The sequence below is a fragment of the Dermacentor silvarum genome, chromosome 1, assembly GCF_013339745.2.
Source record: "Dermacentor silvarum isolate Dsil-2018 chromosome 1, BIME_Dsil_1.4, whole genome shotgun sequence".
Classification (NCBI taxonomy): domain Eukaryota; kingdom Metazoa; phylum Arthropoda; class Arachnida; order Ixodida; family Ixodidae; genus Dermacentor; species Dermacentor silvarum.
In genome coordinates this window covers 11,093,123-11,237,301 of record NC_051154.1, presented here as the reverse complement: position 1 = coordinate 11,237,301, position 144,179 = coordinate 11,093,123, and the positions used below count along the sequence as shown (strand labels likewise).

Here is a 144,179-nt window from a genome sequence, read left to right as displayed (position 1 = left end):
GGCCAAAGGTCTTTACGGAAGAAGGAGTGCCGGTGAAACTACTACGGAGCCTCGCATCTTGCTACAGAGCATTGCTTCCACGTGATATGACAGTGTGCACAGTGTGCGAGAACTGCTAGAAAAAAAAGAACAAAAAAAGAAGAAAAAATGCGCCGCTTGGTTGAACGCCTAGTCTTTTATTATAATTAAGCCTTGCAAGTTCAAACTCTCTCTTCTGCGATGAACAAATGCGAAACTGCACACCTGCACTACAGAACATTCGAGGGATTTCGATAAAAGTGGGAATAAATGGGTTTTGAGAAACGAGGTGTTTCGGTTAAGTTTGGCTATATATTTAAGAAATGTTATATCACGTCTTAAATTGCACGATACCGATAGCTCTGCAGGCTGAAAAAAGTATAATTTGAACGTCTTATAAGAGTACTGACACAAAAGTTTTGGATCTTGTCTTTTCTGTTGGAATAAGTAGCTAATGACCGAGTAATCACGGCACGGAAGGACGTTCGCTTGAGCGTGCGACGGTGAATTATTTGGAGCCTGGTTTATAGCGACCAGTCCAAGTTTCGATTTCAGAGAGCAACAAGACAGGCGTAACTTCACGGGCTGTTTCGTAACCACTGCTGGTCACGTGATGGAACAAAACAGTGACGCAACGCCGGCGCGTGAGGTTCGTTGTTGCTAGTTGTTTTGTTCCATCTACGTACGCACGTGCCGCGCGATGTCCTCGTCGTCCTCATTAAGTCGATTTACCGTAGACGGGAGTCGCCGTTATACTAGACGTGGCCGATCACTTTCAGGCGTAGGCGTATTCAAACCAACCGCCTTTACCACGTGACAACCCTGCCGAAACAGCTGCTTTGACTTCAGCAGCTGCCGATAGGCGGCGACAGAAGCCTGTGCTAGCTAAGGTCCCTGGTGCTAGCGCTGCATCGGCAACAGCTGGCTACACCATAGACGTAGGCTTCAATTTTTTTTTCTTCTTGAAAGCCAGGCAACTAAGAGTGCTAGTGCCACGTGTTATATTGAACCACGTGGACAATGAAATGCGATCATACTGCAATGTTTTCGTAAAATAAGAGAAGAGGCAAGCGCAAAAACATTTTTTCTATGCTTTTAAGTAGTAAACGTACGAGTACGACATGTACAGAGCGGTCCACTGTTAAAGGGAACAGCGGAGCGCATGGCCTCTGCTCGGCGCCACCGCCGGCCGGCGGCTGCAACGAGTTCCGCGTAGACGCAGCGAGTTTCGCGCAGGCGCAGTGAGCGCTGTGGGCGGTGCTCTTTCGTCGTCTGCAACTGTCTGCTGCCGCGCTTCGGATAGTAGCGAAGCAAGCCGATCACGGCTTTTTAATGTTGGCCGGTCACTGCATGATCACACACTGATAGCCAGTCGTTGCATAGCTGGAATGAAATTAGACGCGACAAAATATTAACTCGCAGGTATCCTTACAGTACAAACATGATAATTTTGTTTTATGGACGTCTCTTTGTGGCACAGCTATATTAGAGAATATTTCTCCGTGTGCAGTGCCCAGCTCATTCGTACAAATAATATATTCGAGTCGCTGCAGTGCGTAGGCTGAACAAAGAATCCACAGGCGCCTTTAACGAGCATATTAATTTATAAAGAGGTATCACTCGAGCTATCGTTGAATTGTGGGAATCGACGTGCGCAATAAAATTTTTTTGAAGTGGGCAAGTTTTAATGGAATGAGAAGGCGAACAAAATACGGCAGTGTCATTGCTGCTGATGTTTAGGGCATTTATCTGGTTATAAATCAATCCAGTCACTTTCCTTCTAGCTGGAAGGAAAGTGGCTGCTTTTAAATACGAATTACGCGAGTTGCTTGCTTCGCGACGATCCGAAGCGCAGCAGCAGACGGTAGCAGATGACGAAAGAGCACCACCCACAACGCTCACTGCGCTTGCGCGGCACCTGTTGCAGCCGCCGGCCGGCATGTGGCGCCGAGCAGACGCTACGCGCTCCGGTGTTTCCTTTAACAGTGGACCGCTTTGTACAGCGTTCCGACACCAGCGACAGCTGAGGAAGACTGTCAGCGCAGCGACAGAGCACCGTAGTCCCGGGACTAACAAAAGCGCAAGCAGCACGGTCTGCTCGTACCATGGTAGGCGAAATTGCAACGAAGACTAGTGACGTAACGTTGTTGTTGTTTATGCTTCAAATGTTTACTACACATCCAGGTTGATGTCGATGTCGCGGGGTGCTGCACGTTGCGGTTGACTGCCCACCCGTACTTTCAAATAGAACCTAAATAGGTTTCAAGCTAAGCTCTCTATTAACATTTTGTAGATGTGTGTGGGTCCACAGAAATCGATCTCGGAACTTATTTCCACTTATAAATTCGATGTCAGTACTCTTCTAAAGCAGGAAATTCTCACTTGGTGGCATTGTCAATCTTGGGCGACAACCATGTCGAAAAGGTTCGTGTCGGGGTTCCTGCAAATCGTCATTTGACCGTGCAAGGAATTTTTAATGAAGTTCAAATTTTTGCCGGATTGTCGAATGAAATTTTTATGTGAGAGCCAAGGATGATTCGTGTTAATTCAAAATTGATGCATATATAGCCTCGGCCACTAAATGCGGAGTGTACAACGTTTTAAACTGAGAGGAAGGCCGCTTTCTAATGGCAATGTTGATTGTAAAAAGACGCATAATCAATAATACGGCAGGCGCAATTCTCAACTAAATATAATAAACAATCCTACAAGTCGACGTTGCTTTCAACGCAAAGACACATACAGAGAAATGCGGCAAGCAAACTGTCAACTATATGAGAGAGTAAGGAAACCTTTGCAGAATGGTGCAAGAGTGGTGGATCGCTACTCGGAGGTGAATTTTATATGGGGACTGTGCGTAGAAATTTGCGATTAATGTGCGTGAGCTGGCAGTTAGCATAGGAGACAGATTGTGTCCCGCATATTGAAATTTTTCGATTAGAAAGAGGAGGCATTTCATTTCGAAAAAAAAAATGCGAAGTGGCTATACAACTACGAGCCTACACATCAAGTTCTCGGTAGGTCAATCCGCCACTATGAATATGTGCCGAAAAAAGTTTAAAAAAGAAATTTTGCTTTTATTTATTGCCGTGGTACAAGAAAGGAATGACATTGACGCCGCAACTTGATAAATGGTGCAAATTTAGTTTCTCAATTGCAATTTTCAAAGGTGTGCAGTTCCTAGGTGAATTCATTTGTTGTTCTGCAGGAAATGACCGGCGTAAGGAAGGTGAGGAGAGCAACTGCTTACCTAATAAACGAGGGGCAGGAAATTGCAGTATGCGAGAAAATGCCGCGGCAAAAGCCACACTTCTGCGCGACAGCGCGGAAAATAATGAAATTTTCTCTGTGGCTCTCAATCAAGATCTTGTATAAGTGATCACAGCAAATTTATTCATGCTTTCGGTTTACAGACGTTTAAACTGGCATGACACGCCTACCGGATGGGTTATAGCAAAGCAATGCAATGGCGAAAATGTAAAACACACACATCATGGTTTGTTCACATCAATTAGTGGGTACTACTCTTAAAAAGGACACAGGGCTAAAGAGGACAAGCACAGCGCAATGTTCGTGTGCCTCTTTTTTTCCGTGTATTTTGCGTAGTGGTTCCACCTTCAAAGCGTTCGTCATATAAGGAAACTCAAAAACTTACGTGTGCTGAGCCGGGAGCTCTGTGCACGCATGTCGTCTTCTGTGTATATGTGTCCTGCAATTGTTACATGAGCATTTGCAGCGTTGTCCCTGCGTGATAATGGTTCATCTGTCAGTTCTCTCAAGGCTGAAGTTGTTGTATTTCTTGTGTCCGTGACTAATTTTGTGGGTTCAATATCAGCAAATAAAGATTTTTCAATCCTGTTACTCAGTGTTTTCTGCATATTTCTGACCCTGTGCAAGTGGCGCAGCCCTTGCATTTTGCAGAGCCAAGACGGAAGTACACTGTCGATGCATGAATTAAAGCGCTGCTCTGTGAGAAACTTTTCGTGACTGTCTTTTCGAAGCCATCAACGACTGACAATTACCAAGATCGGACGATGCGAATTATCATGCACCGCTTCGTGCTTGGAACCTTCAAATAAATGTCGTGGGGTCACAGTGATAAGTGAAACTTTCAACCACTCGATGGATCTGAAAGAAAATTGAAAGTGTTCTTTATATTATGTATCTCAAAGTTCTGATACGTTTCCGAAGATAGTCCTGTAAAGTGGAAATGGTCGAAAAAGGCAGGCATGAGGAAAAGCTAGGTTTCATTTTTCGGTTAGCTACCCTGCACTGAGATAAGGGATATTAGGTTAGGTTTAGGAGAAGCCGAATGATGGAGAACAGCTTATGCCTGAAAGGAAACAAGAACGAAGCGTTTCGATGAGGCGTAAGAATCACGGTAGTAGCGTAGTGGCTTTGGTGTTGCGCTGCTAAGCCCGAGGGTGCGGGGTCAAATCCAGGCCGCAGTGGCCACATTTCGAGGGGGCGAAATGCAAAAGCAACTGTGTACCGTGCATTGGGTGCACGTTAAAGAACCCAAGGTAGTCGAAATTAATCCGGAGTCCCCCACTACGACGTGCTTCATAATCATGTCGTGGTTTTGGCACGTAAAGCCCCCAGAAAGAAAGAAGAAAAGAAAAAAAAAATAATCGGAACAGAGATGCAGTATAGTGGAAAGCTAAGTGAGTTGTGATGCATTTCTTGAATCAGCACGGAAGACGACGGCAACAGGAAAAGAAGAACACCGGGCGAGTGCTGTCTAACTGAAGTTTATTAAGAAAAAAAAAACGCACAAAAGGAAGACGCCACCTGCACGCGCATGCCATTAAGCCACATGTAATATATCACCAAGCATATGTGTCTCACAATCTGACAAAGGTAGATGGTGCATGATGATTGTGTATTGGAACCATACATCTCTTAGGTTGTGAGACGCAAGTTCTTTGTGATCTATTCCATGCATGTGACCTAATGGCATGCACACGCAGATTGTGTCTTCCTTTCTTTTTTTGCGTCTTTTCTTAATAAACTTCAGTTAGACAGCGCTGTTCTTTTTTTTTTTTGCCGTCGTTTTCCACGGTGATTCAAAGAACGAACAGAGATGGTGGCAGTAATGTTGCTTAATGCAGGGTTAGTATGGGGCCGGCAGGTGTTCCGCCTGAACGTCTGTGTCTTGGAGGTGTAACATCATCAGTCCAGTTGTATGCGGAATGTGTGCAGAAATGTCTGCAGAATGGCGTGACACCTTGCCCACTATCCGTAATCCTTCAGGGAAACTTGGGCACGCGAGTGACCCTCTTCTCATGGTGCCTAGGAGACTTTTCCTTTAAATACAGTAGCCCTGGCACCACCAGATGAAGTGCTCTATAGTGTCGACTTCTGTCCTTAAACGCCCATGGTGATCCTGTTCTTACTCACTATAACTGGGTGGCTTCTGGTTAAGCCCCTTCACAAGACAACGCTGGTACGGCGGTGTCTAAAGCGATTGAACGTCACGGCGAATCGTCTGCTTGGAGAGTTGGTGATTCGTCGGAGTTGTTACTGCTGGTTGCCTTGAAAGTGCTTATTTGGCAACGCATCTACTGTTTTGTTGCTTTCTGACATCCAAGTGCGTAGGTATCCCCTGAAACATGATCTTATATAATATTTACACCAAGACACTGACTGAAGAAAGAACTTGTTTTAAGGCCACGCAGCGATAGTTGTCAAATTGGTGATCTGGAAATTGTGAATATCACGGAGATCTGTGCGTGTCTGTTTTTCGGTTTGCGATCGACTAGTACCGGCAGTCTCGTTAATATTCGCAGTGGTGGTCCAAACAGCAAGACCGTGCAGGATGAGAGAGGGGATCCAAAATACAGATACTGGATTGAATACATGTGAGCATAGACGTTGTTCAAGTATGCTATATTCATGTGCTCCAGCACGATACAGTCAGGGTCGTTTCGTCCTATGGGCGGCACTTCGGGAAGGCCGCACCGTGCCTCGTCGCGCCTCACCCCGCTTCGCCAGCACATCTCACCAGGAGGCCGACAAGTGCGGCAAGTTGCATGTTGAGGGATACAGAGCACAAAAAAGACGTGGACCAAGATGGAGGCCACGGACAGTGACGCGTACATTACCTGAATATGTGAATTGCGTACCGCCGCTCCTGACATCGCGGAAGCTCATTGCGCGTGGGAAGTTGACTTGGCTAAGTGGTCCGCTGGCTTATTACCCTGCTCACGGCAGCAATACATTATCTCCTGTCGTCAACCACCGAGCACGCAGTCTGCAAGTTCTGCATTAAAACGTTAGCCTAATATATATTTGAATGAAATAACACTTTACGGAACGTTAGCAGGCTTTAGAGTTGTTTAGATCTCTCGCGTAAGCTGCACCAGGGTCCATCAATACTTTATATCTGGTCACGAAACTTCCACTTTATCCACAATCCTCCTTAATCAACCTTAATTAACCTTAATGCACAATTTTCCACCTTAATCCTCCTTAATACATCTTAATCCACCTTAATCCCCCTTAATCCAATCACTAATAAATCATTAATTAACTTCGCTAATCATTAATCATCTCTTATACAAGGCTGGGCATGGTTTGGTTCGCTTCTGGCCGTCCTTAGGTCACGTGATATTTTCTGTACCTGTAGCTGCAGAAGTTGCATTCGCAAGCACGCAAGTAACCGAACTTCCTTGGTTTCACAGACTAGCTGCATCGGTGGGCCTCTAGATAGCTGTGGTGACTACCTGGCTAATCACCCGTGCATCGTACACTGCCTGCGTGGCACTGGCTACCCTGCTGGTCTCGGCGCGCACTCCACTGAAGCCACCCCCAAGCTGCGCTCTACGCAGCCGTAGATTCTTGCATTAATAGAAAGCTATAATAGAGAGCTACCTCTTACATTAATAGAGAGCTACCTTGAAGGTAGAATGCAATACACACAGCTTCACGAATACCAGTCAGGTTTGTAGGATATAAACTTTGGGCCGAAAAATAAACCGCTCCTTCATGACATAAAACTGAGCTTCAACAATTCTATAATAAGGCCCGTAAATTCTTGTCGATTTCTGGGAGTCTTTTTCAGGTATGACCTCAGTTGATCGGAGCATATAAATTATATTCGTGTTGTCTAGATCGGTTGGTATGTTATGTAGACTACAAGACATTTGTAACGAGAACTACATTGGCCGTATTCTCGCCGTTTCGCTGTGGCCGGTGGCCGCACCGTGAGATGAGCCGTTGCCTAGCAACCGCCGCAGCTTGCAGGGCTGCTCGCCGCGCCATCTGGCATGACGTCAGAGGAGGAGCCGGTGAAACGGCGTTGCAACAACAACCACCGCAGCTGGCAGCGCCGCTCGGCGCGCCATCTGGCATGACGTCAGAGGAGGAGCCGGTGTTGCATCGTATGTATAGAAGGGGTGGCTCGGTTGGATTCGTCGGCAGATATGGAAAGTGAGTCGGAGAGACTGAAAGAAGCCAGGCTTCGTCATCGGAACGAAACCAAGAGGAGGCAGCGAGCCGAGGAGACGGAGGAAGAACGAGCCGCACGCCTCGAGAAGCGTCGTAAGTCCGAAGCGGCCAGGCGAGTGGATTCAGATGAGGATAGCACCCGAAACGTGCTCAAGTCACTGGACAACTCCTTATATATCCTCCCGCCTCGCTGACCATCGGGCCGTCTTTGTGGCAACTGAGAAACAACAAGATGAAGACTTCCAAAATAAATGCGTTACACTTTAAAAATGTCTAGTCTTTAATGTAGCCATAACTTAACGAGAGGTAACAACCAAACCTAAAGACTCAGACGTAAGAAGCTAAACGATAAAGATGTAACCATAGAAAGAACCAAGCTCAACAATAAGATTAACCGTACCTCTCGCTACGTACACCCAGGCATAACTGAGTTAAGCAACAGCCAATTTTTTGGCGTTACGTGTTAGTAAACAACTATATTTCTCATTTACCCACTTTCACCTAACATACTAGCACCTAGTCTGGGGAACGTGCAACAAGATAAATTCTGAACGTCTTTCTTCTGTACAAAAAAGAAGCTTAAAAGTGATTTCTTGTCATCCGTCCTCATCAACAAACTCCCTGTTTAAAACCCTAAACATATTACCATTTTCACAGTTGTATAAGTTTTGCTTAGCCACACTGATCTTCCGCGATTATACCGCCTTTTCAAACAAATATAAATAGAGGTGTAGCATACAACCTACGCACTATTTCACTGGCGGGAACAAGACCAAGGACGAACTATGGTACTAAAACTATAGGTAGTCAAATAATTTCGTTGTTTAATGCATACCCATCCTTAATCAAACTCACCAATGAAAACGCATCTATAGCTCGTTTTCAAAAAAAGTAAAGCTACTTCTCCTGCATCCCTCAAACCTATAATAGCTTTTCCACAATGTCTCATAAAACGCTGAGAAATGATTCCGTGATTCGTATTGAATGGTTGAATTTGATGTATTGCTGCCCTGTGAAATGCTTGTGCAATGGTTGTTACATGCACTGTTAGAGATTGTATAACCTTCTTCACTAACAATCGTGTTACAGTGTTTTTACTTATGTTCATTCTTGTTTACATACCCGTGTAATGAGAACTGTAATTATTATTGTATACAACATGTTTCTAATGATTTGTGCCGGCTGTCAGACATGTAATTCCGGGGTGAAGGCCTCGTCATGAGCCATAGGAGTCTCCTTCTGCCTTACCTCGTGGACATATTTCACATTGTGTATTTATGTCCGAAATAAATTGAAAATAGAAATTGAAAGACCGTCCCAACGAGAGCATCACTGTTGTAGCAGCAGCAGTTTCATTCGCAAGCACGCAACTAAGCGAACTTCTTTGGTTTGACAGGTTGGTTGCTTTTATTCTTGATATTGTTTTAGGCAATCCTGCAACTGCTGCTGCTACTCTTGTGGCTGCTATAGTTTTTCCTTGCTTCTGTACTCCCATCGTGTTCACTATTTAGCCATCCGCGCCATGCCGACAAATGGTGAACTCTGTAACCGAATGGACGAGCTAGAAGCTATATTCAAGCATCGGTTGAATAAATTTGTCGATCGGCTTGTAGTTAGTACACAAACGAAGCTTCAGGACACAGGCTTAGACGTCGGTGGGATGAGAACTGAAGTTGCTCGCATGGATGACAGTCTAAAGCTTCTAAACGATGTAGTCGAGTCGACCCGATCTCAACAGCTTGAGTTGTCTGCGGCAAACTGCGCTCTCAAAGCAGAAAACGAGGCCCTTCAAAGGAAAGTCGCTGACCTTGAGCAGTACTCAAGAATTAATAACTTGGAAATAAAGGGGTTGCCCTGTACCCAGGGGGAGGATTGTACCGCAATCCTGGCCTGACGGCCATCGGCGACAAAATCAACTGTATACAGCAGTCTCAGCCACTGATGTCAACACAGTGCATCGCGTACCAGCAAAGTCTGGTCATAAGAATATAATCGTGCGGTTTTGTTCTCGAACAGAAAAGACCATTCGCGAAGAAGGCGCGAAGGGCCCGACTGAATACCCGAAGCGTAGGGTTTTCAGGAGAGAACACGCAGGCGATATTCGTCATTGAGCAATAGGCGTTTGCTCTCCAAGGCACTTGCCTTAAATGAGGAAAAAGGTTGGCATGGAAGTTCATCTGGATGCAACATTGCCAGATCAAGGTGCGAAAGTCTGCCGACAGTCGGGTATTTCGCATTGCTTCTGATTCTGATCTACCTATTATTACCTATCCTTGCATAAGCCTTCTAATTTTCAATCTTTAAGTTGTATCCGATGGATTCGTACTTTTTACTTGAAGAACTTGAGGCTTATTTTTCATTGCCCTGCCGTTCAATAATCCATTTCAATGCGCGCAGTCTGCAAAAAAAAAAAAAAATCATGGATGGCATTACAATTTTTTTATCATGTACCCGTCATAACTTCTCTGTTAACTTCTCTGTTAGTGAAACTGCTCTGCGCATCTCTCAATAACGTGTGTAGCTTCCCTTCGTACTCTTATGAATACTGCCACCACGATAACAGTAATCATGGTGGTGCTGCTATTTTTGTATCCTCCGACTTGTGTTTCCATAGGCGATTTGACTTGGCAGTCAACGTGGCGAACTGCGAATCTGTTTGGGTCGAATTTCACGCTTCATTTTTTTTCACAAGATAAGAAAAACTTAATAGTTAGTTGCATATATCGTTCGCCTTCATCATCTGTAAGCGCGTACTACTGTTTAGCACTAGGTGATTTGCTGCATAAATTACCATTTGAGCAAAAAAAATTTTGTTATCATGGGCGATATTAATATTAACCTTTTAGATACATCCAACTCGATATGTAATAATTACGTTAGCTACCTAAATGGGTTTAGATATGAAAACCTAATTACTCTTCCAACTCGCTGTTCCACAAATAAACAGGGCACACTTATCGACCACATATTATCTAATCTTCTTAGCAACCCTGACTGTGGTGTTGTCCAAGCTTCAATAAGCGATCACTACCCAATATACGTGCGCTTAACTTCTGCTCCTGGCACTACCGATACAAGCTTCACTAGAAAGAAGTTTAATTCGTCAATATTTATTGAATTAATTACTGCTTCAGACTAGTCCCCAGTAATGGCATGCGATAACCCTGAAACTGGCTATAACACATTCTCAAAAATAATTTCCAATGCTATTGCAGATTCCACCGTAGTAGCGCACGGTAACAGAAAAAAAAAAACATTTTCAGCTCCTCATAACCACGGGTTACGAGGAGCTGAACCTATCAAAACCTATCAAGGATGTTACGAGGAGCTACCATGGTTACCAGTTTGCTAAATTGCCTACGGAAAAAAAAAGATAACCCTTACAGAAAAACCAAAAAACTGCCATTTAACACTGCACTTCAGGAAAGCTATAACAAATATTCTAATTTATTAGGAAAACTACTCAAGCAAGCTAAGGCTAGGTATTATGAAAATGAAAATAAGTGTGCGGGTAATGACGTAAAAAGACAATGCAAAGTATTAAACTGTTTTTTAGATCGATCCAATCGTAATGCCGAATTAACTATGATACAATCGGGGAATCTTCTTGATAATCCCTTGGATATTGCAAACTTCTTCATTAATTTCTTCTGTACAGATAATCAAGGGTGTTTTTTCAAGGATAATCAAGCTTTTTCCTTCATCCCGCCACACCTTAAGAAATGGTCACAGTAACTTCCAATCTAAAAAAAAAAAAATTCAGTACCTCCTCCCCTGTCGAGGAAAGGGGGGCAAGCGAAGCTTAATTGTCGTGTGTTTCTTCTTCGGTGTTCCTCCGAACGAATTGCACTGACGAGAACCACGTTGTGCTTGAAGCACAAGCGGTCACACGCACTGCAGCTGGCTCCGAAGTTCCGGTTGAGAAAATCGCGTTGAAACCTGGCCGTCGCACCGGGGAAGTTGGCGCTAGCGTTGCCGAGGCGTGCACCACCGTCGTCGGGTTCCTGGAGGGCTAGACGACGCCGACGTTTGGCCTCAACATCGCGCTCCCGCAACTCGGAGTCAGCGGCTCTTCGCTGACGCTTTGCCTAGGCTTCGGAAGCCTTCACGCTCGAAACGTCGACGGCGAACACTTTCCCCTGCGCGTTCATTCTGGATGGATTTCCATAAAAATTAAATCTGTCCTTTACGTAACACAATTAATGGCTCATACCCCCGTAAACGCGGCCTCCCCATGACGACGACAGAAGAGAAGAGAAATTCTACGCTGGAATGATTAGCAACAACGCAGCCAGCTGTGGAAGCAGACGACGACGAACGTGGGAGCAGTGGCACGAGCACGAGTACGAGCACAAACCGAGGGGCACCAACGAGCCAGCTGCGGAAGAAGACGACGCCGCTCGAGCCAATGCTGATGATGATAATTTTGTGCGTACATGGACGCTACCAAAATCTGTGAGTTATAACAAGTTCCGCTTGAAAAACACAGGGCCTGGTCGTGATAACTTCAGCCCATCACTCATAAAGAAGATAGCGTGCTTAATATCCGGAATATTTTGTCACATAGTGAACCTTATCTTTGAGACAGGAATTTTCAAGCTTTTGAAAAAGGCCAAAATAATCCCTGTTTTCAAGAAGGGAGATAAGCGTCTAACATCTAACTACCGCCCTATTGCTATACTTTCGTTCTTTAGTAAAACTGTTGAAAAACTAATCGTAATACGCTTATCAAGTTATTTGTCAAAGTTTCATATCCTATCACCAAATCAATTTGGCTTTAGGGAGGGATACTCAACTGATTTAGCATTAATATTTCTAACACATAAGATTCGGCAGGCAATTGACACTGGAAATTTTGCTGGTGCATTGTTTATTTATCTTTCTTAAGCGTTCGATTCACTTGTTCATAACATACTTTTTGCTAAATTAGACTCCATTGGTATAACTGACGCGGCATTGCGATTATTGGCTCCAACGGGCTAGTCTGCCTGAAGGATCCTTGAGGTTGGCAAGCCAGCGCAGGGCGTGGTGATGGCTGACAGCCTTAAAGGGTCTACTGTACAAGTAGGGATGGAATTTACTAGTTGCCCACCCAACCGCTAAGCATTCTTTTTCAGTGGTTGAGTAGTTTTTCTCAGCCTTGGTGAGACTGCGGCTTGCATAAGAAATAGTGCGTTCCGCACCATCTTGCGACTGCACAAGAACTGCGCCGAGACCCGCTTTGCTGGCGTCAGTATGAATTTCTGTGTCAGCATCTTCGTCGAAATGAGCAAGTATTGGGGCAGCTTGCAAACGCTGGCGCAATTCATTGAACGACTGTTGTTGCTCGTCCACCCAAATGAAAGGGCACATCTTCGCATGTAAGCCATGTCCGATGCTCAGCAATTCTAGAGAATCCGTCGACGAAGCGCCTATAATATGCGCACAAACCGAGGAAGCGTTGGACAGCTTTCTTGTCTGTGGGTGGTGAAAACTCGGCGATGGCAGCTAACTTGTCTGAGTCTGGTCGGATGCCTTTAGGACCAACGACATGGTCAAGAAATTTGAGCTCTTGGAAGCCGAGGTAGCATTTTTCAGGCTTGATGGTGAGGTTGGCAGTACGGATCGCAGCGAGGACGCTTTCTAGTCGTGCGAGGTGTTCGTCAAATGTGCTCGAGAACACGACGACGTCGTCCAAGTATATACGAGGCAGGTTTGCCATTTCAGTTCAGCAAGCACGGCATCCATCATCCGCTGAAAGGTGGCAGGGGCGGAACAGAGACCGAAGGGGGGAACTTTGAACTCATAAAGCCCGTCAGGTGTCACAAACGCTGTTTCTTCACGATCCTGTTCATCAACTTCGATTTGCCAATATCCGGATTTAAGATCCAACGAAGAAAAAAAACTTTGCATGTTGTAGACGATCCAATGCGTCGTTGATGCGTGGCAATGGATAGACATCACGCTTGGTGACACGGTTCAACTTTCTGTAATCTACACAGAAGCGTAGTGTGTTGTCTTTCTTTCTAACACTACAATATCACGACAAAACATACATGCACTTTGCCGAATCTTTAAGTTTCTGTGAGTTCGGTGTTTTGCCACTTCTCCTTTATAACGAGGCGGGGATTAAAATAGGTTTAAATCCGCATTCTAAATGACGAGAGCAAGGGAAGTAGGCGTTTTTCGGAATGTCACTGGGAAGGCAATAAGGTAATCGTCGTGAACTACTGTGAGCAGTCGAGCCTGCTTTAAAGGCCAGGGTTACAAGGAACACTCACTTAGCACGAATAAATATGGCGTGTAAAGTTGGTTATGTTCCAACAAGGAACATTCACTTAGTACGAATAAATATGGCGTGTAAAGTTGGTTAAGTTCCAACAAGGAACATTCACTTAGTCCGAATAAATATGGCATGTAAAGTTGGTTAAGTTCCAACAAGGAACATTCACTTAGTCCGAATAAATATGGCATGTAAAGTTATGTTCCAACAAGGAACATTCACTTAGTGGAAATAAATATGGCGTGTAAAGTTGGTTATGTCCCGGATAAAACGAAAGGGCACATACAGTTTGCTTACTGCCGAGAGGGTGACGACCTCGTCCGTTGTCGCTGCCGTGAGGCTTAAAAACTTGACCGTTATTTGTTGGCTCCAAGTTCATTTACAGATCCTCACGCTCTTCTCGTGGTTCCAATTTCAAGCTTTTCGTCATGCATTTCTGAGTTATTTGTGAGCTCGCATTCGAGAGTTTACGCCCGTGCGGGATAAAGAAGTTGTTAGGGTCACCGCTGTTCAGAACTGACACTGAGGAGCTTGAGGAAACAAGCGGAGCTCACGACGCGTTTACGGCATACGTACGGGCGGCCCGATTAATCGGTGCCGCGATCGTGACGCTGGCACGTCTCGTGGCAACCGCAAACGAGAGCGCCTGACTGCATCAACGACGTTACGTGGACACCGTGGCCGGGAGGGACTTGATAAACGTCACTCAAAAGGAGCATCTTGCGGTGCAAACGTGATGAGAAAGAGTCCACATGGAGGCACACTCGACGGCGTCACTTGTTCGTGTCTCCTGTGGCCTCATTCATGCTCGTCATTAGGTCCCTCCGCTTTTCGAACCATGTTTATGAAGATTCTATGTAGTTACAACGCCCATCTTCGCATTATGATAAAACATGTTCCATCGTTTCCCTAGCTTTACCGCGGTTTGGTTTGCTATAGTTTGCCTTCTATGATGGCGCACACCCACAGCGGGGGATTGGCCAAGATTTTGGTGGTATTAGAAAACTTCTATTAATACTAAAATTGGTGAAATTGTCAGGAGGAAATGAACAAAAATAACGTATGAATAATTTAAGGAAATCTCCTTGAAGCAACTATACATTCCTCCACGGCTGAGCAAACATCCCTGTGGCAGTCTTCAAGAGAGGAGAGACAGGATATTTAGAATGGACAAATTTAAACCAAGTTGTGTAAACCTTGATTCTGAAATGTTTTTTCTTAAAGAAGAAAAACATCGGCAGAGTATGAAAAAAGTGATCTATGGTTTCATCTCCACAGACTGGGCACAGAGAGGAGGGCGCCAGACCAGCCCTGTGACGATAGAAGTTTAATACTGGTATTCGACAACGTAACCAGGTAAAAATTACTTCAGTTTTTCTGGTGCGAAATAAATTTTTGTGCCAAGATAATAGGAGGTGTCGATATTCTGAAAAATTAGCTACAGCTGGGTTCAAATAGGCTTGAACAATTGCATATCTCCTGAATATAGTAGTCGTTAGGTAAGCTAATGTAGGAAGTAATGGTAGTACAGGGACACTGAGGGCCGTTCTCGCGAGACGGTCAGCCATTTTGTTCATGAATAATCTCTTATGGCCAGACACCCAAAGCAGTCTAATTAATTTTATGTGGGAGGCACTAAAAAATGAAATGTACGTAAAAGGTTCGTTCCAGTATTTGCTGTGAGCAATGAACAGATAAATAATCCGTTCGTTTGAATACCGCAGATATTGATGACTTTAGTTTGCCTAAGGCTAACACTAAAGCTAGAAATTCAGCCAGAAATACGGATAAGAATTCCGGAATCCCGATTGCAAATGACCAATCTAGCGCAGGAACGAAAATGCCAATTGCAAAATTTTCTTCACACTGTGAGGCGTCTGTCGCAATGACCGTATTTATAGTTAAACCAAATAAATTGTCTTGTAATAGGCCATTTAATATATTATGAGAGAGAAGTTTTACTTTGTTTGGGTAGATGTCATCATATATTATATGTAGGCTCTCTCGCAAATCACAAGTAAGCGGCACCTCCCAAATACGTACATCTAAGGGACTGATCAATGTTTGTGGAAAGACCACCTGTGGTGTATGAAACCGAGGTCAGTGTACACCGAAGAGAAATGCAGGCTGGGAAATGAATATGTTTTCCAATGTTTTAATAGGGGATTCATACAAAGTTAAGGATATTGCAAACGAAATCTACACAATATTGAGGGCAACTGGACTTCTTGGTGTAGTACGTTATTGCGGCAAGCAGATGCTTCTTCCTTGGTGTACCTCGTTTTGTAAGTGCGCTTTCTAAGTCATCAAGATATCGCTTCAAAAAGAGCTGTCCTTTTAGTTATCCTAAACTCTTTATTTCCTGATATAGTTTTTTCCTCTTAAGTAGTTACTTATAGCAGGTTTCTTTTCCAGTGCCGCCACCCAGGAGATTGTCTCAGCCTCTCTGACTTTGCGTTTGACGTTCTTTGTTGCCATGTTGCTTACTATACCGGTGGCATACTTGCTGGTAATCTTCCTAGTTATTTTCCTCCGCTGTTAGTGAATGTTTTTTCTGTCAATGTTTTTTCGGTACAAATACCATAACACCCTCTCGCAACCCAATTACTTTCTTTCATATTCCTCAGCCAACGTCGCTATTGGAAATGACAAATTAAACTTTAGCGTACTAGAAGTTACAGCTTGAGTGATATTGGGAACAAACATTAGGAAGAAATCGGAAGCAATATTTTTTGCAGTGTTATACAGAACGGCGTTCCTGGAACTAGTTCCTTTTGGGAGGAACAGAGGAACGCCACCGTTCCAAGTGTCGGTGGAACTGTAACTGTAACTCGTTAGGTTTATGAAGGAACGGCAGAGGAAATGGCGTTCCTTCTGTAAACGTTCCACGGCATTGAACAGACGCACGCCCGTACGCAGCACATCCTGCAGGGCGGATGGGCGACCACGTGAGGCACAAAAAACTACCGCTTGCCTGTCACGTGACTGTGAAGCATTTTTTCGTGAGTTCTCCGTTGTATTTTTTATTACTAGGCTTCAAGGTTGTCCCGTGACGCTCCCTCCTGTAGTTTCTTTCCTCCATGCCGGCCTGCCGCAAAGGAACCATGACGTCAGGATCGCAGCGCCACTCGAGGGACTTCGCGGCGGATGGAAAATTTCCAATCCTCGCGTCCTCACGGGCACCGAACCCTTCCAGCCGAGGCACAGGATGAGCTGTCGCGGTACTTGCTGGTACCAGTTGACTACCCGCTGTCGCAGATGAAGAACGTCGAGGGATTAAACCAACTTTCCTCAAGTACAACACGGTACCCTCAAGCACTTGGGTGGAACGGCTCTTCAACATTGCCAACGAAGTGCTGATGAAAAAATCACCAGCCCTTCCCCTGTCGAGAAAAGGGGGGTAAGCGAAGCTTGTGGCAAGACCACACTGTCGCAGGCGTTCCGCTTCGTTTGCCCTAAACTCAGGGTCGGCGGCTCTTCGCTGACGTTTGGCCTGGGCTTCGGAAGCCCTCATCATCATTTATCCATTTATCATCATTTATTTTCCCTTAAGGACCTCTGCCGGGGTAAACATAAGGGGGGGGTTACAGAAGGTAAGAATAGGAATAGAGACATGGTAACAGTTTCCTACGGCCTGTGGATTCGCTTGAGAACGGAAATAAAAAAGAAAAAAAATAGCGGCGCACTGAATACAATGCAAAATCAAATCAGCAGAAAAGTCGCAATGTGAAACGGCAATCGCAAAAGAAGGAAAACACAGTACGGTCATTATAAGGTTAGAGCTTGAGGTGATCAGTAAGGAGCTGTTTAAAGGGGGTTGCGCTTGCTGACAACTCCATCTGGTAAATTGTTCCACTCTGCGATGGCGCTAGGCAAAAACGATTGATTAAAGGCAGATGTTGAATCATGCAAGCGCTGGATGCTGCAAGAGTTAAAAAGGCGACGAGGTGTACAGGTTGGTGGAATAAGAAGCTTTCCATGTAGTTGTGGGAAGTTATAATATTGTCGGTGGAAAAGGCAAAGCTTTGCAATTTTCCGACGCAACAGCAGTGGTTCGAGTCCTAAGGATGATTTAATCGCACTGACGCTATCTTGACGGTTGTACCTGGAAGTGATGAATCTAGCGGCACGATTTCGTATTGATTCTAAAGTGTTGATTAAGTAAGCTTGGTGCGGGCTCCAAATAGCTGAGGCGTATTGAAGTTTACTTCGAACGAAAGCTTCATAAGCTAGTTTTGTGATGATGGGGGGCACAGGACAAGGGAACGTCTGACGTAACCAAGTGATTTAGTAGTGTCGGTAGCCAATTTCGTGATATGGTCGGTCCAGGTCAACTTGCTGCTAATAGTGATACCGAGATAACAATATGATTCAACGGTGGATAGGTTTGTAGAGTTTAAAGAGTGCTGGAATTCCTTGTTAGAATGTTTACGGGAGGTCCGCATAACTTTACATTTGGAGATGTTAAGTTTCATTAGAGTACTGGAACACCAGGTTTCTATTAAATGTAAGTCTTGTTGAAGCATTGCATGGTCAGTTTGGTTCGTGATGCGACGATAAAATACGCAGTCGTCTGCGTAAAGTCGGATGGAGGATGAAATGCCGTTAGGAAGGTCGTTTATGAAGATGAGAAAGAGAAGGGGACCGAAGGACGGACTCCTGTGGTACGCCGGAGATCACGCTAGAAGTGGCAGAGCAATGATTTCCGACAGCTGTGTACTGGAAGCGATTAGTTAGAAAGCAATGGATCCATGCCAATGCGAGAGGGTCGAGATCGAGGCATGAAAGTTTGGACAAAAGTCGCTGATGGGGAACGCAGTCGAATGCTTTGGCAAAGTCTAGGTAGATGACGTCGGTTTGAAGTGATGAGTTCAGATGTTCAGTAACAAATTCAAAAAGCTGGTTATCGCATGACAAACCAGGCCGGAAACCGTGTTGATTGTGAAAAAAGAAGGAATGATCAGTAAGATGACATGCTATTTGCGAATATATTATATGTTCTAGGAGTTTGCAGGCAATGCTTGTTAGAGAAATGGGACGATAGTTAGAAGGATCAGAGCGGCTGCCTGACTTATATACAGGTACCACTGTACTAATTTTACAGTCATGTGGAAGTGAACTGTCGGTAATGGAGTGGGTAAAAATTATTTGTAATATTTGAATGGAAATTTCTTTAGTACCTTTTAGTATCTTAGCAGAGTATCTTAGCATCTGGCCCGGGGGCACTAGAAATCTTCAGGTTTTCAATGAGCTTCACAATGCCTTGATAATTAATGGTAATAGGAAGAATGCGGGGGAAAGAGTAGCTGGGCAAATCAAAGTCCTTCAGTGCAGACTCACGAGTGAAAACAGAAGAAAATATGAGTTGATTACGTCTGACCGCTGATCAAGTGGCACATTGGAACTTTCAGGGTAAGTCAAAGAAATGTCATTGGAGCTATTGTTTGGTTTCAGAATATTCCAAAATTGTTTGGGGTTGACACGTATAATGTTCTGCAAATCGTGGTGGAAGAATTTCTTTTTGGATTGCTTCAAAGTGTTAGTGTATTCACGCAGGCATGTAAAGTACTTCTCCTACTTTGAACAAGATTTCGAGCGTTACGCATCACGAAAAAGACTTTTTTTCTTACCCAACAGCCTCCTTAATGTGTTATAAAACCAAGGCTTTCCTAAATCACCGCGAATGCGAATAGGCACATGTCTCTCCACAAGCGATAGTTATTTATTCTTAAATAGCATCCAGTTTTCATCTACTGTACGAGAAGGAGCAGTCTGACAGAAAAAAATAGAAATTTGTTTAGTTCAGTGTTGATTTTGCGAAAGTCCGCTTTGCTGTAGTTCCTAATGTGCATTGTTGAGGGTTGTCAGATAGGAACTGCGATGCAGATTGAGATTAAATAGCAGTAATTTGTGATAGATGATGATGATGATGATGATCTATTGGCATCCCCTTTGAAACGGGGCGGCGACAAATAGTCACCTAGCCTGCTTGATTTAATCAGGTATACTATACATGTTCTTTATCTTGCATTTTTGTATACCTATCATTATTTTTCGTTTTCAAAAATTTAGCCTTGTACCGCTGCCTATGATTTTAAGAGATCAGGTCGCATCCATCTTTTCCCTACTTTTTTTCCACCAGTACTCTAATCGTCTCTTGCTGATCTCTACGGCTGATCTGTTTATGTTTCCTTCCACTTTAAACCCAAGCGCTTCTGGGAATTGCACGTTACCTACGGTTCTCGCTGGGTGGATCCCGTCGCATTCCATTAGGATGTGCTGAGTGGTCTCTGGATCTTTACTGCAGCATACACATGTCTCATCTAATTCCGAATATTTGTTCCGATATGTTTTCGTCCTTAGGCAACCGGCTCGAGCCTCAAATAGCAAGGCACTGCCCTTTGTGTTATCGTACAGATTTTCCCTTCTAATTTCTTTCTTCTCATTCTTGTAAATCTCCATTGTCCTTTTCGTTCCATTCTTTGCATCCAATTCACGGTCTCTATTTCTCTCACTTTCTTTCTGATGACCCCTGGTTGTCTATTTACAGTTTCGATTATCCTGTACTTGGTTGCCAACTTCCTTGACCTCTTCCTCCATTCTGTGTCCACGCTTTTCATGTAGAGATACTTGTGCACTTTAGCCGCCCATTTATTTTCATCCATGTTCCTGAGCCTTTCTTCAAAACTAATTTTGCTTTGTGCTTCTCTGACTTCAAAAGAGGCCCAACCCATGTCTCCATGCACTGCCTCATTTGTCGTATTACCGTGTGCTCCCAAAGCCAACCGGCCTACTGATCTTTGGTTAACTTCCAAACCCGCCAATATATCCGATTTTAAGCATATAATGGCATTTGCGAATGTTAGCGCTGGCACCATTACTCCTTTCCAGATTCCACGCACCACCTCATACTTATTGTGGCCCCACAGTGCTCTGTGTTTCATTAATGCTGCATTCCGCTTCCCCTTTATTTTCAGATTATCTTGGTGGTTGCTTGAGTAATTCTTTCCTTCGTTTATGTGTACGCCGAGGTACTTATATTGCTTCACTATGGGTATTACTTGCTGTTGAATTGACACCACGAAGTTACTCGTGTGCTCATTAAAGATCATAATCCCTGATTTCTCTGTGCTAAACTTAAGGCCTAGATTTGTCGCTGCGTTCCCACAGATAGTCGCAAGTATCTGTAAATCTTTTTTATTGTCCGCTAGTAGCACAATGTCGTCTGCGTACATCAGTCCAGGGATCTTCTGTTGCACCATTTGTCCATTACGCATGTAGGATAAATCAAAACCTAATTCGCTGTTTTCCAGTCGTCTTTCTATGCCCTTGACGTAAAGCGTGAACAACAATGGTGACAGAGGGCATCCTTGCTTCAATCCTTGGTGAATTCCCACCATTTCATTTCCTTTCGGCCTTCCCATGCCACTTGTACTTGGTTGTCTTGATATATCTCCCTCAGCAGCTCCACGAAATCGTCATCTATGCCTTCGTATTGAAGAATATCCCACAACAATTCCCTGTCTACGTTGTCATAAGCTCCTTTAATATCTAGAAATGCTATCCATAAAGGTCTTTTCTGAGCCACTGAAATCTCTATGCACTGAGTTAGTACAAACATATTGTCTTCTAAGCGTCTGCCTGGCCTGAACCCATTCTGTAGTTCCCCCAATACACCGTTTTCTTCCACCCACTTCGACAGTTCTAATTTTATGGCTTGCATTGCCATTCTATATATCACCGACGTTACTGTAACTGGCCTGTACGAGCTCGTCTTATCCTTATCTCCTTTGCCTTTGTAGATAAGATTCATCTTGCTTTCACGCCATCCAACGGGAATATTCTTTGTTCTAATCACTTGCTCTATGGCATTAGTCAGCAGTGCCTTGCTTTTTGGACCGAGGTTTTTGATTAGCTGTATTGGGATTTCATCGGGTCCTGCTGCCGTGTTGTTAGGGACATTTTCTGCTGCCTTTTTCCAATAAAAGCTTTCTATGCTGAATTTTGATCTCTCAGGCCTCTCTGTTGTTGCTGGATCTGTTGTCTGAACTACGCTTTTTCTCGTACCGAAGTTATGCCTGATAACGTCTGTGATGTACCGCAGCGCATCATCGCCTTCATAGATGTTACCGTCTTCATCCCTTATAGCCGTTTGCGAGTTTCTAGTTGGAGCTCCGAGTGCTTTTATATGGTTCCAGAATCTTTTTGGGGCGCCTTTGTCTCTTTTGTGAATGTTATGCACCCAACGTTCACTTGCGCATTTAATTTTCTCTTGCACGAGCTCACTCGCAACCCTTTTCTTTTCTCGGTACGTATTCCATCTAAGGAGCACCTCTTCTTCTTGTAATCCCAACTTTTTGGCTTCTCGATGAACCCTAGATGCCTCTTTACGCTCTTCTATAGCTTGTTTAATTTCCTTGTTCCACCACTTACGTGGTTTCATCTTTCCAATCCAACAATTGTATTGCCGTGTCCGCCTTATTTCATGCTGCATAACCTCCACCAGTTCCTTATATTCCCAGACTGCTGTAGGAAAAGCCTCAATTTTCTTCTCTATGTTGTTTGCGATCTCTGTTATTTGCTCGTCATTCATTTTTAAAAACTCTGAGGCTATTGGTTCATGTTCTGCGCTGGTATCTCTCCCAAACTTTAATGCTAAACGTCTATGATCGCTTCCCAGGCTATTTTTTCCATTTTCGTCTATTATCATTTGGTCCAGTTGTTCGTAGACCATTTCTGAGACTAAGGCGTAGTCGATACATGACTGCCTGTTTCCGCATTGCCACGTTACCTGTCCATGACACTTATTCTCCCTGTTAACTACTATAAGGTTCTGTTCATCACACAAATCCAGCACTAGAGAGCCGTTGTAATCAGTATATCCGTCTAAATCGTCCATGTGCGCGTTCATATCTCCCACTAATATCACCTGGCCCGAGTTACTGAACTCATTAATATCGCTTCTAATGCAATCGACCAATTCCTTATTTTTTTCCCTGCTATCACTACCTGTCCACAGGTAAGCTACTCCCAGCCACGTCTTTTTACCTTGCCATGTACCACTAATCCATAAATGCTCTTTACATGTCTCGTTTACCCTTCGCCACTTCAGACCTCGCCTAATTAGTACGCCTACGCCTCCGCCTTTCCTTGACCCGGTCATTCTGTTGCACCCTTCCCATACAAAGTTGTCAATAACAGGCGGCTGCTCCAAATCTCGTAGATGCGTTTCGGTCAAGGCGTACACACTAATCGCTTCATCATTCAGTTGCGTTTGAATTTCCAGCCATTTTTCCTGCTTACGACCACCCTGCATGTTAATGTAGCAAATTTTACCTTCTCTATTCTTATCCTTTCTGCGTCTTTTCCTGACTCCTGGTCGCCTAATTCTGCCCTTTACTGGTGTTTCGCTATGTTCAATACTTAATCCTGCTTCCTGATTGCCTGGGGCCCGCCTAAAAAAGCTACAGCTCGTGCCGCGAATCGATTTCCGACCGGTGTTGCTACACTTTCACTAAAATGTATCCCGTCACGCACAAAAGCGCCTTCGCGGCCTGCTCGGTGCACTTCACGGTTGATGTCAATGACCGTAAAATTCATTGCTTTAGCTAGAGTCCAAATTTCCCTGTTTACTGCTAGAACTGCCCTTTCAATTTTATAACCCTGCCTTTCAACCTCTGGCACCGTGCACACCGCGATTTGTACTTCTTTTGAAACATTCCGCAGGTCGGTGACCCCTTTGGCTATTTGCTTTGTGATTCCTGCTCCTCGTCCGTTCAGTACGTCAATCACTCCGCCCATTATCACCACTAGGTGTCTCTCCTCCATTGTGTCCCACATGCGTTCCTTGGCCTTCGCGATCACCTCTCTAATCGGCTTTCCCGGAAGCGCGCTAACCTGGATCGCTTAGACCACCAACGACACCTGGCGACACCTGGCGGCAGCTCCTGGGTCTGAGATTAGCCCCGAGAACGACCTACAGGGGCGCTGCGAGCGCCGCTCGCGTGACGTCAGGGCACGGACTCGGGCCGGTCGTCTGCTGCCGTTCGGGCGTTGTCCGGGCGCCTGCTGCAGTGGCTCCGTTTGCTCGCTGTCGTTCCCTGTGCTTGTATACTTATGACGGTCATCCCAAATACAATTTTACGACGTCTTCATTCACGCCAACTTATTCAAAGAGCTTATTTTTTAGACAACAATTTATTTCTCAAGGGCAACGCTGCAATGCCAGCCGAAGGAGCTCAGACCAGCCCATTGCGCGTTTTTCATGCGCGGATCTAGACATTGCAGATTGAGGGACTAATGAAAAAGCATAAATAGCACGTGACTAATAAAAGCATGAGCGAAAGAACATACCACATAAGAATCCAGTTAGGATACCATACCTGCAGTGGTGCAACGAGCATGTCACTGTCTGCTACATATGACTGTTACATTTACCTTGATTTTAACCCATTAAAACATGTTTGCTTATGACGAGTAGCTCATGGTATAATATCTAATTTTTTATTTCTTCACGGAAGTGCTCGGCAGTAACACGAGGACCTGACACTGCAGTTTAGATTCAACCAGCAACACGTGTTCCTTTAACTGCTTCTCAAAATTAGGCCGTTCCTCACCGGTTAATGTTAATTTGCGGTAATTTGAAGTAAAGGTAATTGAGGCTTACAGCTATTTGCATAATACGCAAAAGAATGTACCAATATTTATTCACGGTTCCGTGCTACACGTTCAACTCACTTGTGCAATTTACTGCCTCTTGTTTCTTGAGAAATAGACATCACGAATCTGTTTGGCGAACTGACACAAGCTGCTCGGCCCAATTTTTTTTATTGAAATATGCCTTTTGGATCGTATGGCTGCAGCTAGAAAGAAGACGAAGCCTCATTCATTAGTAGTATGGGGCTTATTGAAGATATCATTATTCCCCTGTGGAGGTCAAAAATCAAGTGAATTCATTTGAGGCTTGTGGTGTCTTCTCTATGAGGCGGGTATGTGAGGTTCTCTTTTATGTACTCACGAAGCAAATAGTTCACAGTTTGTGTAGTTAAAGAAACGCAGGATCGAGACATGGTGAGGCAGAAGGCGTTTGAATTTTCCTCTTCAGCGCAGCCTAAGCTGCGCTGTATATCCTCGAGTATAACATAGGCATTGCAATTGGCGCTTAAAGAACTGCTTCATGGTTTCAATTCGAAGTTGTAGTGAACTGATGGGTTTCGCGAATAATGCATCCTCGCCATATCGACAGTCGGTAGATTTATTTGCGTAAGGGCTGTGCCATGATGTCGATAAAGGCAACTGAGGGTTGGCATCAGGAAGTTGGCGCTAGCGTTGCCGAGGCGTGCACCACCGTTGTCGAGTTCCTGGAGGGCAAGACTAAGCTGGTGTTTGGCCTCAACATCGCGCTCCCGCTCCCGCTGACGTTTCGCCTGGGCTTCGGAAGCCTTCACGCTAGAATAGGCACGTCGACGACGAGCCCCTTCCCGAGCGCGTTCGCGGCGCCATTGCTCAAACGCAGCCTGGACCTCGGCGGAATGTACCACGCGGGCTCTTCCCATCTGGACGCCGAAACTGATCTGAGGCAAGGGAAGCCCGGCGGAGCGCGCGCCGACGCCCTTTCCTTGCCTTTCCCTCCCAGCGACACACCAAATGATCCTGATTGGTCGCGCGCGTCACGTGATCTGGCGCCGGCGCAGATTTCTCCGCACCTGCTCTTTCTTCCTTCCTTACTTTCTTTCTTTCTTTCTTTCTTTCTTTCTTTCTTTCTTTCTTTCTTTCTTTCTTTCTTTCTTTCTTTCTTTCTTTCTTGTGCCTGGCTCTTACACACATACCCCTGGCTCATACCCGCATATGCAATGCGGTTATGCGCCACACGGTAGTTTTTGCGTGACTCCAACGCCACCGAAACTTGTCAGCCAATACAAGCTTCGCTTGAAAAATGATATCAGGAAAGAAACAATTTACGATAACTCAAAGGGAAGCTCTTTACTTTTCGAAGCGACATCAGGATGCCTTAGAACGCACACTTATAAAGCGAGGTACAATAAAGAAAAAGCAGGCACTTGCTGCGGTAAGGCTAGCGAAACGATGGAGCATGTTCGATTAAAATGTGAAGATATGTGTCCAGCGGTCGATTAGGCACCTCTGACCTCCTTGAAGCCCTTGGGTTCAGCACGAACAGGGAGAAAGTAAACATGTCGACAATAGAGATTAGTAAGAGGCGATTGGAAGTTTGGTGCGAGAAAAGTAGGGAAAAGACAAACGTACAAAAACAAAGTTCCCAATAGGGGTTCAGAAAGTTTGGTGATGGAAATTCTTCCCGTTTTTTTTTTCTTTTTTTTACGTGAACCTCCACAATTATTTTGCCAGCCAGGTTAGCTGTGTTCTGCGTCGGAGAACATCGGCGTGTGGTAAATTCCGTGAAGAAAATCTGGCGACGCTGGCCTTTTTTACTTGCGAACGCGAACCACGTGGTGGTCTGTGATGGATTGTGCGATGAATAATATCGGCTTTCCCGTGGAAATGTGCCACGTATGGTGTGTGTGTGCGTGTGTGCGTGTGCGTGTGCGTGTGCGTGTGTGCGTGCGTGTGTGCGTGCGTGTGCGTGTGCGTGTGCGTGTGCGTGTGCGTGTGTGTGTGTGTGTGTGTGTGTGTGTGTTACGCGATTAACAATACATCTCGCTTGCGACACTGTGGACACGTGTTGCGTGTAATATGGCCAGTCGTAGGGATCAGGCGCCGATAGAACTTTAGGACCCGTACTTCTTGAACAAGTGAGAATGACTGAGACGCGATGATTAGTGAGCGCATGTATCTCAAAAAAAAAAAAAAAAACTTCGTTTGAGCATAATCTATGGACTGAAAGGTATGACTATAAATGAGCTCCTACCATGTTTTGACCACTGCCGAAGCTGCGTGTATACATATCACCACGGGGAATGCCCAAAAGGCAAACCACTGAAATTATCGAGTTTTGACGCAGATCTCACAGGTCTTAAGTAAAACTGATCTTCCTTTTTTTCTTTATTGTTATTGTTATTGTTATGTTATTTATTGTTTCTTTATTGGGTCTTATAAAGTTGAGAACAGCAAAGGAAGGCAGCAGACACATCGAAGTTACCGCGCAACGGATTATGTACTTATGTACGCTTTTACTTGGTACATTCGCATGACCATGACTAATAATCAAACTTAAATTATGGTGTTTAACATCCCTAAGCTGCACAGCGGTTTATGGGGGAAAATATAAAGGAAGGCTCCGGATTAATTTTGACCCCCTGGGGTATCTTACCGTGCTCCTAAAGCAGGGGAACAAGTGTTTCTGCACTGGTCCCTCATCTGAATTTAGGCATCGCACTTGGTACGGCTCCACTGAGTCGCAGTGATGGGTATGGCTGATAGTTGTAGAAGAAGTTCATCTTGTATATCGTTTAAAGCTACAATGTAAATGGAGCGCAAATGAAAACCTTCACGACAATGCAATTCAAGTTTTTATTCGAAGACCAGCCATTCAAGCGAACTGTCATTTCAGCACCGTGAAAATGTGCATAATCTGTGATAAAATGTTCGCTTTCGAGGGGTAATAATTTTTTTGGCTGTTTGATCTACAGAAGAGGCACATTCTTCCGAAATAACTACACGCTGACTTAAGGGAACCTTGCGCTCGGCAACAACCTTACGTTCGTTTGCCGTTAAAACGGGGGCGATTCTACTTTCTGCGCGCAGTTCGCAGATGCTGTCACTTAAAAAAATAGCAATATGCCGGAATTATGATCGCGGCAGTTGATATACAAGCAGCGCTCTTATGCAGAGAGAACAGGTCGCATGAACGTTTTCTACCAACCAGCGCTCGCTTCGGAGGTGCGGCAGATGGGAAGGGCACTCGCGGTGACGTCACGCTGTTTGCAAACAGGGAGAGGTCTATTTGACACCGCCCTGTTTCAAAGGGGATGCCAATAAATCATCATCGATCATCATCGATCATCATCATCTGTAAACGAAGTAAAACATACAAGAAGGAAAGACTTACTCAAACACCCACCAAGATGATCTGAAAATAAAAGGGAAGCGGAATGCAGCAATAATTAAACATAGAGCACATTGGGGACACAATAAGTATGAGGTGGTGCGGGGAGGAGGAGGAGGAGAGAAAGAGAAGGCAGGCATGTTAACCAGAAATGCGTCTGGTTGGCTACCCTACTATGGGGGACGGGAAAGAGGGAATAGCAAGATGATATAGAGAAAGGAGGGGGGGGGGGTGGAGGAAGGACACGGTGAGCTCGCTCACGCATGCGGAGGGCCTGAGCAATTCAAAGGCGTTCACGTAGCCCAGTCGCCCTCAAGAAAGACAACAGTGCCTTCACAGCTTTCTGGGCCGACGAGGGATGTGGACGGTCATCGAGTAGCACCTGCACGGACAACGACCGATCGTCAAGTCGTCGCAATGCGTTCGATAAAGTTTGTCTTTCCGACTGAAATCGATCGCAGTGACACAATAAATGTTCTATGTTCTCTTCGCTGTCGCAGACGTCGCACGTAGCACTATCGGTCATTACAATCAAAGCACAGTACGCCTTCGTGAAAGCCATTCCCAACCACAGCCGGTATAGAAGCGATGCCTCACGTCGGTGAATCCCGGGTGGAGGTCGGAGTTGGAGCGAAGGGTTCAGTTCGTGTAGCCTGGTGCGCCTTATATCTGGGGTGTTCCACTCTGTTAAAGAGAGCTTCCGTGCCAGGTGACGAAGCTGCCTTGCAGCGTCTGTCCTGGAAAGAGGAATGGGAACGCTGTGTTGTCCTTGATGGGACTCTCGGGCAGCTTTGTCTGCGTGATCGTTTCCACTGATGCCGCAATGTTAAGGGAGCCACTGGAAAATAATTTCGTGGTCTTTCTCTTTGACGTCGTGGTGAAGTGTCACAATTTCTTACGTTAGCTGTTCATGAGCTCCACGTCGGAGAACTGCCTGCATACTTTGTAAAGCCGGTCTCGAGTCGGAAAACACGGGCCATGTACCAGGACTCTCTGCGTCTATAAATTGAAGTGCAGCCGTGGACGTCGTGACATGTGAGGTCTTGAATCGCATTGTTACGCCTCTCGTCGGTATAAACACAGCACCGCCAGAACTGGTCGACGTAGTCGATCCGTCCGTATAGACGTGCACGTGACTGCTGTATCTCTCGTACAACAGGAGTAAGCTCAATTGTTTTAGTGCACACGGTGATAAATCTGACTTTTTCTGAAGTGCTGGAATTCGAAGTTGGACTTCAGGACGGCACAAACACCATGGAGGAGACACCAGCCTGGCCGGAGGTGCGTACCCCGATGTAAGCGAGGCACGATATGCACTGACAGTTGTGCTATATGACGTGCGGGGTCTTTCCACGGTGAGTGCGGCGAGGTGGTGGCAAGGCGTCCGGGCAATGTGCCTGACATGTGCACGCATTGCCTCGACGGCGATGTGGGGCGTGATTGAATAATCTGGAGCAATGGCGATAGTTTCAGCTGTTGACGCACTGCGTGGTACTCCAAGGCATATCCTAAGAGCTTCCGCCTGAATGCTCTGAATTGTATGCAAATTAGTTTTGCAGATGTTGGATATAACAGGTAGGCTGTACCGGAGGTGGTGCGGGGAATCTGGAAAGGAGTAATGGTGCCATCGCTAACGTTCGCAAATGCCATGCTATGCTTAAAATCGGATATCTTGTCGGGGTTGGAAGTTAACCAAAGATCAGTAGGCCGGCTGGCTTTGGGAGACCACGGTAAAACTACAAATGAGGCAATGCAGGGTGATATGGGTTGGGCCTCTTATGAAGTCAGAGAAGCATAGAGCAAAATTAGTTTTGAATAAAGACTCAAGAACTTGGATGAAAATAAATGGGCAGCTAAAATTAACAAGTATCTGTACCTGAAAAGCGTGGACACGGAATGGAGGAAGAGGTCAAGGAAGTTGGCAACCAAGTACAGGATAATAGAAACTGTAAATAGACAACCAGGAGTCATCAGAAAGCAAGTGAGAGAAATAAAGACAGTGAATTGGATGCAAAGAATGAAAAAAAAGGACCATGGAGATTTACAAGAATGAGAAGAAATAAATTAGAAGGTAAAATCTGTACGATAACACAAAGGGCAGTGCCTTGCTATTTGAGGCTCGAGCCGGTTGCCTAAGGACCAAAACATACATGGAGCGCATATTCGGAACTCGATGAGGTATGTCTATACTGCAGTAAATATCCATACAACTCAGAAAATCTTAATGGAATGCGACGGGATTCACCCAGCGAGACCCGTAGGTAACGTACACCTTACAGAAGCACTTGGATTTAAGATGGAAGGAAGCAACAACCGGTCAGCAGTCGAGATGAGCAAGAGACGTATTAGACTATTGGTGAAAAAAAAAGCAGGGAAGAGATCGATACAACGTGATGTGATCTCTTACAGTCATAAGTAGCGGTACAAGGTAGATTGAGAAGTTTTGAGGAAGAAAAAAAAAAGATTAAGGAGATGTATACAAAAATGCCAGAATGAAAAACATCTACAGCATACTCGATTAAGTCAAGCAGGCGAGGTGATTATTTGTCACCGCGCCGTTTGAAAGGGGATGCCAATAGATCATCATCTGTAGAGTGCCTCCTCCCCACAGGTCCGCGCACTCACTCACACTCATTCGCACTGATTTCAAAGGCGTGAGTGCGAGTGCGAGTGAGTGCCAGTGAGTGTGAATGGAAGTGAGTGTGAACGCGAGTGAGTGCCAGTGAGTGTGAATGGAGGTGAGTGTGAACATGAGTGAGTGCTGTGAGAGTGAGTGGAGGTGAGTGTGAACGTGAGTGAGTACTTGTGAGTGTGAGTGGAGGTGAGCGTGAACGTGAGTGAGTGAGTGCGGGGCCTAGAAAAAATTAGGGTGAGTGAGTGTGAGTGAGTTTTCTCCCACGCTGCCAACCTATGGAACTTCTGGCTCTCGTATCTTGAATGTAGTAGAGCAAATTCCCAAGAAGCATGGTTGCGCTGCTGATATTTATTACGTGAATGACCACACACACAGAAATAAAGTGCCACTAAGAAAGAAAGAGGCTGAAAATGACAGCTGACAGCTGCAACAGCTAGCCCAACTCGTACTCGTTCCCTCTTGCGTCTGCCGAGAAAAGTGGCGCGCCCGTCGAGCCAAGGGACTCGACAAGCAGCATGGCGTTTCCCCCTCGCGCTTCAACGAAACCGTTTCCGTGACAGCATGCTTCACTTTTTTTTTTTCAGAAGCATGGCTTACCAAGCACCAGTGGACAAACTGGCGCTCGTGACGGAATTCCCGTTTACCTGGGGGATATACCAGCTGACTTAGCCGTAGTCTTACGTACAGCGGCGTCCACTGCTGTATAGGGTGCGCGAGCGGCCAGCTTTGTAGGATGCCTCTATGTCCTCCTCGCTGACCGCTCCGTATGGGGAGGGTGGCGACAACAGCGTCGCCTGCAACGGCGGGGGCCATGTTCAATCTCACTCCGCAGTAACGTGCGCCAAAGGCGGAGACGCGAGATGGTCTCTCTGTATATACAGACATTCGTGCAAGGAATAACCACGCTGAAGCGTTCCTAGAAGGTATATTGTGTGACCTATTGCGATTCAAGTTAGTTGCTTATCCTTTTCGTTTTGTTTTCCTTTATTCTTCAGCTCGGATGCAGCTCAAGCAACTTTGTCTCTGGAGCCTTGGTGCATCAAAAAGCGATTTTTCTTTACAGTTTTCAATTGAAGCTACAGACCACATCTGCCTCTGATTTCTGCGCATAATTTTTTTTAAAGTAAATACTAAATGGTCAAACATGTTTGCAGGGTACATTTATAGATCACGCATTTCCAGAGTTAGAGGTGATACACGCTGCATGATGCAGCGGGGAGAGCAGCTGCCACCCCTAGCGATTTTTTTCGGCAGTAATATACGACAAAGAAATAGCAAACGTACACTATGGTTGCACTGAATAAGGCAAAACTTATTGGAGGCGGACTCCGACGCATGTTTTACTCACATGCCCTTCAATCATGCAGATGTATCCACGCTGCTTGTGCTGGCGGCATGCCTCCACACTTGGCTTCAGAGTCCTAGTCTAGTCACAGTACACACCGGCGACCTCGCTTTGAAGACCGTGTTAGTCCAAGCAACAATGTCATTTAAGTGCTCTTCAGATGACTTCAGCACTTTTATTACTTCTTTGCTTGGGGATGAAGGTTGTTGCCTTCGCGAAAATATTCTTTCAGGGTGGATAGGTACGCTTCTTCTTCTTCTTTCTGGGGTTTTACGTGCCAAAACCAGTTCTGATTATGAGGCACGCCGTAGTGGAGGTCTCCGGATTAATTTTGACCAGATAGGTACGCTTGGGGCCGTATTCTGAAACGTTCCACTTCGACGAAATTTCTTTTTTCGCTTTCAGGCGCGCGCTGATTGGCTGGTTGAGCAAAATTGAATGACGTCGGGCTCAACCATGCAATCAGCTCATCCAATTTTACTAAAGCAGCCAATCATCGCGCGCCTGAAAGCGAAAAAGAAATTTCGACAAAGTGGAACGTTTCATAATACGGTCCTTGCTCGCTGGTACTTGCCTCCAAGTGCAGCTCTGCATGGCACACACTGATTTATCTTCTTCAGAATTCCTTTTAGAGGCAAGCCTGAAGAATAAGAAGGAAGCCTCTAATGAAAACACTGTTGGCACAGCATTTGGCGTCAGCTTCCAGCCGTCCACCTGGTTTTGCTCGAAGCTAGATTCTTCGAAGTGAGTCTTCAGAAAAAAAGAAATAAAAAGACCAGAGGCTCACTGTGGTATGTAGCATATAATTAACATAATGGCGTACTTTTTAGAGCGAAATTATCGTACATTATTGCTAAGCAAAATATCTGCAGTGCATTGAGAACAGTTCTCGGTGGTCTCGGGTGGTGCTTGTCGTGCTTTATTTGTAGTTATAAACTCACGTGCACTGTGACCCACGAGCTCTGGAGAGTAAGACTAGTTGTGCTTGCAGCGCAGTTTGCCAATAATCACCTTTGATTTCATATTTTACGCCGAACCTGTTATTGTGACTATATAAGCGATCCGAAAAGTAAGCTGACACGTGCAAGGGTAATCGAAAGACGCGCAAAAACGAACGCGTGTACAGACACGATTGAAAACCCGAACCTAACATGAAGAACCAAATTTCGCAGCAAGCTCAACATTGTAGGCAATATGGGAGCGATAAAGGCAATAATATGTGGGCAAAGTTACCAGTGTGGGGTGAATTACCTGCGTTGTGAGAAATTGCGTCAGTTTCGGTAATTGGTAATTTCGGGGCTTCATAAAGCGGTCGCGAGGTAACCAGGTTTTTAAGAAAGAAAACTACTACGAAAAGAGCGCATGCCTTCGATGACGTGCTGGTGAAATAAGAATTCTGTAGGGCAAGTTAGGAGGCCGCAAAATATTAATATCTTATTGCGGAGGCTCAGCAGCTAGGGCAACAGGAAAGATTGACAAAAACACGAGCCGGCAGGAATATACTACAGGAAATAGGGGCAGAGCTAAATAGGTCAAGGCGCCCACTGGAGGATGAAGTGGAGTTACGAGCTGAGATTAGGGATCTGATTAGAACCACCCCTCTCCCTAGAAACATGCATCCAGAGCACAATATCAAAAGGAGAAAAGCAAGAGCTAAAGCACTCTTGCGGGAGATACAACAGCAGAATCAACAGGCGGCTTTCGTAGATGCTGCCTGGGAGAAAGATAAAGAAGCATATACTGCCGCAGTAGCAAACATTCAAAGGAAGGTACAAGATGCCATCACTGTATTTAACAAAGATTCCATGGTGGCGGAGCAAGTGGCAATTGCTCTAGCCATCAGGAACAATAAATGGAATTTTATTTACAGCGATTCCAACGCTGCAATAAAGGGCTTCGATAAAGGCTACGTGGCCGCGGTTGCAGCTAAACTTATTGAAAACACTATGAGTATGAGAACTGAATTCCAATGGTTTCCTGCGCATATGGGAGAAGTGGACGAGACCCGGGCTAACCTCAATGAGGTTACTCATGACTTCGCACGAGGACTTGCTAGCCGTGACAGTCACAACCGAGCCGTTCACCACCAGGCCGGGGAATTTAGAGATCATTTATTAACATATAACGAGATTACTAAACACTACTATCTAGGACGCAGACAATTTCCATTGCCACATTCAAAGCTAAACGGGGCTCAGGCAGTTTCAATGAGACTAATACAAACAGGAACTTATCCCATGCCGTACCACCTTGATAAAATTTGTCCAGAAAGGGAGGTCAAGAAAGATTGCCATGCGTGCAATGGCATCATTTGGATCAGACATATGCTCGCGGGATTCCCTGCGACTCTCACCAACCCTGAAGAAGAATGGCTCCATTGGAAGAAGATGCTACGGAGTTCATCTTTTCAAGATCAGCTACGGGCTGTCCAGAGGGCCCACGATGTCGCTGAAGGGCTGGGCCTAACGGTGCCATCATGGGTGCGGCCCGCCTCGGCTTGAAATAGTCGAGCCTCAGGACTTTTGTAAATAAAAAGTTTTCACACACACACACACTGCAACACTTTGATGATTTTGAAGGAATAAAATGTATTTACAAATAGAAAGGAGTTGGCAGGTGCCTATCCGTGCTAATAGCATCGCTGAAACTTGAATTTGATTCCGCATGGTTGCAGAAGCCCAACGATATTTCGCAGTGTCGCACTGTCAACACGCCCACTAACAAAATGTAAACTTTACTGTGCATACACTGTTTTCCTGAATTTTAGTTTCTAATTATAAACCAGTTAAAAAGCAGAAATGCCGTACTCACGTTGCACATAGAGGCGTTCTTTGGCTGCCACTTAAACCGTTTAAATTTCCCGCTCCATAAAAGCCTTCTTTTTCGATCACTCGGGAATGAAAGCAATCGCCAGCCATTTCTGCAATTATTAGGGCACTGCGGGACGCAGCACCCCGCCATTTTGCGAAAGTCACAACATGGCTGGCAAGGCGCGCGACGGCTGCTAATAATCACGCACGCGTACGGCGGCTGTCGGAGTTGGAAAATGGCGGATGGTGCCGGTTTCGCAGTGGATTCGTCGACATCGACCCTCCTTCAAAGAATGCCGGCAACCTGCACCGAGCGGGAGAGGAGCATAGATCGGCAGTGTGAGAGAAAACTCACAATCACTCACCATAATTTTTTCTAGGCCCCGCACTCACTCACGTTCACGCTCACCTCCACTCACACTCACCTCCACTCACACTCACTCACGTTCACACTCACCTCCACTCACACTCACTGGCACTCACTCGCGTTCACACTCACTTCCACTCACACTCACTGGCACCCGCTCGTACTCGCACTCACGCCTTTGAAATGAGTGCGAGTGAGTGTGAGTGAATGCACTCATGAGTGAGTGCGCCGACCTATGGCCAGAACGCGATAGCGTGCGGCTATTGTGTTTTGGCAAGACGTTATAATAGGCGGAGAAATGCGCTTTATTTCGCATTTATAGGCACCCGTTCCTGCATTGAGCGTCAGCGTCCCTCGGCGTATCCGAGCAAACGATCACAGCGAATGATGAAAGAACGAACGCGAAGACCAGATGGGAATGAAAGACGGTGCATAGGGAAGAGAGCGCGAGGAGGAGAGTATGGCGAAAGGGCGAAGAAGAAAGCGGAGTGCCGCATGAGACGTGCTTCACAGCGGCGACCAGGCATGCGGCGAGCGCGTCCACCGATACCATATACGGAAACAAAGCGCTGGCGTGCGCTTCAGACCCACTGCGCATGCGCTACTTCGCCTGCGCCACCGCCGCTGGAGAATGCGCTCCGCGTGAAGCCACGCGTTCCCGTGTTCACGGTTTCTTTCTCAACAATGAGCGACGCAACCGATGGAAATGCTTTGTCTGCCGCTGCTGCTACACGAGCTGCCCGAGCAGAAGCTCAGCGCCGCCGCCGCCGAGAGGACCCTGTCGTTCAGAATCGTATTCTTAGCCACAATATATCGCGAATTAAAAACACCTAATCAACCGCGCTCAAAATTGGCAGGAGTATCGTAATCGTCGGTGAACTTTTTTTTATTTGCAAGTTTTTCACCTGCAAGAGATAATGCACAAAACTGTTACAAAGTTGAGTATCTCGTATCTAAAGTACAAACTGCAAATTCTATAGGCGCATCAATACATAACAAAGCGTCTTACAATTTCTGAATAGCAAAAGTCCTTTTCTTTCGCTTTGCATGTGACAATCCTACGAAAGCAAATTGTTTGTCGCAACATTTATCACTTATTGCGAAACATTATCAGTAAACAAGACCGGTTGAAGGGCTGAAGACAGCACATTTCGCAAAACCCAGACACAGATGAGTCTGAGATTCAGGGGAGGTGGAGTTGTCCGCGCTGGGGTGGTGGTCTCGAAAAAAGAATTGATGTAATAAGATAAACGAAGATATATGCTTACACACAGCATGATTGCCGGAACAATTACAGCACCGTTTCCGCTAAACAGTGCTTTCAATTCATGTAGGTCAACTCTCATTATACTTTGTAGTGGGATTTGTGCTAAAAATAGGGCACCACAATTTTAAATGCCATATTCTTATTTTAACTGCTACTATAGTGAAGTAACAGGTTTGATAACGCGGCTTTCTCAACAGCCGTCAGAAACTAGTGATCAGTTTCTGACGATTACTTTAAAGTGGTCCATGAATTTCTTATTCACTTGTAAATAAGGCACTGAAGGATACGTTGGTTCGACGTTTTACTATACCTGTCTTCCTCGTTCTGCCGAATGCCTATTACAGGAACACTAGCTTCCAAAAGTTGTAAGCTCAACATGTCAAGTGTTTCAACATTTTCTACTCTAAAAGAATGTGTGTTGCACAGCGGGAGCAATACTTTGCGGAACACCTGAGCACGTGGCTCGCTAAGCGCCGATGTAAGCACCTTTGTACACGTTGCGTGTCAGTCGACTTGCCGCCAAGGTAAATTCGCTCGTTTTCAGCAAAATTTGTGTTGTGCAAAATCAGGAGGGAAGAGCGAGACGGCCAGACGAGGAGTCACATACGCACACGTTTAATGGTCTCTCAGACGTGTTCTATCTCAAGAAGAAGAAGAAGAAGAGCACGCGCTGCCAGATCACCGACCACGCGCAGTCACGGGGAACTATGTCTCCCCGCGTTCACTGGATGGCAGCATGTACAGCAATCTGCTCGGCTGCTTCGTTCTCAGTGAACAACCGCGAACATCGCAGATACATACCCGATAAAGAAGAACAGACAAGCAGGCGTTTTTCGGTGACACGAACAAAATTTCGCTTGCTAACGCAAAATGCGCCCTGCGCCGTAGCAGACAGCGCGGAGAAAAGAGCGCTTGCAGTGCGTTTTGTGCCTACGCAGTGCTCCGTCAGTTGGTTGCCGCAACTCGCGAAGCTCCGGCCAGTGAAGTTTGCTTAGGGTGCCTCGATGCCAGCGCCGCCGTTCAGGGTGGAGACAACCCCGCTGGCGCCGCCATATTGAATCACACGAGCTCAGACTCAGCTACGCTTGCGTTCATAAATAGTGTTACTCGCGGCGCACTTCCAAGTGCTTTGCCTTGATGAGGATTTTTTTATCGGTATCGCATCTGCACATCTTTATAACCAATAGCCGTTAACTCGTCGAAGGTCGAAGACGTAAATGTATGGCGCCGGGAACATGCCCCAAGTTGCCTAATTCAATCACATTTAATATGCCGTGTGTATCTTTGAAATACGCACTGTTTTTTTTTGCGCTTCGATGCTTGGTATATAAGGTTTGCGACCCCCTGTGTGTGTGGAAGTTTTTGTTTTTCGCTGTTGTATTTTGGTTTACACCTCACGCCTCCTTTACCGTAGCCAGCCACTCGCGCACGGCGGTTAGTTTCCCTTGAGTTGCGCGTGCTCTTCGCGTTCGTTGCAATTATTTGACGATATCTACGCGCAATTTTGCTTTTTTTGCCCACATAACTGTGTGCTGGCAGGATTAAGCTGGTGTAAAAATAACTGCGATGTGAAAATAAGGTTAATTAGTGCTGTAGAAAAACAAGTAACATAACTTGTCAGTGTCATTCTTGCGTATAGTACACACAAGAAACCAAGCGATGCACAAAATAAATTTATTTATTAATGTCTAGCACAGTCAATCATGAAAGAGATATGTTCATGAAACATTATATGTACTGCGCGGTGCCTGAAGGTTATGTTGAAAGACGAGATAAAAAAAATTCCCAAGGTAGGCCGAGACATACAATGCGGGATAGGGAGTTTTTTTTTTTTTATTCATTACATGGGGGGCATTTCAAGTGAGTACATCACCCTTATTACACACAATATAAATCGAAAACAAGAATACAAACAAGAAAACGCCACCGCGGGTAATATTAATCAAGATATCCAGCCAGAATACATCAGCTACCATCGAATACGTCGCATCAGCCAAACACATCGATGGTGATTACAGAACATTTTATAGATAACCATTAGAACACTGATAACTACGTTGAAAAAATAAACAACACTGCATACATATCGCGTACAAAAACCGTAAATGAAACTAAGACAGTCCTTAAAATAAGGGTACTACTCATATAGACTGCGCCGATAAAAACGTCAAAAGCCTATGCGACGCGCGCTCGCAAACCATAGGCTACTCAGACAGCATCGGTGCAGTGCTTAGTTCGTGAGCGAACGTAGATACGTGAGCAAGGATCAGAGAATACTTTCTTATTTAAATGAAAAACACGATGCGATAATCTAAACTTTCTTGACACTTACCTCGCAAATGTAGGAGCTATCCGTTGCCTTCCAGTGATATCGCTCGGGCTTCCCATCTCTTCCTTCGCTCTGGGTCCGAGAAAGCGGCGGCGCGGGGGCGGTCAAAGGATGGCACCACCCTGAACGGTGGCGCTGGCATCGAGGCACCCTAAGTTTGCTGCGATTGCTGCGCGATCTGTCGCAGCGCCGCCAACAATAATGAGACGGCCAAAGGGTTGATTCGTAGGCGCGGCGTCGATGGTGCTGTTCGGTCTTTTCTGGCGTTGAGACAATGTCATCCTTCAGCTCGACTAATTCTAATCCATCGACTGAAAGCGTACGGAAGAGGAACAAGTGCCGGTGCTGCTGTGTAAAAGACTGCCATAGCCACGAAGGCCAACCTGGCGTGAAATTGTACTGATTTGCCGCCCGTGGGAGCAAGAACGACGGAAAAGATGGATTGTTGCTGTTCGAAGAGTTAAGTAATTGTGAAAACAGCGTTTTTCTAGTGTCATTGTAACTATATGCTTTAAGGTCTAGCCAGGTCTAGCTGCTTGAGGTTCTGCAACTGTATTTGTGTGCTTAGCGCGGTTGTAAGTGTATGGAGCACGTTTTGCACAGCAAGCTTGCGTAGCGCGAAATTTTACGCGCGAATTTGTGCCTCAAATGCTCTTGTAGGCTGCATGCGAATCTTTGTTGATTTGCTTGCATGCGTGTAGTCCGGTAATTAACTGTTAAATTGCGTTTTTCTGTGATACTTTCAGTAAACTCGGTTTGCGTTGATTTTGGGTGTCGTGGTGGTGCGTGTAACATCTAAACTTCAAATGCCTTTGGCGCCTGCCGAGAGACTGCTCGCTCTCGTCCGCGCTTTGTGGCGCCTTTGCCTCGTTTACCGTCTCGTGAAGAAGTCATTCGGTTACTGCATGGGCGCTCTTGCTTGCGGCCGCATGCATAGGGCACTGTGTCGTCAGTATGGACTGCGTAGTATTCGCAACCATACTCCTCTTGTTTTCTTCAGCGAGAACGACGGCTCGCCGTGGATGCCGAAGCAGACGAGCAGGATCTGCTCTAAACACTTCGTGAACGGCGCAAAAAGCACGATAGCAAGGAAACGTCGTCGTTTTCCTTGCTGCGACTGACACTTCGCCCTCAAGTCGGTGCCGTCGGTCTCCTTCAGGTCGTAAACGTGGCCCGCCACATACAGCTTCTCTCCTTTGTCAAGTATAGGCGCATGAAAGTAATTTTCAATACAGCTTATCGGCTTAAAGCCGCAAAACAACATACGCGATATTTTGAACGTCACGCGCGTGTTGGAACACGTTCAGTAGCTGCCGCGGAGGTCGGAGCGGCCGGCTCAGTGTTTCACATTCCTACCACCATTGGCGCTGCACGGCGTTTTGCCGTATTCTGTTGTAGCGCCCTCTGTTCACTGAACGGGGCCTATAGGCGGCTTCTAATGCATAACCAAGAAAAGGCAAGCACAGTGCCGTCGGCGCAGCAAGCATCCTCGCTTGCTGCACATCGTCGGTGCAGCAAGCATTCAGGCATCTTCAGTAAAGATAAATTATCAGTTTTTATTCCTCAATAAAAGCGAACAGCAGTCGCCGAGGTATAGCGAAGCGCAATTTCCGTCAGTGGGTTAGCACTCACAAGACTGGGGAGCTGCTGTCGATATAGGTAGCTCAGTCAATGCATCTTCACACACCATAGACAAATGTACCGCGCACGGAAGACCCTTCCTTTCGTCTATATCGTCTGTTTCGATAACGTCAGCGGCTGTTCGCTACGTAACAACTGCATAAAAAGCGTGCTTACCTTTCATATTTTTGGAAGCAGGAAAAAGTGTCGCTGCTGTCGCTGTCCGTGTTGGCCCAACATAGAGCTGTGCAGAACGCCTTGTGGCCCTTCTTATGTTTTCCTTACTTTGCGGAAACACTGGCCGATACAGAAGCAAAATCTTGCATCGCACAGTAGACGGCAAAGGCGCGCACGTGTACAGAGATTGCCAGGAGCATATGAACAAACGGCAGCCGAAACGATTCGCAACAGCGCCGCCCGTTGGCGCAACAAATGAAGCGGCGAAATACAATAAATTACGCCAGAAAGAAAGTACGAGGAAACACATTTTTTTTCAACACCTAATTCCGCGATATTACCTTAATTATTCGTAGGATTCGAATATAAAGCCAAATATCCAAAATGTATTCAATTGTCCGTTGGCCACAAGAAACATAGCGACGCTATTTTCCAGATACCGAAACTATAGCCCAGCTGTCCACCCAGTGGTAAGACTCAATTAGTTGTTGCCTCGCAGACCTTGCATTTACGCGGGTGTTCCTAATAATCATGCGCGTTTTCCACACGCTGCTCATACACAAAACCATTATCATGTCAGCCGGCACTCCCCCGGCGTCTGCGCATGGCAAGAAACGAATACCGAAATGACTTATCGTCAGTTCTTTTTCCAGAGTTCGTTTGACAACGTCCCACAAGAACACGGTGTCATGGCAATCTATATGTGCTCAATAGTTTCATGCTTGTTACATTGATGTTCTGTGAGCTGCATCATCCGGCCACGATCATACGCATACAATTCACTCGTTTCAAAGCCAGCCAGCTCTTTGAAACGCTCTGCGCGTGCGCCCGCCACCCCGTGTCACTTCATCGTCATCTTTCCTCGTGACAGCTCGCCCTCTGAGGTGCTGTGTTGCACTATCTCCAGGACTGGCCTACACAGCCTCATTTCGATGGGTGCGAAATGCAAGAACCCCTGTTAACCGTGCATTGCGAGTTCTTTACAGAATCCCAGGTGGTGAAACTTAATCCGGAGTCCCCCACCACGGCATGCCTCAGAATAAAAAAAAAAAAAAAAAACAGAATTTAATAGATACGTACGACAGCATAACAAGTAGTCGCTGATGAGGTCACAATCTGTGTTCTCTTGCAAGGGGGAAAGCAGGAAATTCTTATCTCTTCCTCCCTCCATGAAAGGAAACGGCGCTCCGCCGCGCGCCGCGCTAGTTCTGAAATAGACAACGCTTGCTACGTTAGCTCGGGAACTTCCATATATAGATATATGGAATGCACAAATTGTTTTTTTTTTTCGGAACTGCTTGCGTTTGTTGCATTTGAAATAAAATGTAAAATCTAGTAACTGCGGGAACCACGTACATTTTCAATTTACGCCACCAATCTCATAAAAAAGGAAAGGATTTGAAATTGGAAAGCATCAGGCTTACACTCAGCGACGGAGCAATTTAAAACGACATCACAATTATGTAAACTGCGCCTAATAACACATAAAAAGCGGACAAAACGGTCCATTAAACAGCGCTCTGAAATACGCCGCTAATTTGTGAAGGGATTACCGCAACATCCACGGCACCCACATTCAATAGGAACTAAATGCACGGAAACGCCCATTTACTTAGAATGAATTGCACCTTAAAGAGCCCCTGGTGGTGAAAATTAATCCGATGCCTCCACTTACGGCATGCCGTATAATTAGATCGTGGTTGAGGCACGTAAAACCCTAGGTTTAATCTTTTGTTTGATAAACATTTTTTTTTTGTTTCTCAATAAACGTTGCTAAAGGTCCTGGCTAATGCCTGTATGCTCACATACACTTTGTCACTCAAGTTTAGTTTCTGGGATGCTATCGCTGGTTCTTTCCGTTGTTTGTTGTCACTGAACCTGGTGTAATCAGATTGTATGCGCGGGACGAATTGTGTAGCACTTTCTGGAAGACACGCGGCACCAGCTATTATGCTTGAACCTTCGACAAGTCATTTATAAGAGCCGACGCTCTTGACTGGCAGATCAGATTTTCGACGTTCGATGAGCTGGCGCCCCGCTATCATTGAGCTGAGTGTTACTTGTTTTGCTGGGCACAGGTTGCCTAACAAACATTTAGTTTCGTGACTTAGGTTGTTTCACCGTGGTTGTTCACCATCACTACAACGTGACAATATATCATCATCATCATCATCATCATCATCATCATCATCATCATCATATTTTTATGTCCACTGCTGGAAGAAGGCCTCTTCCAGAGATCTCCAATTTCCTCTTTCTTGCGCTAGCTGACTCCAACTTGCGTCTGCAAATTTCCCAATTTCATCATCCCACCTAGTTTTCTGCAGTCCGAGCAAGTCCCTTGCGATCAGCGTTTCACCCGAAAAGTATACACCCCTCCCCATAAGCATCTGACAGGATAGGAGGCCATCAATTGAAGAAAAATTCAAACAGGTGTTTATCCCCACTTAAAAAGATTACACGCCATATTCCCGACGTGCTATCGAGGCTCCTGCGCCTGGTGCGGAGGAAGTCCTACACTTTTTCACATTACCTGGGGCTGCTCAAAACAGCCCCCACACCTGAAGGACACGGATTTGGCAGCACAACCCACGTTAGAGCACTGGGAGGCGCGACTGTCCAGCTCTTACTTGGCCGACCAGCAATTGCTGATCGACCAGGTTGGACGGGCGACTAAGGCCAGTGGGGCTCTCGACTAGGGCTCCCCCATGAGAATAATCAATTTTTAAGATTGAATAAAAGTTTCTTCTCTCTCTCTCTCTCTCTCTCTGCAGTCCACGACTGCGCTTCCGTTCTCTTGGTATCCATTCTGTAACCCTAATGGTCCACCGGTTATCCATCCTACGCATTACATGGCCTGCCCAGCTCCATTTCTTCCGCTTAATGTCAACTATAATATCGGCTATCCCCGTTTGTTCTCTGATCCACACTGCTCTCTTCCTGTCTCTTAACGTTAGTCCTAGGATTTTTCGTTCCATCGCTCTTTGTGCGGTCCTTAACTTGTTCTCGAGCTTCTTTGTTAACCTCCAAGATTCTGCCCCATATGTTAGCACCGGTAGAATGCAGTGATTGTACACTTTTCATTGACAGCGGTAAGCTCCCGTTGGTCATGATTTGGTAACGCCTGCCCTATGCGCTCCGACCCATTGTCATTCTTCTGTGAATTTCTTTCTCATGATCAGGGTCCCCTGTGAGTAATTGACCTAGATAGACGTACTCCTGTACAGACTCTAGAGGCTGCCTGGCGATCACGAGTTCTTGTTTCCTTGCCAGGTTATTGTCTTCTGCATATTAATCTTCAAATCTTCAACACCATTCTTGAACTTTCTCGGTTAAGGTCCTCAATCATTTGTTGCAATTCATTTCCAGTATTGCTGAACAGGACAATGTCATCTGAAAACCGAATGTTACTGAGATATTCATCTCATCAATGATCCTCACATTGATCCTCACTCCTAAGCCTTCCCAATCGAATAGCTAGAGCACTTCTTCCAAGCATGCAGTGGGGAAATTGTTGAAATTGTGTCTCCTTGCCTGACCCCTTTCTTGGAAGGTATATTTTCTACTTTTCTTGTGGAGAACCATGGTAGCCGTGAAGTCTTTGTAGATATTTCCCAAGATATTCCCGGATGCCCCCTCTACTCCTTGATTGCGCAATGCCTCCACGACGGCTCGTATCTCTACTGAATCAAATAGCTTTTCATAATCTATGAAAGCCATAAAGAGACGTTGATTGAACTCCACAGTTTTTTCAATTACCTTATTGATGACACGGATGTGATCCATTGTAGAACATCCCTTCCTGAAGCCAGCCTGTCCTCTTGGTTGATTAAAGTGAAGTGTTGCCCTGATTCTATAGAAAATTATCTTGAATCTATTATACACTACAAGCAAGCTAACAGGCCTATAATTATTCAATTCTTTAACGTCTCCTTTCTTATGGATTAGTATAATGTCGGCATTCTTCCAGTCCCTTGGTACAGTTCAAGTCGTGAGGCATTGCGTATAAAGGGCCCGCAAGCGTTTCAAACATAAGATCTCCTCCATCTTTGATTAAATCGACTGTTATTCCATCTTCTCCTGTCGCTTTTCCCCGGGACATTTCTTGTAAGGCCATTCCAACTTTATCAATAGTTATATCGATGAAGTTAGAACGCAAAGTGCCTAGAGCGGCCAGTCGTGCGGCAATTTTGCGTGTATATTCGCGGGCTTCTTTCACGCTTCGAAAAACACTTTTATGTAGCACGTATTGAGGAACAGAAATCTGTATCGGGAGTTTTTCATGTTGCTCTACAATTTTCTTATTGACACCTTTCATGTAATTATAACATTTGAGAAGTTGATTAATTAATAAAAGTAATTATGTAATTAGGAGGAATGCAAAAAAAAAATAATCTGAGTATCTCCAAGCGACGGCACACAACATTACCTTGGACCTGTCCGGCCAGCTACGTTGCATTTGCATATTTTTAAATCTTGGTGCATGATAGTTGGGAGACCATGTGCTGCCCTTGGTGTCATTGTTTGTCTGTTGGCTTCTTTTGATATGAGTACTAAAATCGGGCCCCTCGGTCTCCTTTCTTCTCGTTCACTATATATATATATATATATATATATATATATATATATATATATATATATTATTCCTCATATCAAAAGAAGCCAACTAACAATGACAGCAATGACCGCATAGCGGAAATTATCTGCAGTTCTTAATTTAATTAAAGAAATGATAAATAAGTGGAAATGAAAGTTGATGAAAAAACAGCTAGCCGCAGGTGGGACACGATCCCACGTCAGGGCGCTGCTTTTTGATGCAGGCGGACGATTAGTCGTGTGATAATTTTCAGTTTTCGCGAGCTTTCTTTATCAGCCGGAAAAAATAAACGGGACGAAAATTACCTGGCTGAGAACATACTAGTTTTAGGTTTCTTTCAGTTTTCTACAAATTCTTCATTGACAGCATGCCATTCTGAGCAGTAATAAAAATGGTATCTAATTACAATTAATTACTAAATTGAACAGCGTTAACAGAACATTAATGGCGGCTGCTCTACTCGACTGTGAACAATATGCACTTCATTGGTTATCTTCGCGTATAATGGCTGTCTTCTTTAAAAACGCGATGCATGAGCTGGGACACCCTGTATGCTTCCACGTGCGACGGCTTCGCATTTACGCGAACGGGGAAGAAAAAGGCAGAAAAAATAAAGTCAAATTTCCCATTCAGTGGTTTACTTTATTTTCCTACTATGCATAAGGTGTTCGTGTTTCCTCTTCTCCAGCCAAACTAACGCGAATGTAGGACTTTTTTCAGGAGCGCGCATACTTGCACACGCTTTGCCTCCGTACCTTTCCGGTTTAACTTATATTGTTTTACGTGCCAAAACCACGATCTGATTATGAGGCACACCGTAGTGAAGGACTCCGGAATAATTTGGACCACCTGGGGTTCTTTAACGTGCGCCTAAATCTAAGTACACGGGTGTTTTCGCATTTCGTCCCCATCGAAATACAGCCGCCGTGGCCGGGATTCCATCCAGCGACCTCGTGCTTAGCAGCCCAACACCACAGCCACTAAGCAACCACGGCGGGTATGGCTTTTCATTCATTGCCACAGAAAGCTGTCCGCCAGTGTCCCGGCTTTGGCAAGGAAGAAGAATGCGTGCGAGTGTAGTTGAATGTTCAGAACATCGGGCCGCTTTGCTGGTAGACAGAGGCTCGGTCTCATTATCGGCCCATTCAATTTCTTCTGTAATAAAGAGGCCCGAAACGAGGCGAGGCAGGAACTATACGAACCGCAAAGTGTCTGGGATGAGCCAAAGAATGTTTAGAATTAAAATAAAGCTAAAGGCTGAAAGCTTGAATTGAAGAGTGCCGACAATAAAACATGTCGTATGTAATGGATGTCACCACATGCGAAACAAAAACTAGCACGCTCGCGCTATGGATGTGCGTGTAAGCTTTGCAAAAAAAAGACAACGGTGTTGCGCTCGTATCAGGTTTACGATGATATGCAAGATGACCTGACTTTCATAAAGACCGTGCATACACGACATGAACATTGTGCTCCGTTAAGAACTAACAACTCATGCTGCACAGCAGATATCTCATTTTTGCATAATGTATTGCGAAGCTTAAGATTGCAGAGTTATTGCCAGTGGCTACAAAGCACTTGCTAAAAATCAAGACAGCAAATGAACACCAATACTTTATTGAAAAGAAAACGACACTGAACTAAGTTGACAATAGTGTTAATTGTATACTGACTACCGCGTAAAAGCCGTAATTTTGCGCGATTCTGTGCCCAACGTAAAGAAAACACGGTACAAAACACCAGAGATCTATTGTGAATGTGTGAGCTGTACATTGATGACAAAAATTTAGGCATTACAATGTCTGTGTTTCATAAAAGTAGTTTCAGCGGAATCATCGAGCCTTCATGAAATTGCCACTCAATGTTATTCTGTTGCCTTCTTTCGATTGCATTTCACATTGTAGTGTCCTATATATATTCACGATACAAGGTTTGTATAGTTCCAGCTGTTTCTTTAGTAAACTGTACAAAATGTGTTATGACACAACGAAAGAACAATCAGCGTCTGCCGCGCAGCCACCGAACGTCATCGTCTTTAGCACAGCCGTGTATTGTCACGTAGCAGAGTTCCATAGAGCCGCGTCTTTAGGCTCCACTTGAAAGAAGAGGCACAGGCAACAAATCTAATTTGGCTGGCTTCTTTGAGTGCTGCGAAGACCTGCACCTGGCCTCGAAACGGATGAAACATAATAAGCTTCAGCCACTTGCCTGTCTTGGTCTCGGGAAAAGGCTGACACGCTTGCCTAGACCTCGAAGACGCGCTGCACTGGGCACATCTCTTCCTGCTACAAGCTAGAACCAGACTTACGACCACACATGTTTGAAGCCCCCAAATGAATGATCTTAAATTTGGTTTGGTGGAGAGGACCTCTCGAATGGACTTAAGTTTCCGCACACACCAGTGATTGAGCACCTCTAAAGAAGTGGTCTGCAGCGCCGTGATCACATGACTCTGTCCACAGAACTACCACTGATGGTCTGACCTATTCCGTGGCCCGCAATTGGTCTTCGCCAACGGGCGGCGGTTTGGGCGTTGATGTGCGCGTCCTGTGCTCCGTCGAGGCACCCACCACGTGAGTGTGCTTGCTGAGGGCGTTGTGGAGGGGGCTACCGAAGTGTTCGAAGCCCTGGAAGCCCAGAACGGGCCCACCAGTGTCTTCGTCGTATGAATAGGTCTGGTAACCACTGCTGGGTCCCTGCACATAGTATGGTACATGGCTCGAGCTGGCTTGGTCATCGGCATACACTCCACCGCGGATGAGCTGGAAGTTGCCACTACCCAGAGAGTCGTAGCCGGCTGAGAATGCGCTCGTGGTCGAGCGTCCGTAGTCGAAGCCGCCGCCGTAGGCCTGCTTCGAGTGCTGCTGCCGGCTCGGGCTGGCGTAACTCGAAAAGCCTGCTGGAAAAGGAGTGGATGAGCCGCCGTCTAAGAAGGCCGAGTAAGCGAGCTCCTGCCCGCCGCCGCCGCCGAACGGGCCCGCAATGGGGATGAAGCCCGTGGCCGCGGCTGTCGTGCTCGACGGCGCCAGTGTTTTTGTAGCGGCTCGGCGCCGTCGTATCCGTGCTGCACCGGCGGGTCCGTGGTGGCTGCCCAGCTTCCAGGCGTCCTTGCTGGCTTCCTGTTGGTCCATGCCGCGCCAGTGCGTGGTGGTCAGCGGTGGCTCGATCCCTCTCGAGGCGCGTGGAATCCAGAGAGTTCCTGCCGTGCGCGGAGGAGCTGGTCTCCGAGGCCTACGGGCGTAGACAAGACGCAGCTGACGCTCCCGAGGCACTCCATGGTCTTCTTCGGCCGACTCCCTCGAGGACCCGTACGGTTCCGACCCGTAAGACGCTGGTCCGTCAGGAACCTCGGTTGATTCTTGCTCGGGGGTGACTCGCCGACGAGTGTAGCGCTCCTCAGAGAGTTCCTGCGATCCGGCTGCCAGGACCAAATGCTTGGGCACCAGGACGGGAACGTATGATGCCAGGTGAGGGTAACGCGGCTCCCCTGCGATCGGAAAAGTGCACGTGTCACTCAATTGTCCGTCCCAGATAGTGCGCACATTTGCTGCTGCAATTGGCTGGCTTTAGAAAAGGATTCCTCGTGATTTACTCGCTTCAACTGCGGTATTTCAGCATGAGCTGACATGCGTTCATAACTTATGTCACAGGCTATTCATCATTTCGGGACATTAAGGGCGCAAACAAAAAGCCTGCGCAAAGGCTTGATTAATGGTCTGCGTACCTTACGAAAATTGACGTTTATTATAGAAGTTAAATTATATCAACGAAGCATTAACATGGAGGAAAAATATTTATTAATTGAAGACCAGATGAATTCAATATGAAAGCACGCGCGAGAGGACGGCGACACAGAGATAAAGCAGACAGTACAAGCGCTGACCTAACTAAGAGTTTATTGTAAGACGCAAGAAATAAATACAAGAAGCCCGTGTGCGTGCGGGCGGGCTTCTTGTATTTATGCCCTCATACTATACGAGCATAGTCTATGCAAGCAGACTGATTTCGCGATGTCAAACAGGGTGATAGATGAAACCCAAACGTAAAATTCATATTTTTTCTATAGTGACATAGTGGCAAGAAAGGGCTTACAACCCATGACCGACAATGCGCTGATGGGCGCCGTTCGCTGATACGTTCCGGACGCTGATCTCAAGATGTGACCGTAGATTGGGAGAGGAGCCCAACGCGGAGTCGATTCACTCGTTAGAAAGTATGTTTTGCGCTCTTTTAGTGATGAGAGACCACCTGTTCTGAATATTAAAAAAACGCGCGCAAAAAAAAATGCGGGAGGGGGGGGGGGGGACGAAAGAAAGGCACACTTTCGGCTCCGGCGAGTCCTGCGAAACCGAAACTGTAGCTTCGATTGGTAGAAATGCAGCTAATGATATTCCATTTATCCCGCCCACGGGGTTTTTGTGCCCCGCCTTGTTTTTATTATTGTCAGCACTCGTCACCTTCGTATTGCTCCGGATTTTCCCGCTAGCTCATTGTGGTCGGCGCTGTGGTGGACTCTGCCCGCCACGACATATTCGATGTGAAAAAGCTTTGAGACGCGAAAAAGCAGCATCGAATTGAAGGAGAGGGCCTGACCTATGCAGCAGTGGCATTCGATTGAGCGCCGTTGCACAGAGAGTAAAATGGTATGCTTTGAAATCTTTGAATCAATTTTTCTCAGTTTGCACTTATTGGCCCATTCGCACTTTTAGGAAAACTATCGTTCCGAAACTGCAATGATGAGAACTGCTCGCAAGATGCCTCTAAGCTGAAACTTTGTGAGGAACAAGACTATGGAGGTCTTTAATTTCTAAATTTCGTTTATCAAGAAAAAAAGTATAGATTTCTTGATCACAGTAAGAACAAAAACACATAGTTTTCAAGTCACGCAGTTTCTAAAGAAAAAATATAAACTCGTAAGCGGCTTCCACTATCCTGCAGCATAAGGTGTCCAGAAGATAATTATTCAGGAAAATTTTATCTATCTTTAAAATTTTGAGAATGGTTCTCTTAAGGCAAAATACTCATTTGCTGAATGAGACAGGCATAACATTTTTAACAGCGGAGCTGTTTAAGCCGGCCGTAATGTGTGCCGCCTGCCACTGCTTTGCCTAGCAACCACCTCGCAGGGCGTCGCGCGCTATGCTCAGGAAAGAGAAAATGAGAGCGAGAGAGAGTGCGCGCGTCGCGCGCTATGATCGGGAGAGAGAAAGAGAGAATGAGAGCGAGAGAGAAACAAATTGTAGCAGCACCAACGAGGCAACGCGCAGAGGTGCTCCCGACGCCATCCGCGCTTCTCCGTTTCCCCGCGTTCGCGCCGAACGCTCTCAGTGTCCGTGACTGCAGCAGGAGCCTCTGGCGGCGGCTCGGCCGAGCTCCCACCATCTGCGCTCTACTGCGCATGCGCCGTGACGTCATCCCAGCGTGTCGTCTGCTGCGCGCTGCCCGTACACCGTGCGCAGCTTTCGCTCCACTTCCCCTTCGTGTGCTCGGACTGCAAGTGCTTCGCGAGGCGTTCCCCGATGCCACGGACCATGAGGAAATGCTTATACACTTCGTATAACTTAGCATCACTCGGCATTACTTCGTATAACTTAGCATCACTTCGTATAGCCAGGACCAGCTAGGAACCGATCAGCTCCGCTGTGTCTTTAGCCTTGCGCCACTAGTGCAAGCTACCCCGAGTTTTTAACACTTGTCCTACGGTAACGAAATTTACTGCGCATTCTACTGACAAGAAGACAAAATATCCTGCCAAATTTTGGTAAAATTGGCATGTCGCTTCAAAAGTTGACATTTCAGCCCCGCATCCCCCCTTAGTTATTTGCTAGGTGCCTCTCATCTCGAAAACAGAAATTACTTCTCGACAGTTATAATTTTTTCATCACAATGTAACATTTTTGGTGCCTCAATGATTTGGTTTAGGGCAACTATTATTTTAACTTAACCTAAATTGTATCCTACGAACATTGTGCAACTTAATGGTTTTAATGTATGCAGATGGCATGGCTCTTGAGTTCTGTGGCGATTCACTCCTAGAACTACTAAAAATTATAAAAGCCAAATTGCTTAATATCCCTCCAAACCTAATTGCTTTAAAAAATCAAAGTTAAAGGTCGATAAAACGAAATACGTTGTCTTTCAATTTAGCAGAAAAACCATTGATAACGCATCTTAACCTACAGTTAAGCAACCACCCGATCGAGAGAGTGAATTCGTTCAAATACTTAGGAGTCGACATTTGAACTGGAGGGAACACATTTGGAACGCTTAATAAAAATTAGCTTTTTATTGCTTTACGTTAAACAAAGCACGCTTTTGTTTTCCGTACAGCGTGATCAGGACATAATATTTTCTTTGTTTTCAAAGCCGTGTGGTGTACTGCATGGAATCTTGGTAATAAACAAACCCTTCGTATTTTACGCCGTTACACCGACTCCAAAATCGAGCATTGCGTGTTATCACTTCTTTCCCCTTCATTGGACCAATCAATGAAATTCACCAGCAACTTCGTGTACTACCTGTTTCGTTTTTGTGCAAATACAAGGTATCGCTTTTAGTCAATAACCTATTGTGTATCAACAATCCACTTCCTTTTAATCTGTGCATACTGCCTTTTCGTGAAAAGGTAGTATGCACAGATTGAAAAAAAAATGGTGATACATCAACGAGGCGAGGCCCCGCCCCTGCACGGATTTGTTGTGAAAACAGTCGCACACTTTCCAACGTATCGCCTTCCATGAAACAAAACCTTTGCCTTTGATGCTCACAGATGGCGCGCGACTTCGCCTCCGAGAGAAATTCATGCTCAGTGGTGTTCTGCTGCCGAGCACGAGGTCGCGGGTTGGATTGCCGGCATTTCAATGGCGGCGAAATGTAAACACGCTTGTGTATTTAGGTGCACGTTAAAGAATCCGAGGCAGTCAAAATTAATCACCCCACTAGGAGTCACTCATAGCCCCAGAGTTTCCTTGGGACGTTAAACCCTATCGATGGATCGATCAACTAATCAATCAATCTTATGGTTCCGTTAACATCGCATATAAGTTCCGTCTCTTTGCGTCTTGAGGGCGCTATCATTAGGTGCTCCTTATTAATAACGCACACACTCCTGGCATAATTTCCGTATCGCCGAATGATAATTCACGTAACGCGAAGTATTCTTCTCAAGAAGTACGGCCGAGCAGAGTGCGGCGGCATGGTTTCGAGAGGGAAAGGAGGAGCTCGCGTTGACGCCGCAAAAGGGAACTGCTTTTGTGGCGGAGAAAAGAGTTTCCTCGCGCCACTTCGGCGGCCCCGAGATGCGCTGTCGGTGCCTGCGCTGCAGCGCGAAACACCGTGACGAGAATAGGTTGTCTACCTCTCTTGGGAAACGCCGAGAATGCTGGCGACAAAAGAAACAAGTTGGCGGCCTAATCGCATGCACGACAGCTGTAGGTCTGGTATTCCCGAGGCCGACGTTTCACTGGCCGCTGCAGCGGGGCTACATTATTTTACACCACTTATTTATTTTAAATCCCGCCTTTCCTTAAAGCACCCCAAACTAAGTTTGCGGGGCTTGCACTGAGCGCGGACAACAGCTCAGCCGACCTCGTCAACAGCCACTTTGGCAACCGACTTGCCACAGCACTTACCACACGCCTCCTTCTACATGGCAGTGTCCACAGTATTGTGCCATCCGTCAGAGGAGGGGGGGGGGGGGGGGGGGGGGGGGAGTGTCGCGCCCTTTCCATCCTTCCGTCCGTGTAGGTGCGCATGTGCGTTGAAGAAAAAATCCGTCTGGCGCGGCAGTCCCCGCGGGATGTACTGGGACGTTATATGTCACGCACGAAATGTTTGTGGCGGGACAGGGGAGAGGAGTCCTCAGGGCACCAAATACTCATGCCTCAGCAGAGGTAAAAAAGCAGCACTACACCGAACCAACGCGCAAACTTTTCAAGAACAAAGGCAGCCTGCAAATGAGCAAATGAAACATAGAAGCGGAGCTATATGTTAGAAACAGCAAACTGCAACGTTATCGGCCTCTATCGGCCCTGTATACAAAAGTACTCGCGCCCACTTTGTATTCTGGGCATGCGCAGTGCCACTAAGGCTTCTATTCAATAAGTTCTATTTAGCATGCGCAAGACGTTTGAGTCGGCTATTTTCGAATATCAGGCCAACGTGGGGCAGCGCGCGCTGAGCGCGAAGCGCTGGTCACCAAAGGGTCGCACGAACTATATCTGCTCGTCTCAAGTGCGGTGGCAATTCTAGAGAATTTCGAGCATGAGAGGCTTCTTTGTAGCATGTCATGGAAGTTAAGTGCTGCACCGAATGCATACGCTGCGCGCGGGAAGTCGTAGATGCAGTTACGCCGCGCTTTCGATCACGTACCGCTCAAGTAAGGATGTCGAGCTTGCAGCGGCAGACTCTTGCAATCTGTGTCTATTCGCTTAACGCGCATCAACTCAAACTAATCAAACTAATCAAAGAATAAATGAGCTCGTAGCGTTAGCACAGTTACTGAGTCTGGGCGGTTTTTGGTATGTCTTGACGCTGGCTTCCGTTAGAATGCCGGCCACAAACATGCTTATGCGGCAAATACGCATTTCCTGACAGTGACTATCCGTAAATCACGCGATTGAGTGTCTGTAGCTTTCGCTTTCACGAGAAGAAATTTTGCGTATAATAGAGTACGGAATGAAGCGTGCACACATAAACAAAGGAAGCGCTGCGAGGCTTAGGCTTTGTGGTTGAACCTTATGCAACGCTGTCAAGCCTTATCAATAATGAGCAAATAACCTGAGCCTGTATTCGACTTCCACTTGGCTGCTGCACTCTTCCGGACGGACCACTCCATTTTCAACCCCGAACTGCTGGCGTTTTCAGTCATCATTTTCCTAATTGTCCCAGAGCTCGTCCTGTGAGCACCGACATATGTACAGTAACGGCCACACGAACAGCTTTTCTTGCAGGCGTGTCCATATAGGGTCACGTTGATCACTTTTCACGCAGCAATTTGTTTTAATCAGGAAGGGTCTTTGCATTGGCTCCGAACGTATAGGGAAACTGATTCTATTCCGTTGTCACACGCACTTATTTTGCCTTGTAGTGCTGAAGATGCACCAGTATTTCGTCTTCAGATTCCTTCTCAGCCTATTATGTATAATACAGAGGTAGGTAGACAAGCGTTCGGCCTCGTTCGTATACGACATGGCATAAAGCGCCCGGGTCCTCCTCCGTGTTCGTGCCCTCTTTTTGAGCGCTGCATGTACGTCGCAAGACTTGATAAGGAAGGCGCAATGCATTTTCCGAGGGTCAAACACAAGGAACAAACCGGCAGTTGATGCTTGCAACACTTTCCAAATAGAGAGGCTTCATCCATTTCCGCATTGACGATGCTGATCCTTTATGTTGGGCAATGTTACGGACTACAGGAGGGGCAGCCCGTGCCCTGCAGGGATGCGTAAGGCATGACGAGGCCTCCGGGTTCGACCACCCGAGTTTCTATTCGCGACGTGAATCGAGGTGCACGAGCGTGTTCCTCCGGATGCCACCGCGGCGCGGCCAGTGTTGAAATCCGTGCAACCTCGGGCTCAGCAGCAGCCACACATGAATCACCGCGTCGGGTTCGCCTTAACACTACATGTGACAAAGCAAAGTGCATGTAGTCACTTGTAGCTGAATTGTTTCACTATATTACCCGTATGATGTGGCAGAAAAATATCTTGTGCATACTTGGGCCGGCCGATGCAACGGCGCACGTAAAGGCGCGTTGCCCAGCGCTGTTGTCATTCGCTCGTTTACGCTATCCCTGCGACTAAACATTCGAGGGCCTAGCGTGAACTGGTGGGTGTACGTAGATATATCATGTTTTCCTTACCATATAACGTTCTTCCACCTGTCTGTTTTATTTTTTAAACAACGAGGAGACATTCGTTACTTCACACTCTTAGTCACTCCTATAGTATATATAGCATTGTTTTAGATGATACTGCACCACCAGGTAATTAATGAAAAAGTATGTATTCGTATTTTTATTTTAGGTTGTTAGACATTATGTTCTTCTATATTAGTAATCCCTACGTCTGGATTTCTAGGTAATATTGTATAAACGGGAATCTAACAACGCCTGTAATCATGTATTTGGACGTATGTACCACTCCCCTACGGAGCTTCTGGCCCTGACGGTAACCGAAATAAATAAAAGTAAGCAAATTAATGTGATATTCCAAGCTAATTGTGATTTTATTTTTCGGAACATTCGCATTCGATTCGAAAATTGAATTATTCGCGCACGTACTGATTATTTATAGCTCTCGGTGAATGGTGCGCCGCCGCAAACCGGCGTTGCTGCGCACAATAGCGGTGCCATGTGCTGTGCTAGAGGGGGGGGGGGGGGGGGGGGGGCGTTCAGCGGCGCGTGGCTCGCTTCCGGTGTGCGGCCCACTGCCCATCGGGGTTGCCGGTGGCGCATCTAATGCCCCTCGGTTCCGGCGCAACCAAGCGGCTCGGGCTTTCTCCTCGGGGACAACCGCGGTCCGGCTATAAATAGGGCGCCGGAAACTGGGCCGCCGACCCACATGCTGCACTGATCCATCGATTGCGTCGCGAGAGCGCGGTCAGCCAGACACGGTGACGCGCGCGGCAAGAACAGAGACACTGCGGTGCTTTTCGTGGCCTGCCCCCCCGAGTATCGCCTCGTCGGTGATGTCTTGGCGTGCCTCATGGAAGAAACAGTGGTGTGACTTCCGTCGGCCGCATATTATTCGCGAATGGAGGTACGCCGGGTTGGCGCCGCACTCACTGCTGTGCCGCAGCTCACACACGCGACACAGCCCTCCGGAAACAACTTTCTCGACACGCATACGTCGGCGCACTGCGGAGGCCTCTTTGGACCTTCCTCAAAAGGCGCACGGCTCCATCAGGCTGTTGTTCAGGTATACGACGGAACTCAGGCCCCGTGAATACCGGCTCTAAGACGATCCACACAGTGTGACCACACGATAGGACTGAAAGGCTGAATGTGTTTATGAAAGCAATTCGACCTAATTCGACTCTGCTAGTAGACGCGCGTGTTGCACGGAGACAATAGATGATACAGCTTGGGGATTGGCGACATTCAGCGTGTGCGTCAAAGACGTCAGTTTCTCTATTTGTAGACATTTTGCCTCTCTGCTTTTTTCATGCCTTGCACATAACACTTGCACGCAAGAAAAATATATACATATTTATAAAGGCAACAGGCGTTATATTACGGCTTTCACGCTTGGAGCCATCTTTGTGACGGTATAAATCTCAAATGTTTCGACGTCGTTGACAATATGCTGCTGTTTTCTTCGGCGACGATTTCTTTCTGAGGGCAACCACCGTTCCTTCGCAGGTTTAGGCAGGCAGTGATGATCGGTCTCGGTCCACCTTGCCAAACTGCCGCGTATACTCCATGGACCTCGTCAATATAGCACCAAGAAAAGATGTGCCCACATTTTGTAGGAGCTGCCCCTGAAACCATGGCGGTCGTAGTGCGGACGGTGTGTACACCATTCGACAGTATGCCACCCGTCGGCTCGCAGACGCCGCCTCGTTATGCGATGTGTGCGCGTACACGCAGGTGGACGCTGTGCACGGCAATTGCTCACAGCTTAATCGCGTCGGCGACAGCTTGAGGAACCAATAGAGTTGTCTTGTACTGTTACTGTTACACGAAAAAACAAAAAAAAAAGGGGGGGGGAGGAAGAGGCGACACAGTCAAAAGTACGAAAGCGCAAACAAAACAAGGCTTGAGCCACGCCGCATCACCAACCTAAAGATCTCTCCGCGCAGCAAAACGGAGCCGGTGCAAGGCAGAGGGTTACCATACCGAAAATCACAATGCCGTGTCGTAAATCAGCCTCGCGCCTTCTGCATTTCGCCGGACGGAACGATCTGTCGTATGTACACGGTCGGGCGTCACACCGTATACGGCAACACGCCAGCGCAAAACCTCTCTCGCGCTGGTCGAGCTTCACAGCTTGACAACACGGCACCGCAGGAGTTGTCACGCACACGAACCACTTTCGTACACAGCTCCGTGTACGAAGAAGACAGCAGCGCGCACAATGGGCAAGTTGACACGCGGGCCTGCAGAACGTCGTCGGTGCGTGACGGAAGCACATTTTCGGAAGCAGGATGCGCGGTGCGGACATTTTATCCCCTTTGATAGCGCCACCAATTTCGATCTTTCTTCTGCATCGTGCTTCAGAATATATTGTACGTTTACTGGGAGTGCGTGCGTGCGTGCGTGTGTTGTGTGCGCCTGTTTCATAAATATTGCTGCCTTCGTGTGGTGTAGTAAGCCAACAGCGCCGGATACACTAGGACACAAGAAACGAAAGAACTGACTCCACCGAACGCTGAACTAACAACCGAGTTTTATTTCGGACGAACCGACATGTTTAAGTACAGAATATCGGTGTGGTGAACAAGGAAAAAACAGACCATCAAAAATACAAATAAATCAGCTCACCACACCGATATTCCTACCTATTCGCCGCGAAATCAAGACGCAGGTAGCAGCGCCATCGAGGGGTTAGTGTGGATAGGCGGTCGGCGCTCCGCTGTAAACAATTTGGCCCCATCTTATGGTAATGAAACGCGCTAACTGCAGTGAACTGATCATATATTGCCCTCCAATGCCGCATTTTCGCGCGAAATGCGTAGAGAAGTTCCTTTTACTTTAAAAAAGCGCTAACTGCCATTCAAAGGGAGAACAGCACTCTGCCAAACAATTTGTCTTTCGGCACTTTTGGGTGGCTTTTTTGTGCATGTTTCGCTGGCGTTCCGCCTGCTCTGCTAAAAATGTTTTGCGACTTAATTATTAGCGAACCTTGCACTGGTTATAAAAATGTCAGCATCCCTGTACAACAAAGTTAAAGTAGCAATAGCAAGGTAATGCGCACTTTACATCACTAAATTTAAGCATACATCGCCGTTTGTTTTGTCTTTTTTTTTTTGGCTGCGACATGCTAACACTTAATGAGTCCAATTAAACAAGCTAGGCCACTGTAAGAGACAGCACGTAAGCAGGATGCCAGGTTGCTTCAGACGAGAATATTGTTATCGCAGTAACTATAAAAAAATGCCTCCCGTAATCGAGAGTATAGATGTAAGTATGAAATGGCTACCATGTGGCCTCTGTATACCTGTGGTGCCACCGCCTTCAACCGCTTTTCTTCTTCCAACAGTGCAGCGCGCTCATCGTCTGTCGGTACTTTTTGTTCTTGTCGCGAAACGGTCACGACTCACGGACCACTGGCGTTCAAAAGCGCACAGACAACTCTGTCTCAGCGACGAAAGACGTATGGTGCCCTCTATCTGCCTTTTGAACGCCGCTATTGGAAATTACAAATAGAACTTCAGTGTACTAGAAGTTACAGCTTGAGTGATATTGTGAACAAACATTAGGAAGAAATCGGAAGCAATATTTTTTGTAAATTGTTTGGGAAGTAACAATAGCGTATGTATTGAGGTCCTGCACAAAGGGTTGGGGGCCAGAGACCGCATTTTCTTAACTTTTGACTGGTTGCCCGGATGATCTCGTTTTTTTCTCGCAACAATGCCCAGATGTTCTCGTTTGAGTGCCCGGATAACGGCTCGGGCGTTTGGCTCAAGGTCACTTGAAGGTCGCCGACAACGGGAGCTAAAAGCATTTCATGCTTAAAGCACGTAATTTAAGCACAAATCTAGCACTGCAAGGTTACGTGCAAAGTTGTAATTATTTGAGTGGCTAAAATCATTAGGTTGTTTTATTTCGGCTAATAATGACGGCTGTCTCACGTCCAGCTAACTCCACACTGAAGAGCGAAAGGAAGTAACCGTCTTTCAACTCGGCTAGTGTTATGACGTCCTGCGTCTGGAGACTGCCGTGTCACACATGATCGTTACATAATACTTTCGTATGACATTGCTGTGTTGCTATCGCATTCATTGCTTCGCCCTTAGGGCGAAACTGTGACATTTTTTTGTTTTGCTATTGTATCAGCGAGTCAAAACGTAAAAGCCCACGATTTAATTGCAAAGCAAAATAAACTCACCCTGGTGGGATCAAAACATCATATTACTATAACACCTCAGGCCGCCGCGTAACCAGTAAGTGAGAGTTATGCAATTATCGCAATTATTATGATGCAGCTATCGTATCATAAAGTGTATGACACGATAATGAGTGTTTGATAACAATTATTTTTTACTGCTAAGTGATCACAGAGATTGCGGATGATTCAACAGATCGCGACAAGTCGCTCAAGCGACTTGATTTCTCTAAAAAGAGAGATAATACTTTCTCTTGTTTACGCGATACACAAAGCGACAATTAACTTGGTATAATTCTGGCGAACGGAGGGTGCAACGCGGTCACACATCACGCGCTCGGCAAGGTCATTCACTGATCTTACTACAGCGCAAAGACAACAACGCGAGGCTATATGCTTCTGCACATCGACAAATAATACGGCCAGCTTTTACGGCCGTTCTGCCACCTCGGAAGAAATGTTCCTTGAAGACAGGCACGCCGGACGCGCACATGTAAACACGTAGGACACAGCAGACAACGCTCTGCGCAATCCACACTATCCGTGGTTCAGCCAGTGCCCGCCAGGCGGCGACTCTGCCAGCCAATATAACGGTCACGACTCTACGAGATTTGGAGCAGCCGCCTGTTATTGACAACTTTGTATGGGAAGGGTGCAACAGAATGACCGGGTCAAGGAAAGGCGGAGGCGTAGGCGTACTAATTAGGCGAGGTCTGAAGTGGCGAAGGGTAAACGAGACATGTAAAGAGCATTTATGGATTAGTGGTACATGGCAAGGTAAAAAGACGTGGCTGGGAGTAGCTTACCTATGGACAGGTAGTGATAGCAGGGAAAAAAATAAGGAATTGGTCGATTGCATTAGAAGCGATATTAATGAGTTCAGTAACTCGGGCCAGGTGATATTAGTGGGAGATATGAACGCGCACATGGACGATTTAGACGGATATACTGATTACAACGGCTCTCTAGTGCTGGATTTGTGTGATGAACAGAACCTTATAGTAGTTAACAGGGAGAATAAGTGTCATGGACAGGTAACGTGGCAATGCGGAAACAGGCAGTCATGTATCGACTACGCCTTAGTCTCAGAAATGGTCTACGAACAACTGGACCAAATGATAATAGACGAAAATGGAAAAAATAGCCTGGGAAGCGATCATAGACGTTTAGCATTAAAGTTTGGGAGAGATACCAGCGCAGAACATGAACCAATAGCCTCAGAGTTTTTAAAAATGAATGACGAGCAAATAACAGAGATCGCAAACAACATAGAGAAGAAAATTGAGGCTTTTCCTACAGCAGTCTGAGAATATAAGGAACTGGTGGAGGTTATGCAGCATGAAATAAGGCGGACACGGCAATACAATTGTTGGATTGGAAAGAGGAAACCACGTAAGTGGTGGAACAAGGAAATTAAACACGCTATAGAAGAGCGTAAAGAGGCATCTAGGGTTCATCGAGAAGCCAAAAAGTTGGGATTACAAGAAGAACAGGTGCTCCTTAGATGGAATACATACAGAGAAAAGAAAAGGGTTGCGAGTGAGCTCGTGCAAGAGAAAATTAAATGCGCAAGTGAACGTTGGGTGCATAACATTCACAAAAGAGACAAAGGCGCCCCAAAAAGATTCTGGAACCATATAAAAGCACTCGGAGCTCCAACTAGAAACTCGCAAACGGCTATAAGGGATGAAGACGGTAACATCTATGAAGGCGATGATGCGCTGCGGTACATCACAGACGTTATCAGGCATAACTTCGGTACCAGAAAAAGCGTAGTTCAGACAACAGATCCAGCAACAACAGAGAGGCTTGAGAGATCAAAATTCAGCATAGAAAGCTTTTATTGGAAAAAGGCAGCAGAAAATGTCCCTAACAACACGGCAGCAGGACCCGATGAAATCCCAATACAGCTAATCAAAAACCTCGGTCCAAAAAGCAAGGCACTGCTGACTAATGCGATAGAGCAAGTGATTAGAACAAAGAATATTCCCGTTGGATGGCGTGAAAGCAAGATGAATCTCATCTACAAAGGCAAAGGAGATAAGGATAAGACGAGCTCGTACAGGCCAGTTACAGTAACGTCGGTGATATATAGAATGGCAATGCAAGCCATAAAATTAGAACTGTCGAAGTGGGTGGAGGAAAACGGTGTATTGGGGGAACTACAGAATGGGTTCAGGCCAGGCAGACGCTTAGAAGACAATATGTTTGTACTAACTCAGTGCATAGAGATTTCAGTAGCTCAGAAAAGACCTTTATGAGTAGCATTTCTAGATATTAAAGGAGCTTATGACAACGTAGACAGGGAATTGTTGTGGGATATTCTTCAATACGAAGGCATAGATGACGATTTCGTGCAGCTGCTGAGGGAGATATATCGAGACAACCAAGTACAAGTGGCATGGGAAGCCCGAAAAGGAAATGAAATGGTGGGAATTCACCGAGGATTGAAGCAAGGATGCCGTCTGTCACCATTGTTGTTCACGCTTTACGTCAAGGGCATAGAAAGACGACTGGAAAACAGCGAATTAGGTTTTGATTTATCCTACATGCGTAATGAACAAATGGTGCAACAGAAGATCCCTGGATTGATGTACGCAGACGACATTGTGCTACTAGCGGACAATAAAAAAGATTTACAGATACTTGCGAATATCTGTGGGAACGCAGCGACAAATCTAGGCCTTAAGTTTAGCACAGAGAAATCAGGGATTATGATCTTTAATGAACACACGAGTAACTTCGTGGTGTCAATTCAACAGCAAGTAATACCCATAGTGAAGCAATATAAGTACCTCGGCGTACACATAAACGAAGGAAAGAATTACTCAAGCAACCACCAAGATAATCTGAAAATAAAGGGGAAGCGGAATGCAGCATTAATGAAACACAGAGCACTGTGGGGCCACAATAAGTATGAGGTGGTGCGTGGAATCTGGAAAGGAGTAATGGTGCCAGCGCTAACATTCGCAAATGCCATTATATGCTTAAAATCGGATATATTGGCGGGTTTGGAAGTTAACCAAAGATCAGTAGGCCGGTTGGCTTTGGGAGCACACGGTAATACGACAAGTGAGGCAGTGCATGGAGACATGGGTTGGGCCTCTTTTGAAGTCAGAGAAGTACAAAGCAAAATTAGTTTTGAAGAAAGGCTCAGGAACATGGATGAAAATAAATGGGCGGCTAAAGTGCACAAGTATCTCTACATGAAAAGCGTGGACACAGAATGGAGGAAGAGGTCAAGGAAGTTGGCAACCAAGTACAGGATAATCGAAACTGTAAATAGACAACCAGGGGTCATCAGAAAGAAAGTGAGAGAAATAGAGACCGTGAGTTGGATGCAAAGAATGGAAACGAAAAGGACAATGGAGATTTACAAGAATGAGAAGAAAGAAATTAGAAGGGAAAATCTGTACGATAACACAAAGGGCAGTGCCTTGCTATTTGAGGCTCGAGCCGGTTGCCTAAGGACGAAAACATATCGGAACAAATATTCGGAACTAGATGAGACATGTGTATGCTGCAGTAAAGATCCAGAGACCACTCAGCACATCCTAATGGAATGCGACGGGATCCACCCAGCGAGAACCGTAGGTAACGTGCAACTCCCAGAAGCGCTTGGGTTTAAAGTGGAAGGAAACATAAACAGATCAGCCGTAGAGATCAGCAAGAGACGATTAGAGTACTGGTGGAAAAAAAGCAGGGAAAAGATGGATACGACCTGATCTCTTAAAATCATAGGCAGCGGTACAAGCTAAATTTTTGAAAAAGAAAGATAATGAGAGGGTATACAAAAATGCTAGATAAAGAACATGTGTAGTATACCTGATTAAATCAAGCAGGCTAGGTGACTATTTGTCGCCACCCCGTTTCAAAGGGGATGCCAATAAATCATCATCATCATCATCATCATAACCAGCTTCTTTTTTTATTTGCGATAGCAATTATATGAACACTCCAAGCGGATTTCTGCCATCGGCGTCGTCGTCGCCGTGAGGTTTCGTATAAAGTTCAAAGGCGATGACATCGTCGCCGCGTGCCGTATGCTGTATGTGCGAGTGAAAGCGCGCGGCCCTCGCGCGCTTTCACGGAGAGCGCCGAGATCGCCTGACGTCGCCTCCACACCCGCACCTTTCCGTGCCCCCTAGTGTATTCGCACATCCACCCAGGTATCATCGATCCACGCTGCTGCCTGTGCGGCGACGTTGCCTCGTTGAACCACATCCTCTGGGGCTGCCCGGAAGATCCCCCGCCCGCCGACCTCCTCTCGCCACCCCCCACCAACAAACAATGGGAGGCCCTTCTCTCCAGCACCGACCAAGACATCCAGACACAGGTCCTGACACGAGCTGAAGATGCCATCATGAAGCACAGCCTGGTAGCCTACGTAGCTTAGCCTCCCTTACCCCTCACCCCTTCTAATAATAAAGTTGATACTCACTCACTCTTCACAGAGAACGAACGCACGGCGGAGAGCAAACGCAACTTCTTCCGTCGTGCGAAAGGCCGTGGGGGCATGGGAGTGAGGGAGGGGAGGCGACGCTTAGCTGCTGCACCAAACGCGTATCTTGCGACCAGGCGCAAGGGGAACTGGCGACTCAAAAAAAGCGAAATGAGAAAGCGCGAAGGCAGCGCGGGAGGGAGGGGGGTGCGGCTTCTACTCTGCCACAACTGCGTACTCGTACTTTGCGCGGCTGCGGGCTGTCGCGCGCACCGTATCTTGAAAGCGATCCCCACACAGCTTTGACCTTTGTATGCGCTGTGCTTTCGCTGCTCAGTTTCAGCTGAAACGATAGACCGCACGAACCTTCGCTCGCAGCTGCACCGCGCTTGCTCACGCCAGCGTTTTGACAGTGGTCTGCGGTCATCGAGTGTGATGACATGTTTGCTTGTGCGCGCTGACACCATGCTTGTTAATTCAGTTAGTCAGCGAATGTGTCCAAGTTTATGCAGCCGATAAAAATACTATCCTTACTGTATATAGCTTTCTACTAATTTGCTACCGAAATTGATGCTTCTCCCTTTCGAGTGAAACTGCGACTTTCTTTTCTTTTTTAAAAGAAATTTTAAGAAATTGCCAGTGGCAGATAGCACAATTATAATCATTGAGCTGGGTTACTCAATGAGGAGGACATTACTTGCACGAGAAAGCAAAATGCATAATCGCCCAATTAGCAAGAAAATTGACTACTTTACACCACATATTGAAATTTACGAATTGTTGCCGGCGAGTTCACAAGGCGTATGTATCCACTTGCAACAAATTTTCAGGATGACACCATTTTGAGATATTCATTCTCAAAATGTGCGATGAAATGCTTGGGCGTTTCAGTTATTGTGCTTCAATGCATAAAACGGCGTTTTGTGAAAAACGTAAATGGGATGACAGTGCATTTTCACCGCATGTTTGATGACGCCTATCTCGAAACCAGTTGCATCCTCAGAATTCTTTCCAAGTGAACATGCCTTGCAAACTCACCGGTTACAATTTGCAAATGGCAATATGTGCCGTAAATATTTAAAAGCAATAATTAGTGATTTTTTGGATTTATTAGTCAATTATTGATTTCGATTTCTCGTGCAAGTAATGTCGTCGTCTTCGAGTAATCGTTTAATGGCTAGAACTATGCTATTTGCCACAAACGATTTAAAAAAATGCTGTATATATACGTTTCCACCTGCACACACTATACAGGGTGTTTCATTTTAGCTGCACCAAATTTTTAAAAATTGCTGTGGCAGATAGCACAATTATAATTATTTATTTAAACTACTCTACAAGGCGGCCATTACTTCCACGCAAAATCAAAACGCCTAATTGAATAATTAACATAATTACGCTAATTACCTTCTAGTTAATTATTTTTCGGCACATCGAGCTTTCAATCTTCGAATTATAGCCTCTGAGTTCGCAACGCGTATCCACTTGGAACGAATTCTCAGGACTGAAGCCGTTTCGAGATATTAATTTTCAAAGTGTCCGACGAAATGCATGGGCGTTCCAGTTAACTTTTTGAGGAAAACGCTGTTTTATGCATTGAAGCACACAATTAAGTTAACTGGAACGCCCATGCATTTCGTCGGACACTTTGAAAATGATATCTCGAAACTGGTTCAGTCCTGAGAATTCGTTCCAAGTGGATACGCCTTGAGAACTCAGCGGCTATAATTCGTAGATTGAAAGCTCGATGTGCCGTAAAATAATGAATTAAAAAGTTAATTAGTGTAATTATGTTAGTTATTTAATTAGGCGTTTTGATTTCTCGTGGAAGTACTGGCCGCCTCATCGAGTAGTTTAAATCAAGGATTATAATTGTGCTATCTGCCACAGGCAATTTTTTAAAATTTGGTGCAGCTAAAATGAAACACCCTGTATATACTGCTAATGCTCCGTCGACGTGCGGCGACTATAGCAAAGTGCCCCGCTTATATCTGCCCGGACCATGCACACATAATGTTTCCCATGCGGTGCAGCCCCATGCCAAGAACAAATACTTCAAGTTCAGGAACCGACATCTACAGACCTCTGTGACCAACCGTGATGCGCCGCCCGGATGATGTGTCACCCAGAGTGTTCTTTCCTTTCCCTCCCTGTGTAAGGTAGCAAATCGGACGTGCGTTTCAGCTCCGGTCCTTTCTTCTCTCTCTTATAGTCTGAAAAACACACTCCGGTTCGGCAGCAGTAAAACTCAGCGCTTATGGCGTCAGTTCTCGTTTGTTAAGTATGTCCTCGTACTAAGTCGAACCAATTACCCTATGAACTCGTGCTTCATGTGGAAACTGCTGCAGGTTGTTCGAAAGTACACTGCAACTATGGAGCCAAAGAACCGTTTACGCACATGGCACAAGCATAGGTTGTAGTGAATGACAGCAGCAATATAAGCACGACTCTACAACAAGTTAAAATCCGGCCGGGCCAACCTTTTGAAGAGATCTAAGATGAAGCAAATGCATGTGTGTCCGAACATTGTGTCTGAACCACGCCCTCAGGCAGCTATAGATATGCCTTCGAACAGTTAACATAAAATCTGTGTGAGCTGGACCAGAGTATACCTTGTCCTATGCTCTGGCGACTCCTTGTGCAGCAGAGCAAATTTCCGTCGCTCAAAGCAACACCTGAACGACAGACGATGAGCTGCTTGGAAAATAATGTTAATCTCTCTCTGCTAAAAGTTATGATTCTTTGCTCTTCAACAGACTATTCCACAGCACTTCCATGGCGTGCCGTCCAGTAAACGCCTCTCACTTGAACCTACACACTATTCGAGTGAACGTTTTTCCTACGCAGCTACTCGGAATACCTAGCCGCCCATCTGTTTTTCTTTACATTACTCTGTAGTTTTCCAAAGCAGATTTTACTCTGAGCATCCAGTACTTGAAAGGACTCCCAGCCCATATCACCTCTTCATGTGTAGTTCTTCCTTGTAGTCTAGTGCCAATCTTTTTACAGCCCTTTAATTGACCTCTTTCCCTGACTGCAGTGCAGATCCAAGGTCTTATCTTCACGCGCCTCTTCATGGTGGCAATGGACAAACCATTCCGCTGTGTTTTGTGATGTCTCTCTGCGCTTGTCATTTTCTCACATGGTTGTATCTTTCCATTTAATTCTCTGCTTGCTTCATCTATACTCGCATGTGCCGGGTCTGTTCGAATCTAAACCGATTCGTGCAGTACACGTGCAGTACAAATGTGCGGTACAATACATTTAGGTCGGCTTAGATACGAGGATAGCGAGCGGTCACTTACGGGCTGGCTTGGTGGCAACAAGATATTGCATCACAACTCATGCAGCTGTCAGCCATCACAAGCCACAAGGCTTGTATGACATTTTGTATGACGCAGCATGAGTAGTGCTTCGAGCACTTATCGCGTTCCCTCACAAAAACAGAGACGCGGGGTGAGCTGACGAGCGACAAAGCATAAGACAAAACAGACAGGTTGGCCTGTGCTCGTGCGCTCTATAGTGCGTGCACTGGCGAAGAGGTAAGGGGAGCAGAACTACTACAGTGATTGTGATTGGTCTGCGCAACAGCTAGACATGGACGAAAAAGAAGAGACGATCACAGGCGCTATCTGTCGACTGAAGCTTTAATGCACCCACATGGACAATATTTAAAAAAAAATTAAATTATGGGGTTTTACGTGCCAAAACCACCATCTGGACAATAACCATCATCTGGAAAACGTGGAAGCACCCAAAGCGGGAAAAACAAAAACTAAGACCAGCACCTTGTACAACAGCACCACACCAACCCGCCGTGGTGGCTCTGTCAGCTAAGGCAACGCGCTGCTGAGCACGAGATCGCGGGATCGAATCCCGGCCGCGGCGGCCGCATTTCGATTGAGGCGAGATGCAAAAACGCCCATGTGCTTGCGTTGTAGTGCACGTTAAAGAACCCCAGGTGGTCAAAGTTAATCCGGAGCGCTCCACTACGGCGTGCCTCATAATCAGAACTGGTTTTGGCACGTAAAACCCCAGAAAGTAGTAGTAACAGCACCACACAGCTCATGCGTGATTGCACCTGATTTAAAAAGTTAAATTCATCCTGTGTAAGATTGATGGAGGGCCGACATAACCATTCGTGCGCAATATAGCTGAGGCTTTTCCCATCCATACGCATGCACATGAATGCGATATTTGTGCACTAAAATGACCAGATTGGCCGCCCGAAATTCAGTCTAATGTCCAGATCAAATTGAATTTGATTTGATCTATACTTCGATAGACGTCTTTCAGACGTCTGTACTTCGGTGTGCGTCTTTTATGTGATCTTTACGCTTGCACTGACGTACGTACTATCGTGAGCAATATGAGCTGGAACACACGAACGCGTGGCAAATAGCCTCGAACCCTACGTCAGGCAATTCGCAGCGGCTGCTGCAGGAAACAAAGTGGAAAGGGCGCGGCGGTTCCGCTAAGTGTTGGCACTCCCGTCTCGCTAGTATTCGTAAAAACGGCAACTGATAGCGTGTCAGCGGCCGCAAGCGCAATATGAGTTGACATCAACGCGCACAGGCACAAATTACAATGACCCATCAGGCTATGCAGCTACTTAGGGATCGGCTGTGACGTAGTCTGCCGTGATCTGTAGTGGGGTCGGCTGAGCTTTGATACGCATCTTTTATTACTTTTTTCGTGCAAAGTGCCTATAAAGTAGACGACGGCTGCCTACGTGTGGTCATATCAGTGTCAGTGCCTAATGATCTCGCGAGTGCCTTTGCATAAGCGGGAAGAAGTCGTTGAACTGTCGAAAAGAAAAAGATTTCTCGCAGCGCAGCATTGCTACCTTGACAGGCTGTCGGTTGAACACTGTCAACAGGATATTCCAAGCATACCGAAATGAAGGACGCATTCAAGATGCGCCGCACAAAAGGCGAGCCCGCGCCACGTTAATGGACGAAGGTTTACAAATTGTTGCTGTAATCAGTGAGCAAGTCATTTGAAAGTGCGAAAGATGTGCGCCGTACTCTCAACCTGGTACATGTAAGTACCAGCACGGCACGGCGAAGACAAGCCGCTCTCCGAAGCCGCATCGCCGCTCAGAAGCCCCTCCTCACATGTGCCAACAAGACTGCTCGTCTCAAGTTCGCTCTCGATCACCGCAGTTGGAGGGTCGAGGATTGGAAATACGTCATTCTCTCCGAGAAATATACTTTCCTGCAGCCGCTGGGACCAGCAGCAAAAAGTGCGGCGCATGCAGAATACACGCTTCTGTGTGCAGAACATCACTGTGGTGGCCGCAAGTTGACGCACGTTAGTGAACGTGTGGGCGGCCATTTCGCGTGACGGCCTGGGTCCCCTTGTAAGAATCTCTGGGAGATTCACAAGTGCAGCGTATTGCACATTGCTGGAGCACGAGATTACACCATACGTATTGAATGGTCCACACCCTGATGGGTACTACCTATTTCAGCTGGACTTGTCTCCCGTGCATACAGCAAAGGAGGTAGCACGTCTGTTAGATGGACGAAAGGTAATGCAACTCGAGTGGTGCGCAAAAGGTGCGGGCATGAACATAATTGAACATGTTTGGGCACGTATGAAGACAAACCTTTGTAGGCTCTCCTTGGACTTGGCGACAGCTGATGAACTGTGGAAAGCCATACGAGGAGAGTCGCAGCGTATTGAAGTTGACACAGCCTTCGCCGAGGCTCTCTACAGGTCACTGCCAGCAAGTATGGAAGCCGTCATTCAAGATGACGGAGCCATGACCCGTTATTAGCCCAATAAACGCGCAAACAAGGCTCAAGCTGACGCTGGTAAATTGGGTATTTATGTTTATTCAAATTTTGTTACAATTTGGCAAGCACACAATAACATTTTCCCACCAACTGTGCTTCGTGCCACTTCTCTCCGTCCACGAGACCAGCCCACGGCAAATTAGGCATAAAGAAATTACTGCTTTTACCTACGTTGGTGCTACAATATAGGACGTTTCAGAATTTGGCACCCAGGCTTTGCTTTCCTTGGGTACGCACTTTAGCATATGACGCATGCGCCTTGGCAACAAAGGCAAACACAAAGCTTTGCCTATTCTAAAACTACCAAGGCCGGTATTTTGTAGCGATGCCTTTAATGTCATAATGCCTTATCGCGCTTATCGCGCTTTGTCAGTGGTCGGAGCGACGGTCCGCTCGCATTATCAACGGGATCAGCCGGCCGTGAGCGGTAGATGATAAGACTAGAGTAGAATAAGTCATAATGCCTTGCTACAAAATCGCGGCCCAAGCCGGCGTCTCTGTGAGACGTTTTACGCTGGCATAGAACGAGAGTGCGAGAGGGTTATTTTGCGCAGAACTATAGGCAATAGATATGCCACACTCTGCGTGCCTTAACCGCCTTATCATCGCTAGCGGCTGGAGATAAGCAATCAGCTACCGTTTGGCAGCAACGCTATGGAGGCGGGAGTGGCAACAGTCAGCGGAAGAGCGCCCTCACTCCCTCCACCCCTTCCCTCCTTGGCTACAGCAGCGCCAACTGTGTATCGCGCTATCTGGGTTTTGGGTCTGTTTGACACGCGTTCGTGCGTTCCAGCTCCATATTGCTCACGATAGTACAGTCAACCACAAAATTTTGCGGACCACGCGAGCGCGTGGCCAAGAGCCTCTTCGCGACACTTCCGCTACGTCACCAGCGATCGACAGCAGCGCTACGTTGAAGACGCATCCCTCCTTAAATCTATGGCCTGTCTATTTTCGCACTGTGCGCAAATATTTTCTACCTATCTCTTTCAACGTGACGCGCTCTTTGTTAGCCAGGGCTACTTGCTTATATTTTGAGAGCAGAATATCAGTACAAGTAATCAGACAGCGTATTCTTCGGCTGTTATCAGTTCTATTTTCGCGTAGCCACGCTGTTTTTTTTTTTTTTCGTGAGTGCGTGAGTGAGCGGTGAGGCAGCCATGGGACACAGATGCTTAGTCAGTAGGCAGAATTTTTCCGTTCCTCCCCCATCGCTAAGTGACAGTAGCGGCCGGGATTTGATCGCCTGCGCCCAGGTTTTGCTGCGCAAAGCCCGAACCACCGCGCTGCTATAGTGATTACATTTAGAAAAATAAGAAATAATCGGGTGCGATGACTCTTTTTATAACCCTTTGCGACACGGCGTCCTCGTTTGGGGACTCGAACTTCGGAGGCGCGTTCCACGCCACGTGTTTCTTCAAATGACCTAAAACTCAGTGTGCACATTCGTGTCCGCTTCCTGATGGGACAACTAGCGGTCAGTTAACTTCATTGTCCTGCGTATTGCTGCAGATGATCACTTTGCTGGAGACACTACCATGTTAGACAATCGTTCGACGTGCCGCGTTCCAAGACCAACGTCAAGAGTATTTTTTTTCTCCGGTCGACACGAATACAACCGAAAAAGCAAGTGTGCATGCGTTTCGGGCCTAATAGTTGATTCTTTTTATGCAAGCATTGAAGCTGACGGATTTCAGAATAATTAGATAATGAGTTATACGCTAATTATTTTTTTTACTGAAACTCGCACAAAACAGCACATTGCTTCGTCTTCTTTCTTGGAATGTAATAGTCAGCGTCTTGAAATGATGACATGCGCATTTGACGCATTTGCAGACAGTGCATCATAATTCGTGTCTGAAGGGGATGAATTTATTCACAAGACATTTACAGAAGTGTCATGAAACATAGGTCTCTCAATGATCTAGTAGGAAGTGAAATGTCCGCCGTTTTCTAGCACCTTATTGATGCGTGTGGGCATCGACTCGTACAAAGATTCAGTAATCTCCGGTCGACCGCGCAGGCTTTCCCATTCTTGTGCGATCGCTTGCCACAGCGTATCGGCCGTGCGGCTGCGGTTGGCTCGTGTGGACAGCCGTTTCTTCAACATGCCCCAGACATTTTCTATGGGATTCAAGTCGGCGCCACATGGAGGCCACTCAAGCTGGCAAACAGCATGTTCTTCTAGCAATGACTGGACGATACGTGCTTTATGGATCGGGCTGCGGTCGTGTTGAAAAAAATAGCAGCCGTCGCTGAAGGGACCGTCCAGCGCATACGGAACGAGGTGTCTAGTGATGACGTCGCAGTACCGTGACGCAGTGAAGGGCCCTTCCAGACGCACAAGGGGACCAAGGCCATCTTTGCTGATTGCTCCCCACACGCTCACGGAACACCGTCCACTGGATAGAACACTCTGTGTGTAATTAGGCAGATATCTGCAAGAAATAGCATACAATTGGGTTCCAGCGGCGCGTCTAAAAATGTTGTGATTCCTCTTGCGTATGAACTTTATAATGCTGTTATAGAGTTGCAATAGAAAACGTGCAAACATCATTAGATAGTACTGAAAGACCCACTGGCAGCTTTTAATTAGCTTCAGAATAAGTAGTACTATGAAACAATCGTTAATGTTTTCAACATAATACCACTACAGAAAAATCTCGTAATGTCCAAAAGCTCATTTTACGTGAAACATGTTGTGATGCAGAATTAGCTTCGTGAATTAACTGCCAATACACTGTAAACACACCTGCAGTTTAGTGGACGCCAAACCCGCTTCCGTTGGTCCCAGCGCGTGGAAAAAGTTGACTCGTCGCTAAAGATGACATCGCCCCATTTCTCTGTTGTCCAATCTTTCATTGCTGTAGCGAACATGAGTCGTTCTTGTAGCTGGCTGTCTGAGAGGCAGGGCTTCTGTGCTGCTACGAAAGACTGCAGGCCAAGCTCACTCAGCCTTCTTCTTACAGTCTCAGACGATACCGTGAGCGAGAGCGCTTCTCGGATATCCTCTGCACTTTGAAAAGGATCAGCCACGATGGCGGCCGTAATCAGGCGGTCCTCTTCCTCAGTCGTGGCCCTTGGACGCCCACTGCGCTCCATATCTGTGAATCTGTCATCGTCGCGGAAAGCTTGAATAATCCTATTCACGGCAGTCCGGCTCCTGTTGGTTCGGCGGCAGATTTTGCGCTGAGGTATTCCCTCTATAAATAAACGCACAATGTGCCTTCTTTCGTCAAGTGGAACACGCAGCGGCATCTTTCCAAATAGGCAATCACCACGTGGCCTGAAGCAAGTCTACTACGTTTTCAGCGACTGATGCGAAGATGCGCCTATGTGTGAAAGAAAATTTTCTATGCATCCGCTTTTTCTTTATTTTTGATGACAGTGAAACACCTCCCTACCCTTTCTCTCAAGACGCAGAAGCAGCAACACTCATTGGACCAAGATGCTGCCAACCAAAGTGCGCCAGTAAACGTCGCGTAAAAAAAATCGTCGGAGCGCTTCGTGAAACTTATCTACCCACTGGCACACCAGTCGACAAAGGTTGCAGTGATTGCTCCGATACTGCTATCAAGCCAGATATGTGGCGGTCTTATCGCAGACAGCGCTCTGCGTCAACACAACGAACTAACAATGTCATGCACGGGAATAAAAAATTAACAGGCAGGCGAGTACCAAGAGGGCTCATATCCGGGAGAGCGCCCCTGTCGCCGCTAGGTGGCGTACCGCTAGGTGGCGCGGATAGGCAGTCTGGCACGCGCTCGCGTGGTCCGCAAACTTTTGTGGTTGACTGTACATCCCGCATACCAGCTTTTTCATTGTTGCTGTTTCCGTCTAAGTTCTCTTGGCTTGTGCCAATTGCTGTTCTTTTTGTGAATTTCTTTATTCCTCAGCCCACTCCGTAATAGCCCCTCTGGGGGCTGACAGAATAAATAAATAAATAAATAAATAAATAAATAAATAAATAAATAAATAAATAAATAAATACATCGAATGACTTGCCGTGATCATCCGAACGTCGCTCTAAAGTCCATCATTGTTATTTGTTATTGTGCAGCCAGACAGCCCACCAGCAAAAAAAAAAAAAAAAAAAAAAAAAAAAAACATTTCTATGGAGTTTTTGTGCGCTAGGATGATACCGCAAGCCGAGCCAACTACAGGGAACATTCAGGCGGACGTCGCCACTTGATTGCCGACACTGTAGCAACACATGGTGTCGCACGTGGATGACAGGCGGGAAGAGACTTGCAGGAGTAAACCTGACAATACGTACTCACGGCAGCGGGCGACCTATATATCAAAGACAGGCCATTCTAAAGTTTTATATTTAAACTTATTATTTTGCGCATGTTCCCTTGTACAGATATGAAGGTAGCTGTGCGCATAGCTGTCCACGTGCGCACAACTGTTACTTCGATATGAGACAGTAGAGTGTTTTAGCTGAGCGCTTGCTGTCCGCTCCGCTCAGACCGGCATATGCTAGCAAATGCCACACAAATACTTAGCGGGAACGCTATTGCGCTTGCGCACAACGCTCATACCGTCGGCGGAACGAAGAGTCCGCCGACGGTATGAGCGTTGTGCGCAAGCGCAATAGCGTAGTAGCAGTAGTCCGGCTCGCTCCGCTACAAAGCCGACTGAGCGGAGCGTGACTTGGCCTCTTCGTCGTTTTGCAGCCGAGTTGATAGCGCGTCGCTCGCGTCTCGGCAAGACGCGCTTATCAAATGCGAAATCTACGCAGTTCCCTGCAGTATCTCAGAGCGTGAAATCTGAGCAGAGCGGAGCGTAAGCGGCGCTCTGCTAAAACTGTCTAGTAGCACCATGGTTTACGAGACGTCGTATTCTATAGTGGACGCCTTAACCGCTGCGGGCGCTGTATTTGATGTGCAGCGACTTCTCCTTCAGTTTATTTAGCATCCTTTATCACACAAGGTATCACCGTTAACAATAAAGAGTGATACAACGCTCATACGAAACACGGCTAAAACGGCGTTCTTTGATGTATCCACATATGGTTATTGTTGCTGAAGGTTCATTCATTTGGTGGCGTCATCGAAACGCGAGTGTGACTGCTGCATCAATGTTAACAGCCCACAGAGGTGGTTTATCACAGCTGCGGCCACATGAAACAGCACTCGGCCAGTGAAGCGGCTCCAAGCGAGTGGCCTCGTCACCCAGATTGGGGTGCGGCGCCAGTAGTCCGGCTCGCTCGCCCGTGAAAACGCGGCCAGCGCGCCTTTCTCCCCGGCCGCGCCCAAGGACGGCCCGCTCTTCACCTTGCACTATTGTTTGGCCGCCGGCTACCATTCGCGGGCCGCACGGCGCAGGTTCCTGGTCGCCTCTTCCTGCCGCGCGACACACTTCCGCGAACCGACGACGCTTTCCACGTTGCTCATGTGAAAGCGAAACACCACAGAAATGTATTTGTGGAGCATCCGATGTTTCTCCGAAAGCCATCAAAGATAGTCGGGCTTGTCACAACAGACGAAAGAAAGGGTTCTACCGCAGCCGTGGCCTAGTGGTAGAACGCCCGCCTCGGCTGCGGGAGGCTGTGGGTTCGATTCTCACCGCCGCCGGGCACCCACTGGTTCAAAAGGGTACAAGCGTACCCCGGCCTGGCGTTCGGCTTCCTTCAGGGGTGATACGCTTGGGAAAGGAGCCTGCGCCCTGAATTCCCGTCGAAACCAACGTGAGCACGGAAATAAAGTGGGCATACTCAAGTATGACTGACAAGGACCACGGAGCCAGCGGTAATTGGCGCTGAGCCGTGCTCCCTCAAGGGCTGCAGAAGATAGCGCCAACCTTTCCTTTTCCAAATGAACCACTTAGTAGCCAGCGGTAACGGCGCATTGCTGGCAGCACTTCCGGCCGAGCGACTCAGTACATTTGTTGACTGTACAGAGGTATCTGCCTAGAAGGAGAGTCGGTGGAGGGAGACACGCTAAATACATGACAAGCGCGCGGTCCTGCAGTATAGTCTGATGATGAGCTCTGCGCAAAGGCAGTTCGCAGGTAACAGTTTAAGTTGAAGCAGTATCGCTACCATGAACTACGTGCATTTCAAACACCCTTGTCAAGTGTTAACCTCAGTAGTAACGGGGCTTGGCATACGCTGCTAATGACGCAGCGTATGTCAACACGTCACGCACTGTGAGCGGTTCCTCTGTAGTGATTCTTCGTTTCAAACTCTACCACTTGTAGCGCACTAATCTTTGTGGCTCCCACTGTTCTTCGACAAACGAGACAGCGTCTGTGCTCGCGAGTTTCCTTCGGTCAGACGACCCATCAGTCGCGGCGAAGCCGAGAAGTGCGCCTAGAGACAGACGCTGCAACGCGCGAACAATGAGAGACGCGTTGCCAGCCGGCGCTCGCCTCGAGCGAGGAAGCTAAACGAGATCCCGGATGATCAGTTCCGTACTTTAAGTAATTGGTTGCGCGCTTTTTTTCGCTACCCTTCCTACTTCCGCGCAGCACGAGGAAACGCACCGCTGCGGCAACACACGCAGTCGCGAACACACGTAGCAGGAGGCCAGCGCGTGCCAGTCGATCACCGAAATAAAAGGGGTAAAGGGAAAAGAGTTGGTACAAAGACGCTGTTTCCTCGTCGCGGGGTCGCCTGTGGTGGTTTGAGCGCGCAATCAAGTTCAGTGACCAACACGTTACGAAACTTGCTCAGCATGATGCGGCTCTGAGGTGAGGAGGAGGCCTCGAGAACACGGCTGCAGAGCCGGGTGCCAGGCGAATAATTCACGCTCGCAGTCCATCTCGTCTCTTCCTCATGGCAAGGGAGCGCACCCAGCCGAGCGGGTTCTCGGCCTGCGTTGCACGAGCTCACCTGTAGACTTGGAATATGTGCCTTCGACGGCGCCCGCGCACCTGTGTCCTTTCTCATCTTAACACTTCCTCCGGAGCACACTATGCAGTGCATGCACTGCACTGCAGCTGAGCTTTGTCTACCGACTCTAATGATAGATATTTCCTTTTTTTGTTTTGTTTTTGTTTTCACGGAGTTTGTCCTCATCCGGCATCCGATTTCATGAGTCAAACTGAAAAGTGAAAAACGGGAAAAAAATTGTCAATGTTCAAAAGCCGGAAAAATGCCTTACATTGGGCCCATTTTACGACCATGCAAAGCAGACGGATAATGAAGACAGGGAAATCATATGGCGGAATTTACTGTTAATTATTACGTGAAAAGCAAAAGTAACCAGGAAAAATGCTTTAACTACCACGGCCGCCGTCGTGCCGTCCACTTTCCTGACTATGTAGTACTGGATATATACCCTTGGAGTGTTAGCCAGCGCCACTCACTGTCATGTCAGCGAATGCATCCTTTCAACCGCAGGCGTAACGTAGTATATGGGTGAGCAGGCTATGCCTATAATGCTACCGCACGGCAGCAAAGTACCGCGCGGTGCGGAATCTCCCGCTGCTACGGCAAGTTCACTATCATTCCCTTGCTCTTTCTACGTTTTAGTTGCAAAAATAATAGCTAATTTACTCCCTGCGCTTTATCTGGCTTCATTGTCTGTTTGATTGTCTGAGTTTTCCTGCTAGTATTGTCCGCCTCTTCGAGTGACCCAGCTCAAGGACTACAACAATGCCCTCTGCCGCCTGCGATTTCGTAGGGAATAAACTTTAATTTCAAGTCCTGTCATTCTCGCTTGTGTTGTCGTCTTGGCTGCTTTAGAATAGGGGCCCTCAAAGATAGGGGGCCCCTAACGATTAGCGTCTCACCACAGCGCATGCGCCGAAACCAAACGGTATCTTTGTGCTCGGGTTTTTGTACGCCCCTAATGCTAAATTTCAGAAACAGCGTGGTTGCCTCAAACGCCCCAACCCTGCTTCGCGTCTTCTCAACGTCGCTGCGAACATCTCAAAAACGCGTCAACGCCTCTTCATTGAAAGTAGTAAACTCTCACCCTGTAAAATATGACGGATTGCATTATTCGATGTTATTTTTCTAGCATTATGTTTAAATTTTCCTTCCACGTGCAGGAAGGGCACTGCAATCTCGTAACACTAACGCAAGCCGGGAACCCTATCCCAAAGCACCTTCCCGGCGGGGCGGACCGCGAACGCAAAGCGATTCCTCGTTCGGGTACTCTATGCCCCTATTCTAAACTTCCATAGTAAAGCAACCATGCATACGTAAAACCTCGCCCATATTTCAGTTGTTGTAAATTCTGTAGAGTCTAAAAAGACATCTGGTATATATATATATATATATATATATATATATATATATATATATACAGCGCATCATACGCTGCGTTCTTACTCGTGGATTAATAAGCTTTTTCTACAAGCAACATTTATTCAGGGCCAGCACAATGATACAAAGAAGCAAAGTTTTCCACACTATATAACAGTCACAGCCCAATTCAGCGCATTCGCACATGCGCGCTTACTCAGCCACTTGCTTTGCAGACTTGTCTTCAAATGAAGTAACCTATTTCGGAACGGCGAAAGGTTGTATTTTTTCGATATAACTTATTCTCAACTCATACTATAGAAAGCGAAATGCGCCTTTAAAGTTACAAATATAAACATAGTATTCATACGCATCAAGAGCACTTGAGACAAGCACGACTCAGTCAAGCTCAAATTGTTGAGCTTATAAAGGATAAAAGCACATCAAGTCTCTCTGACACTGGAAAGGCACTACGCAGTAAAGATACGATAAAATTCTTTGTCAACTGCACAGCATTATTACCAAGGCACTAATCAGGCCTACAATAAAATCTCGCAGAGCTTCAACAGCTCTACACTGGTGTGTTCAGATAGGTTCGGGCGGGCATGCCCGGTGACCATTTCTAATTTTGATGGAAAAATTCTCTTTTGCTGCCGGAGTGCCAAGAACAGCTAAAGCGATCTTAGTTTTGTGCGGAAAAAAGTTGTCTTCACGAAACTACATACAGAAACGCCATCAGTCGTAAACGCTTTTAGCTGATTTTGCCGAATCCGCGTTTTGGTTAACTCCCTAAGAAAAGGTGTTGTGACTATTATGGCTTTAAAATATTTAGTGATAGACTGTGGGTCGATAACGTTGATTCCACCTAATTACCACGGAGTATCATCGCTATAACATCCAGAAAAAAATCGCGAAAACGAAACATTGCACAATATTGCAAACATTGCACGATGACTGTATCACGAAACTCTGGCGTCACGACGGCGGCGTGACAAGAGTCGGATGACGACGACGGCATCACGACCACTTTCTGACAATGGAGGCATCACAAGGTTGGTATGATCACGATTGAATGATGACGGAGGGATTGAAAGAACGTAGAAAGATTGACGTCGATGGGATAAAGTTACTGAAGTAATGACGGCGATAAAACGACCGCGTGACGACGCCTGTGTGACGAAATCACGAAGCTGGAATGACGACAATGAAACGACCACGACGCATCACCACATCAAGCACATACCTAGTTGCCCAAGCAGTACCACTGGGTCGGCGTAAGATGATAGATAGATAGATAGATAGATAGATAGATAGATAGATAGATAGATAGATAGATAGATAGATAGATAGATAGATAGATAGATAGATAGATAGATAGATAGATAGATAGATAGATAGATAGATAGATAGATAGATAGATAGACTCAAAACGGCTGAAGTAGGCAAAGAATGCTGTTCACATTAAAAAGAAACAGCAACGAAAAAACTCTACAGTTCTAGCAAAAGAATAGGCGCCTAAGTCAGCAAAACAAACTTAAGAAAATAAAAGCAAAGCATACAAGATATATATGTGACTTTTTTTACAATATTATGCAAGCAGAGAAAAAAAAATGATGATGCAGTACACCAATGCACTAACAAAGAAAAACGCATGTTCGTTATAAGTGAAAAACTGAATTCGATAGTTCTATGATGACAGTCAGGTTACTTGTAAAGTGAGCAGTTAATTTTTAATCATTGTAGGAAACTTGCTCAATGATGATCCGTTAGCAACAGTGGGATTCAATTAATTTCAGGCTCCAATTGTGAGAGGAAGAAATAAATATTTGAAACAGTTAATGTTAAAAGGGCATTCGGTTAGTGTCCAAGAATGCTTTTGGCGTGTTGGTCTTGCATGCGAGTAAGATACAAATAGAGAGGTGTCGATTTTAGTATGTTATGAGGTAGCTGGAAAATGAGCTTTAGTCGCGCTAGTTTGGTTCGGTTTTGTAGTGTAACGATGCCGGCGTGATTAAGTATATCTGATGGGGAGTCTGTAAGTCTATACTTATTGAAAATAAACCTTACTGCCTTTCTTGGTACTTCTTATATGTTGATCACCTGTTGGCGGGTAAGAGGAAACCAGACAGGAATTCTGATGCAGATCGGATGAGTGTTGTATAAGCTATTAGTTTGGTATCTGACAGTACAAGCCTATAAGACGTCTTTTCAATACAAACATTCGTTTCAGGGCTGTGCAAGTATTGTTATTAATGTGAGTCTTCTATTTCAGATCATTTGGAATTTTTACAACCAAATATTTGTGATTAATTACTTTTATCAAGGGACAGTTGTCAATAGTGTAAGAAAAGTTAGACTTATAATTTTTGTGAGTTACTGCCACGGAAACATATTTACCAACAATGAGAGACATTTGCCAGTCTTTACACGACCTGCACACAGATTCTAACGCATTATTAAGGATTACGTGCATGGTCTGCAAATGTATTTTTTTTATAAATAACGCAGTCACTTGCAAAAAGCCCGAGTTTTACGTTAGTGGAGAGGAGCAAATCATTATTAAATAGTGTGGATAAAATAGGGGCTATAACACGACCCTGGTGTTAATCGAGATGCATTGTCACGAATGTGAACAAATTCTGAGCGGTTACTCAAGTAATTTTAACCCAGTGAACAACTGCACCACCTCCGAGTGTTAGCTCTAATTTTCGTCGCAGTTTTTTATGTGAAACGCGGTGTTGCAATATTTGCTTTGTTTTGTAATTACAAGCCAGAAATGTGACCGAATAAATGGTACCGCCGCTGCGACATTTGTAGTCCGGGCACGCTTGTTATTGCAGGTTCTTTTTATACGACACAAAAATACTCCAAGATTGTTTGGAAAGCGCAGATTAGCACATCAGAAAATTTAGGGGTGATAACATTCAGCGTGTTCCTGAAAAGAAATGGCAAAATCTGTTTATGGGCCCAGCGATAGGACCGTGAGGCATTGTCACAAGGTTTTGAGCATTTGCTCTAGCTTTTAAGCGCACGTCCTGCGTGCAGTTTATTAGAAACAGAGTGGAGAGAATGCGAGAACCATTTTCTTAGCCGAATGTAAGGTAGTAGGCGAGTTACGTTAGGGAACTCGAGCGTGCTCTAATCGGTAGAGCGCACTAACTTAACGGCCGAAAGCGACTTCCGATGCGCGATGAGTGACGCGCTCCAAACGGGGAGATGATGCTCGGGCGTGTCCGGCGGTGACGTGTTTCCGCCCTCCTCGCACTTTCAAGGCGCCGTTGCACGCGCTTCACATTCGCCTTCTGGTTGCGCGCGAAACTGCACGATTTCTGCTTGTCAGACTCACTGGTACGTAACCAAATAGTCGTTCTTTGGTTGGCCACATAATTCGTTGACCACCTAATTCTGAATTCCTCGAATCACAAGGCTCTCCTTCCTTCTGCGATCTGCAATGAATTACTGAATTACAATTACGAAACGACGGTAGCTTGAGGAGAATTCCTCTACCCAAGGAATGCAAACACTGCACTCAGTGAATCCAGTACATCGCGCTTTGAGCAGATGTGGCGTGCGGGTTGCTTAAGAGTGCGCGGATGACGTCCGTTAATGGCCCTAGCGCGGATATGACTTGTCGATCTGCAACTGGTACCTTATCAGCAGGTGTAGTGCATGTCAGAGTAGGGGCAGCACGCTTCGGTTCCCTAACAATCTGCGAGTACGACAGAGCAGGCCCTTCTTATTCTGAATCGTTAGCCTTGCCAGCTTCTGTCTCCGATGTGCCCTCAACTTTGTGCGGCGCTGGAGGTGTACAAAGTGCTGCAGATGCATACGACGTGTTCACAGCGGCCGTATTCTGCCTGGAAGACCGTCGGTGGCGACGTTGGCGACGCCGGACAATTTAAGTGGTTTCTCCGTGCGTCAAATTTTCCCTGATCATTTCCTTGAGGATAGCGGACTTGTTAATTTCAGGACAGTCCTTGTAAGTGGCGTTATGAGCGCGCTGGCAGTTCTAGCACTTGAAGATGAATGCATGGCAAGACTCTTTTGTGTGGTTCTCAGCACACCGGCCCCACACCGCTGAGCCTGTACACAAGGTTTTCACATGTCCAAGCTTTAGGCACTTGTGGCACTGAAGTGGTTTTTGAATAAAGCGGCGAACTGTGTGCCGGAAGTGGCCGGCCTTCACCTATGACGTCGCCCTTATATGCAATCTTGACGCAGCGCGTATTCCCAAGGCGGCTAATGTGTACAGTGTCAACACCTTCGGTAGCAGGCTTTATAAGTATTGGGAGGTCCGCGTTCTGTATATACATGTAAATATCATAGATTACACTGGCTGTAGTGACACGGTCTTCGGGTATACTACACTGGACTTTGATGTTGTCCAGAATGCGCACTGGGGCCAGCGCGCTCCTGTTGATAACATCGATGGCCAGATCGTTTTTTCTGGTGTTAAGTCTCACATCCTTAATTTCATTAATTCAGAGCATTTTTTTGTAAAATTAATGATAGAGCTTGCCTGTTTGGGACACGCAGATTTCTCGTCGAGTCGTCTGGCAAGAACACGATGGTATGCGGCCAGCGTTGATTTACAGGCTTCAGAGGTTAGTGTATAGGAAACAGACCTCCAGGGTGACCAAAAGACTGTTGTCGATGATTACCACGTCTGTTATCTCAAATAGACAAAGAGCAGGACCTTCGATATGAAAGTGAAAGTTAAAATCTTTTTTTCCTCTATATCTTTACAGAAACTGTGACAGTAGCAAAATGCACCGAGTCCTGACAGAGGCTCCTGCTCTGTTGAAAGTTTTTGGCAACAGCGAAAGCTTACATGTAGCACAAAAGTAAGTACAACAACGTCGTTTTTTAAGATATCGCAACAAAGAAAACAGCATTGTCAGATAACAGATTACATGATAATTAAATGCTAGAGTTGAAAATAATCGTTGCTTCGTGACAAGTGAGTGTGTGTGAAGGGAGGGTGAATGTTCTCGACACGCACACACAAACAAATATTATATGTCATGACAATATAAATCCAACAGACAATGAAGCCAAGGAAAGCATCGGGGAAATTAGGTGTTGTTGAAATGGAAATGTAGAAAATAATAAAGAAAAGGGAAATGAAAGTGGAGGAAAAGAAGACTTGGCACCGATGCTTTCGTTGGCTTCATTGTCTGTTGGCTTTATATGGTCATGATTAAAAAAATCGAGCCCCTCGATTTCCCTTCTTCTCTTGTTCACAGGCACACACACACACACACACACACACACACACACACACACACACACATATATATATATATATATATTAAATTATGGGGTTTTACGTGCCAAAACCACGATCTGATTATGAGGCACGCCGTAGTGGGGGACTCCGGAAATTTGGACCACCTGGGGTTCTTTAACGGGTACCAAAATCTAAGTACACGGGTGTTTTCGCATTTCGCTGCCATCGAAATGCGGCCGCCGTGGCCGGGATTCGATCCCGCCACCTCGTGCTCAACAGCCCAACACCATAGCCACATATATAAATGTGTGTGTGGTGTGTGTGTGTGTGTGTGTGGATGTGTGTTTCATCAAAATTTTACTGATCTGTGTCATGACGCCGTGATATCAGCAGATCCGGAAATGGGAAATGGTAATATTGAAAAACTTAGAAGTGCTTTCTAACGGTAATACTTTATGTCCGGTATTTTCCAGAAGTTGGGATCTTAGTGCCAGAACGTTTAAGGTTAACACAATTTTTATCTAGAAAGCAAGCACAAAAATAAATAGCGCGCGCTGTCTAAAGAACAAGTGATACAGCGGCATTGCGTGTAACTTCAACTCGAAGGGTGCCTTGCTTTTTTTGCACGTCTCTCTTGACTCTTAAATCACTTATTTCGCTCTCTGCCCACAAACTCTAGCTAGAGAAATCGCTTTCTAGGTCTCTGTCAGAGTTCCGAACATTGAAAATAAAGGAATCATCTACGCATTGTCGCTGTATTCTTCTCAGTATTTTGGCGCATATGTACAGCATAATCGTAAGAATATCGCCTACGGATAGCCTGCCTAAATGGAAAGAGGAGCCGCCATGAAGACTGCTATGGATCTCGGAGGCCACCGCAGTCCGGGAAATGTGAGTGACGTGAAAATTGCGCCCGCTCGCACGAGTCACGCGGCTTCGCTATGCAAGTCCGAGCCGCGAGTGGTGAAGTACCGCCTCACGCTCTTCGCCGATTCACGCACTGACCGTCAAACCACGGCAGCGAGAGCGAATCGCGCCGTTCACGCAGCGTCTATTTTCTGCACCATGTTTGGGGCCAGTCCTCCCTCTCATTTCGATGCGTGACTGCGCGTCTGCTTTGCCGCTCCGAAAAGGGGCCGCGCTGCTGCAGCCGTGTTTGACGCGTCTTTCTTGCCCGGCTGGGCCAGAGTAACGACCCGCGTGTTTGGTGTCCAGTGAATCAGCAGTGATATAACAGCGACCGCTGTATGCCCTTCGGAACGAAAGCTTTTTATGTGAAAATGTAGTCGAACCCGACACAAAGTATTGTGCACAAAGCCAAAACTTGAGTTTTCCTTCTTTTCGCCCTTCGTGATCAGCTGCGTTTGCATTCCCTCATAATTAAGCGCATCATCGTAATGCGCTGGCCTTCACCTTTCTGCGACGGCGTCCGAAGCGCGCCTGTCTTTAGCGTCTCGCATATTATACTATGAGTGGAGGAACCAGGGCCGGTATTTTGTAGCGATGCCTTTAAAGTAATAATGCCTTTTCGCGCTTATCGCGCTTTGTCAGTGGTCAGAGCGACGGTCCGCTGGCGTTATCAACGTTGATAACGCGAGCGGACCGTCGCTCTGACCACTGACAAAGCGCGATAAGCGCGCAAAGGCATTATTACTTTAAAGGCATCGCTACAAAATACCGGCCCTGGGGTCATGCTAGAGGGTTGTAGTGGTGTTGTGCCTACGCGGGTGTTTTCAAATGAAAATAAAAGAAAGATATTTAACCACCTTATGTTGGTGACGGCTACTCCTTTCCCCATAGTAGTTAAAGGAAATTGCAATACAATAAGAAGAAACGTAACAAGTTGGAAGCGCGAAGAGAGCCAAGCAGTGTCATCCGAGTCCCGATGCAGGCATGGTCCGAGATAGACACAAAAGGCGAGAACAAGCGGCACCACAGACTAAACTGAATCTCGATAGCCTGAAGAGGCACACGAGGCCACGGTGCGGTTCAGACAAGATGTACAGTGCAGGCGGCAGACACACCAACTGGCCAAAGCGGGCTGCGCCAGACAACACAGACGCTGTAGATACAGCGGGCTCCATTTACACAACGCTCCCCAGTGCTGCGAGCTTTATCACAGAGCACTTTTCTGAAGTGCATAATATGCGTTGTGTGAAATTATGTGTGCCTGTTAGACCAAGGCTTTATACAAGATGCAATGCAAGGTACTGTACGAACAAATCGGTGTTCTCTGCCGCGTCTTCGAAAGAACAGATCGCTGTTATAATAAAGAGGACAGACTGTCCAACTGGCCGTAGGGTAATTTGCAAGCATCTGCAAACTGGTACAGGCTGACAATAGCATGTAACTTGTCTGCAAATTCTTGTTCAGGCGAGCCACGAGCTGTGGCTACTCTTTTGAAAAGACTATATATATATATATATATATATATATATATATAGTGAGAGAGAGAGAGACAATCAACTTTATACAGAAGGAACGCGAGCGAAGCTCCTCCGCTCTGCAGTCCAGGAGCTTCTCGTATGGTCGACAGGTTGTAGCTTGTCCGCTGAGTCGGAGCAGGCCACGCTGCCTCCCGTTGCCGTGGATGTGCTAAGGGTGTGAACTCTGGCGTGCTTGCACACGCCATGCGCATCCATCGCAGCCTGAGCATTTATCAGCGCAGGGTGTATAGCGCGGTAGACTTGAGCATGTATGTGTTTGTGGTTTCCGCCATACTATGACTTCATCGTGTGTGGGAGAGTTGTGCAGCGGTGGTAGGGCTCTTGGTGACAGGCGTCAGTGTTTTGGGATGTGTGGGTAGGTTAACGGTATCGGCTCGGGATGGGAAGGACTGCGCCTGCCTACTGAATTACCAAGGGCGTTTTCTATCCCCCCCATTTTCGGCTAGGGCATGAATGGGGCGATTAACGTACAGAACTGGCGTCACCGCTTCCGACCAAGCTATTGCTTGCGTCACTCGAGGTGTGCAGCTTGACTCTCTCTTGGCAATCTTAGAGGCTTCCAGAACGGTGAAATGCTTCGCGTGGCTGAGCTTGGTGTGGTTACTATCAGGATGCGGGTACATCGAGAGAACAGTACTAATAGCCGCAAATAGAGAGGCTACGGCACGAGATGCATTTTGAGGGCGTGGATGTTAATACTTGTTACGACATGATAGATGTGGTACGGACTAGATTCAACGTGATCGTTTTTATTTATTTATTTATTTATTTATTTATTTATTTATTTATTTATTTATTTATTATTTATTTATTTATTTATTTATTTATACTGCAATCCCAAGAAGGAATATTAGCAGGTTTTGATAATACACTCAGGAGTACTACAAACAATTTTCAGGGGAAAAAAGGCTGGCGATACTTATTTCAGAAAGCGAGGATTTAACGAGAAAGCAAAAAATAAAAGCGCTACATGCATAGGTACATATGCGACGTACAAGTTTGTTTTGTTTTAAGTAATTTATTTGGGCAAAACAAATGCAAGGTTTGTCCACAAGGTAAGGCAAAAAGAGGGCATGATCCTCCTGACTAAGGTTTTTACCTCGCTGGAGCGGCAGAAGTGGCAGCTTACAAGTACCGATACTAATACGACCAAGCGCAACAAATACTACAACAGAAAACATCAAAACTATCAACAGCGCAATTTTTTAAACACACTACAAAGTATCAACTATTTTCAAAAGAGCAATTAAATAAATTAATACAGCACTGCAAAAAAAAAAAACATTCTGTTACAAGCGTAAGCGTTACATTTTAGAACGTGACATTGACAATATCACTATTAAAATCGAACAATGTAAAACTCCTTAAACATTCATTCATTAAACATATCGTGACAGAAAAGAAAACGTTTTGTCTTGCTTATTTAGATGTGCGATTTTTTTCTACCGTTTCTAGCTTCGTCAACAATGTTAGGGTGCGCATTCCATAAACACACAGTTTGTCCTTGGTTTATTCATAACTATTGAAGTGCGACGCAGGCTGTATCCTGCGCCTCTACTCAGGTAGCGTTTGGAAAATTGTTCAAAGTTGCGGGAGACGTCTTTAAATAGCCGTATGCAGATCATTGCTCTGTAAGAGTTTCTAATATTAAGAATGTTGTTAAGAATGCATCATTAATACAGATGATCCTTTGTATTGTTTCGAAGAGTTAAGCAACCGAACAGCTCACCGTTGCAATACCGCGAGTTTTTCTATATCAGTTTTATTACCATTTCGCCATACTAAGAGGCAGTAGCTAACGTGCGAGTGTACAAGCGAAAAGTAAACTTGTCTGAAAAGCCTGATAGGCACATAGTATCGGATCCGTTGTAGCAAGCCAACAGATTGTGCAGCCTTAGTGCGTACCTTTTTTATGTGCTCTGTCCAGCTTAGATTTTGATGAAATGTAACAACCAGAAGCGAATGGCTTGAGGCATGTTCTAGTTGCGACCCACAATAGAAATATTTTACGTCGTAATTTAATTCCTTATTCTTTGAATAAAAAACTGTAAACTTAGTTTTTTTCGTGTTAAAGTCAAGCTGATTTAGATATAGCCATTGGCTAAGTTCTCGTAACCAATGATTTATTATGTTTATTAAGTCATTTATGTATATAATAAACAATAACGGCCCTAAACTGGAAGCTTGGGGCACACCGTATTTAATTATGCTCTTTTCAGAACTGAACCCTTGCGAGGAAGTATACTTGAATAAACATTCAAGGTAGATATGCATAAGTTGTGATGCTATGCCTCGAACGCCATATATCTGGAGTTTCTCTAGTAATATGCTATGTTTTATGCCCTCAAAGGCCTTGCGAAAGTCCAAAAATGTACCAATGGTAAGTTTTTTTTTTCTTCTATATTATTTATTATGTATCTCTCATTCTTTTTTTTTTTGATATGATATGATATGAGGAGATGCTGACGCACAAGTAAGGCGCCGGCTACTCCTCAACTCTTGAATACGTCTAACCTACAACATACAGGGTTTTAAGATAGCCTTCTCATATAAGCAACGTTTGCACAGCAACACGGTGAGGAAAAAAAAAGTGGTACATACAATGTAGAAGTTCAATCACTCCACTGGACTGGAGAAAAAAGTCTCAAGAATATAAACAATAATGGCACCTTACAATACAGTCTCTAGTCAGCGGGTGGTGCACACATCGTGTACATGCATTTTTACATATAGTCACATATAGTCACATTTTCACATATAGTCAGCACAGAATATAAACATAAATCACAAATCCACAAATCATAATCTCAACACATGCAATCAATCATACATACAACACAATCATAATCTACAAACACATACACAGCTACATTGAAATAAAAGAAACATTACAAGCGCTAATAACGGCCAACAATGCCGCTCTCATCAAGAAATGTTGTTAACGCTTTTAGAGCGTTCTTTTGCAAGGCCGTTGTTGACCAAGGGCCCAAAAGTTTCCTTAAACTGAAAGGTCTGCGGTCTAATGCCAATAAAGTTGATTTAAGTCGGCGTCTTGGTGTGTCGTGATGTGGACAATCTAAAAGGAGGTGATATACATCTTCATCTACAAATCCACAATCACATTCGGGGGTTTCCGCACGGCCAATTCTATGTAAGAAATGTTTTGTGTAGGCAGTGCCTAGTCGTAATCGATGAATAAGGGTTTCCATATTTCTGTCTAATGACAACGGAAATTTGAATTGAATAAGCGGATCAATATGGTATAAATCAGAGCTCTTCGAATTCTGGTCAAACCACGTATTTCTACACATTTTAAAAGATGTTGCCCTTATGATACAGCGCAATTCATTTTTTGATATTGGGAGCGAAATTGTATCATCTTTGAGGTGTGCTTGTCGTGCTGCTTCATCGGCTGCTGTGTTGCCAGGAAGGTTACAATGTCCAGGTATCCACTGGAATCTTATTTCATGCTTCTCTTGGCTTGCCTTCGTGAGGTCTCTAAGTGTTTCGTATATTATACTATCACTGATTGTTTTTGATTTTGTGCTGCAGAGTGATATGAGTGCCGCCTGTGAATCGCTGAAAATTACCCATTTTTGCGCATCTCGTACTGAAGTTGTAAATTTTAACGCACATAGGATTGCGAACAGTTCAGCCGTTGTGGACGAAGTCGCACGAGATAACTTAAACGATTCGTGTTTACTGAGGCGCGGTATATAGGATGCTGAAGCTGACGAGGTTGCTGAACTGGAGCCATCTGTATAGACGTATACGTATCCTGAATACCGCATATAAATCTGGTAAAGTGCTAGTTGTTGAGCAGCTTGAATGTACATGTCTCTTTTTCTGAATATGCCATCTACTGACAATTCGATTTTTGGACGAGTAAGCAGCCATGGAGGATATTCGACATCTGAGTTCCAAAATTCATTTCTTGGCAATACATGAAGATTTTCCTGAATTTCTTTATTAACATAACATCTATCTCGTTTCATTATGTCTAGAGCCAATGGGTGGTTTTTATGCTGTGTTTGAAGACGAAAATAATGCCGGCATGTTTCTGTAGTTCTCATAACTGGAAACGGTGATTGGCGAGCCTCAACTATTACAAGACGGCTGGAAGTCGCTCGTGGAACTCCTAGACATATGCGCAGTCCTCTAGCTAAGAGTCTTTGAAGTCGCTCTTCTGACGTGTGTGAAAGTCCGTGCAATATGGGCGCGGAATACGCAATTTTTTGTCGTATTAATGCATTGTAAACAGTGAGCATGGTCGATACTGATCCACCCCATGATGTGCCAGCAAGTCTGCGAAGTACATTCACTATCGCATTGACCTCCTTTTCGAGTTTTTTTATGTGGGGTACCCAGGATAGTTGCCGATCAAGTATTATTCCAAGAAAACTATGCTGTTTGACTATCATTAGAGGTTGTCCTTCCAGATTAAGAGTGAAATTTTTTAACTGTCTCCGAGCGAAGGGCAATACAGCAGTCTTCGCATGTGATAGAACCATTCCTCTCTCTCTCAAAAAGCGGTTAATAATATTTATGACGTCTTGTAACGCCATCTGAAGTAATTGAACATTAGTTCCAGATGTCCAAATGCACACATCATCTGCATACAGTGAGAATCTTAACTGTGATGGCAGTCTTCTCGCTAAATCAGCCATGACGCAGTTAAAAAGAAAAGGGCTGAGTACACTTCCTCATTCTTAAAAATGTAATTTCGGTCGATATTGTTTATCGGAGATAAGACCTTTATTCAGCAAAAAAAAAAACAATTTAGACGCTTATATATAATACATTCTGCGACTTTGTAAAATACAAGCAATACTGAAATTGGTCTATAATTATTCAGGTCATTGTGTTTCCCACCTTTAAAGATCAAAGCAACACGAGCTATCTTCATTTTTCCAGGAAAAACTCCAGTGGATAATGTACTGTTTCAAGTGTGTTCCAACGGATCGCAGATTATGTGAGCAACTGCTTTGATAGGCTGCGCTTTGATGTCATCCTCACGAGCGGCTGATTTGTTACTCAAAGGATTAGGAACGGAAACAAATTTCGCTTTCGGACGTAGGCGTAAGAAAAATAGCCTCGCTGACACGATGATTAAAATAACTTTCAATATTACGTGCACGGCAGAAATCAGACGTAGACGTTGAAGCCCCAGCATTGACAAAATGATTATTAAATAAATTAGCTGCATCGTTACCATAGTACTTGTCACCATTCACAACAATTCCATGCAGTACATTCGGTGAAGATGACCCTATTATAATGCTCGCGGTATATGTTCCACGTTCTTTGACCATCACTCACAGAGGCTTCAAATCGATTCCTATTCCTATTCCTATTTTGCCTCCTATTTCCATTTTGCTTTCTTGAGACCACTGATCAGTTTATTTTGACTTGTTTAAACTCTTTAATTATTCCAGGGTCACGAGTCTTTAAGACTGCTTACGTGTAGAAATCCGAAAGCATTATACCGTTTGCACACCTCGGAACGTCACCAACGCGCTCATTTTGCTTGTATAGTTCATAATGTACCAATTCCTTTCTATCTTTTATCGTTTGACCACAGGGACGGAAGGAAATGCTACATTGTATATTTCTTTCATTTTGGACACAAACGCATGGAATGATGCTGTAGGATTTTCTTCAACATAAACATCAGACCAGTTTGTAATGGAAAGTAAAATTTGAAATATTATTATTATTTGGTATGTACTCATATACACACAATGACACGAAGGAAGTAGGGAGGGAGCAAGCTGACAACTGCCACCGAGAGGGCCACAACGCCTGCCTACTCTTTCAGGAGGAGGGTATAGAGGTAGTGAAAGTAGGAGGAAAGAAAAAAAGGAAATAAAGAAATGACCGAGACACAGACAGAACAAAACAAAACACAAATAATGTTTATAAACGGGAGGGCAAGTCAGTATCTTTCAGAAATGTTAGCAGGGCTCGATGGGCCTCGTAACGTCCAGCAGCGCACCCCCTTGGAAACAGGCAGTCGTCAAGGGTCGCACATTGCAGTCCAATAAGTCTATATTCCTTAATTAGCAATGCGCACTGCGCAACGAATGCGGGACACTCTAAAACGAGATGTTCAAGTGTCTCACAGGAGCCACAAAACGTACACGACGGGCTCTCCACACGTCCTTGTCGGTATAGGTGTTCGCATACCAACACAGATGCAACCCTTAACTTGTATAGCAGTGCTCTAGCACGACGGGGTAAGCCTCGACCACGAACACGGGGAGGGAACGATCCGTTTGCAACACGCTGGTCTGGGTGCTTCTTTAGGAGGTGTCGGCGTATCAGAAGACGAGTGTTTTCAAACATACAGGAAATGTCAGGGCAGTCACATTCATGGTGAGCACAACTTGAAGCTAGGCGATCAGCCTCTTCATTTAAAGCGATGCCCACGTGCGAGGGTAGCCACTGGGCAATGACGGATACTGCACGCAAAATAATTTTGCCGGCAGATTCTAGGATACTGAATAAAATCGGGCTATCGGCATCTTGTCTCAGTCTGCTGAGGGCAGCACAGGAGTCTGTAAGAATGCGACCTTCAGTGCGTTTAATTCTTCGAGTACGTACTTCAGAGCAACACATACTGTGGCTATGAAGCGCTTGAAGTCATGTTTGCTATCTGTGCGCACACGAAATGGTAACGCGGCAAAAAACGGCAGATGGTCACTTATACCCACTGAAATGCCCGAACTGAGCACTCCAGAACATTTGTGACACAAGTAAAACATCAATCAATCAATGTTTTTGAGTTCACAGTTATCCACCTAGGAAGTTGAATAAGGCTTTCGCAACCATTTGCTAGCATAGTTTCAATAAGTTGGATCCTGTCACTACTTATTGAAAGTAAGTCAACATTTAAGTCACCAATAATTACCGGGTGCAGTTTCTTCGTGCCAGCTAGTTCAATTACCGACTCCCATCCGGAAGCAGTCCGGTTACCGCACCTTGGCGTGGGCGGTAGACAACAACAATCACATTTCGAGAAACTACTGCGACACATTCAAAATCATCAGTCACACGTGTAAATTCAGGCAAGATGCCGCAAGAATGACATTCGCGACCATGAAGAGACACGCCACCGCCTCGTTTTCTCAAACGATAAATTGAAACGCGTGCCTGTAACTCGAGAAATGTATGACGTCCTACTCACTCACGTACCATGTTTCCGAAAAAGCTAAAAAATCAAAACACCAGTTCAGCTGCAATAGGTCTCAATATCAACTCGTTTGTTTCTTAAACTTTGTGCATTCATATAAAACAGTTTAAGCCCTTTCTCGTGGAAATAGCTATTCTTCGTTACTAAGTTGTTGAAGGATGTAACACTGTGATATGATTCCATGTGTGTAATAGTCGGCGGCCTGTGCATCTTTTTAGGTCGCTTTCTGCGACGAGCCTTATTAGTGCTATAAGCAATGTAACGCAGGCAAATAAATGTAATTTAATAAGATCAGAAAAAAAGTAAACCCGACGCAGGAGGCCATTCAAGACGCGAGGCAAATATTTCGAGTGATGGTTGCAAAACAAAGTGGTTCCTGTCTCTGACTGTTCTTAGAAAAAGCGAGTACTTAAGGCAGCTTAATAAACAAATATAACATATTTGAAAATATGTTATAGTTAGATCATGTTAGTGTCTTGCGGCGTAACCAGAAGAAAAATACATTAAATTAGCAAGATTTAACATACAGTGCCCGTTAATTATCTACTATAAAAATTTGAAACAAGGGACTCTATTTCATTGGAGACGGCATTTGCTCTCCTTATAAGAGCGCTTACTGATGCTCGCCTACATTAACTTAGATGAAACTAACTCCCTTTAATTAATTCAGTCCATCTTTCTTTTTTTTGTGAAGTGATCTTACCTGCCGTGGTGGCGTAGTGCCTTTGGTGTTGCGCTGCTAAGCCCGAGGACGCGGGCTCGAATCCCAGCCGTAGCGGCCCCATTTCGACGGGACGAAATGCAAAAACGCCCGTGTACCATGCTTTGAGTGCACGGTAAAGAACCCCAGGTATGGTATGGTATGATAAACTTTATTCCGGTCCTGAAGATCAACCCTTAGGATGACGCAGGCGGCTCCCACGTCGGGACATTGTTTATTGTGAGGCGAGTAAATAAACAAGAATAAAAGCCTCGGCCCGCACCATATAATTATAGCAGGCAAATGGCAATTACAAAATAAATGAAGAAGGACTAGCCAAATGTAATTTAGAGAAAAAGGGAAAAAAATGTACCATCACCATCAGCGAAACCACCCCAAGGGAACGGGCCTGATCAGCGGGATTTATTATAACATTGTTTTACACGTCGGGACAGTAAGGTTTAACCTTAGCGCCGTGTCGTGGGCCTTTTGGACGGCCTGTACTTGATCTAAAAGCACTCCACTGTGAAGCGCTCGCCGCCACCAGTCTCTTTCCTTGTCGCAGTCTGTGAAAGCCACAGGACTTTGCCAAAGCATATGATCCAGAGTAATGATGCCATTACACTTCTCGCAATTTATTGGTACCTCTCTTTCTGGATATAGCTTGTTAATAAAGTTTGGACTACAGTTGGTCAAAATTAATCGAGAGTCCCCCCCTGCGGCGTGCCTCATAAATATCGTGGTTCCGGCACGTAAAGCCCCAAAATTGATTTGATTTTACTGCGGCTATCCTCTAGTCAAGCGGCACTTGTCCTTCATGCAACAATTTCTAAAACAGAAAATACAAGTATTTCGCAACCCGCTGAACATATCTTTTGCGCTACGGAACCGTTCGCGACTTTATCAACACCACACGTTTTTCTTTATATATATATATATATATATATATATATATATATATATATATATATATATAATCAGTTTTCAGAAGCTTGTTTCAGAGCATTAAAACTCTGAAAGAATTGTCCTTTCAAGTGCCACTTCATTTTTTAGTTGTAAAGATAAATCAGAAAGTTCCCGTTCTAGGCTGACAGGGCCGCCAGTGAAATGCCGTATTTTCTGGAACCTATTTAACTACCTCTGCTTTTGTAGAGCAGACCGACTTACCCAAGCGCTCACATGATTTCAAAGGTTATAACTATAAATGCCACAACTTAATCAATGCATTCATTCACAAGGTCACTGCATAAAATCGTGAACTACTTGGAGAAACTGTCAACGTTAAATAAAAGCATGCCAATTATTGATGCGTCATCAGCGCGTGAAAAATTTGAAAAAAGTGATGTCTCGTAACTTTTTATCAGCAGCGTCATCATCAGCATCAGCCTATTTTTATGGCCACTGCAGCACGAAGGCCTCTCCCAGCGATTCCCAATTACCCCAGCCTTGATCGAGCTAGAGGATCCCAACTTACTCCCGCAAATTTCCTAATTTCATCACCCCACCGAAGTGCCTGCCGTCCTCGACTGCACTTCCGTTCCCGTGGTACCAATTCTGTAACACTAATGGTTCACTGGTTATCTGCCCTACGCATTACATGGCTTGCCCAGCTACATTTTTTTTCTTAACGTCAATTAGAATATCGCTTATCCCCGTTTGCTCTCTGATCCACATCGCTCTCTTCCTGTCTCTTAACGTTACGCCTAACATTTTTCTTTCTATCGCTCTTTGTGCGGCCCTTAACTAGTTCTCGAGCTTATTTGTTAACCTGCAAATTTCTACCCCATATGTTACCACCAGTAAGATGCAATGATTTTACACTTTTCTTTTCAACAACAGTGATAGGATATAGTAACGCCTGCCGTATCCACTGCTACCCATCTTTATTCTTCTGTAAATTGCTTTCTAGTGATCAAGGTCCCCTGTCAGTAATTGACTCCTGGAGAGACTCTGGACGCTGACTGGAGATCATGAATTCTTGTTCCCTTGTTAGGATGTTGAACACTATCTTTTGCATAATAATCTTCAACCCTACACTGAGATTTTCTCTGTTAAGGTCTTCAATTATTTGTTGCAATCCATATCTAGTGTTGCTCAACAGAACAATGTCATCTGCAAACCGAAGGTTGTTGAGATAATCGTGGTTGATCCTGACTCCTAAGCCCTTCCAGTCTAATAGCTGGAATACTTCTTCTAAGCATGCAGTGAATAGCATTGGAGAGATTGTGACTCCTTGCCTGACCCCTTTCTTGATATGTATTTTCTACCTTACTTGTAGAGAAACAAGGTAGCTGTGGAATCTTTGTAGATATTTCCCAAGATATTCACGCATACCTCCTGCATTCCTTCATCACTCCTGGTATCCCTATTGAATCAAATGCATTTGCATAATCTATGAAATCCCTATAAAGATTGTATTGGAAATTGTCTTGGTGAATATTTTATACAACACTGAAAGCAAGCTAATGGGCCAATAATTCTTCAATTGTCGAGCGTCTCCCTTCTTACGGATTGGTATAATGTTGGTATTCTTCCAGCTCACTGGTACAGTTGAAGTCGTGAGGCATTGCGTTTCAAGCGTTTCAAGTATGATATCTCCTCCATTTTGATTAAATCCACTGTTATTCTATCTTTTCCTGACACTTTTCCCCGTGACATGTCTTGCAAGCCTTTCTAATTTAATCGCGTTATAGAAGTCTCTGTATCCTGTTCGTCACTATTTCTAATGAAGGTTGCGTGGCTACTCTGGGTACTGCACAGGTCAGTATAGAATTATTCTGCTGCTTTTACTATATCATCAATATTTCTGATGACATTACCCTGCTTATCTTTCACTGCATACATCTTGTCCTGTCCTATGCAAAGTTTTCTTCTCACTGATTTCATGCTGCGGCCATTTTTTACTGCTTCCTCAATCTATTCGACGTTATAATTTCGAATATCACTTATTTTCTTATTGTTTATCAGCTTGGACAGTTCAACGAATTCTATTAAATTAGACACTTTCATGCTTTGTCGTTTCTTTATTAGGTCTTTTGTAACTTGGGAGAGCTTACCAACTGGTTGCCGTGATGCCTTACCTCTCAGCCTAGTTACGGTTTCATTCATTACCTCTATGTTATCTTCATATCCCTGTTGTAAAGCTGTATATTTGTTTTCGAGCACCAGCCTAAATTGGTCTGCTTTTAGCCTTACTGCGTCTAGGTTCGCTTGTTTCTTCTTTACTAATTTCGCTTTTTCTATTCAAATTAAGAGAAATCCTAGACGTCACTAATCTATGATCCCTGCCCTAGCTGTACCCAAATTAACACTTCTACATCCTGCACTATGCTGGGATCGGCAGAAAGTATGAAATCTATTCAATTTCTTGCTTCTCCATTAGGGTTCTCCAGGTCCACTTCCTGTTGCTGCGCTTCCTGAAGAAGGTATTCGTTATTCGGAGTCTATTCCTTTCCGCGAATTCTACCAACATCTCTCCTCTAGTGTTCACAAAATTAATGCCGTAGTTGCCATTTGCTTGTTCCCCACTCTCCTTTTCATAACACCTTCATAAGACTGTTTTATTTCTTCACCATCATGACTGGAGGTTGGAGCATAGGCCTTTAGTACCTTTAATTCATATCTCCTATTTAGCTTTATTACGACGACTGCTACCCTATCGTTAATGCTGTAGAAATCATGAATATTGCCCGCTACGTCCTTATGACTTAGAAATCCTACCCAGTTTTCTCTCTTATATGGAAGATCTCTCTAACAGAGGACGTGACCGTCAGTCAGCACTGTATAAGCCTCACCAGTTCTTCTAACCTCACTAAGGCCAATAATATCCCAGACAATACCTGATAATTTTTCAAATAGCCCTGCTAAGCTAGCCTCACTCGATAGAGTGCACGTGTTGAACGCTGCCAGGTTCAGTTTCCATTGGCGGCCTGTCCGGAAGCAGAAATTCTTAGCACCCTCTGCCGCGTAGCAGGTCTGACCGCCGCCTTGGTCAGGTGCTCGGCAGCCTCTGGGGACTGAGGGCCATGGGTTAATTGTCGGAGTCATGAGGGAGGTAGTGGCCGAATACTGAGCCAGGGAGGCCAATTCCTGTTCTGGTGAGGGAGTGACTTTGATGAAGCTTAGTGGGCCTTCCTAATTTGGTTGCACCTGGACTAGTATAGCCGCACTGGCTCTCGTCATTTTATTTTGCTGGTGACAGGCCCCACTCCAAGCATGAAAAATGTAGGGGCCTGGACAAGGATTCGAACTTACTACTTTCATATTAGAAGCCCGGTGTTCTATCTTTGCTCCGCGCCTCCACTTCCAACTTTTGTTGACAACAAAATTACTGAGGCTAAGGATAACAATTCGATGTTCCCGGATTGATCGCGTAAATAGCATTGGCACTGACGACGAAAAAAGATCAAGAAAAAACGTGTTGCTCTCTTGAATAATCTCTCAACAACTGGAACAAGTTTATAAGCAAACATTACATCCAGCATTGTATCACCTACTTTATCACTCCCATTTTTCAGTGGCATTGTGAGGCAGTCAACATTTAGGAAACTGAAATCGCCTGACAGAATTATTCGATAATCAGGCTTAACGTGTTCGCTTAAATAATCATTCAATACATTGATTGCAATAATAATAGAGCAAGGGCGTTGGTACCAAATTGCCGCTGTATGCTTTACAAAAGATGCACTCAGTGTTGGGTACATCCTGCATCAATAGTATGTTTAGCGCACTTTTATAAATTGTGCTGAGACCATCGCGTTCCGTAGTGCTCAACCGGTCGGACGACCAGCCTCTGTTGAGAGAAACCTATCTACTGGACTGAACATCACATCAGAAGGCCGTGCAAGCGCTACTGCGCTTCTTGAGGTCGACCAGCGTGTTTGAACGCCTGTAATTGGAAGACCTTTTCTGTTACCTGCTCCTGCTCTTTCTCTCTCTCTCTCTCTCTAACCTCTTTCCAACCCCTATATCGCCCAACCCAGTGCAGGGTAGCAAATGGGAAACTCGCATCTGGTTAACCTCCCTGCCTTTCTTTTCTCTCTATCTCTCTCTAAATTATGCATACTCCGCCACCCCTACAACCATGCTCTTTCCTGTAAACACTGTATCCTACTAGAACAAATTCACTGTCCTAGATCGTATCGGTCAACCATTCTTCTGTCAACATGATAACGTCTGGATAATAGCGATAACAAGTCCCTCCACCTCAGTGCTTTTGTTGAACGATCCTACGGTAAATACTCGCAAGTTTCATAGACCAGCGATCACTGTTTGGGCCGCAGTTGCGCCGGCCATTCTTCAGCTTGAAACGAAATGTCTTTACGACATTCCAGCCATATAGAACCTAACTTAAAAACATCTACACTTAACTTATCGTATATAAGCTTCATCTTAGCCCCCTTTCCTTTTTCTCCTTAAACACTTTTTCATAGCAGCTTTCGTTCTTCAAGGACACGTTGTGAGAAAACTTAAGAAATCATCAAGGAAGTGCCTTTGAGCTTAAACTGAACAATGAACTAGCGAAAGTTGTAGAATGGTGTCAGTTGAATCACTTAATTTTAAACCCGGTTAAAACTCAGTTCATGATATTTAAAACAAAACAGAGGATGCTACCTTGTATACCCCAAGTTACCCTCGACAGTCATCTTATTGCTGCCGCGGACTGTGTGCCATTTCTTGGCATAAAATTAGATCCTAACTTAAAGTTTACTAATCATATTGCATTTGTTAAACAAAAACAGCTTACGGCATAAGAGCATTGACTAAATCACGAGAATTTTTTTCAGAACACGCATTACTATCTCTATACTTTGCATTCATTCATAGTCATATCACCTACGGCATTGCTTCCGGGGGAAACACATATAGCTGTCACCTCTCGTCTATTCAACCCATACAGAACCAGGCCATTCGCATAATCACCAACAGTTCATTTTATTCAGATGCTCTCCCGCTTCTTAAGGCTAACTCTATTGTACCTGTATCTGGCTTGTTTAAGTATCATTTAAGTATTCTCTTCTTTAAATTGCTTAACAAACAGCTTGCTTACGAATTTGTAGACTTCAACGTACTTACTAATACCAATTCCACTAGGTTTGCGCATAATAACAACTTTCTCCTGCCTAAATGTAGCACCAACTATGCAAAAATGACGTCCTTGTTTTCAGCGATAAAAATATGGAATGACCTGCCACAATCTCTTAAACAAACATCATCATTGAATACATTCAAACATGAATTGAAGTGTTTTATTCTTTGTAAATAGTTTCATGCCCGATAATATGTTGTTCTGTATAATTACGCCTGTTGATATAGGCACTTCCTTGTTTTTTGTATCTTACCATTGTATTGTATTTTGCGCGTTCTTTTGTCTTCTTTCAACGTTGTTAATTTTGCTGCTTTAATCCATGCCTTGTATAATTTTTTTTTAATTTGAACCGAGGGTCCCGTTGCAGTCTTTGACTTTGGGACCCTCGTCTGTATAGTATCGTTTACGTAATCATTGTATAGAATGGATAATAAACTGAAACTGAAACTGAAAAAAAAAGGTCTTTAAGATGGACATTTTACTCGATAATCGAGAACTTTGATATCAGTTTAATGGGACCTATTCTCAGGGAAGCGGTCGAGCTTGTGAATTCGCTCGAAGCCATTGGCTTTATTCCCTAATCTCTGCTGTACAATGTCTTCATTAAATTTCTTTCTAGTTCTTCGGGTGCGTCGCTCCTCGACTCATCTAGACCATAGAGGATTAGTTTATTCCGGCAGCCCAGATTTTCTAAGTCATACAGTTTATCGTTAAGCGCCAATAAGCCTCTCAGACTGATCGCCTAATGTAGCAAAACTACACAACCGCTTCTCTAATCTATCGATTCTATCGTTTACCGCAGAGGGTTTCTTTTCAATTTTATCCTTCGTGAACGTTATCATCCGTGAAAACTATGAACGATGAAACGTTCATAGTTTTCATTACTTTAGGTTACCCGGCCTGTAGCCCTAACAAAATTTCATTTTAGGGAGGGTCAGGATTTTTCTCTATGTCACCACAAAAGCAATAAGCAATTCGACAAGATAACAATACAAGATATCGCATTTTGTATGCATGGCGAGCAAGGCAGCAGGAACAAAAATGATTGCCATTTCGGTAACAATGCCATGGCCGTTTCTGCGTCACAATAGTTAAAGCCAAGCAAAAAAAAATATATTTCAAAAGACAGGCCCGAAGAAGCGCAGCATTGCGGCTGCAGAGACCAAGCACCAATTATAATGCGAAGCATTCTTATCGAATGTAGACTGGCTTTGTATCTGAGCGTTTCGTGTGTCGACGGCGAAGGCAGTGCAGTCAAACACGGCGTGTCAAACAGTCACTATAGCGCTGCATTTGAAGCGCGCAGCTCTAATCAAACGCCCAGATAGGGCTCAATCTCACCTTCAGACCCTGTAGAGCACCGATGAAACAATGAGCAATCACTTATCGCTTGACACATCCACTCTCGGATTCTAGACATAGGGCACCTGGCCTCTTCCACAAGTGCGCATTGACGTCAGCAATGACGCACATTGGGCTTGCTCCACCCTAACCGGTGAATCCACCAGTGATGGCACCGGTCAAGACATATTCGAATGCACAATCAGTGAACCGATGTACATTACTTATGTCAAGTGATGTACATATATATGCAAATTGTACAAGATCTTACTATGTATAATTGTAAAATTATACATATTCATCATCTCTAACAATGCTGCGTCCTATAAACGTTTCATCTGCACAACCTGCGGTGTACGTTTTGTTTCATAACATTACCACGGTTCGTGAGTGCCCTTCGACTACCAAACAACAGTACTTCGCATAACGTAACGCTCAAGGGGATCTGCGGCTGCCAAATTATTTTTGTGCGAGCGGTGGTCAGCTTCGTGCTCAGTTCATGCCCGATCTCCCGGCATAATTTTCGGCGATGTGTATCTGAAACACGTTCTTAGTCTAACATTGCAGTTCGTTATTAACAGCGTCGGACCACATTAAGAAGAACAACTTGCAGCTGGAAACCCAGCGTCGACGAATAGGATGCGTCGGCGGTACTTCGACGGTATTTTGCTACTTAGCTTTAAAAAAAAATGTTGGAAAACGATTCAACCTCCAGTTGAATTTGATCGAAGGCAATGTCTTCCTGAGCAAGTTGAGGATGACTGCGGCAGGGTTACTGCGCACGGCACTCTATCGCGTCATCCATCGCCTGAGGAGCGTCGGATTGCTTCATATTTTTACCTACCTTATATTCCGGATCGGCCCACATTTTTCCACTCCACATACCCATGTGAACGGCCCACATTTTTAAACTGCACTACCTTCGGGATCGGGCGACATTTTCGGACTTTAATATCTAAGGGATTGCCCCACGAAAAAGGATAGAAATCCAGATGCCCGATGCGGAAAAGTGGGAGTAACTCGCTAAGAAGACATTGTCTTTAAAACGCGTATGCAGGGACATTAGTAACGCTGGAGCTAAAAGTCCCTTACAGTACGTTCCACAAAGGCCTGCTCTACCCGGCAAAGTGTCGCTTAGCCACGGAATCACGCTTTTTCTGTATATCTGATTACCATGTGGCTTCTGCAGTAGATTTTCATTTTTTTTTTCTACGCCTGACCACTATAGGCGTAGAATGGATGGTTCCTGCCAAGGGGAGCGGAGCGACCCGGCGCCCACCGCGCGCTGGAAGGGTGGAGAGGGAACGTGGCGGTGATGTGGACGGCGCTGTAGCGGCCGCGAACCAACGAATAACCGCGCGTTGTTACTGCCATTTATTTGTATAGTAGCATATCCATTTGGATGGTGTATGGCTCGGCGGGCATGCGCCCTTCTGGGACCTACTGTGATCCTCTCCGAACGCCGGAAGAGCCCTGTTGTGGTATATACTCGGGACCACACACTAAAGAAACAAGAAATCCGGGAAAAGAGGCAAGAAAAGCTTCGGGTTGACAAGTGTGTTACTATGCACATAAACGTGCTATGTGGTAGAAAAACGGTGAAATGGCTGGAAGCTTTGGGGCCAGAACAGCGGTGCACACGCCCGCGTCCGGGCCGCTACTACAGCTGTAATGCGGCGCCTGAGAAATTATCCGAATCGCTGTCGAGTCTTCCTAGCAGAACGACCGCTCTCGTGCTGCGCATGTACGCGGCCCCGATGCGGACACAGCACTGACGCCGCCGGTCGTCCTAGTCGCCCATGTAGCCGAAACACTTGCTTGTCATACTACAACAGTGACTCGTCAAGGCAGGTGTAGGAGGTCGTCGTTCAACCGGTTCTCGTGTCGACAAGAACAATCTGCTGACCGTTCTCTGACCGGTCTTTGAAATCGGCCGCTATTCCAAAACTCGAAATTGACAAGCCTGGATACACGCGATTCGAGCTACTTGCGCTCAAGGTAAACCTAGGCCTGCCTGTATAATGTAGCGATTCTATTCTAATTCCTTTTCGCGGTTCGTCAGTGGCTCGAGTGGCCTACCTTTTAATTATCACGTAATCGGTGCAGCGGTGCACGGCAAGAAAATAATCGAGCATGCAATATGAAAAGCTGCTGGGCTCGTACTCAAAGCTTTTATGCTAAAACTGTCTGTTAGAGAAGATGCTAGTCAATCGTGACGTCGATATACATGTACTACTAGCGAAAGCAGTCTACCAATAACTAGCAGCATTTGTCAGCAGAGAGCACTGGAAATACGACCCTTGAAACGCAAATATACTCCAAAGTTGACTAGCCACGTAAGTAACGATTTTCGTAAATTTCGTCCACGCGCGCGTTGAATTTGTGTGCACACGACCTGTCGTGGTGATTTGAATAAATAAAGGAAGCTTCATTTTCGTACTTTTAACCTCCTAATAAATATATGCAAAAAACGCTGTAGGCGCCTATAGTGAAACGCGCTCTAAAATTATTATGCAGCTCCGACGTACTGTGAGTCAACGAACTTGTGAAGCATTCTGCAAGTATAGCTGGCTATCGAAGCTCGTTTGGGGTTGCGAAAAGTGTTGCCAGATGGTGGAATTTGTCACAATCCTGCTCCGCATTCGAAAGAAAGAAACCACATGAGGGAAGAGAGTGAGTGGCAGGGGAAACAAACTGCGCCTTCGCCATGTTTGCGTCGAGCCCAGTGGCGGAGTTGCCTCAATCACCGCCACCGGCCGCCGTGCTTTGAGTGAATTGCTGCGTTTTGCCCGTGCCACCGCCGGCGCGAAGGCGTCCACCGCATGAAAGAAATGGTGCGGCGTGTCTGTGGCAAAACAACTCGCATTTTCGTGGCGTGCCCACGATACCGCCAACGCAATCCGCAGTGATCGGTGGGCTCTGCCGTCCGTGATGATGATGTCTATTTGCACCCCCTTCTAATCGAGGCGGCTAATCAGGTATTACTAACATGCACGGCAGTCTAGCGTTTTGCGTATCTCTCCTTGATATTTACCACGATTGCGCGATGTCCGAAATGCCGGCCTATAGGCAGCCGTATGTTTCGCCTACAGGTCCAAGTGGCCCTGGTCAGGAGCGCATCAAACATGACATAATATATATATATATATATATATATATATATATATATATATATGCAGATCCAACCCACATGTTGACATCAGCAAGCGATGCTTTATATACAGGGTGTTTCAGCGAATACTTTCAAAATATTTAAAGGTTGCCTGTGGCAGATTCCACAATTTTAGTTCATGAGCTGGGCTATACTCGAAGAGGCGGATATTACTTATACAAAAAGTTGAAATGCATAATCGACTAATTAACAAAAATCCACTAATAAAGTTTCTAACTAATTACGTTATGGCCCATATTGCAATTTATAAATGTTAGCCATATAGTTCGCAAGACGCATCAACTTGGAACGAATTCGCAGGATGACAGCAGTTGTGAGATATTAACTCCCGAACTTTGCGGGGAAATGCATTGGCGTTCTAGTTAATTTCTTAACAAAACCTCGTTTTATGCATTGGCGTTCCAGTGACTTGCTTAACAAAACTTCGTTTTATGCATTGAAGCACAAAAGTAACTGGAATGCCAATGCATTTCTCCGTAAAGTTCGTGAATTAATATCTCAAAACTGGTGTTATCCTGAGAATTCGTTCCAAGCGGACCCGCCTTGCGAACTCCACGGCTAGAATTTGTAAACTGCAATATGGGTCATGTTCTGTATTCCACTTCGCCTTCATCCTCGGAATATCTTGTTGGGTGCTTTAGTAGGTATTCTTTTCGTTTATGTATACACCCAGGTATTTATATTACTCGGCTATTTGTATGACTTGCTGTCAAATTGATACCACGTGATTATTCGTCTCTTCCTAAAAGATCATAATTACCGAAATCTCTGCGCTAAAATTAAGGCCTAGATATGTCGATTGATTGCCACATGTATTCGCAGGTCTCTGTAAATCTCTTGCACTGTCCGCTATTAGCATTACGTCGTCAGCATACATCACACCAAGGATCCCCCGCTGCACCATTTGTCCATTCCGCATGCAGGATAGATCAAACCCCAATTCACTGTTGTCCAGTCGTCTTTTGATGTCCTTAACACAAAGCCCGAACAACGACAGAGACCGACGGCATCCTTGCTTCAGTCCTCGTTCGGTTCCCTCCAGTAGTTCGCATTCCGGCCTTCCCGTACCTTTTGTACTCGGTTGTCCTTTAACAGCGCGTGTACCACGTGACGTGTGCCAAAATTGAAACATATGCGAGCGCCCCGTAGCTGAACAGAACCAAGGTAATGTTGTTTGCCGTAGCTTGGAGCAAGTCAGACTATTTTTTTGTATTTCGCCTAACTACATAATTAGTTATTGTTATTTATCAGCCTCATTAAATATTATACTCAGACCAAAAGTGTCAGTGAGAAAACTGCAGCCAGTAATAAAAATGGAGTCGTGGACGTCAAGGCTTTGTCAGTAGTTGCATCAAGGAACGTAATATTCACTGTGTTGAGGACTTCAGTGCAACGACCTAGAGCGAGCGCTGACTTACCGGCAGTTGCTCCCCTGTTGTAGTTCGCATCTGTAGGGTGTGCTAGAATGCACTCTATATTCGCACAACCGTGCACTGACAGTCGTAAACTGCAAGGTCAACGAAGATCTTCTCATCGACAAGAACATCACAGGGCAGTTCTTTGACAATTGAAATCATTTGTGTGAAGCTTCACACAGTGACCACCGCGATGCCACCGTGTGTCATCAGCGCTTTATAAACGCTCTCCAAAAGCAGTAAAATATATGCACACCGTATACCTAGGGTGTTTTTTTTTAATCACCTGTGAATTCTAGTCCCTGAGTTGGATTACTCGAACAGGCGTACATAACTTGCGCTAGAAATCGAATTACATAATCGACAAATTTTTAAAAGGTCAGTAATTAAATATTAATTAGGCATATAACGACACATATTGTAATTTACGAATTGTATCCGGTGAGTTCGCGAAGCGTATCCTACCACTTGGAACAAATTTTCAGGCTAACGCCAGTTTCGAGATATACCCTCCCAAAGTGCGTGGCGAAATACATGGGCGTCCCAGTTGCTTTTGTGCTTCGATGCATAAAAATGGCGTTTTGTCAGAAAAGTAAGTGGAACAGTAGCGCATCATCTTTGCCGCTACTTTGATGGCGCATATCTAGAAACCTGTGCCATCCTCAGAATTCCTTGCAAGTGGATATGTCATTAGTAAATTGCAATCTGTGTCGTAAAGTAATTAGTTAAAACATTAATTAATAATTTTTTGTTAATTAGTCAGCCATGCATCTCGTCTTCTCGTGCAAATAGTGTCCGCTGCTCCGAGTAATCCTGCTCGGGCACTATAACTGCCACAGGCGATTCTTAAGAATTGCGTACAGCTCTTCTCTCTCACGCAGTACTTGAAGTGCGATAGCAGACGCACCAATCAGGCGTGAGAGAGTCCAGTAGTTCGTGGCGGCCGAGTGAGTTTCATCGTTGGACACTCGAAAGAGCGTCGCCAATCAAGAAATACTTTTTCGCAGGATAGTTGGTTCGTGTTGAACGCTGGGCCGGTATTTTGTAGCGATGCCTTATGACTTAGTCTTATCATCCACCGCTCACGGCCAGCTGATCCCATTGATAACGCGAGTGGACCGTCGCTCTGACCACTGACAAAGCGCGATAAGGCATTAGCACCGGAAAGGCATCGCTACAAAATACCGGCCCTGTACTGTACTGCGCGCAAGGCGCGCCACAGAGAAGAGGGAAGCGGCGCAGTTTTCACGCTGCGGCGTCGCCGGTTGACAAAGCCTGCGGAACGAGAAACGCGCGCTCTTTTTTCCTCTCGCGTGTTTCCTTTTTCCCCCAGCTGTATATTTCGCGCAGTACACTACAGAATTCCACAATTTAATTTACTAAAATTAAGAAACACGTTTTACGTCTGGAAATGTTGTTTTATTTGATAGTTCAACGTTCTTTTCGCAGCGGGAGCGAAGTATCGCGCTTTTATACGGCGTAAGTCACCGAGCCTCAAGTCGGTATATATACCCCCTGTTTGGAATGGCCCCGGTTATCTAAATGGTCATTCGCAGTTGAATTACAGAAGAACAAGTGGCGTCATTTTTTTTATTTGTCTATGATATACCGACGCTTGTCGACAACGTTGTTGGATGCGTTGTTGTTACTGCGTTGATGACAAAATGGTGCTTGTATGCGGTTCGTTGTTTTTGACCAGTCACTGCTACAAAATAAACATCCCAGTGCGTTACATATACGGCGGAACACCGTTGATGCGCAGTTTAGAGGACGTAACGTTGGCGGGAGCACTACAGATGAAAGAAAAGGTAACTCTGACATAACACTTAATTTGAAAGTGAATATGAAGCCAACAAATTAAAAACTCGCTACCGCAACCTGCTGGTCAGACTGAACGTTAAACACTGTTATTTCATTCTATTGCATTTTTAGCGGTTGCAGCCGTGAATCAGACTAAATGGAGCTTGTGATTTTCATCTGGAGTTTGCGTCGATCTGAAACAATTACAGTGCCTTTTGGAGCCCTTGCGGCCCTTTTTCAGTTTCCGCACATCGCGCAATGTGCAATCTAAGGCTACGGCAGTGTCTGACGAACGTCCTTGCGGAGCTTGTGCCTTCGTCCGCCTCGTCTTCGCTTTCGACGTCATGATGAGACCGGCGACGATCTAAACACGGCGATCCTAATGCTTCTACGAAGCCATCGTTTCCAGCAGTGGTCACGTGTGGTGCTCAATGTAATCGCCGCCGACGGACGATGCCTCGTCGGTGGTGCAGCGTCGCACTTCCCGCGGACGTACCAAACGGGCGGAAAACGTAACAAGCGATTATCTAATATCGTCAACCTATGGCGACTAAATCCAGCTGCTGTACCAGAACGTAAGAGCCGGGAAAACGTAACAAACAGGAAAGTATCAACGAGGTTTTACTGCTTTGCAGAGGTGTGAAACGCTTTCCGTGTTTCGTTTGACTGGGCGTTGATGAACTACAAATCGCTTGCATTCTGAGATGTAAAATTGGGCACTTGTTGATACTGTGTTGTTAGTGTGGGTGGCTCAAACGTTCGTGTAATCACCACAAGTGAATGAACCTCACCCTGTGAGCAAAAAAAGCGTGACGTCACTGCGAGCGCCCCCACCTTCCGCGCCGGTGGAGCGGGCGCTGATTAGCAAAAAACGTTCGATCGGCTGCTTCTCTTTGCATAGGAGCGATGCTTGTATCCGAATTGCTGCGATGGAGATTTCTGGCATAGGTATTTTGCCAAGTGACCAGTGCTTAGAAAGTACAGCATATCTCCATAAATGAATGTTTTACTGGCGCAACAACGCAGTGTTTTTACCAAGTACACAATTCCTTCAAGTCAGCGTATGATGATTTCGTATGAGTGGCCTCGTCCGTAGGTCACACAACCACAAAAACTTCATTGTTTTTCAAAAACGAACCGCAGAAGCTCCACGTTTTCACGGTGCTGGAATTACTCTTTGCTAAATAACTGGTCTTCTGACAAAACATCTGGTATAACTGCATCGACGCGAAGCTTCTTACGTGTCCTGGCCATATATACGTGATGAACTTGTTCTAGCAGCCATTGTGGTGCTGCAGAGCACAATGGTCGCAAGGTCTATTCCCGGCGGCCGCATTCCTATGGGGGCGGAATGCAACACACAAATACCGCAGTGAAGAAAGAGACGCGCGGAGCAATTGCCGGCCTTGATCACCAGGCTGAACCCGCCTGTCGCTACAACCATCACCACCACGCTCGCGTAATGTGTTTCGGATGCACGTTCAGGGACCCTATGTGATCAAAATTGATCCGCAACCCTCTTCCACTACGGCCTCCCTACTAAGGCACTGTGGAGTTTCGGGACGTTAAACACTATTTAAATAATGTTCACTACAAGTAATCGTCACGCGGATGGGCAAAATGCACAATAATAGATATTCCGTAGCACGGTAACTTTACTATAGCTGATGCCTCTAACATGTCTGCTGCCTCCCTTTATGTTTTTGAACTAGAGAAGACCCAATTTTAGGTGTTAATGTGCATCAATACATCATGTAAAATGTGTGCCGTGAAGGTCAGTAAACACAGATGAAGAAAACAGTAAAGTTCACTATTTTACTGAAGACGCGGTAATTTGAACGGATCGCCTTTTGTACATTACCCGTGGTGAAGTGTACGCGCCGTGGTGACGTAGTGGCTTCGGCGTTGCGCTGCTAAGCCCGAGGACGCGAGTTCAAATCCCGGCCGGCCGCGGCTGTCGCATTTTGATGGGAGCGAAATGCGAAAATGCCCGTGTACCGTGCAGTGGGTGCCCGTTAGAGAACGCCAGGTGGTGTAAATTAATCCGGATTCCCCCACTGTGGCGCGCCTCATAATCAGATCGTGGTTTTGGCTTGTAAAACCCCACAATTTAAAAAGTGTGCGCACTGTTTCGACAATGGTAAAAACATGCTGCATGGAACATTTCCTGTGGCGACCTCGCACGCTCTTCCGGCAAGGACATGCTCATACATGGTGTTTAAGTGAAAGCTTTCTCAACACACAGCAGCGCCGAGAAATACGCGCCCACGTCTCATGCATCTGCACACGCTGCCGCGTATAAGCGAGGTATGCGTTGCTTTTTGCCCTACACTCCATCAAGCCACATCAAACGTGGCGTAGTTTTCTGAAGAAACTGTTCCCCATCTCGATTCAATGAAAGCAAAGTAAAAGCTTGGAGTTTTCGCTATAACTTTTGAACAAGCGTAAAGGTCTCGACAAGGCGCCACGCACCATCATGCCGCATGCACGTGCCCAACCGATTTAACGTATTTGCGCGATTCTAACGCGCACCTTTTTGAATAAAAGGTGCGTTAAAATTTGCATTCGCGTTACAATCGTAGTTAATTCTACTCGAAATCAAAAACGAAGCCGACTCTTACAAAAAAAGAAAACTTCGCAAGGTGGGTTCATGGTGCGTGGACTGCCCTCCCGCAGACGATGGTTGCACGAGCCTTCAAGAATGGGGTCATTTCTACAATGCATTAAACGGAACTGAAGATGACTTTCTGTGGTCGGTAGACAGCGAAAAGGAGGTGTCGGCGGACATCGAATGCGACTAGTCGCTAAGGTTCAGCTGTGTGCCTTTGTTTGTTCCATAATATTGTTTCAACACGTCACGCGTCGACCAGAGTTTCGTTACTTGATGTGCGCGGTAGAATCGGCACCAAGTTAGTTTTGGGGAAATTTGGGCGGTAATATAAGTGCGCGTTACTATCGGTGGGGCGGTAGAATCGTGCAAATACGGTATATAACGTGCAGCCACCGCAAGTCGCCGCATGGACACACCGCGAACGCGGTAATTTCAGACAAATGCAGTTCGGTTTGCGCGCCTGTTGCGTTTGCCGCCTATGTTCGAAATGCGCTCTTACTTCTTTATTACTGCCATTTGGAAGGCCTGCGAGATATCTGAAACAAACGCGTCTGTTTAGAAATTTTGGAGGGACGGTAAACTTCGGAAGCCACGGTGCTTCCGAAGCATTCGGGTAAAAGTCTCGGGTTGTAGTTGTAGCTATTAAGCTGCGACAGTTATCTTGATAATAAGTTTAGATGAAAAAAACAACAACACACCAAAGCACACAAAATGTAAATGACACGGCAAAGTCATCATGATTTTGTCACGATTCACAAGTAATAAGGTCACTGACAACAAGAACATCGCGCAAGGCTTTCACAGAAGAATGTTAACGCTGGAAAAAAAAAATAGAGAGAGAGAGCCAGGCAGCCGCAAGCAGGAACCCTTAGGGTGGTTGCTGGTTAGCTGATGACCTGCCTAGTGAGCTACGTCACAGGTAGGTTCTTTTATTGAACGTCAATGGAAGGTTGCGTGTAGGTCAGTTGATTTTTCATCGTGGATGTGAAGTTGTTTGCGCAAGCATTGTTGGTGCGATCGTTTCTCCGTTTCTGTCTCGCTATAGCACTATGCGCCGCAACTTCGAAGTCACTCTAACGTTACATGAAATTGTGCTGAGCCACCAAGTGCAGATTTGCAGCTATAGTTTCGAAAACGACGATCATACCAGCATATGCTAATGAGTGGTCGTTGGAGAAGCTTACGTCTATCCATAATCATGCTATCTTTAACTCCTGTGTGTTTCGTTTGATACCCAACTATGACAAGAAATAGACATGTTTATTGTTCCTTCTATTTAACTGTTTGATCTTTCTTATCTCTCTCTCTCTTTGTGAAACAAGACGACTCCTTAACCACGGCCCGACTACTGTACCGTCCCACGGCGCGCAAACGCCACTCAGAAAGCGATCGAATGGGTCGTTAGCTCACAGGTGTCGCAGCTAAACACGAAATGCGGAGTTTGTAGCGATGCGTGACACCGACTTGGGAAGTGGTGGCGTCTGTGTGCATAAGCCTGCCCACGCTGCGTAGCTAAAACGTGATTCTTGATGCGCGAGGTACGAGATGAAAGAGGAGGAACGCTCAACTGCGACCTGGTTGTGTACAAATTATCTCTCACGAATGGCAGAGTATAAATATTAACAGGTACACGCACGCATATGTGAAGAAGCCCAGCGGCGCGTATGCGCAAAGATTGAATTGCATGATTGGCCAATAGCTGCAGATCATATACCGTTTGCCCCAACATATGTGAACGACCTTTCAGTATTCGAGTGGCGTTACGACTTCGCGCCGACTCTTGTGACTTTGGTTGCATCGTTCGCGCGTGCGCATAAATTAGTGTTTCACAGTGGTTGCTATAGGGCGCAACTCGACGTCTTAGGTACTGCACTTGACAGCAACACCGCACCAAACTTCCTCTTGACAATAGAGCTTTCTTCCTTTGAGCTTCTCGAAATGTGTTGGAATCATCACCGCAGTCGTTTCACCGATTCGTCGTGCGCGTGTAGAGGAGAGAGAAGGTTAACCAAGCTAAGTCTCGCCCGGTTGGCTACCCTACACGTGGAGAAAGAAAGATAACAAGTCACCGCTTATACCTGGCGGTAATATTAAAAAGCCGAGATGAGAAGGTGCACGGCGTAGCCTTAATTCCTGAATACGTGCACCTTCCACGATACAATTTGTGATAGCCTGTAGTGTTGAAGCCGTGCGGGCAAATCAAATTTATCGTAGCGTTTAAACAGTCACTAAATATACTTGTAATATGTAAAATATATTATATGTCATCTTTATATAAAATTAAAGAGGTTTAACATCTGCATGTATTTAGTTCTACAGTAGGTTGGTGCGTGTTTCTTTCTTTTTTATTTTGTTCCTGTGTGTATGTTCTGTTCCTACTTGATCACTGTATGCCTTGCTTTACTTTCCACTTTGTAGCCTGTCATCTTGCTGTTTCTTTCTTCTTTACTTCCCTTCTTCTTATCTTCAACTCCCTTTTCTGTCCCCCTTCTTCAAGAGTAGACAGGCTTTGTGGCCCTCTTGGAATGGCCGTTGCGAGCCTGCTCCTTCCCTATTTCCCTCTCTGTGCATTGTGTGATTTTTCATATCTACTACTACTAATAATAATAAATAATAATAATAATAATAATAATAATAATAATAATAATAATAATAATAATAATAATAATAATAATAATAATAATAATAATAATAATAATAATAATAACGTGGATTATTGTATCGCATCCTTGACCTACACGCCGTGGTTGCTCAGCGGCTTTGGCGTTGTGCACGAGGTCGCGGGATCAAATCCCGGCCGCGGCGGCCGCATTTCGATGGAGGCGAAATGCAAAAACACCCATGTATCATGCATTGGGTGCACGTTAAAGAACGCCAGTTGGCCGAAAATTAATGCGGAGTCCCCCACTACGACGTCCCTCATAATCATATCGTTGTTTCGGCACATAAAACTCCGGAATTTAATTTGAATTTAATCCTTGATATATGCTGATGGCAGTCATGCATAAAATCAGCTGCAAAGAACGTGCTTCTGTGATAGTGTCACTGCTAGCTTGCTTAGCTTTAGTCAATTTAATGCCAGTTTTTCCAGTAAAGCGGGCCTTCATCTCTTGTGACTGATAAGCGGTGATGGTCAGAGCAGAGGATGATGATGCTGTATCTGCTGTATAGATGTAGTGTTCCATGAAGAGTAACCAGGAAGAGAGCTCTACGACTGATGATCGCTTTTTTTCGAGACACGGAGTTGGTCCCCGTCTGGTGACATACACTTGCTAAGAACGTATGAAATGCTCAGGCGGAACCATTGCCGGCAAAGCATGCCAGGCTAACCCAGCCTGCTGCTACATCACCACTACCGCCACGGCTATGAGTTACGATAGACATACCGTTACATGAGTTGTTACTATAAACACTTGTAGTGCAGGGGTGATACACGTGTTTGTACAGCACGCATCCCGCTTGGGTTAACGCCCAAGCGCGAGGTGTCTCACGCCGGTGTCAATAAGAACGAAAACGTAAGACACTTGTTTTTTTACCCGTTGCCGTTTTTCTTTTTTGTGTGTTAACAGCTTTGTCTATATTAACACTTTTATTCATTATCAGGGTGCCGCATATTTTGTGTAAAGGAATAACTACACAACAGTTGGAATATACACTTTTTTTTTAAAGGTACCGTATAACGAAAACGCGAGTTGTCTCGGGCGCGCAGCTTGCCGAGACATGGGGCTTTGTTCTTCAGTCGCAGCTCAGCAATCGAACGTGCCGCGGGGCGATAAGACTTGAATAACCGGCAGACGGCGAAGCGTGTCTGAAGCGCGGCGAGAGTGGTTCCTCCTTCCGCGTTGTTTCGGCCGGCCATAAGCGGCCCCGCTGCATGCAGCCACCACGGCGAGGAAACGCTCCTCATCGCGAGGAACCTTCCGGCGCGAGGAAGTGTTGCCCAAAATGCAGGCTGATTTCCCGGTCAGCGGTACAGGGGAAAGCGCCGGACACCTCGAGATACCGCGGCGCATCATGCGCGCGTATCACGACGCCGCCCAGCGATCAGCGGGGCGATGAAGCGGGAAGGTTTTTGCGAGGGCGTTTCATGGCCACGGCTAAACGGCGGGCGCCAAAAGCTGCGCCCACAACGAGGACGCATCGCGAGTCCGCTGTGTCGTCGAGCTCCGTCCACAATCTGGCTCAACTTGTTTCGTCGCCAACTGGTGGGCTCACCCGAATAGAACGGTTGGCGGCTTAGTACGACTTCATAGCCATCTAGAATTTTAATTAACCTTCCCGCGCAAGAAAAAAACTAAAAAGTTACATGGAGATTGAAATGAAGTTATTTTTCAACACTCCAAAGTTTTTTGTCCAGACGCATCCATTTTCGTCTTAAGTTGGAAGAAAACAAGCTGCACAAGAAAATGAGCAGGCGTTATGAGGCGATGCAGTATTACTGAGTTCATTGCGCTGCTCCACAGTGAAGCGGTTAAAAGAATTTGCGCGCGTGAGAAACGGGCACGGCTGCATTCGGCAAAGATTTGTTTACCTTCGGCCGACCTGCAGGGCGGCGCCGAAACATTGGCGCGACGCCCGTTGTATTAATGCTCACCTCGGTACACGAACGTTATTACATCTTGCGCCCGTCAGACTGCTGCCGCCGTGGCTGGGAATCGAACTTTCAACCTCGTGCTCATCAGCCGCATGCCATAGCCACTAAGCCACGAAAAAAATTAGCATACATCACGGCAGACACTCATCTCTACTGTCTACAATAGTTTGCGTTGTCGTACTACGCTAGTGCGAACGAATCACGAAAAATACGCGCACGAAATGCTCTGAAAAGGTTCTTAATACACGTCGCACATCTGGCTAATAGATGCAACCCGTAAGGACATTGTCATCCCTTCAGTTTTTTTCCTAGTCAGCCTCCTCGTCTATGAAAGTCTCAGATTGGCAGGGGGTCGCAAACCGGAGTGATTATAGCCCTCGATATCAAAGCCAGCTTCTCTGCTTGTATATATCACTTTCGGCCGGTGCCCTAAATGTTCGCGATTGCAGCAACAAGCGAAAAAAAAAGGGAAAAAAAGAGGTTTCCAACGTTGCTTCAAGTATTTGGCTCTCTCTCTACAGCGGTCCACTGTAGCGAGACAGTGAGGAAGCACTTAAGTGCACGCCCGACGGGTTTTCTTTTATTACATCGCGTCCGGAAAATTAGGTTGCTTGGTTGAACGAAGAGTTAGCAAGGATTACGTCGAGAGTGCGGTACTTCCGCTGCTGTGTGTCTTTAGGCCTCGCTCTCGTTACGAGCTGTTTCCAACGACTCCGAAAATAAACTATGCGCTGTTCTTAAACAATGAAAAGTAAGGGGGAGGGGGGGGGGGGGGTTGAGCAAAAATATATTGTTCACTCCAAATCGTGGCCGTAGGCAGAAGCATAAAATGTAATAGACGGAAGTGGTCGCGAATGGAAGACGAGGGGGAGGGGGGGGGGGGGGGGGCGAAATTTATGTAGTGACATTATGGAGCGCGCGCGCAATGTGCGTTTCACGCAGCATCAGTTACGGAACGCGAACAATATTATGTGCATCCCTTGTCGTCGGGCTTTGTAAGTGCGCGAACCTGTGAAGCTATCTTCATGGTAAGTATATAAATTGGACTCTTGTCAATACGCCTACACAACTTCTCTGTTGATGGATTGGTGTTTAAATTGAATCTTTACACGTTACCTAATTAACCTTTGTTAAATATTGAATTAGTCTGCGGACCTTGACTGCTTGGTTTTCGGAAAACTGCTAAAGGCGCTTCCTTTTGTTGGTCTTTGAAGAGGTCAATACATCATACAAATAAACATCTTCCCGGACCTTACAGTATCGTTTAGATGTCCCATGAAAGAATCCCTAAGTGTATAAAACCTGTTAGCAACATTGAAAGAAATTAGCAAGAAGAACGGATACCAAATACCAGCATTGTTGTTGTTGTTGTTGTTGTTGTTGTTGTTGTTGTTGTTGTGTGAATATTAAACAATTATGGGGTTTTACGTGCCAAAACCATGATCTGATTATGAGGCACGCCGTAGTGGGAGATTTCGGAATAATTTGGGCGACCTTGGGTTCTTTAACGTAGACCTAAATCTAAGTACACGGGTGTTTTCGCATTTCGCCCCCATCGAAATGCGGCCGCCGTGGCCGGGATTCGATCTCGCGACCTCGTGCTTAGCAGCCCATCACCATGGCCACTAAGCAACCACGGCGGGTAATTGTGGCAATATGATGTATAAATACATTATAATATTGTGTCTGTGTCACTTGGCTCAAATTACAATCGCGTACTGGAAGCAATTACATTTATGTGCGTTTATATTGAAAAAAATGTAATTAATGCACGTACGCAGCGTGATTAAATTAAACTCAATTGTGACATTGTCGGTATTTGAGAAGCTCGCTGACTGTGCAGTTATTGTGGTGAGAGCGGTCCAAAGGTCGTACTAAGTGGTAAGTGTTCGCTCTCCTGGTGTGCGCCGTCAACTAACGCCCTCAAATTACGCGAGCCGGTTTGTGTGCCCTCCAAATAAAAGGTTATTGGTACATACATGAAACAGCACAGCAACGCAGGGAACAGGTGCGTTGCTATGGCACGGGCTGTCGCTGTAAGATTTCACACGCACACGCACACACACACGCACACACCCACACACCCACACACACACACACACACACACACCCACACCCACACCCACACACACACACACACACACCACACACACACACACACACACACACACACACACACATTAGTATTAGTGAAGAATCACGATGTAACCCTGCTTTCTTGTGTCGATTATCGCCACCTGAACAAAGTCACGAAGAAGATCGTATGCCCTTGTCCTACTGATAGACAACGCACTGCAATGCAAAGTATTTTTCGTCGATGGATCTCAAGATTTGCTTTACTGACAAATCAAAGTGGACGAGAGGGATCGAGAAAAGACCGGCGTCTCACGCCGGACGGCCTGTTAGAACTGAAGGTCGTGCCATTCGGTATTTGCTCGGCACCTGCAACATTCCAGTGCGTGTTGGACACTGTGCTAGCAGGTTGAAAGTGGGAGAACCGCCTCGTCTACTTGGATGACGTCGTCGTCTTTTCTGCAAATCTCAAAGAGCACATGAGGCGGGTTGGAACCGTATTAGAAGCAATCAAGGCATCCGGATTCGCCCGGAAACCGGAGAAGTGACGCTTTGCGTACGAAGAGCTCCGATTTCTAGGCCACGTCATCGGCGAGTCTGGAGTGCGCCCCTACCCGCTGAAGACAATTTCCATCACAAAGTTCCAGCAGCCTGTCGAGAAGAAGACCGTGCGCCGATTCCTTGGCCTGTGTGCCTATTACAGGCCTTTGTCGAGGACTTTTTCGCGCATCGCCACGCCTCATCTAACGAAATCAGATGTCAATGTCAAGTGGGAAACATGGCAGGTCGAACCATTTCGAGAACGAAAATGACACCTTCAATCAACACCGGTACTTGCACACTTCGACGAAGACGCCGAGGCCGAAATCCACGCACGACCTCAAGTGGTCCGTGTTGTGTGCTTTAAGCCATTCTACGTACGCTAACAAACTCTGGGACATCATTTCTCTGTTGCTTTGTTAATTTTCATTACTACGCGTAGTCTATCTAAATGCGAAGCATGTCTTTTTCTAGTCGGAGTCGAGGTCTGAGCAAGGTCAGGCCGGAGATAGTGCGGTCGCTGGCCGTGCTCCGTACACCGCTATGGGGGTGCGCGCGCGCCGGAAACAGACGGCGCGGCTCGGGGTTCTGAGCGCTGCTCAGACGTCCGCTAGGTGCTGCGCGAAGCGGACGTGCTCGAGAAGACTACCTCGTTCTCGGGCGTTGACGCGACGGAACTACACTGCTCGAGAGAGAGGAAACTCCCCATGATCCTCACGGGGGATTTCAACGGGGACCTCTCGAAGTCGGCCAACCAGTGGTTCCCCCGTCACCCTAAACACCGCTACATGACGTGGCGGTGTCGTGGACGACGTGCTCACCAGAGGCGGCGATTTAGCCACTTGCGATTACGTTGGTAATTCAGTACGCATAAGCCGCTATTACCGATAATGGGTATAGCATCCATGCGGTTGAAGAAGCATCAAAAAAAAGAAGAAAGAAAATAGCACTTAAGAATACCACTTAAGGAATAAAAAGTTTGCCCACACATTTTCGTCGTCTAAACGTTTTAGAAATGCCTTGCATTATATGGGTAATCATCAATGATGGTTTCTGCCTTCATTTTCCTTCCCCTACTGCTTGCAGCATCGGAACGAGGCTTTCCAAGAGGGGCCCATTGACGCGCGTGTAAATTTGTGCTCTTCGGTGATCGCTTTTCACCGGCCAACCGCTGTTACAATGCTATCGCTCGGCGCAAGACGCGCGTTCATGTATCAGAACTCTCTTGAATGTTGTCGCCCACTCTATAGCTAGGGAACCTTGTCTAATGAGATTGTATGGGCGACGCGAATAGTGTTGTACATTTGGTAACGCACGCGAGAACCAGCGATTGCGTTGGAATCTACGGCGAGTCATGTATAACGGATCATGTTCAAACTCAAAGTATGTTCAAGCCGACGCGCTTGAACCGAGCCCATGACCCCAACCCCCTCGAAATTCCTGTGTACCAGGTTTGCGAGATGGCGAGACCACGCTTGGTATCGTGGACAGGAGGCGGCCGCCGACTCCTTGCATAACACGACGCGCGACGACACCCGCTTCTCCTCAGCAGCACTTCTCCACTGCGACACTTGTGAAGGACACTGATCCAGGAGAGCTAACGCCCGCTCAACATCCAGTTCTGGATAGAGCTGGCGTCCGAGGCTTCTGCGTGTTCTAACTTCTAGCACGTCACCTTCCCAATTGTGGAGGTCGTCATAAATTAACTTTTCTTCTTCTAAGATGTAATGAAAATGATTGATGATTATGATGATGATGATGGTGGTGGTGGTCTCATACTATGGCTTATACCCCCGCTGGGGGATTGGCCAAGAATTGCGTGCCTGAACTTTTACTTATGTTTCGAAGTTTTACATATTCGATATTAAAAAAAGGAAAAGAAAAAAGAAAACAAACGAAAAAAAAACATTCAAAAACTTATTTGTTTAGTTGATTGTATGAAATCACAAACGGCATCCAAAGACATCCCTGTGGCTGAAGCCTAGAACTGAGCCACCGAAAGTTGATGATTAATGGTGTTTTATGGCGGAAGGGCCAGGGAAGGCAAAAGAGCGCCACCACCGAAAGTTAGTATTATTTCTGATGTTAAGATTAACCCTAGTTAACCAAGCGGTATTTCTAGAAGTCTTCGTCTTAATACTGTATACCGGCGACATAGCAAAAAAATAGTGATTCTGTTTCTTCGCAGTATTGGCACAGGGGTGATATCGCCAGACCAGTTCGGTGTAAATATAGGTTCAGGGGGGGGGGGGGGGGGGGGCACACGGCAGCGTAATCTGGTGATCACTACTTCCGATTGTCTGACAGACACCAATATATTTTCCACGAAAATTCTAGGTGCTGAAATTGTGTCCATAACAACATGGACAGAATTCAATGACATTTCGACGAATTGAATATTGTCAATATCTAGTCACTTATTTGCGCCACTACTGGAAGAATCGATATTATCTGTCCACTCAGGGATGCTCGCGCTAATGAATCTGCCATTTCATTTAAATGTAAATGATTGAGCGCGTCTGCTTCGTCTTCATTATTGTTCTTTAGAACTAGGCGTCTTCTCATGTTTGGTGCTGACATCGTCTTGTTTTATTCAGGGACAGCGTGATAGCCCGAATATAAATTTGAGAAAAGCCGAACGAATGTAGCAGTGAGAAGCGAAAGGCTTTATTCACTAGAGACCAACTCGTGATAGGTAAGAGGACGAAGAAAAGCCGAATCACCACCGGGAGGCACAACGTCCACAAGGGAATACGACTCACTCTTGTTTTACTTATCAAAAGGCGATTACCTTCAAATTTGCTATCCTTTTTCCACACAGTTTCCTCTGAACGAAAGAAAAAAGGTGTGTCGAAAGTTAGTCTACTGTAATTGTTTTTGTACAACTTACACTTTATCCTATACTTTCTTTTTAAAGTTTTTATCTCGCCTCTTCCGTTTTGTATCAGGTGGATAAGCCGAAGTGATGTGTGCCTGCTGGACGCAGGCACGCATCACTAGGCCGAGAACCGCCGACTAAGAACCGATTGGCCATGAACCGCCGGGTTCTTGGCCAATCCCCCGTAGTGGGTATTCGCGCCATATACTACGGTGAGATGGCTGCTGCCGGAATTTTTTATTGATATGTAGAAATATTGAGAAAAAAAGAACTGTACGAAAAGACAACTTCTCGCAGGTGGGAACCGAACTCACAACCTTCGCATAGCGCTAGTCTAGCTATCGCGGTGGTAGTCCTCCTATATACTTGCTTTGATAGTAGTGTATGCGCAATATATCTAGCCCTGGGAGCGTCAGTCGCAGCTATGATGGTGGTCAAAATCAGGTGTCACGGTGTACGTAAACATATCACGCTCGGCTTTTTTCAATAAACGGCTTTCTCGGAACTTGAGGAGCAGGCAAGGGGGCAACCGAGGGGCTTCGAGCTCCTTACTTGCCCCCTCATGCTTCTCGCTCAATACGTGCATGCTCGCGATATCTTCAGATGGGCGCGATAGTCCTGGTGCCCATTTGAACTTAGTCCAAGGCTCCAAAATGCCACGGTGGCGGTACTATGTCATTATACGCATGAATATGAAACCACTTTGCTTTATATTGAGTGCACTTGCCATACATAGTCTCGTATTTCATGTTTGTCAGATTGATTACTTGTACTCTACGTATGTAACCTCTTTCTTTATTAGCGTTATTTTAAATAGTACTTATTTTTCTTGAAGTAAAATGACTGATGAATGTGCTATCTTTTTTTATTTAGTTTGCTTCTCATCTTCTGTTTAGAAAAATCCGCTCTCTGCGAGTACCTACATGCTGCGAACTTATCACTGTTTATTTGCTGTTTTTTTATAGTTGGTCTGTCTTTATAGTAGGTCTATAGCAGATCTTTTTTGACAACAGGACTTCTGCCAGGTACTTCTGTACCTTCTTTAGCTTCTGTACCTTTCTCGTTGTATTTCGAGCAAAAAAATAATCGAGCATCTGAATCTGAACTGTACTTGCAATTTTAGACTTAGCGCCTTATCGGCACCGTGGAACAAAGCTTTCACAATGAGCGTAATGCGAAGCACTCGGGCCGTGTCGCGGGAGCCACCGCGACATCAACCTGATCACTGCGTGCCGCTGCTTAGCACATTAGGCATGTCATCTCTGTGCGAGTTCACGCACCACATCTGCCTGTGTTTCCATCACGCCCACTTTCCGTCACAGTTTGTGTCTGCTAGGACACGACTATCACTTCTCTGGTGTCCGCACCAACCTGGCGCACAGGTTGGTGCTGCACACACAAGGAAAATTGCAGTTCAGCAAGCCCGCACTTGTGCTGCGGTCGAGCTTATTCAACAGGAGTCGCCTGAACGCTAAATAACATTCTGTGACAGGCAGATTTCCACTGCATACGACTGCTGTGGAACCAATAAGCAACTGGTTGAGGATAACGGACACATTTAACGAAACTGTACAGGACAAAGAAAATGAGCCTGCTTCGGTGGTCGCAGGGACACTCCAATGGTGAAAGCGGAACCGACGGTGCTTTTCCGACGCATTTCGACGAAGCCGACGAAGCCGACGCATTTCGAACCGAAGGACGTGATGAGCGCAGACACAGGAAGGACGAGCGCTGAATGATCAGGTTCTGTGTTCGTGCTCATCTGTGCCCCATCCGTTCAGGATCGAGACCAGCTATTCAAGCCCATTTGAGCCGCATTCCGCTTTCGCGAATAAACAAGCCGGCTTTTCACGAAAATGCAGATTGACCCTTTGGAAACGTTTTCACCACTTCTCTTTTACGTTCCCTGTCCGCTGACTTGCAGCTGCCTCTTCTGCACGGACTACTGTAATATAATGTAACTTCAAACTTCATATAGAGGCCAGGCTATGTCACCTGTGTGTCGACGTCTAATTCCCAAACGCGTAACTTTCTTTTTTCTTTCTTTCGGATTCGGATGGCCGATAGTCCCACCTGTGAAACCTGCGGCAGTGACGAGGCCTTCGAGCACTTTCTTTGCCTCTGTGGGCGTCACAGTGTGGCGAGACAAGTGCTCTGAACCATGGTTGACAGACGAGACAATCGACCACGTAAAACCAGAACGCAATATTGCGGGAAAGCCGGAAACGCGCTGCTTGTCGACAGCGCTTGACTGAGGAGGAGACGCAGCGCGACTCACCGTGTGCCGCCGCCGCCACTGCCGCCAAGACGCCGAGGAGCGCGGCGAACTGCGATCGCCGCATGGCTGCTGTCGACTGCGCACCGGTCCGCACAAGGAGCAGCGCCTTCCTCTTCCTCTCTTATACGCGGCCACTGGCCCCCCTCGCTTCGCCGCCGCTGTGCGCGCCTCGTCGCGATGCTCTCCCTGCGCTCAAAGACTGTCGTGCAGTTCCAACATCTCGGTCAGCCGCCTTGTCGACAGACGTCCGCTGAAATATCTTGCGCCGCCATGCGAGCCTCTCCCAAAAGCGCCCAATGCAACGTTTCGCGCTGCTCTGTTGCAGGCGGAGCCAATCGGAGATATCGGACACGGTGACTCTTTGCACGACCCAGATATCTCGTCAAAGATGTTGTGGCAACGGATTGCAGGCTCGGGAATTCGTACCTGGCGACAGCGATTCAGTCACTAAATGTGGTTTCAGTAACATGCGACGAAACAAGCGGCCGCGCAACATGCTGAAACGCCTTCATGGTCGCAGATTCTGCAGGCGCAGTCTCTTCACGGCAATGCATACGCCCAACAGTGGTGCAGTAGTGCATGGTGTACTTAGCGGTAATCCAAGCTAGTCAACAGGGCCAAACGTACGCCGTATAAGTTATCTCCTGTCATGACCTTGCCTAACAGAATTACTGTTATACTAGTCGGATTTTCTACACGGTGTTTCAGAAAATCAAGTGTTTATTTCTCTCACAAGTACAGAGTACCCAGGGAGATGGTACGCCGAGCAACTTGAAGGTCAGCCCGTTGATCACACGACAGCAGCTGATAAGCAGCCGCATACAACTTCCCCTAGCGGGACACATATTTCTACTCATTTTCAGAACCATTTGAAGCCAACAGATAATGAAGCCAAGGAAAACGCAGGGGAACTTATTTGAAGTTGTTAACTCAATTATGCAAATGATAAGCTAAAGTGAAAGTGGACGAAAACACTAATTGCCGCCGGTTGGCGCCGAACCCACTAACTCCGCCTTAATGCGTGCGTTGTACTACCGCTACGGTGGCGGCTGTTCCCACGTCTACATTCTTGGGTATTTATGTATGTGTAAAATATCTAACCTGGGGAGTGTTAGCTAGTGCCACTCAAGGCCAAGGCTTTTTTCGCCGACGGCGTCACTTTAGGAGCAGGCAGCTGACCAATAAAACCCTCGTCCTCAAGACATCAAACCTGCCGGAGTCGAGACTATCGCTGTACAGTGAATAAGAAGGGGAACCGATTCACGTTAGTCACAACCTTACGAAGCCAACAGGCAATGAAGTCAAGCAAAGCACAGGGGAAGTTATCAAGTGGAGTTTTTAATTCGTGTGACATTTCAATTCCTCGTTTTACTTGGCTTCATAAGGTTGCATGTAACATAAATCGAGCCCCTCGGTTCCCCTTCTTCTCGTTTACACACATTTTCAGAGTAACACCAAACACCGATACATCATCAAACCAGTAACGACGAGAATTTATCACTTAATACTCCATATTTCAATTTTCTCAAGGAGTTCAAACTGCACAAACGTTTTCATGAATTTTTCAGTGATACTACAGATGCACTGAATAGCGACAAAGTACGAAAATGCACTGCAACAAACCGTCAGTCAATTATTACATGTGACAGCAAAATATACAGATATTGTATACGGAGAAAACCAAAACTGAACTGCCGAACAGCGTAACTGTCACCTCCTTTGCAGACGCCCCTAAAGGCCCGGTCACACTCGGCCGACACGATGCCGATGCCGACAAGGCCCCGACGCAGATGACTAGTCCACAGAGTGTGTCGCTGAGAGGCATTCTGTCAAACTAGGTCGACAACGCCGCCGACGCAATCGACGACAGCGAGTCGTCGTAGTGTGACAAGCTTCTGTGCTGCCGACGTCGACAAAACCAGTCTTCCAACCATCGTACCACCAGTCTTCGTTAGATCGGCGACAGGGCGAAAACATCGCACCGAAAACTTGATTGCCGCAGCAACTGCGCTATTATATATATTTATTCGCGCTCAAAACGAGTCGAAACGCGCGTCCGAAATTGAACTGCGCGATTGTCAGCTGTTGCAGCCGTCCACACAGGCTTTGAGCCGGTGTCGATCTCGTTCAGAGAAAGTTAGGCCTAGTACAGCTCCTGCGCCCTCTACCGGCGCACCTGAACTAAAGGATAAGCAATTAGAACGAAGGAAGGTGCTTTTATAGTCAAGTTCTGCCATAGCGATTTCAAAGGAACCACACTTCACTACGTAAGGTGCGCACAGATGAAACGAGAAGCCGCGACACGGCACGGAAAAACGACAACCCCACATCAAAATCACAGCCATTTTCAAAGAAGCCCGGCCGCTAATATCAGCTCTTCTCAATGTGATGCGACGCTGCTCATACGCGCAAATCTGTGTATTGTGCAACATTTCGACATGATTTCACATCAGCGCAATATATAGGGACACAGTTTACGCTCTATTTGAAGCGAACGGTGGCCGTGCGTGCGTGCCCATGTAAACAAATGAGCCGCTCTGGTATTCAAACGTGGTGAGTTGCGCGTTTATTTCCCCTCGAATGCTCCTTTCCGTGACAAGTCTCACAGATGTTTCCACCAAAATATGCCACTCCAAGGATTTACTTTCCTCTACTTAGTGCCACAGACAAGTGGCATGCTATTTTATCATATTCGTGTGAATGTGGCGCTATTAAACAGCACCAGCTTACCAGAAAACTAATGTCAGGAGTGTTTCATTGGCGGCAACGCAGCAGAAGTCTGGCTTTACCTAGTTTTACATATGGCGGCGCGGAGTGAAGCGGCTGCTCCGATGGCAGCCACCTTTTTCAATGGTGGAATCTTGGTGCTGCAGCTGGACGTTTCTTCGCCTCACTTAATCAATTAAACCTGGAAAACTCTAGTTAGTCGTGTTCGGAGCTTCAACTTACCACTGATGATTGCGAAGAAGAGTTGGAGGTTCAGGCGGCTTCTCTTGCGTGGACGCGGTCCGAAGTAAACGCTTTGCCGCCGGCGCTTCTGCCGTTAAATTCATTTTCTTGCCGTGCCAGCAATGACACCTCGCATAACAAAAGCACTCCCTGCCTTCTGTTCCAAGAAATGTCAAGCTTCATATAGACTGTTTCTGTTTGCACAGTACACAAACAGTGTGTTGCGCAGCTTTCATCATCAATCACTTCATCATACCACCCCTCTTCACGTGCAATCTCTCCTTCGAAGCCAGCGCGGAGTAGCAGGCCATGCAGCGGAAGCTAACTCCACCTTTCTGCCATTAAATTTCCTCTCCCTTGCCTATCTGCAAATAAAAAAGCAAAAAGAAATTGTCAGTAACAAAAAATAAGATATCAATAACCGTTGATATTGAAATAATGAAAACTGTCCACAATGAACCAGTTGTAAAAAGAAAATTGGGAAATTTTTGTGGTTTTCTTAGTATTTTTATCTGGGGTGTTTATGTGCTTACATGATTAAATTAAAAATAAAACCACGACATGATTATGAGGCACGCCGTAGTGCGAGCCTCATAATCATGTTGGACCACGTGACGTTTAAATCATAACAATCTGGACCAATCTGGATTAACTTTCGACACACCTTTTTTCTTTCGTTCAGAGGAAACTGTGTGGGAAAAGGATAGCAAATTTGAAGGTAACCACAACCATAATCAATCTGGACCACGTGACGTTTTTTAACATCCACATAAATCTAAGTACAGCAGCGTCCTTGCATTTCGCGCCAATCAAAATGCAGCAGCCGCGGCCGGGACAGAACCCGCGACCTCGAGCTCAGCGGCGCAGCCCCATAGCCACTGGAGTATACCGTGGGCCGTTGTGTTTACATGAATGATGATGATGATAATAATAATAATTCTGAAATGTTGAGACGTATGTGGATCAACGTTAGTGGAACGATAAGAAAACAACTTGATTAGCTCGGTTGTCGTCCCGGTCGTGAATCAGAACTTACTGTAAACAGCTAAACAACTACTGTACACGTAGTCCACATGTATGCAGAGATCAATATAGACGTTCATGCCAAGCATAGCGTTTATAGGCCACCTGGGTTGCTCCAAAATGAATTTACTCTGAAATGAATTTACTGCATGGCGCACATGTATGTATACGGGTTCCCTTCAGAGGCACTTGCAGCTTCATTCTTCATCTGTCATTGGAGATTTTTGGAATCACACGGATTGCGTTCGGCTTGCGTACGCAAGCCGCTTCCGCCGCTTCAAGCTACTAATAAAAATCTCGACTGACTTATGTGGTAAATCAGTTTAAAAGTTGTCCCTCTTATCTATAGCCTCTGCTTAGATTTCTCAGGCTTACCGCCTACGTGTGGTGCGACCTAAGCCAGCTGCACCAATTTTGATTCACTCATTGAATATCACGTCAAACCTATTTCTCATGCTCAGTGGTAAAGCCGAGTGCATGGGAGAAGAACCCTCGACTTTCACGCCGGTGGCGACAGGAAATAAGCTTGCTGTGCATACTAATGTCGCGTTTTCCCAAGCGGCATGCGGCACCAACGACGCTCGGTGTGTGTTGTGTAGTAAGCACACTCTTCATTATCGAAAACGGCAAAAGGGCAGTCTCCCGGCTTTGCCGTCGCATACTTGTCCCCAAATGGAACGGCACCTCCTCCGACACCTTATCGATCCGTCGAAAACAAAAAACGCCACCCAGCACCACGTCACCCGGCTCATACATGAACACATGGACAACCCCTATGCTCTCTTGGATACACTCCGTGACACATACACCTCACCCGGCATACCAACTCCTCTCCTCTCATATTGACCCTTTTCGCGGAGCAGTTTGTTTTAGAGAAACGAGATGGCGCTTACGGCGGCGCGCCATACGTCTCCTCAGCGACCGCGCACGAATACGAAACCATTACCACTTCTACCTTGCTTCTGTGCGATCAGCTGTCGGAAATACAACTGAGTTTTCGCTAACGCACTGTGCTCCATTCACTCTGGTTTGACTCCTGTGGATTGAAGACGTGTGCAGTAGTTGGCTGCAAAAATAGTGACTGGCATATTAAGGAATGCAATGAATATGTGGGGCCAAGTTCGCGGACCGCTGCTGCAATTGTCCGTACGTGTTTCCAGCACTTCGAGATGTACGGCTCTCCTCGAGGATACACGAATTTTCTTATCCGCCTGCGTTGTATTGCTAACCTTCAAAGAAAGGGCTTCAGCCCCGGTACATCGGCAAGATTGAGTACTGCTCGTTAAAAAATGATAACGGGAGTAGCGCCGCCTTCTGTCATAGTAGGTTTCGCGCACAGTATTTACACACAGATCTACCCCAACCAGCACGGAAACTTACACCCACTTTCAAGTGCACGGGGACACCACCAAAGCCATAGAGCGCACAGCGGAGGCGCCGGTGATAGACTCTCACCTAGTCAGCTTATGGGAAGAGAGGCGGAAACTCGTGAAGAGGTGGAAAAGACAGCGCCTAAACAAACACCTAAGACAACGCATCGCTCTATTGGCAGAGCAAGCCCAAGGCCACGCCAACGAGCTAGCTAAAAACGAGTGGGCGACCTTCTGCGGAAACCTATCTGGGACACTGGGAACGGCCAGTACGTGGCGAATACTGCGGAGTATGCTAGACCCAATGAGCACACGTACTGAGAATAACAAGAAGCTCCAAATTATAGCAGACAATTTCGAGGGTACAGATCAAGAACTAGTCGACGTCCTTCAGAACAAATACATAGGACCCTCACCCGCGGCGGCATCACCCTACACGGCGAGACCATACGCGGGAGAGGCCAACCCTAAATTAGACGAAGAAATAACGTACGCGGAAGTGTACGAAGCGGCGCAAGCCGCAGTTAAAAACTCGGCACCGGGCCCAGACACAATCACAAATTCAATGATTCGAAACATGGATTCGGTGGCCCTAGCGAAAATAACAAAGGTTTTCAATAGCGAGTACTGGGCCAAGGGAGATTTGCCCCAAGAATGGAAATTGGCTAAAATAATCATGATCCCCAAACCGAAAAAGAATCCCTCGATCGATACCCTCCGGCCGGTATCGCTCACGTCCTGCCTCGGTAAGCTCTATGAGAGGGTGATCCACAGCAGACTACAGCGATACCTGGAAGAGCGGAGCTGGTTCCCAGACTCCATGATAGGATTTCGCACAGGTTTATCGTGTCAAGACGCGTTCCTCCTACTAAGGGACGAGATTCTAACCAATATTCCGTACGGTGACGAGAGACTAGTCCTAGCACTAGACCTCAAAGGAGCCTTCGACAATGTCTCTCACGGCGCAATACTCGAGGAACTCGAACGTTCGGGTTGTGGTGAGCGCGCCTACAATTACATTAGGGCATTTCTTTCCAACCGCGAGGCCAGCATCAGTATTGGCCAAATCACATCGCAGATATTTAAAATGCCGAGCAAAGGAACCCCTCAAGGAGCGATAATATTTCCTCTGCTCTTCAACATGGCGATGTGTCGCCTCGCGCGCGATCTCGATCGGATACCCGACCTAGGTTACACGCTTTACGCTGACGATATCACGCTGTGGGCGAGCAGAGGTTCCCTAGGGGAAAAAGAATACACGCTCCAAACCACGGTATTAGCGGTGGAGAAATTTTCCCGAACGAGCGGGCTGAAGTGCGCGCCCGAAAAATCCGAGGTCATCCGGATACACGCGAAAGGCTACAAATCCAGAGGGTCGATTAACATTGTGGTTGAGGGCCAAATGGTCCGAGCGGTACCTACGATGCGAGTCCTGGGTTTGTGGCTTCAGAGCGACGGGAGAGCAGCACAGACGCTCAAAACCATCAAATCCGCAACCCACAACATAGCCCAAATGATACGTCGAGTGACGTATAGAAAGGCGGGAATGCGAGAAATCGATACCCTAAGGCTCGTACAGGCCTTAGTGATTAGTCGAATCACATATGGCTTGCCCTACCAAATCCTGAACAGGGAAGAGGAGAGGCAGGCCAACACGATAATTCGAACAGCTTTCAAGGCGGCTCTGGGCCTGCCTAAATCTACCTCCACGGAGCGCATGCTAGCTTTGGGAGTACACAATACTTTCGACGAACTGAGGGAGGCCACTCTGATGCGACAGAGGGAGCGCCTCAGCTTCACAAAAACTGGTAGGGCAATATTGGCACGACTTAATATCCCAGCATACCCGATTTATCTCACCGAAGAGGCCGTACCTCTCCCTCCTTCGGTGAGATCCAAAATTACAGTAGCTCCAATTCCCAAGAATATGCATCCCGAGTACAACAAGGAAAGGCGCAAAGCACGCGCACACCATATTCAATCGATGTACTCCAATAACGCTAGGTACAATACGTACTACACGGACGCAGCTGCGTATGCAGAGGCTACCGGGCAGCGCTACCAAAGGAGGTACGCCCTGGCAGTCGTGAACGCGATCAGCCAGCAGCAAATTACCGCGTCGACCACGGCGGGCTCCCCCACCTCAGCCGAAATGTTAGCAGTGGCGATCGCGCTCGCTCACGCGGAGCGTTCGGAAAGGGACTCAGTCGTGGTCACTGACTCCCGGGAGACATGTTGCATGTTTCTTAAGGGGCACGTGACTGCGGCTAGCCTCGCGATAATCCCCAAATCGTTCAACCACCGCCATCGCCTACTCTGGTGCCCGGGACATTCGGGGGTACAGGGGAACGAACAGGCTAACGCTTTAGCTCGAGCGTCTACTAACCGAGCGATGGCGTCCTCTTCGAACCCCAACCCCTCACACTATCCCTCACAAAATCCCATCAATTTAAATGCAAAAGACATCCTTGCTCATCAGCGCGGAGTCCGCAGAAAATACCCGCCGCCTCACCCACAACTTAGCGGGGAAGAGGCCGCCGATTGGCGCAAAATACAGACCGGGGTATTCCCCCATCTGAAACTGCTAAATGCCATGTATCCCACCCGCTATAGGGCCACAGTGCCCTTGGTGCGGTGGCATACCTACACTAATACATGTGACCTGGGAGTGTAGTAAGCACCCTCATAGGCCCACTAATAATATCTCAATGGAGCAGTGGGAGGCACAGCTCGCCCGTTCCGACTTGGCAGGACAAAAGTCCTTAATTAGCCAGGTCAGGCAGGCGGCAGAGGCCAGTGGGGCCCTGGACTGAGGGGCTCCGACCACCGCTATACTTCAAATATTTTCCAGCCAAATAAAGTTTCTATATATATACACCCACTTTTTCGCCAACGTGTCAAGAATAAGTGAATGGACGCACACTTGAATATATGCGCACTGTATACGCACAATAAGTGATGGTACTATACATCGATAGCGCACGAATGAATGCAGCTGAATGTTTCGTGACGGTGCACAAGAGTAAGCGAGTTATTCGCGATAATACGCATTTGCTACAAGGTAGTGCAATGTGCAGAACAGCTACGTTTCAAGCCTTGTGCGTATCAAGAACAAATCTATCGGAACTGAGCACACCCGCGAGCGATTAGGCAGAAAATAATCAAATAGTGGCCGCACCGAGGAACTTCACTGAGTCAGAAACTGACAAGCCACTACTTCATAATAGTAAAAGCTCGATGATACGATCACGGCTAATACGAATTTCCGGATGATACGAATTTTTCTGTGGTCCCGGCCGAGCCCCATTACTTTGCAACGTGCTAGAGAACGGTTCTTACGAATCGATTTTCAGCCTGCGTCGGTTGATACGAATAAACGCCGCCCCACCGACGGCCGCGAAAAAGAACAGCGCGCAGTCACGCGCTTTCTCTCCTTCTCTTTTGGTGCGGAGGCGCGGCGCCGGACAGCGCGGACTCCGCGACTGGGCGCGAAGAGTTTGAAGCGGTGGCGCTTCAAGAAATAAATGCTTTTTACGTACATGTGCCTGAGTGAGTTCACTTCTGACTCTTTAATTTAGCTACAGTCGAATCTCGTTAATTCGAACACGCTTATTTCGAACATACCGCGCACCGACAATGCTCTTAGCAGCGCGCCAAATAACGCGGCGGCGCCTCCGACCGGCATTGCTCCGACACCGCCATAGAGCAAAAGCTCAGGAGAGACCCCTCAATGCCGCGCGCGAAGGAACGGGGTAAAAAAAAAGAAACCGCGGCGGAAATTTCCCCCTCTCTCAAATTGCAAGGTTCGCCGTTTCTGCATCGCGCCGGAACAAGCGTGTACGTGCCGACTAGAGTGTTCTAGACAACCGTATTCTAGCACACACTAGTGCCGACGTCTCAGCCACGCGGATAAAATGGCAGTGAACCCTTCTCCTCTATTTTCTAGTCACATGTTGACCTTGCACGCTGCGGCAGCAGCGCAGAGGGAAGCAGCGGCGGAGGCACAGTCGGGCCAACGAAACTGCCACGCCCGCAAACGCTCGCTTCCCGATAACGGCAGAAAACGAAACTTCAGGGGGCGGCTAAAATAAGCTGGCGCCAGCACGGCGGCGGGCGGCACGGAGATGTGCGCACGGAGTCGAAGGTGAGAGAGCTACGAGGGAGTTTAGAGGGAGGGCGAGGGGAGCCACCGAAGCGGCGGAGTTGACACGGCCAAATCCGCTTCCCTGCCGCCCACCTCCCTCACCTTCGACGGTCTCCGTGTGCACCCATGTGCCGGCGCCGCCCGCTCGCTCCCTGAAGCTTCGTTTTCTGTCGTTATCGGGAAGCGACCGTTAGCCGGCGTGGGCAGTTTCGTGGCCCGCGCTTGCTATGCGCTTGCGCGCCGCGATATTTCACGACTTGCACCGTTCGTGCATCGTGCTATGGTGCACGAATACTTCAAAAATACGTCCTTTTAATTCGAACAAATTTTCGGGCCCCTTCGAGTTCGAATTATCGAGATTCGACAGTAGTTTTAATTGTGTTTCGATGATACGAATTTCGGCTAATACGAATATTTTTCGTGACCCCGTGAGATTCGTATCATCGAGCTTTTACTGTATTTGCCAAATAAAGTACAAAGATCAAAACACACTAATACTGATTGAATTCATGAGCGGAATGTTTGGATAGCTTGAAATAAATATTTAGCCCCGCTTTTAGAACCAGTGCCAGTGCTGTAAGGAGGGCACCCTCCCCTGTTCCTGGCGCCACGCGAAGGTAATCTTCATTCCGAAGCCCAACAATTTACCACTTACACTCCAAAACCTTCGCCCAATCTCGCTAATCTCGTGTCTTGGAAAGCGTTTCGAGCACGTGGTATCAGCAAGGCTCACACAGCACATGGCAGACCATGACTTATACCTTCACAGCATGGTGAGATTCCGCCCCCATTTGTCCGCACAAGGTGCCATGTTGCAAATCGCCCACGAGATCTTCGACCCGCTCTTTCCAGGCCACACCAAGGCAGACTTGGCTTTGGATTTATCCAGTCTTTGATCGTGTTGAACATCATGTAATCATGACTGCACTGTCCCCGCTGAATGTGGGTGCACATACGCAGTGGCGCACCGACCGGGGGGGGGGGGGGTTCGGGGGTTGTAACCCCCCCCCCCCACCCCTGAGGCCGACCTAAACCTAAACGCACAAAACTTTCTCTCCGTCCGTCCGTCCGTCCGTCCGTCCGTCCGTCCGTCCGTCCGTCCGTCCGTGTCCGTCCGTCCGTGTCCGTCCGTCCGTCTCCGTCCGTCCGTCCGTCCGTCCGTCCGTCCGTCCGTCCGTCCGTGTCCGTCCGTCCGTGTCCGTCCGTCCGTGTCCGTCCGTCCGTCCGTCCGTCCGTCCGTCCGTCCGTCCGTCCGTCCGTCCGTCCGTCCGTCCGTCTGTCTGTCTGTCTGTCTGTCTGTCTGTCACTCGATTCAACCGCCCGGCCAAAACCAAGCAGTTAAAAGCATGCTTGAACACGAAGTATATATATCCCAAACTGTTTCCAGCTAATAGCACTGGTGGCACGGGGTCACACACGTCAACATTATGCCGCGCAAAGGAAATTTCAGGCCTATTTGAGGCAAAATATATACATAACCGTGATCCGCAGCGTTCATTTAATTAAGAATGCACATTGGACTGCTTCTACGTTAGTAAATAAAAAATCAGCGCGTTAGAAATGGTGTCGAAGAGACGCTACGCGTTAAAACAAGGGGACTGAAGCCGCGCTTCTGTAGCCGGCTTTAAGCCAACAGTAATAAAAGGTGCCAACAGATGGCGCGAGAGCAGGGCGAACGCGGGAAATTTGAATTGAATTCAGCAAAACCTCCATTGCATCAATCATGGGAGGAGTGAGAGGGGAGGGAAGAGCGTGAGGGGTGGGAGGAGAGGAGAAGAGGGGGTGTTACGTATCAGGGGCGGCAGATGACTATCGTCTTTCCACGTCATTTGCAGCGAAGCAAGCAGATATGCGGCCAATTTTTTGTGTCGAAGCTTTCCCTTCAAACAAAAATTAGAACTGCCTATGGTCGGCAGCATATTCTGCACCAAATACCCAGTCTGCTTAATAAACTTGACAACATTTTAGACCTAAATTAACATATTCTCAAAAAGCTGCTTAAACACATTCTTCTAGAAAGCTGCATCGGATATGTTTAAATACTGCTTAAGTGTTAATTACAACTTCCACGTGTATTGACTTTTTATCTTGCTCAATGTTCACTGTGTGTTTTATATTTGAGCGCACATTCTTTCTTTTGTTGCTGCTTGTCACAATATATGTATGTCGATTTGCTTCTTTTCTTTGCTCTGGGATAATACTCCTTGTTTTTTAAATATCTATAGAAACAATTTAGATTGGTAAATGATTATCTGATGTTAATTATTGTATATTGTTGTTGTTTGTCTACTTGTATTATGTCTGCGTGCTGAACTGTATCTCGGAGCAAAGGTCTCCGTCAGGCTATATATAGCCTTTTGCTTTTGCTTCGATTTCTGTTGATGTACAGAAAAAATAAATAAATAAAAAAAACATAAAGCCATACATTGTTTTAAACAGACTACGGTGGCTTAGAGTGACTTTCGACATGGCTCTGAGAGAGAGACAGAAGAAAGGGGAAAGGCAGGCGAAAAAAAAAAAAACTCTGAGGCGGGAAAAAAACTAAATATAAAGAAGTTAAAGCGCGCGCTATCATCATCCAATCGGAGCTACAGGAGAGAGCATAGGCGGAAAGTTTTCATTTTTCCGGAGGGGGGGGGGGGGGGGGGGGGGCTGGGGCCTGACAAGTTTTCCGAGCCCCACCCATGTATGCATATATATATATATATATATATATATATATATATATATATATATATATATATATATATAACCTTTACTAACAGTTACACTGGAAACTTCCTGTGACCTCGAAAGATTGTTCACTGCAGTGACGAGCTTATATGAGTATTTGCAAGACCTCAGAGCAGGAGACAATTGAGTTTTACAGCCTGAGTCCCCTCGCACCGCCAAGAGACTGGCGTCTCTTGGTTGGGCCATGCGCCAAGCGGTTTCAGTTAAACACGTTGGGGAGATAACGTGTTTTGTGCGTATTAAGTCGCACAAGTACACATCTATGAAAAAGCAATGTAACGCCTTGTAAAAGATTTAATAGAAAAGATACAATCTAGAAATCTTTTCCTGACGAAAGGTCAGTTATTGAGAAGATAAGATTTAACATACATAAACATTAAAGGATGTATAACAATTTCTGACCACAACTTATGGCTAGAATTGTTAGCGTAAGTATAATGTGATTCCATAACGCCATATAGTTTCATTACATGTCAAAGCATGCCTTATGGCACTGGTTTCGTTTATTTTCCGGAGACAGAACAAAGGATATATAGAGTAAAAAATAAAATTATCAGGTGCCCAAATAAATAAACATAATAACAAATAAATAAATAAGACCGCGGTATCTCGAAAGCGCGAAAGGACTCGATAGCAAATATAGGAACAACGTGGATTGTGTTATTGAGAGGCAAATGCAGCATACGACAAATAAAAATTAATAAGAAATATGCACAGATAGACTAGGGAGTTTTACAAATAGCGCAACCACGCGTCTTTTCTTACCCAAATGCCCTCACTCTGCTTGTGCTGTTCTGGACCCCATTTTCGTTCCTTTGTATAACTTTTTGCGTTGTTTTCTAAGCCAGGTGGTTTGCTCTGACTTGTAAGTTGGTGACTTTTTCTCTCCTATTAAAGACATCAGTTCGTTGTCTGATGCGATGATTTCAACATCATTGAAAAAAGGGCATTTGATCTGAAAATGAAGTCGTCGGAAATTTTATTCAAATTTAATTTGGCGGGACAGTTCTTTGTCTGCGTGAAAAAATTGCCAGATGGTTCAAACGGGCGTGTCCAGTCGTCGACCGCAAGTACATTTTCAGTCACTGAAGGCAAGAAAAGGACCTTTCAAAAAAATAAATTATGTGGTTTTACGTGCCAAAACCACGATCTGATTATGAGGCACGCCGTAGTGGGGGACTCCGGAAATTTGGACCACCGGGGGTTCTTTAACGTGCACCTAAATCTAAGTACACGGGTGTTTTCGCATTTCACCCCCATCGAAATGCGGCCGCCGTGGCAAAAGGACCTCTCAGATGTGGTTGACGAGACCGGTATGGACAACGCAATTTTTTTTTTAGCTGGGCCATTTCCGGCAAAAGGTTTCGCAGGTGTTCGCCCTTGCCCCCCGTAAACATGTGCACGACGTCCCCAAATGTGTGCAATGATGCCGACCTTTGCTGGCTTAAAATTTCAATCAGCATATCTCTGTCAAAAATCAGGAGTCCTGGTTCAAGGTCGTCACCGTAGAACTATGTTATATATGCTTCGTCTTCCTTCCCTATGGCAAGCTGCTCAATGTGGGACTTATGCTGCCACATATCAGGTGGATACCTGTTGTTTAACGAAGACAGCACTGTGTCAAGTACTTCATAGAACCTCTGGCGGTACATGTCACTCGCTGATGGAAACACGTAAGCTGAGGAACCTTCTTGATAGCGGCGTGGAGTCTTCTTTCGCCTAGCGGCTAGAACACACGGGTCCTCAACTTCTACTTTTCCTGCCTCTGCCATACATATGTGGGTCACGCGCTTCATTTTGGAGTTAATCTCCGCCGAGTTCAAGCTTGGGCCATCCGAGATGGCTGGGGTTCCTTCGCGTGCGCTGTCTCCTCGCGCGCCTAGTGTTATGTTTCCGCTGGTGCTTATACGGTGGAAAATACGCGTCCTTTTCAGCGTCAGACGGGTTCTGGCAAAGTACCGATAAGCGAGGTGCCCACTATTGGTTTTGTCGTTGGTGCTCATGCTGTGTTTGTAGCCGGTGCACATTGCCACATCCGCAGGCGCGGTAGAAGCGAGCTCGACGCCTGTTTTCTATTTCTCCTTTTATTGCGACTGCAATTGCATGTATCGGCACCACAGGCAAGTTTTCGCTGTCGTCGTCGCTGTGATATTCCGTATAAAGTCCAAAAGTCTTAAGAGTGAGCAACCTATAGGCTGTGGATGGGAGAAAAAGCGCCTAACACTGAGCCGAAAAGGATGGCGGCTTGATCGACATTATCTTCCCACGCCGTCAATATTCGGGTTAGTTGGAGGTCACGTGATCAAATACGCGCATAGGGAGGAGAGCACGCGTCTTCTCATCTAGCCCTGCCGCAGCTGCAAATTACTGTGTGCGGTTGACGCTTACGCGGCCCGCGTGCCGTATTCAATTGTTGGTAATCATTGGGGGGTGCAATGATCTTTTTTTTTCTGAGTCCTAGTAGAAGCTCTGATGCGCATGACTGCTATTGATACTGATTTCGAGTGAATTCGGCTTGGCCTCACTTCGGTTACTAAGTTATTTATATATATATATATATATATATATATATATATATATATGACTTCTGCATGCACGTTGCGATGTTTCCATCCCCAATAAATGTTGTAAATTATTATGAGTTTTGTTTTCATGAGTCGCTAGCATTTCCTACAGGAAAGAGAAGCAATGCTGAGGCACATATCATTCACGTGTATTTCACACACCGTTGATAAAAGACTCTGCCGAAGGGGTCACTGAAGTCTGCAGGTCTTTTTCAGTGTCAAAAAAGTGTGCAAAGCATCTTGTAGCGAGTTGAACATACAGCAACATATTTATTCTCTAGACATAGACTATCCATATCATTAGAAATAATTATTAGTTGGCTAGCTCTTTCTCTTTAAAAATATAATAAACTTTGTCCTGTGTACACATTGAAATATAATGTGTCTGTGAATGGTGTTCACACTGGAAATTTAAATAACATGTTGGAGTTAAAAAATACGGATGAGGGAGCCGCCGTTGGAGCTTCTAATGCGCTTGTTTTCCTATTGCCAGGATTTTCAGAAATAAAGCGAAATTATGAATAAAAGCCGTACACGTCCGCGTCAACAATGATGCAGTGAGCTTTTAGCCACAATAACATTGTAAGGGCAAATGTAGAGGCAACTCAAAAGAAACCTTAAACGGTTTGGGTAACAGGACTCTGGTAGTGACATTTTAGGAGCGGGGGGAGGGGGGGGGGGGGGGGCTCCGGCATCTCCGGGGGGGGGGGGGGGCTCTGCCCCTCCCCCCCCCCCCCGCGGAAAATTCCGGAGGGGGCTCGAGCCCCGGAGCCCCCCCACCCCGTAGTCGGCGCCTATAGGAGAGAGAGAGAAGCGGCGTTGTTCAAACAATGGCGGTACTTTTCCGATCGGTATAGGGGCTTTATGCAAGATGGCTGCGAGGCGCCGCCTCGCAGAAGCTGGTCTCATAAATTAGGGTGTTTTACGTGCCAAAACCACGATCTGATTATGAGGCAAGCCATAGTGGGAGACTCCGGAAATTTGGACCACCTGGGGTTCTTTAACGTGCACCTAAATCTAAGTACACGTGTTTTCGCATTTCGCCCCCATTGAAATGCATGCGGCCGCCGTGGCCGGCATTGGATCCCGCGACCTCGTGCTGAGCAGCCTAACACCATAGCCACTGAGCAATCACGGCGGGTCGAAGCTGGTCTCATAAAGAGGGTTGCTTGCAGGAAACGGCTGCTTCGAGACACGAACAAAGCCAAGCGCCTGCAGTTTGCGAAGGACCCCGCAGATTGGACTACCTCCGACTGGGAAAGTGTTGTATTCACCAACGAGAGCTCCTTCACGACCCGGTGGGACCAGAGTCAAGGAGTGTGGTGCCCAGAAAACAGCCGGTAGGTGACGTTTCATGCTTAAAGGTAATTATATCACTGTAAGACGTGCAGAAGAAAACTCTACCGGCCGATTACCCTTTTTTATGCATTGTTTGATATTGTGTCTTATATCGCGTAGAGGGCAGAGAGAACTTGATATTCAAGGCACGGTGCTAGATTACGTTCGCCAGCATTAATGTATAGTTGTGTTCTCTAATATTACTAATATTATTACCCTCATCAGTATTATTTCGTATTTAAAGATACTTTAGCACAGTATAGAGATGGAAGAGGGGGCAGTAAGCTGGCAACTGCCACAAGCAGAGGCACACCACCAGCCCAATTGCTGTTTCGATTTGAGGGAATAGAAAATAGCAAAATAAGTTGAAGGAAATAGGGATAGTGAATAAAAACCTAAAACAGTACGAAACGTAGACATGAAAAGCGGGCGATAAATGCGCGCGCTATGTAGCACAGCAGTATACCGTATGGTTGGCGTAAAGGAAGGGTATTCGAGATAAGTTGTGGCTGTTCAATGTATGATCGAACGGTACTTTTCTACAGTTGGAGACCAGAATACCTCCTGCGAGTGGCTGCAAGTGGCCGTTCGGAAGTGTGCGTGTGGGGCCTCGTGACCAGAGAAGGGCTTGGTCGACTAGTCAGCATAGAGGACAGATTCACGTCTGCCGGCTACTGCTCAATCCTGGACGGTGCCCTATATACTTGCTCAATGGGCCCTTCCCGGAAGGTGATTACATCTTCCAGCAAGACAACTCGCCCGTCCACACATCCCGAAGGGTGACAAGCTTTTTCGAGGATCGTGGAATCAACTCTCTAAGGTGGCCGTCCCAGTCTCCAGACCTTAATATTATCTAAAACGTGTGGGGCCTTTTGAAACCCGCGCTGGCGGGTCGGTCTCTGCACGGACTGTCGGCCGACGACCTTTGGGGTGCCATAAAGGAGGAGTCACTAACGGCCGCTTTGTATAACTCGCTACCCTCAAGAATGGCAGTTGTCGTCGCAGCAAATGGGGGCACCACGAGGTACTGAGAGGTGCCTCAACACAACAAATTTCAGCTTTTTGTCTTGGTGCTCAAGACAAAAGAAAAATTTACGTATATTTTTTATGACAATGAATGTATTAATATCTGTTTTTGCATTTTGTGCTCGCGTCCTTTATTTATTTATTTTATTTTTTTCAGCAATACTGCTAGCCTGGAAAGGATGTGAGCAGGAGTGGGTTACAAGAGGCACGAAAACATAATACAGACAATACATATTTTACATAACGTCGCTTGCGCATAAAAATATACCTGGACGGGTTTCGTGAACAAATACAGTGCTTATGTCACATCTGTCACATCGGAAAACATACAGGGTAAGAACATACGCATACAAGGCAACAAAAGAAATCGTTACATCTAGACAAAAAGAAAACAAAAGAACTAATGTCTTGTCGACTAATTAATTTGTCGACAGGTGAGCCTTCAGTGCTGTAACGAAAACAGTCGAAGGCGAGCATTCCACAACATCGGCGGGAAGCATGTTCCATTCTCGCACCGATCGCGGAAAGAACGACTTTTTAAAAATATCGGTTTGACAATGAAACCTCGCAGTTTCTTACATTACAGATACATTAAGATTTTTACAAACATTTGGAACTTTTTTTTTTGCTTCAAGTTTCTTACGTAGCAAGATCTCCTTCACTGTAATCACGGCCAGGGTGCTTTGATTGAGCATGGTGTTAAAGCATCAAACGACAGAGTACTTTCTCTGCCAACAGACCAGTACTTTCCGGGTAAGTGGGATTCTGCCTCGAAGGAAAATTTCCATGGCGTTCCGTGATACACTTACGGAAAAGCAAACCACAACCAAACCCTCACCTGAGTGCATCACTCTCGCCAATACAGCTCTAGTTTAGGCGAAGCTCAACTCGCGTAAGCCGAGAGACATAGCTCCTCCGTTTCGACCGTGCTCGCGCCCCACGCTCGATTTGTTGGCAGCAGACTACGTGCTGCAGGCGTTGCGCGAGCGGAGAGGGAGCGTAATCTATCAGCGCTTGTCCACCGGCCATTACTCGTTATTATTGCGATAGTAATTATATGGACACTCAAAGAGGATTTCTGCCGTCGCCGTCGCCGTGAGGTTCCGTATGACGTCAACGGCGATGAAATCGTCGCCGCGCGGCGGACGCTGTATGTGCGAGTGAAAGGGCGCAAGGGAAGTGCGCTTTCACGGGGAGCGAACGCACGGCGGAGAACAAACACGCGTTCTGCGCCGTGCTCCCTGAAAGGCTGCAGAATTAAGCGTCTCTTTCCTCCTTTACAATCACCATATATATAGAGAGCAAAGGCGACTTCTTCCGTCGCGCGAAAGGCCATGGGGGGATGGGAGGGAGGGAGGCGACGTTTAGCTGCGGCACCAAATGCGTATTTATATAAAAGCGTTGTGAGGCAAGAAGGTGGTAAAGACTTCCGACGCTGCTCGACGAGTTTCCCGTTCTGATCTCGTTGAAAACCTCCGAGACGCCCCCAGAGGCCCTGGCAACAGTCACCAACGCCGCGCGCGTTCGGTGCGAACGCGGGCAAAACGGCGACGGCGTCGACAACAGTTCTGCGCGTTGCTTGTGCTGCTTGCTGCATGTCCAAGTTTATACAGATGATAAAACTACTATTCTTACTCCGTATAGCTCTCTGCTAAGTTGCTATCGCAATTGATGCTTCGCCTTTCGGGTGAAACTGCGACATTTTTTTTTTTTTTTTTTTTTGCCAATAGACGACGCCAGAAGCGGATGTGCTTTCTTTAGCTGTCGGTTGATGGCGCGATAGGCAGACGCCGCAGAGCACAGGTCATGTTCCCTTTCACAAAGGACGACAGTGTACACACGTGTTCCCGGGAGGTCGTAGAATATCTGGCTCATTGTACGCTGGAAAACTTCGGGTGCAGATGTAATACCAAACGGCAGTCTTGAGATACCGATAACGACCAAACAGTCAACAGAATGTGCAGATTTCTGATATCTTTTTGTCGAGAGGAATTTGATGGAAACCACTGTTTGCATCGAGTCTGCAGAAATACTTTGCATGCGCTCGATCACCTTCGATTTATTCCCTGCATGGAAACTGAAAGTGCTCGCTCTTCAACGCCCTATTAACTACTGCCCACGGGTTCAAACCAAGGGACTTACCCAGTCTGACGGTTCTTCCACCTTCTCGATCATGTTTGCAGCATTCATCCGGTCGAGTTCTTTTTTAAGCAGGTTCTTGAGGGCGTAAGGCACACGCCGGGTTTGCTGTACCACAGGGACAGCGTCCTCTCGAAGCACCATTTGTACTCGCGCCACGTCCTGCCAATGCCCGTCAATAGCCTTGGGAATGCCTGCTTTAAGTTTCCGTATGCCTAGCTGCTGTCCACCGCGTTCACTCTGTTGACCAGACCAAGTTGATCACTTGCCCCGAGACCCAGGATGGCTTGCTTCTTCTTTACTATGAAGAACTCAAGCAGCACACGCCGTTTGTCTAACTGCACGGCGAGGCGAACCTTTCCACTGCGTGGTATTTTGCCACCCCCATAATGGCGCAGGATGCTCCTCGTGGGGTACAGCTGCTGCCTAGTTCCAAGTCTTTTGAACAGCGAACGCGGCCACAAGTTAGCCTGCGCCCCCGTGTCGACCTTCAGCTGCACATCAGTTCCCTCAATGCTCGTTGTTACAATCCAGTAGCGACTTTCGGGGCCACGCTTACTTTCTGTCGTCCTGATCTCTAGAACGTCGAAGTCCCTCTCCGCTCCTTCTACCACGTCATCAACGGCTGCTCGCTTGCTCGTACAGCAGGCGGCGAAGTGATTAGGCTTAGAGCACTTGTTGCCTGTTTTGCCGTACGCCGCACACTTCCTTGACGCGTGCGAGAAGTTGCAGTACCGGCATTTTTGGCGTCCGTGTTTAGCTTGCGTTCGTGAAACAGGTTCAATCTTGTTTTCCTCCGTCCACGCCCTATATTGCGATTCGGCAAGTTTCCCAGCTTTGCAGCACTCCCCTGCTGTGACCAGGGTCAGGTCTTTCTTTCGAAGAAGTTTTTCTCGCAGGGAAGTGCTGAAAATGCCATAGACGATTTGGTCCCGCAGCATAGAATTTCGTAAATTCCCGAAGTCGCACGTTCGTGCTTTTGGTTGCAGATCCCGAAAGAACTGTTCGAATGGCTCTCCGTGTGCCTGACGACGCGAGCGAAACACATATCACTCGTAAGTCTCATTACACTTAGGCAAGCAGTAGATTTCAAACGCTTCAACCAAAACGTCGTAGTCATTAGGGAGTTTTAGTATAGCGGAAAGCAGCTAACGCAAAGATTTAGCGTTAGCGTTACATGTTGCAAACTGCGCATGCGCAGAGCGTGAACGTAGCCAGAACTCTTACGTATGTAAGCTATTTCCCGAATATAGCGTTCAACGCTAACGCACGCAAGGGATTCTGTACGTAGGGCAAGATGGCGGCGCCTGTTGAAGCGAGAGCCCTCCACTTCGGATCTATCGAGTCGTCGGCCTGCGCTGTTCGGCTCATTCTTTCCCCACTAATGCTCGTGTTTGCTTTAGATTTGTGTGATGATGCTTCGACAACGGCGTACATGTGACAAATGGACGTTGATTTCGACATACGTTCTCGATTAGCGGCGGAGTAGTCTTAACGAGAGGGTTTGCTCATGTTTGCTGTATCCGCCTCGAGATGACGCCCAAGCAGTGGCGCACCGACGGGGGGATTCGGGGGTTGTAACACCCCCCCCCCCCCCCTGAGGCCGACTTAACCCCCCCTTTTGTTTAACCCCTTTTCTTTCCTTACGCATTTGAGTACTGCAACTAAGATGTAAGACGCGCAATCGTCTGCACATTCGCAAAAAGCGCATTTTTTTGAAAATTTCCAGTGAAGAAATCGAAATTAGTGCTGTTTAGATGGTATTGGCAAACTGTCAACCCCCCCCCCTGGCAGAGATCCTGGGTGCGCTACGGCGCCAAAGTGTATTCGCGTTAGCGTTAGCGTTTTGCTCCGTTCCGCTATTCTAAAACACTACCTTGTACCGCGCAGTGCAGCCTTTCTTTGCGTTAGCGTTGCGTCGCACACGAACGCTAACGTAAGCGTTTTCCGGTATACTAAAACTCCCTTTTAGCTTCCTCCGGTGATAGGTTGAGAGTATTAAACACGCCAATTGCTTCTTGACCCGCAGCGCGCAAAAAAATTGCAGCTTTCTGCTCCTTACTGCGTGGCTTCGTGGGCTCAGTTGCTGTCAGGAACAGCTCGATGCGTTGCTTGAATGTCTGCCAGGACGCCGCTGCGTTGTCGCCCACTTGCATGGTCCCGTGAGCGAGCTACACTTCTGACACCATGTATCGAGCGTAATGCGCACGGTGGTGGCCACAAGGAGATTCGTTTATTGATAACAAGGGAACGTATTTATAGCCACGCGTGCGCACAGCGTTGCTCTCTCGGTTTGCACGGTGTTGCTGTCTTGAGCCGCTATTCTGGACATTCCGCATTTTCTTCGAGGTGTACGTCATAGAGTAACATACAGGGATAAGAGAGGACACTTCCATAGGCCCCTGCGGCCGATTTTAAAGTCCCTATATAAGAAAAGTACCGCCATCTACTCTTTCCTCCGCCGCCTCCTCTCCTAAAGCGATTGCTTTTTCTTTACTTTTTGCTTGCGAAAGCCAAGTCGACGGTGGCGCACCTAGAAAGTCTACGTTGAAGCTTTCAGGCCGGGCGCGCGCCGCCGCCGCCGCCGGCGACTGCGGCTGCGCAGATGGCTTTCAACATGGCTCTGAGGGGGAAAAAAAAACAAAACATAAAGAAGTGAAAAGCGCGCGCTATCATCGTCCAATCGGAGATACAGGACAGAGAGAAGCGGCGTTGATCAAAGGATGGCGGTACTTTTCTTATATAGGGACTTTAGCCGATTTTAGAGTGCCTCGATGCCAGCGCCGCCGTTCAGGGTGGTGCCATCCTTTGACCGCCCCCGCGCCGCCGCTTTCTCGCTGCGACGCCATCTTGAATCACAGCGAGCGGTTGCGATTGCTTGGTGCCGGTGCTTAGTTCGAGACACAGTGCGCGCGGATGCTTCGCTGACGCTTCTACTTGCTGGACAGTGTTCAGCCGCATGAATGACAAGCTTGTCAAGTGCATCGAGTCGACATGACGGGCTGTTGCGTTCCCAAGTGCATCAGATCGACGCGTAAAGGGCTTCGTTGTTTACGCTTCCCCCGGGACCCAGAGCGAAGGAAGAGATGGGAAGCCCAAGTAAAGCGGTATCACTGGAAGGCAACGGATAGCTCCTACATTTGCGAGGTAA

At 46.2% G+C, this 144,179-nt stretch overlaps 1 protein-coding gene across 1 annotated transcript; it reads right to left on the bottom strand.

Moving 5' to 3' along the window:
* Window positions 1–46,500: 46,500 nt before the first annotated feature.
* Window positions 46,501–121,841, bottom strand: LOC119455838 (uncharacterized). The gene is made up of 2 exons (XM_049664938.1): window positions 121,743–121,841; window positions 46,501–48,386 (listed from the first exon to the last, which is right to left on the bottom strand). Exons 1-2 carry the CDS (start codon window positions 121,804–121,806, stop codon window positions 47,383–47,385), a joined length of 1,068 nt encoding a protein of 355 aa, XP_049520895.1. The 5' UTR covers window positions 121,807–121,841; the 3' UTR covers window positions 46,501–47,382.
* Window positions 121,842–144,179: the final 22,338 nt, after the last annotated feature.

Coding starts and splice junctions, on each gene's coding strand:
- LOC119455838 (XM_049664938.1), bottom strand. CDS start 121,806: ATGCGGCGATCGCAGTTCGCCGCGCTCCTCGGCGTCTTGGCGGCAGTG. Junction 48,387..121,742: donor AGTGGCGGCGGCGGCACACG/GTGAGTCGCGCT, acceptor TTCCGATCGCAG/GGGAGCCGCGTTACCCTCAC.